We start from the raw sequence: 121,896 nt of genomic DNA, 5'->3' as shown, positions 1-121,896 counted from the left end.
GATACAACAGATTCAAATCTTGGTTCTCATGTTCACTGGGAGGGTCATAACTCCCTACACATCTCTCTCAATAAATGTGCATTTTTAATGACACTGCACTATAATAGGAATAGATGGGGTGCAATGGTACCTTCTTTTGTTGTAGCTGGGACATCAGGGACATTTTTGTCTCTTAACTGATCAGGTTACTACTTTAAAATATCTTAAATCTCTACTATGCTTGCATTCCAATGTCCCTTCCCTTCATTACTGAAGACAGGGAGTATGCTGTTGCCTGGACTGGGTCACAATTTCCATTTTCCAGAGAAAACACTCCCCATTGAAACCAGTTTGGCATGCAGACATGAACAGCATTGTAAATCATTCCTCATAGAATCATCCATCATGAAATAATTCTCTGAGAGAAAGTTTTCCAGTGTGGAAAAACAACTCAATAGAACTTTTTCTTCATTTGAATACCAGAATTCTTGCTTCCTTTTTTTGTGGCTGTAATTTTGTCATGAGTAAGGGAGACAGTAAGGTCTTTGTTATGCAGGCTCAAATTTAACGTATTCGTATTTACTAAAAATCAGTGTGTCTGCCAAGCAAGCAAGACTATGAACCAGATAATATCGTGCTGCCAGTAAGTCAAAGGGAATGTGTGAATCTGAGAAACAGCTGCTACTTCAACTCTCAGCTGAATACTGACTCACCCGTTGCCAGACCTCAGTTGGTCAACAGCTGTGTGTGTGCAGCAGCAGAATATTAAGGAAGTTTTCTACAAGCTCAAATTATAGAAAACAGTTAAGCTTTCATAAGCCTGGATTTTATAAAGTTTACTGTTAGTAACATCATTCAAACACATTCGTGAATCTGTGAGGCATTCTTCTCGTCTCCATTTTCTGGCTGTAATTAATACAGACACACCAGCCCAGAGTTGAGGTTTCCAAGTTGCTTGGGCCCTGACACCATTCTCCAAAATAGGCAGGCATTTTGCCCGATTTCTATCCACATCTGCCAATACATTTCATTTCTAGGTATAAACTTTATCCAAATAAGTCCCTGTGACACCCTGTTATAGACTGTATGTTTGTGTCCCCCTAAAAATTCGTATATTGAAGCCTAAATCTTCAATCTAACGGTATTTAGAAGTGAGGCCTTTTGGGAATTAATTAGGTCATGAGGGTGGAGTCCTCATGAATAGGATTAGCGACATTATAAGAAGAGACAGAAGGGAGGTGATTACTCTCTCTTCATCATGTAAGAACCCAGTGAGAAGACAGCCGTCTGCAAACAAGGAAGAGGACCCTCCCCAGACCTGAAGACCATGATCGCACCCTGATCTCAGACTTCCCAGCTTCCAGAACTGTGAGAGAGAAATTTCTATTGTTTTACTCACCTGGTCTGTGGCATTCTGTTATAGCAACCCAGGCTGCTATGTTTGCTCCTTGCTGGGCCTTGCAATAAATGCTGCACTTTCCTCCACCACAACCCAGTGTTAGTAGTCCAGCTTTACTGAACACAGGCAAGCAGACCTAAGTTTGGTTTGGGAACAAAACTAAATTCAGCAATATACAAAGTATATACATGATCAAATGAGGTTTATTCCAGGGAAGAAAGATTGGTTTAACATTTGGAAATCAATCAATGCAATTTAGCACATCCACAGAGAAAGGAAGGGAAATGATATGACTATCTTAAAAGATCTCCTGTCCCCTAAAAAAAATCTGCAAAAACACAACACTCATTCATGATTAAAAAATAATAACTCTCAGAAAACTATAAATAGAAGAGTGAATGCTTTCCAACTAAAATCACAAAGAAATGCACTCTTCCAAGTTCTATTCAACATTGTACTAATGCAATAAAGGAAGAAAAAAAAATAAAAGAAAGGCATGTATCAGAAAAGAAAAAATAAAATTGATCATGATTTTGTAGACAAAAAATCCCTGATAGTCCACAATAAAAACAATTAGAACTAGTAAGTGAGTCTATCAAGGTCACAGAATACAAAACCAATATACAAAAATCAATTATATTTTCATATACTAGCAACAAATAACTGGATATTGAAATTAATAAAAAAGCCGATTAAAAATGCCAATTATAATATTTAAAACATGAAATACTTAAGAATAACTATAACAAAATCTCTATAAGATGTCCTGAAAATTCAATACCATTTGACCCAGCAATTCTACTTCTAGATATATACCCAAGAGAAATGAGAACATACCCACACCAAAAAGTGTACATAAGCATTCAAACATAGCAGCATTTTTTATAATAGTCAAAAAGTGGGAATAACCCAAATGCCTTTCAATTGTTAAGTGGGTGAATAAAATGGGTTTCTATCCATGCAATGGAATATTACCCCACAATAAAAATGGATGAAGTACTGATATATGCTACAGTATTGGTGAAGATTGAAAACATTACGCTAGGGAAAATAAGCCAGTGACAAAAGATCACAGGTTACAAGTCCGTTTACATGAAATGTTCATAATATGCAAATCTATAAAGAGAAAGTAGATTATTGTTTGCCTAGAAGGGAGGTATAAGAGATAAGGCTGAACTGAGAGTAGAGAATGACTGCTAATGATTACAGGTTTCTTTTAGGAAGAATGAAAATACTCTAAAATTAGATTGTGGGGATATTTGCACTAGAATATCATTGAATAGTACTCTGCAATTAGTGAATTGTATTGTATATAAATTTTATCTCAGTAAAGCTATTTAAAAATCACAGGAGAAATTTTTTTCTTAACATTGGGATAGGCAAAAAAATTCTTAAAAGGTTACAGAACATATAAAGAAACTACAAAAGAAAAAGTTATAAATTGGACTCCATCAAAAGTTTTAAGTTTTGCTCTTCAAAAGACACCACTGAGAAAATAAAATGGCAAGCCAGAGGTTCGGAGAAAATATTTATGATGCTTATATCTGAAAAATGCCTTGTATTTGTAATGTATAAAGAACTCTTACAACTCAATAATAAGACAAACAACCCAATTTAAAAATAAGCAAAACACACAGACATTTATAACAGCTTTATTCATAATTTCTGAAATTTGGAAGCAACTAAGATACTCTTCAGTAGAAACGGATACTGTGTTACAACCAGATAATGGAACATTATTCAGCCTTAAAAAGAAATAATGATCAAATCATGAAAAGCCATGGTGGAATCATAAATGCATATAACTAAGTGAAAGAAGCCACTCGGAAAATGCTACATGCTGTATGATTCCAACTATATGACATTCTGGAGAAAACAAAACTACAGAGACAGTAAAAAGATCAGAGATTCCAAGGGGCTGGGGTAGGGTATTACTAGGTGGAGCAGAGAGGACTTTTAGGGCAATGAAAACACACTGTATGATACTATAGAAAGGATGCACTGTACATTATTGTACATTTGTCCAAATCCATAGAATGTACAGCACCAAGAGTGAACCATCACGTAAACTATGGACTTTGGATGATTCTGATGTGTCAGTTTGTTTCATTAATTGTAACAAATGTATTACACTAGTGGGGGTGTTGATAATGGAGAAGGCTATGCATATTTGGGAACAGAGGGTATATGAGAAATCTCTGTACTTTCCTCCTTAATTTTGCTTAAAAAGATTAAGTCTTTTTTTTTTTAATGAGCAAAAGATTAGGGACTTCACAAAAGAATATATACAAAGAGTCATTATGCACACTGAAGAAGTTCAACCTCATTGGCCAATTAGGAAAACGTAAATCAAAACCAAGATGAAATCTCACTTCACACACACTGAAATAGCAAAAGGAAAAAGACTGAAAATAAGTATTGGCAAGGACGTGGAGTACCTGGAACTCTCATATGCTGCCTGTGGAAATATGAAATGGTTCAACTACCTTGGAAAAGTAGTTGAACATTTTCTTAAAAAGTTAAATTTTCCCTTACCATTTGGCCCATAAATTCTACTTCTAGATATTTACTCAAGAAAAATAGTGATATATGTCCACAAAAAGATACACAATGTTAATGTACACAATGTTCATAATAGATTTATTCATAATAGTCAAATACTGGAAAAGTCTCAAGTGGTCACCAACAAATAGCTGGATAAATAAATTGTGTTATATCCTTAGAGTGGAATATTACTAAGCAATGAAAAGAAACAAACTACTGATGCAGTAAGCAACATGAATGCTTGCATGGGCTAAGACTGTCCTGAGTCTTGGCCTCCAGCAATACCTACTTACCTAAGAAGCCTTCAGCTGCTGCGCGCATTAGACTAGCAGTTCCCTTTGTGGGAAAATGTTACACAGAAAACCTTGTGGGTGTAATGGTCACCAGATCCCCATCATCACACATAACACTGTGCTGCTGCAGAGATGCCCACTCTCATGTTTTTGTTTTGTTTTGCTTTACTTTGATTTGGACTTTTGTTTGTTTATTTTTGAGAATGGGTCAGCAATTTAACTCAAAACTTGATTTTTTCCTGTCGTAACTCAGGACTTAGTATTTTTATCCACTAGTATGAGCTTTACCTCTAACTAGCTTTTTACCTTACTGCTAGGTTTGACACTTCCAATCTTTAAAACTATGTATCATTTCCATTTATGGGAATTATTGCTTTTTTGTTAGTTATTTAATTCACTGGTTTTGTTTCTTGAGATTAGGTGCAAGAAATGACATAGTCATACTGGTCTTACTAGTCAAATCTGAATAATGCCTTTTTTTCCTTCATTGAGGAGAGAGTCGGGGTGGAAATGGGTAGGTAGTAATAGTTTGCTCCTAAAAACCTTTTTTTTTTTCAGTTTATATAAGTGATACTTGTTTGTTATTTTAAAAAAGTGTATTTTTCTCTAACCATCCGTCTTTCTTCACATATTGGAAGCAATCTTTCCTGTGGATCATGTATCAAAAGTGATTCAGGTGGAACTAATTCCAAGCACAGATTTTCTCTGATCCTTCCATTGTTAAGAACAAAGAGAGTATATGTCCGTTAGACCAAGGTGGGCATGTGACACAAACAAGATAATCACAGACTACAGAGGGGTTTGATAAATATCCATCAGAAAAGCAAAAAATAAATTTAGCTCTGGTTTAGAGAGCTGTAAGAATCATGGAAGTAGACGTCTTTTTCAGCCATCTTCTCTGGTCTCACCTTTGCTCTAAATAATTGAAATGCATAAATCTTCTTTTATCACTTATTAAACTTTTTAATCTGTCTGTTCTTATGCCAGGAACACTCTGTTTTAATTACCATAATTTTTTAAATCTATTTTTCTTTGGGGGGGTGGTAATTAGGTTTATTTATTTATTTATTGAATGGAGGTACTGGGGATTGAACCCAGGACCCTGTGCATGCTAGGCACGCACTCTACCGCTGAGCTATACCCTCCCCCTAATTACTATAATTTTATAATATGTTTCATCACCTGGTAATGCTAGCTGTCAATCCCACCAATAACTTATTATTTTTTTTAATTTGTTCTTGTATTGTCTCACTTGTTTGCTCTTTTAGATGATCATCACACATGCAGGAAAAGCTAATACCTCTGAAAATTCACCAGCAGCAACAGAATAAGAAAAGGAGTGTAACAACAAGTTATAAACTTCAAAGTGTGGCTGTTGAGGAAGGAGACAAAAGATTCTGACAGAGCAAGGCACAGCTTCTAATCCCACTGCCCCCTTCTGCCCACCATGACCAAACCCAGGAAAGAAGTGGATTGGACAGATTCCTGAGGTCACTCACTAATACTCCCCAACCTGCAGTTAAACAGACTCAAGAAGTAAGCGAGCAGCCCAAGGAAACACTCCTCTGAGTATGGGCCCCATCTTCAAGGTCTCAGTAGAAACAGGAAGAGCCCCAGGGATGTGGGAGGAATCCGGAGGTATCCCACCATAGAACAGGATGTATGGCCAACAAGGTGGATTAATTCCTGGTACGAGACCATTAACATCATTTCAGAAAAGAGAGTAAAAACTGAGGTTACTCAACAAAGGCCACACAGCCCCCGGGGAGGTCTGCTCCTACTCTTTCTGCCCTCAGTCTCAGGAGAATGAATAGAAAGCAAGACCTTAGCCCCATCCTGTAGCTTGGAGGTGAGATCTGTAAGTGTCAGGGATGGAAATAATGGAGAATTCATTCTCACTGTCTTAGTGAGAGCTGAAGATCTTGAAAGACCTGCTCACATTCAATACAAGCAAGTTAGAATCAGTCATGTAGACCACAGGAAAGCAAGAGAAACACAACGTGCCAAGTAAGAGCCAAGAACCCAGTCTGGGAGGAAAAAAGATAGACACCAAGTGAAAATTTTTAAAAATACTTCCTGCAAGTGCCTCTTCTATGGAAGACTGATAAGAACATGAATAAAATAAGGCAGATCTCAAAGATAAGAGGTAAAGCAACAGAACATCCAGGACATTGTTAAGTAAGATTAATGGAAGCAGTCAGCCTTGTTTTGTACCCAGTTTTGATGAGGATGCATTTTTATGTTCTACTCTTTACTGTAATGCTGGACGTTGTTTTGAATGTGTTATACTTTATTATGTTAAGGAAATTGCATTCTATCTCTAATCCATGAAGTATTTTTAATAGCAAATGGTTGAACATTGACTCAATCTATTTCAGCTGGCATAAACAAGCTATTTTGTCAGATCTTTATTTTTTCTTGCATCACACTTACAAAGAACCTCAGTGCAGTCCTCCAAACTTGTCCACATGAGTGATGAGTGAGACGTTTCATCATATTTCCTTTTAGCAACCAGACTTTCTGTCATATAGCAAATTCAATGACTCAGTTTTTCAAACGTAAGTTTTTCCACTACTGTTATGCACAGGATTGCTGCCATTAGGGCTACAGGTTGTATGAATACATTATTCTTCAAATGTCCTGAAACTAGAAAGAATAAAGGGCCAGGGAGATGGGGTTCATTTTTTCTACAAGCATGAGCTGTAGAGTCAGGCAGCTCTGAGGATGAATCTTTGCTCTACAATTTACTAGTTGTAGCTTTGGATCATAACTTCATTTCTGTAAGCACCAGTATTATTCTTGTCTGAAATTGGGTCTATGCTATTTAATTTACAGGGTGTTATAAGGATTAAATGAAATAATGTATTTCAAGCAGGTACTTCAAAATGATAATTATTATTATTATCATTATTTTTAAAAAATATTGTGTCTGGCACATAATATATACTCAATAAAAAATCACTGAATGAATGAATGATCTCTAGAACTAATCCAAAGATGGAATAGGAAGTTTCTGCCCATAAGAGATTTCCAAGCTAAGAAATTAAGTGTCAATAAAATAAATATAGATGAAACTTGAATCCTAGGTTTGATTTCATGGGGTATAATGACTTAATTCTGTTATCTCATTAATAAGGATTCTTCCTAACAAGAACTCAGTCTGGTACCTGGGCACAGCTGTAGACTAATTCCTGACTTCTTGTTCCCTTTGGATACGAATAGTAGAAATCAACTCAAGCCAGCTTAAGTTAAAAGAGAAAATTGTACAAAAATCTGGGAACCGGTGTTTCATGTGACCCATGGGCAGGTGTACAACTGAATGCCAAGAAGGACAGGAACCAAAAGGTGGAAAGCTTCTGAGAAACAGATCTCTCGCTCTCACAGACTTACAGTTTTGTTTCTCTCTAATCTTGTTTTTTTCTCCACAATTGGGCTTCTTCTATCTCTAGCCTACAGGGCAGTAGGTGGCCACCCCTGAAACTCAAAGCTACATATTTTGCTTCTATCCTAATTCATATTCCTGGAGGAACCCTGGATGGCCTAGCTTGGATCAAACACCTGCCTGGATCCATTCAATGGCTTCTAGGAGAAAGGGATCAGATTGGACCACAGGGCTGCCTGAAGGGGTGGCCCGCAACAAATGGAGAAATGGAAGAGCAGCCAGAAGTTGTCTGCTTCACCCAGTCACAGACTGACCCTTAACCGGTTTACAGCCCTAAGTCTAACCATAAACTGAGCTGCACATAAATCTTAATCCTGGCCCTGGAATTCCACTTACACTGATCTTGTGAAACACATATAACTAATAAAGTGAAGTCGTCTCTGCATTTTCATTGCTTCACTTGTTTGGGAGGGGGGAAATGTGGTCTTTACATAGTGAATTTCATTCAAAATCATGTTTACTTGCTGTAAAATACCTGAGTGAACACTAAAAAGATCAAAAGAAAGAAATCTAATTCTTTCCAAATCTTACTAAACACCAGTATATTTCCAAACATTCCTAAGCAAAGCACTGTTTGAGTAAAATTTCTGAATTTGAAGGTAAATATTTCTGCTTTGATGCCTGTGGTGGAGTCATGCTGACTGCTTTATTCTCTGCACAGCAACTGATGTATTCTCATCAGTCACTCCCGGCACAGGAAAAATCAGAGACTGGGGTTATAATCAAGAATTTACTTGGTCCCAGACTCCCTTGATCAAGGAATTCTTGATACCCACCAATTTCTTTGTTCAACAGTGGTCTGTCTCAAGATTGGGCTTATTTTCTTTGATTTCCATTAACTTCAGGGTAATTTATATGCCTTCTTGGGGCTCCTGCTATGTCTCAGTCCCTTCCCTTTTTCCTTCTTCAGAAGTATCATGGGACAGGGATGTCTGGTATCAGCCAAGGCAGAGTAAGCCAACTGTAGTCTACCTTTCCCACTGATGACAACCAAAAACTCTAGACAAAATGCAAAAACAAATACCTGAACAGCCTAAAAAGTAAATATTAGCAGGCAGATTAAAGACTAAAGTCAAAACTTGAATAACAACTCATAGCCTGGGTGAGCTTTACATGATTTTGTTTTTTTTTTCTCTTTGTCTCATGGATTTGACCTGAAGGCAGGCCAAGTCCTGGAATTGTGTATTAGACACTGTTGGAAAAACTCCAGGAGAAATCACCTCTTACTAACCAGAAGACCAAGAAAAGCAACTCCTGCATGACACAGAGTAGAAGAGAAATCCCACTTTTTTTCATATTCACATTTCTCTTTTCTCTCCTAGCTCTGCCATGAGATCAGCCCCAACCACTGGGCTGCATTGCCACAGCAGCAGTGGCAACATGAGCTAAAGTTTGCCCCCTAAAATCATTCTCTCTCTCTCTGGCCAAGAAACCAGTGAAATGGACCAAGCTGTTCAAATAGTGTGGGATAATTCTTGCTACTTTCTTTCTTTTCTCTTGCTGCTTTAACCCAAAAGACAGCCTCAGTCACACAGGACAACACAATAGTCCAAGAAACTAAAACTCAGAGGAAACCTTAGGTTCTTGCCAATAAGAACCAGGAAAAGGAGGGTCCCTGGGGGCTGGAGAATATAGGGACATGCTAGAGAGGAAGGAGCTGGGAAAGGACATCTTCTAATTTTGTTTGGGATCCCACATAAGTCCCAGACTCAACCCCCAGAACAGACATACAGTACAGACCCAAAGAAGCATAGCAAAGCCTTCAAAAACTAAATGACTAAAGTCTCAGACTAAACTTTGAGTGGTGCCTGTGACAGATAGATACAAATAGCATAGCAAAGGCTTGAGACCCGAATTAGCATTGGAATCACCACCCTTAGAAGGTGAGACACAGCTTGGTCTCTGAACCTAAGCCAATCAGTCATGTGCTAACACAAACAAACAAAAATCCAACATCCCCTGAAGGATTTTAACAGAACTTGGAATTCCATAATATCCAAAATATTCTGGATACTATCCAAAATTACTCAATGCACAAAGAACCAGGAAAATCTGACTAATATTCAAGAGAAAAGATAGTCACCAGATGCCAACCCCAGTATGACCTCAAATGGAAACATGAACATTCTTGAAATAAATGGAAAGATAAAAGTTCTCAGCAGAGAAAGAGAATTTAAAAAAAAAAAGCTAAATGAAAAAATTTTAACTGGAAGACACATATCTGAAATTAACGATTCATCAGATAGGCTTAATAGTAGAACGGAGATGACACAGGAAGGAGAACTTAAAGATAAATCAATAGAAATTATACAAGAAGAACAGAGAGGAAAAGATTGAAAGAGCACAACCCTAGAGGTCTGCCAATGTAACATTCATGTTATCGGAATCTCTGAAAGAAAAGAGAAAAACAAAATATATTTGAAGAAATAATGGCAGAAAACTTTCCAAATTTGGTGAGAGATATGTTTATAGATTTAAGAAGCTCAATGAATCCCAAACAGGTTAAGTGCAAAGAAAACCACACCCAGACACATCATAATTAAACTGTTGAAAATCAAAGGTAAAGAAAATATCTTGAAAGCACCCAGAAGAAAAACGGATAAATTACACACAAGGAAAGCTATGACTGTAGGTATCGCGTCAGAAACCATGGCGCTCAGAAGACACTGAGACAACATCTTTAAGGTGCTGGGAGAAAAATAAGTAAGTAAATAAAGTGTTGTAAGGAAAAAAACTGTCAACTCAGAATTCCATATACACCAAAAATACCCTTCAGGAACGTAGGCAAAATGAAGACATTCTCAAATGAAAGAAAACTTAGAGAATTCACCACCAGCAGAATTGCTCTAAAAGAACTGCCTAAGAAAATTCTTTAGAATGGGGGGAAATTATACCAGAGGGAAACATAGAACTTAAGGAATGAAGAAAAAACAAAAGAAATAATGAATACACATATCTGGATAAATAGAGTATTTTTGTCCTCTTAAATTCTTTAAAATATGTATGATTTTTAAAATATGAATAATTTTGAAAAAATACAACTTTGTAATATTTCATTGCATACAGATGTAACATATAAAATGACTATAATGTAAAGGGAGTAGGATAAAGGACTCTGTATGGTTATAAGTGTCTATATTTTACTTGAAGTGGTAAAATAGTGCTTCCAAGTATACTGCGAAAAATTAGGTATATATGCTGTCATCCCTAGAGCAACTACTAAAAAATATCACAAAGACATACATGCTGAAGAGCCAATAAGTAAATATTCGATGATCCAAAAGAAGTCAATACAGCAGAGGGGGCAAATAGAAAACAAACAGAATGGTAGCCTTAAATTTAATCATTGAAATTTTGTTAAATATAAATTGTCTAAACAGCAATAAAAGAGAGACATTTTCAGACTGCATAAAAAAAAAAAGATCCCACCACACACAGTCTGTAAGAATACACATTTTAAATAGAACAATACAGAGTTAAAGTCACCTGATGGAAAAAGATACACTATGTAAACAGTGATCAAAAGAAAGGTAGAGTGCCTATAATAATAATTTCAGGCAAAGAAGACTTCATAATAGGGAAAATTACCAGAGAAGAAGAAAGACGTTATATAATGATAAAAGGGTAAATTCACCAAGAAGACATAATACTAAGTGTGTATGTATCTAACAAGAGAGCTCCAAAAATGAAGCAAAAGTTGACAGAATCAAAGAGAAATAGACGACTCCATGATTATACTTGAAGACATCATGTGAACATTAATCCTAAAACCTTTATCACAATTTGTCTCAGGGGGGTTTGTGTAGATTGGCGCTCTGTGTTTCCACAAAGAGCAAACCCTGGTCCAGAGAGATTTGAGTGTGTGTGGCACCGTGTCCAGTGCTGTGAGGATCCCACCCTCGGCAGATGTGGGACTGTGAGCATGGCTACTTGTGGAAGTTCTAGAAAAAATCAATAGTAATTTTCCAGCAGTATCTCTTTGAGAAACCTGAGAAAATTCAAACATAACATTAAGAGTTTGTTGTGGAAGTTGTTGTTTTTGCATTCACCATCCATTCTCCCACTCTGCTGTGTCCAGATTTTGCTTTAAGGAAAATATCACTTCTCTAGCTTGAGCCATAATCAATTACGTCAATAAGTATATTCCATCCTAACTCCAGTGATTGGTCAGAGACGAGTGCACAACTCAGCCGGAGCCAGTGGGATGCAAGGACACAGTTGCTGGGGCTTCTGAAAGACAGAGCTTCCTCTCTTCTCCTGGGGAACAACCAGGAAAGAGGATATCCTTTTGGCCAGCTGGTGTGGTGTGAGGTATTTTTCCATTATGCAAGAGGACACGGTTTTTTGTTTGTTTGTTTGTTTTGTTTTGTTTTTGCTTAAGTTTATTTGAGTTGGGTTCTTTGTCATTCACAAAATAGATTCTTGATTACCACAAGGTTTACTCTGTCAACCCTTTCTAAACCCCATGTCTTTCTGCAAAAATGAAAACAAAAGCCACACGATACAAGTGCTTCTACTTTTAATGCTGGAGAGTATCTTTACTTATAGAAAATAATGACATGCAAGCATTTTAAAAGACAAAGCTTATATGTAGAAATAGTAATCCCTAATGAACAGCAATACATATATAAAAGGAAATCATTCAGAATTTAAAACTGTAAGCAAAAAACTAGGTTTTCCATTTCTATACTTATACAGAACACTATTTGCTGCTTTTGCAAAAAAATTTGAAAAGCATCATTCAAGCTGTTGTCTCCTGAGGGGACGTTTACCACCATCAACCAGCTGTACTTTTTTTCTTTTTTTGAGGACTATTTGACAATTAAAAATGTATATATTTAAGGTGTACAGTTTGATGATTTAATATGATATACATTGTGAAATAATCACCATAATCAAGTTAATTAACATACCCATCACCTCAAACGGTTATCATTTTCTTTTTTCTTTCTTCTCTCTCTTTTTTTTTTTTTTTTTTTGTACTTAAAAGAATAAGAGTAGATTTAAGAGGCCCAAGTCTTCCCAGACCCTGCTGATACTCAAAGTAAAAACAGTTTCCAAATTCCTTCATGGGTTTTGTGTTGCAAGCTCAAGCTACTTCCTTGAGGGAAAATTCTCTAAGTGTTCTGGAAAGCACAGTCACTCCTAACCTCAGTGGAAAAGATTCAAGTTATCCAGTGGAACAAAGACTGGGTGTTTAAAATCAAGAAGTTCCTAAAATGAAAATGTTTTTATAGAGAAGGATTGGTTATATGGAGACTGAAATGAAGTAAATTCTGGGCAGATGTGAGGTTCGAGAGTCTGGTCTCTGGCATTTATCAAGGACCTGCCAGGGGACTCAGGATGAAGCAAGCACCGTTCTTTCTGGACAGTTGGCCCTGGCCCGGGGGAGGATGTCTCCCAGACCCAGGACTCTCAGCCAGGTAACACGTGGAGGGGCACAGAGTGCGAGGAAGGCTTGCAGAAAAGAGACATCACATTAGAGAAGCTTCTTGACCAGGTGGTCTTGAGGAACAGGGAAGATTTTAGCATGTGGAGATGGGGTTGATGTTCAGGGCCAGAGAGAAGAGCGTGGGGAAAGACAGAGAAGAGGAAGTACAGGGTAGTGCAGGGGCCACTGCATAGTCCACCTGGACTGGGACCTAGTCAAAGAGGCACCTTCTCTGAGGAAGCTCTGCCAGGGAAAGGGTTAGTGCATGGTGAAGCCTAATTCAACGGCCCCTGGGCGAGCTGGGTGGGAGACCCCTACCAACATCCCCTAAAAAGCCATATACTCGTTAAAAAGGGCACAGTATACTGGAAAAAGTCCATGGCCCTGGGTCTGATTTCTAACTCTGCCACCTAATGCCTGTGTGACCTTAGGCATTCACTTAACTCTCTCATCCTCAAGAGGTGAATAGTATCTTTCCTGTGTATTTCACAGGACTGGCATGAACATGAGGGAAAACAGTGGGCACAGAATAGCACTGTCAGCTACTTTCCTGTAGTTGGTTATCTTGTCATGTATGTGAAACTCCCCAGTAAATGTTTTTATCCTTCTATGACCACTTCATAATAGCTCCTTGAGGCCAAGGGACGTGCCTTCTTCAGGACTGTCCTGGGAACACAGTGTATGATTTTTTAATAAAGGTACTTGATGAATGAATGAATGAATGAATGAATGAATGAATGAATGCAAGATGTTCAGAGCCCTCTAACTAGATAACAAAATCAGTCTCCTAATGAATTGAAGACCTGTGGGCTCTCCTTTGACTTAGGGCCGTTTGGCATGGTGGAGATTATGAGTTAGTGGTGCTCACTCGGTGTCGTGGTAGAGAAGGAAGCCGGTGAAGGTGGAGTCATTGATATTGTCTGCATAGACCCCATTATTCTCTCCATCCCCATACACTTGAAGCCAGACCTCTTCACCCTTCTCCAGATGGAGAAGCACAGAGCCAGAGGCCTGGTCCACGTTCTTGTCCTGGTACTTGTCATAGGTGAAGAGCACGGCCTTGTCCCTCTTGTAGAGGCTGACCTTCACGTCCTGCAGGTAGACTGTGATGTGGTAGGAGAAGTAGTACAGCCCGGGAATGTTGCAGTGGAATTTGCCAGTGGTGCTGTCATAGTGGTTTTGCTGATTGTAGAAGATCTTGGTAAAGCGAATGGGAACGTTGGGGACGGTGCTCCGGGTCTCTAGTCCCACACTGAATGCTGAGCGGTATACATAGGCACTTTCTCCAGGTTCTCCTTTTCTGCCTGGGATTCCTGGAAAGCCTCGGGGACCTTCAATCCCAGTCACTCCAGTTTCACCAGTGTCACCCTTAAGACCAGCAAGACCTAGAGAACAGGAAGGAAAAAAAGAAAGAGAGAGCCAGAGAGAAGAAGGAAGGAGGAAAGAAAGGAGAAAGGAGGAGAGAAAGAGGAGGGGGAAGGTGGAGTATGTTTAGAATGTGTATTCTGGGAGCTCCAGCAAAAACCTCAAGGGGCACAGGGGGCCAAGGGGCTCCCTGTCTCAGAACCAGCTCTCCATACCCCACTCCTGGAAGACAGTCCTTCACGTGCATAAGGGCTCTGGTCCCCACCCACCTCTGCCCCTGTTATCAGGTGACCTTAGCCCCCCACGTCTGATTGCCAGAGTCTTAGTCTCCCCATCCCTTTCTCACCAGGGACTTGAGAGAAAGCACAGAGGGAAGTGGGTCCTAGGATCCCAGATCACAGGCCCTCTGTGGAGTCTGAAACATAGTTAGTCCCAAGAACCTGACTCTAAACAAAACACATTCTATGTGTATTTTTTTACTCCACGTCAGGCCACACCAAAAAGCTCGCTTCTTCCCCGAGCGTAGGACTCAGTCAATCACTGCTGCCCTCGTGCTGTTCTAGGAGCCGTCCCCCTCCTCCACTCAGGAGAAGTCTGTGATGGAGGAGGCCCAAGACTCTACTCTTACCTGGATCTCCTTTCTCACCCTTCTCACCATGGGCGCCATCTCTGCCATCTCGGCCAGGGATCCCATTGTGGCCAGGATGCCCCGGGATGCCCACCATCCAACCTGCGCAGGCCCCCTTGGGCAGGGGATGCGGGACTCCAGGCCCTTCAGTGGTTTCCAGGCCATGACCAGGCAGGGCCAGCAGTAGTAGAACAGCTCCCAGCAACAGCATCCTGAGCCCTGGAATTCAGATCTGCACCATCAGCCTTGAAAGAGCGGATCCCACCCAGCTCACCTAGCCAGACCCAAGCAGGACTCCGGCCAGCTCTGCAGGGTCCACCTCTGAGACCTGCTCTCTCAATACTCACCTCTTCCAGGAAGACTTTCCTGGCTCTTTCAGCCCACCTTGAGCTCTCTCTGCCCTGAAATTTGTAATATTTAGCATAATTCTTTGTGTGTAATCCTTCCTCCACCATCGGCGATGGTGAGACAGGACTCCTCCAATTTCTTCATATCTGAGCTTAGTACTAGGCACAGGGAAAGCTCCAAGAGTCCACTTGTCAGGAATTCACCCTTGAATTTTCCAGGAATGATGACTCAGATGATCCCATTCAACTCTAACCAACTTCCCGCTCTCCGGCTCCTTCCTCTTTCTTCTCTACTTCCCTTTGCTACATTTTCTATGCCTGTTCTTCCTCCTTTCTCTCCCATTCTCTTTTCTTCCTCTCCTGGGTCGCATGTAAGGCCATTTGGTATATTACACATGTGCACACATATTCGCTCACACACACGTATTCACCTTACACATATACGCACACAATGCACACGCATATACACACACACAGCCTTCATCAGCAAAGACACATTATCCCACGAGAATATCCACTGACCCTCTGCCTGCACTCTTAGCTGCACCTCCTCACCTGCCTGATCCTTACATAGCCTTCAGAACATGATGGGCTATCTTCTTTTAGGAAGTCCTCCGGGTCCTCCTTCCCCCACTCCAGGGTGCTGTTCCTTCTCTCCGCTCCCCAGCGCCCTCTCTTACCTCTAGCATGGCACTTCTTGCATTGTATTGTAGTTCCCAATTTGCTCACCCATTTCCCCCATTAAACTACAAGCACTGGGAGGCAAAGCCTAACCCACTACCAGCACAGAGTAGGGACTAAATAAATATTTTTATAGGGAAAAAAAAAAAAGAGCAAGAGAGCCAGAGAGAGGAGGGAAGGAGAAAGGAAAGGAGAAAGGAGGAGAGAAAGAGGAAGGGAAGGGTGGAGTATGTTTAGAATGTGTATTCTGGGAGCTCTAGCAAAATGCTCAAGGGGCACAGGGGGCCAAGGGGCTCCCTGTCTCAGAACCAGCTCTCCATACCCCACTCCTGGAAGACAGTCCTTCACGTGCATAAGGGCTCTGGTCCCCACCCACCTCTGCCCCTGTTATCAGGTGACCTTAGCCCCCCACGTCTGATTGCCAGAGTCTTAGTCTCCCCATCCCTTTCTCACCAGGGACTTGAGAGAAAGCACAGAGGGAAGTGGGTCCTAGGATCCTGGATCACAGGCATCACTAAGACCCTCTGTGGAGTTTGAAAGGTAGTTAGTTAGCCCCAAGAATCTGACTCTAAACAAAACACAGTCCATGTGTACTTTTTTTATCCTAAAGACTCACTATTTTTCATCATTTGCTCTTCTCTTATAGATTTCACAAAGCCTCCAGAATTGAGTTTGGCTTCAGGAGACAGCTCCTCTGAGAGAAAAGACCCTGATTGGCAATCTTACCCCCACAGACATGCGTGGTGCTTGGAATCCCACTCTTAAATGCCCATTACCGGGGGCCCTATAATGCCCTCTCCATGGGACACAACCAGCTTCTCTTTCATACATACAGATATATGAAACTCATCATATACATGGTAAGTTTATGTATACATTTATATATACATAAATGTTATATAGAAATAACATGTTTATATATATGCTCATCTTTCATATAAACATATACTTGTGTGTTCATTAAAAATAGTAAGATAAATACTTTGGAAACTACAGAACACAAAACAATCCCCATTCCCAAGAACCTTTCTTTTTATTCTGAAACATGGTGGAAATCATACTTTACATAGAAATTTTACTCCCCTATTTTTGCCTTGCCATTTTCCAGTTTTTACAACCATCATTTTAAATGCGCATGTGCTAGTCCAGCAAGTGGATATAGCCAAAATATACTTCAACATTTCCATTTTGTTGAACTTTGAACATATTTCCATTTCAAAACATTATTTTAAAATCTAAAAGAAACATCCTAATTGTAGAATAGATAAACAAGATTACACTGTATAGCACAGGGAAATACACACAAAATGTTATGATAACTCACAGAAAAAAAAATGTGACAATGAGTGTGTATGTGTCCATGAATGACTGAAAAATTGTACTGAACACTGGAATTTGACACAACATTGTAAAATGATTGTAAATCAATAAAAAATGTTAAAAAAAAAAAAAGAAACATCCTTAGGCGTATAGCTTGTCCCCAAATTATTTTTCTGCTATGACATGTTCCCAGAAGTAAAATTTCTGGACCAAAAGGGATGAACATTTTTAAGACTCTTGATGCATGTCCCCAAGTTACGGTTTGTCCCTCTGTCACTGGGCAGTACAGTAACGCATGTGTAAGACAGCCTTTCTGAACTGCACCCTCACCAGCTTCGGACAGAATCATCACAAACATTTTGTTGTTCTTAGTTTAGTGAGCAAAAGAAATGGTACCTCACTGCTTTGACCATTAGTGAGTTGTACATTTTATTAAAGGCCTATTTCCTAATTTAATTTCCTCATTTATGGTAGCTCTGTTAGTGTTCTTTCTCATTTTATTAGGGACACAATGTGCTTTTTGAATTAATTTATATCAACACTTTGTCATATGTGCTATGACAACTATCTCTAATGTAAAGATTATTCTTTTGTTTTGTTTGTCCTGATTTTTAAGTGACAGAAGTTTTAGTTTTTATATAGTCAACGCTGTTGATTCTTTTTTTTTTTTTTTTTTTTTTTTGCTTCTAAGTGTTAAACCGTTCTTATCCATAGTAGAGTTTTGGTAAATATTTTATTTTCTTCTATTGTTTGGTATATTTTAAATTTCACTCTTTAATTCATCTCTGATATTTTGTTTTGGTGTGAGCTGTGATCCAAGACAACAAGTGACTTCTTCCTATTTGAAGATGTGCTGTCTAAAAGACACCTTTAATTAAGTTAATCATTCCTCTCTCTATTGATCTGACGCATCGCTTATCACATGTCAGGTTCTAATATCATCTTATTCATAACGTGAGAACTGAGCAGAGAAGAGGGGCAGCACGGCAACTGAGACACGTGCTTACTGATTGGATGCTGCTCAAGGCGCTCTCTCACCATCAAGATGTACCTTTGTCGCCCCCTACTGGCTTTGGAAGGCTCAAGGGGCATTCTCTATAGCTGCTGGAAATAAAATGAGAGTTTAGGCTTGGCTTGTCCTAAGATAAAAAGAAAGAGGGAAGCCAAGAAGAGACCAGTCAAGACCCTTTTGTATTTAAGGAGTATACTTGTTCTGAGACTCTTAAGGCTGCATATGTCATTCAAATTTCCCACGATTTGTTACCTCCATCCTTTCCCCTTATGGGGTTAGCAATAAAACTCCTAGGACCACAGAGAGGCTTTGTGCTTGCTTTCTCCAGAAATGAGCAGGGAAGAAGGTATAGGCTGTGTTCTTTTCCACAGGGAGATAGGAGGAGAGAATCCAGAACATGAGAACTGGTGGAGGCAGCTACCAAGGGCCTCAAAGATAAAGGGTGACTGGGGACTTCCTCCAGCCATTGGAAGGAGTACAATGTTAGGTCTCTAGAGTTCTCTGCTTCCTCCTCCTCTTTTAAAATCAAGATTCTATTCTCCCAGCCCAAGGAAAGTCATTCTGTCCTCAAACACTTCAGTGGTATGGACAGATTTCTCCATTCACAGGAGCAACCAGTCTGGGTTCCATGACAGTGACATAGGGTGGAGGTACTGCAAAGAGGGATTGGGGTAGATGGACATTCAATCCTAGGATGTTTCTGATGCTAAGAACAGATTCTGACTGAAGAAGAAGGTTGTCATCTAACCGAGTTCTGGGTGGAAAAATCAGCAATTGATAACAATTGAAGGTCAGTGCAGAGATGCTGAATTTTTGAAAAAATTTATTACAAAATTATTTGTGCTCTCTGTTTAGATATAGCAATTATTACATTTCGATTTTTGAAAGACCTCCTTTTCCATAGGGAAAAACATTATTAAATGAAACTGTAATCCAAGACTATAATCTAAGACTCAATTATGCCTATAAAGAGACCATTTACATGAACCATGAAGCTAAATCCCAAGTACCACTTACAATTCTTTGTCTTTGTAGAATGCCATTTGTAAGTCCTCACCTCACTCAATAGCTCATTTAATTCTCACAACAATTTTGAGAGACAGAATAAGGTAGAATTTGTTCTCACTTGTAACATGTTTCAGCCATACATTTGTTGGAGGATTAAAAGGCGCAATCCACGTAAAGTACTTAGAACAGTCCTGACATGTGTCAGTGCTCAATAAATGCTATCTATGACTGTACCCATTCTAGAGATGAGAAAAGTGGGTTTCAGGGAGGTTAAGTGACTTGTCCAAGATTCCAGAGCTAAATGTAGAGGAACTCAAACGATGGCCTTCCAAAGCTCAACAATGGATCCTTTGACATAACCCAAAGGAGGAAAACAGCATCAAGGTCACACATCTGCCTATTCCACGCCACAGGATGGGGTGTAAAAGAGAAAACAGTGTAAAAAGTCCTCCAGATTATGATGCAGGTGGCCTGGCTTCTAGTCCAGGCTCCACCATTAACTCACTGGGTGACCTACCTGTCCCTAAGCCACCTCCCAGACATCAATGCTCTTTGCAGGCAAAGGTGATTATTAATGAATTGTTACCCAGCCTATTTCACAGTATTGTTGTGAGAATCAGTTGACTAAAAGTATGAAGATGTATTTTATAAACTTATGAAGTGTTCCACACTCATAAGTGAAGAGAAACAAGTGAATATTTATGGACCACCTGCTGTGGCCAATACTGTACATCCAGCACTCCTTTCATCTCATTTCACCCCCATGACTCCAGGGGATTAAGATTCAATTCCCACGAGAGAAATCCAAGGACCAAACAGGTTTAGTAACTTCTGCTCAAGGATAACAAGTGAAAGAGTACAGAAGTGCAATCTGAAATTCAAAGCCCAAGTCCTCTCTACTGCACTGGCTTTCACAGTGCACCGTGCACGGGAATCGATCTCCTCGCTTTCAAAATTATACAAGGGAAACAGAAACAGACTTGCAGGCATAGTAAATAATCCATGGTTACCAGGGGAAAGGGGGTTGGAAGGGATAAATTTGGGGGTTTGAGATTTGCAAATGTTAATTATTACATATAAAAATAGATTAAAAAAACAGATTTCTTCTTATAGCACCAGGAACTATATTCAGTAGCTTGTAATAACCTTTAATGAAAAGAATATAAAAACAAATACATATATGTATATATATTGTTGGAGGATATATAGGACATATATATATATGTGTTTAAGACATATGACTGGGACATTATGCTGTACACCAGAAACTGACACATTGTAAATAATCATACTTTAAAAAAATTATATAAGGGGATGTTAGGATGGCCTCTGGATCCTAAGAGGCCATATTATGATCTCTCATTTTCATATGTTAAGTTTATGAGAAATTCCACTTTGACCTGCTGGAATTTCAGTAACAACAGCAGAATCTTGTGCAATGCAAGGATGAGGTGTCCTTTGGGACTGGTAGGAGACAGAGTGGGATGGGGGAAAGAGGTCACCAAAGCCAGTGCCAACTCCTCCAGCAGGAAAGGGCACTAAAGCCCAGATCCTAGAGTCCCCAAGAACTGAGAGGGACCCCAGAAATCATCTCACCCCTGCCCTGCTTTTACAAAGGGAGGCTAAGGGGAAAGAAAGGGATATATTTATTAGAGCCTCATTGAAACTAGCTCTCACACTAGGAGCTTTCACACATTACTTACACTATTTATTATTTATTTCAATCTTTACAAGAACTCCAAGAAGCAAGGAAAATAACCCCAACTCTAGAGATGGGGAAACTGAGAGATTAAGGAGATGATCCCTGAGAGATTCCCAACCTGACTTCCAAACCAGTGAGCTTCCTGTCACATTACCCTGCTGCTAAATGGGCTTCTCAGACTCAGCTTCTTAGTCTGCTCCATGAGATCACGTTTAAGAGGAGGGACACGAGAAGACTTGAAGTTGGTAAGGGTACTTGGGAGTATAAATTGCATAAAGCAGTTTCAAACCAAATTTCGTTTAATCCTGATAGCCCTGCTTTTGAGTCCACTATAGAGAAGAATCTGAGATTCAGAGAGCCCAAGATGCTGACTTAAGATCTTGTAATTTTTGGATTGAATTAAATGAAACTGCCATTTTTAAAGGTCAAAAATGGTAGAATATCAGCAGTTTCACCTGATGCAACCTAATAACAGATGGCAGAACCAGGAATCAGCTAGGCTCAGCCTGGCTCCCAGGAGGGTTTCCTGAAGGCTTTCACTCAGCATGCCTGGGTCCCAACACACACACACACACACACACACTCTCTCTCTCTCTCTCACTTATATTCCCAAGGAACTGGTAAATCAGAGTACTCCTCCACCACATTTTTGGGATCAGTCTCTCTCCATGTGAAGGAATTCCTGATAGAAAGCGTCTAGTCTAAAACTCAACGGTGATCAGGGTGGAAGGAGGTGGGAAGGGATAAATTGGTAGTTCGAGATTTGCAGATACTACTATATTTAAAATAGACAAACAAGTTTCTACTGTACAGCACAGGGAACTATATTCAATATCTTTCAGTAACCTATAGTGAAAAAGAATATGAAAAGCAATATATGTATGTATATGTTTGACTGAAACATTATGCTGTACACCAGAAATTGACACACTGTAAATTAACTATATTTCAATTTTTTTAAAAAAAAGCCTTTTTGTTTGTTTGTTTAAAGGAAAGAAAGAAAGCTTCTAGTCTTCAAAGCTTCTACCTCCTGACCTCAGCCAGGTGTCTGGGGCTACTGATCTCCCGGCTTGACAAGAAGGAGGAGGAAGCTGGCCTACAGCCACCTCAGAAAGGACAAGAAGCAAGTCCTGGGTCTCTCTTTACGACTCCTTGAGAACTGAGGGAAGGGGCAACATGGACTGCCCACTAAGCTGTGGGGCTCCCTTTGCACTGCTCTGCTTCAAGGGCAAGGCTGACACCCTCATGCTCCTCTAGGCATATCGTGCCAGCACGAAGGCCCTCCCGCTCCCCAGCACTGCTGGGAGGAGCCTGCTTTACCCCTAACGGGAGGAGTCACCAGGAGTGAGGCGGCTGCACCCCTGGCGAGGCTTGGTCCCCAGACCAGGGGCTGGGGTCCTCTGACACTTGAGGGCAGGCCTGATCTCTAAAACCCCTCCCACTCCGGCCTCTGCGACTGTAGCTGGAAACAGCCAGGATGCCTCAAATGCCGCTGGGGCGAGCAGGACTGGGCTTTGCAAAAGCCAGACAGAGCCAGTTGCTTTTGTCAGAAAATGTCTGCTACAAATAAGATTATTCATAAGCTCCCAGTATATGCCAGGCCCCTCGCTCACTTCACCTCGCCAGAACTTCTCGAGCACCCTGGGAGATATCCCCGCATGGGTGTAGACACGCACGTATCTACAGATACCCCCACGCCCACAGAGCGCGACCGTGCCTCACCCACCTTTGTATCTCACCCACTCTACCCAGTGTCTGGTCCGTAGAATCTGCTCAATAAACGTTCCTGAGTAGAATCAGGGGTAGAGCTAGATTCCAAACTCAGTCTGAGGTCGGCGCTCGGGCTTCCCTCAGGCTGCCTCTTCGTGAGCTTTACTTTCTCTGCCCTCTGCGGTCAAGCTGAGAAGTGACTTGTCCCCTTCTCCTCTTATTTAATTGGACTTTATTGCTGGGCCATCCCTCTCACTTCATTGACCTCAAACTTTTCTTTGGTGAGTCTTCTTAGTACACCTGAACTGGGCAAAGTTCAGGATGGTCCCAGGCATTCTGACCAGAAGGGACAGTCCCTTTTCTGTTGGAGCTGTGGGAGCAACAAGGAAGAAGCCGGAGGCCTGTGTGCCTCCGCCAGTGCTGCCCCCACCAGGGTTTTGACTGTATCCCTCCCCACCCTGCTACAACGGGAAAGCGCGGGCACATCCCAGCCAGAGGCTCCATTGCAGAGCAGCCATCTTCACCTCCAGCCTAGAATTTGAATCAATTGTCCTTACCCTCAGTTGTGGACTCGGAGCCCCAGACTGCCGTCAGGAATGGAGGCAAGGAGGAGATGGCCCAGCCTCAGCAGCTGGTATTCATGGAGACAGGCATTCCCCCCCCCACAGTTATCCCTTCTGATTGGCCAGCACAGTGAGCGCCAGAGACCAATGGGCGGGCCCTGGCCCCTGGCAGATGCCTCAGGTCTCCGCCCCGCGTAACCTGGTGCAACCCAGTTTGGTCTTGGGAAGCCAAGTGGGGCTTCAGTCACAACACTCATGTTTCTAGACCTTGGCCCTTAGTTTTGCCTCTTACAACAGCAACAGAAGACAAGGCCGAGGGTCAAGACCAGAAGGAGGAAAACAAGATATTTCCTCATGTAAAATGAATTGCCCACTGGTCCAAGAGACCTCCCCCTCCCCATTTGCCCTAATAAGTCTGGGGCACCAATTACCACCATCACACTCCTGCTCACTGTGCACGATGAAATGTGATATGGTGTGGTTTAGCCATTGGCCTTTCAGAAGGGGGAACAGTCAGTGGGAGCTGCAATATAGAAAGAAATACAATGGCAAGGGATAAATCCAAATCCCAGGGACTGGGAGTTTGAGATTTGCAGATATTAACTACTATATATAAAATAGGTGAACAACAAGTTTATACTGTATAGCACAGGGAACTATATTCAATATCCTGTAGTAACCTATAATGAAAAGGAACATATGTATGTATATGTATGACTGAAACACTATGCTGTACACCAGAAATTGACACAATACTGTAAACTGTACTTCAATTTAAAAAAAGAAATACAACACATCCTCTGCTTTTTGGCCTGAACCCCAGATTAGAGAAAGACTTTGTATGTTAATTTTGAGAACTGAGGTGAGGGGATATTTCTGGGGTCAGGGCCAGATTAAGAACTTTAAAGTCCCTGTATTCCAAATGAGTTTGGAGTCCCCACCTGTGTGTGATTCAGAGTCAATATATCAGAAAACATATTAAATAGGATAATAGAATACCATCTTTCAAGGTTTTTCTGGTTCCAAAGTTTTGGATAAGTTTTTGAAAACTACCTTTGTATGTATGTATGAGTCCTCATTTTGCCAGCACCTTAAATATATGCCTGATCCACCTATTGGTGAACCCTGCTCTGGGCTGGGAGCAGCATGGAGGACCAGAGGTTGTAACCCACATGGGTGTTCCTAGAAGGCTTAGGCTTAAAATGGCAATATTCACACCCTGGACTCTTTCATAGCAAACCCACATTCTGTTTTTGAAGGGCAGGATCACAGCCAGTTTCTGCAAGCCACGAGTTCTGATGCATTAAATCATGACCCCAGCAAGGGCTTTGGATGCCGGCACCAACTCCTATAAGACATTCAGAAACAGAATGTTCTCAGGCTGAGCAAGTATCTGCCTATCCCTGAATACCACCTCTACTGGCCACACAGAGCCTAAAAATCTACCAGCAAAGTAAAGTAAAAGTCTAAGCAAAGGCCTTGGTCTCCTGTTATTATGCAAGTATTTCTAGAGAAGTCACAGTAGGTAGGCCTTTGAGATTGGAGCCATCGTGAGTCTCTTTCCAAGGGCTCAATGGCTTAGGTGAGGGACTTATGAAAATGACGTTCTAGATAGTTTACTGGATAGACTGGACTGAGGACAAAAGACAGAGAAACTGCAGCAACTCTCAATTACATCAGTGCTTTATTTTTACTGTGGCATTTCTTATTTAGTTGGGGTTTGTGTTGCTATCTCTCCTTTCTAGAACATAAATTTCATGAGAGCCATGCCTTGCCTGTTCCATGTTTTATCCCCAAGCCCCAAAATAAGATCTGGGACAAGATGGGCAACGATAAATGCTGAATCAAAAATAAGGGAGTGATCATATTTAATCTTCCCTTGGAGACAGCTGAGGCTATCTCCTTTTTTACAAATCAAGTGTCTGGAGTTCAGTGAAGTAAGTGACTTATCCAGGACAGAGATCCAAGATTCGAACCTAGTCTGTTCAACAACAAAACACATATGCTTTCTAGAATGTTATGTCCCTCACCCCTCCTAATAAGACCCTAAGATTCATGCACATACTTCAGGGCAGCTTTGGGGTTGGCATAAAAAGTATCTTTATTCCAATCTTTCTGATCTTATGGGAATACAGCTGGTTACAGCAGGCTTTAACTATTGCACAAGATAGAATGACTTTAGCCCCCAAATCACACTAACACTGTGCTGGTCTGGCTGTCAGCCAGTGACATTTTGAGGCCTCAAGAAATCAGCCATTCACCACAAAGGCCGTCTTGTGGAGAGAGGCAATTCAGCTGCATACTGGTTTAGAGACTACAACTGAAAAACATTCAGCCAGTGATGCCCTGAGGCTAGTCTTTTTCCCAAAACAGAACTGTTACTACCTCAAGTAGAATAATCAAATGTGATCATTTTCTCCAGGGTATCATGGCTACTGTTCACTCCCTGTTCAGCATGTGAACTGGGATATTGACACAGCAGGTCACGTGATTTGGTTCCCATAAGTATGGTTAAGTATTGCCATATTCTTGCCTAATTGTGGTTTTTTTTTTAAAAATCTCAATCAAAATAACTACACATAATCACTGTTTTTGAAAAATAATCCAGAAGATCGGAGCAAGACAAGAGAGGAAGCACATGCTGCAGCCTTCCACTCCGTCCCCAAATCCCTAGAAATGGAAAAAAAATTCTTTTATTTCTTCCAAAGTCTTGGCTAAAATTGTACTCCATCCAAGGCAAACTCAGATACTAATTTTAAGTATCGTACTTTGGACTAACAATAATCCGCTTCCACTGGGAGGGAGGCCCGTTCACATAAGCAACCCTAGACTTGTTTCTTTGAGAGCCTGTGATGTTGGACCACTCCTCATATCAAAATACTGTAACTAGTCAAGGAATTTCCCACAATCACTTTGGAAAGGCTGGAGAAGCAAAGGGAGGGAGATGGCATTGCCCAGAGATCAGGAAGTGGCTGCTGCCCCTGGGCAGTGCACCTGCACTCCCTGCCTGTGCTGCTGGAGCCTCCACAACTGCCCTGAGAAGGAGCCTGGCCACTGACACTGCCTAGGGGCACAGCCTGAAACACCGTAGCTTCTCCCTTTCTCTCCCTTCAGTCTTGCATGATTGCCACCCATTTGTGGAGTCTAACTGGAACTGATCCAGCAAGGGAGTCTAGGATAGGTCATTTGAGACACCCAGCTTCAGGAATACAAAGGGGATACAGAAAAGTGGATATAAGGCTAAGTACCAACAGACGGGACCTGACATAGGCCACAACTTTAATGAATAGAAGAATTTACACCCAATTTACACCCAACTAATAGCATAAGAAAAAAAAGGAGAGGGGTAAAACTTAAAAATATAAGTATAATTATTATATTTAGAGAGATAACAGGAAAGAACATACCTGAAAATTAAATATTCTGCCACAGTAGGAGGTGAAAATAAGTTTTTCTTCTTTAAGTCATCGAGCTTGTGGTGCATTGTTATGGCAACCCTGGGAAACTAATACAGGGACTGAGAGCCAGGCAAAGATTTCTTACACATGACACCAAAGGCCTGAGCCATTCCAGAAAAGGATGGTAAATGAGACCTCACCACGATGAAAACTTTTGCTCTGTCAGAGACCCTGTTCAGAGCTAGAGACTGTGCAGTGCCAACTGGTGCCTGCTGAGGCCCTGCAGTCCCCCAAACTTCCAGCCCTTAGGTATCTGATTGCTCCTCTTCAGAAGATAAAGTCCTGACGGGTGTCTGCCTTCACAGAATTAACAGCCCTGGGGAATGACTAGCCTCGCTGTAGCTCAGGCTAACTTGTCCAAGCCCACGTCTCCCCCTTATCCGAATCATAAATTCCATTACCTTGTCTGTGTCAGCCCATGTCTCCATCTTACTGGAGTCATAAATCCACTATCCTCCCATGTACCAAAGCCCCTTACCTCACATATAGCCAATCAGAAACCTGTTCCCCTAGCCTTTTGTGTTCCCAGCCCCTTCCTCAATAAAAGACCCTGCACGTTCACACTCGGTGGACACACAGGCACTTCTTGTCTGTGTGGCTCACAGCTGCCTGTGGCAGAGAACCTATTAAACTTTCCTTTGCTCTTAAATTTCTCCGTGCCTTTGGTAAATTCTTTTACCAACCTGTGACACCGGCCCTCCATGAGTCCCCCAACAGACCGGGAGAAAATATTAGCAAACCACACATCTGATGAAGAATTTATGTTTAGATTATTCAACAAATTCTCAAAATGAAACAGTAAAACAAACAAAAATCCAACTAGAAAATGGGCAACAAACATGAAAGATATTTCATGAATATCCTATATCCTATTATATACGGATGGCAAATAAAGACATGAAAAAAGTTTTCAACATTATTAGCCATCAGGGAAAGGCAAATTAAAACTGCAGTGAGATCACTACACACTTACTAGAATGGCTAAAATTAAAAACAGTAAGAAACACCATGATGGCGGGTACATGCCATTATACTGGTCACTATACATTTGTCAAAATCCACAGAATGTATAACACCAAGAGTGAATCCTAGTATAAACTATGGACTTTGATGTTTTTTTAAGGTGGGGAAAATTTTTTAAAGATCAAAAAAATAGCAAGAATACTAAATTTGGGAAAGGACACAATGAAAATGGGTCATTCATGATTTGCCAGTGGGAATGGAAAATGGTACAGCCATTCTGGAAAATCGTTTGGCAGTTTCTTAAAAAATTAAGCAGCAGTCCCATTACTGAGCATTTATCCCAAAGAAATGGAAACTATGTCCAAACAAAAACCTATACATAAAAACCTGAAGATTTCTGTACATGTAATCTTTGTTCATTTGCATGAGTAAGTATTTAAGGTAAATTTCTAGAAGTGGAATTGCAGAATCAAGGGGTGTGCATGTCTTAAATTTTGATAGTTGTTGTAAATTGACTTTCAAAAATTCAATAACAATTTATACTGCTCCCAACATGGTATGAGAACACCTGTTTCCCTGTACCCTCACCAATATTGGATACTGTCAAACACCTAAATATTTGACATTCTAATAAATCTTTTTTAAAGTATCTCTTTGATTATGTGTGAGGAGGGTATATTTTTATATATTTATTGGTTATCTGTATTTATGTTCCTATGAATTGTGTGTTTATTTCTATTTATCCATTTTTCCTACTGAGTTATTTTTAGTAATTTTTAAAGTTCTTTGTATATCAAAGAAATTAATCCTTTGTTATATGGTTTGAAATTTTATATATCTCTTGCTTTTTAAAATATATTTTATACAAAAATGTTGGTTTCCTGTTAGAAAACTATATAATTGGTAGTTAGGTTTTTTTTAAATAAAAAAATTTTTTTGGAGGGAAGGTAATTAGGTTTATTATCATTTTTTTTTAAATGGAGGTACTAGGGATTGAACCCATGACCTTATGCACCCTAAGCATACATTCTACCACTGAGCTATACCCTTCCCCCATGTTTAGCCTAACTTTTTAACATTTTCCTTTTGCCTCTAGAGTTTGTGTGTTGCCTAAAAGATTTCTTTAAAATATGTTTTCTTCTAGATGCTCATGATTTCTTTTCCTTTCAATTCACTATTTGATTAACCTGTAATAATTTTGTCAAAAGGAGAAAGACCACCCATAGAGTTAATCAAGGGATGTTTATTCAAAGCTTTCTATTATAACGAATTCAGCACCATCATTTTCATTCTAGTAGACACTGGAAGGGGACTGAAAGGAGAGTGAACTTTATAGATTGAAAGGAGGAAATCCTAAGACAGTCTTTGGTGAGTGTTCTTTTAGGCTGGGATTTTCTATTTCTAGTAGGGTGGGATTTTTTGGAAGTGCAGAAAGCTATCTGAATGGCTTTCAAGTACATTTGGCAGTCTTTGGTCCACAATCTACCCGTATGTAAGTGGGGGCTTTCAAGGCTGGGTAGGGTCACGTGAGTTTTCCTGATTCAACTGAGAGAACTGAGCTTTGGATTTTTGCATAAGTAATTCTTCGTATTTTAAAAAATAAGGTAAAATCCAGCTTAATTTTTTTTCTGTATTCTTAGTGAACTCAACACCTATTTTAATACATATTTATCTTTTTAATTCTAATTTTAAATGTCTTTTTCATACATTCACTTTTCAAATGCATTGGGAGTATCTATTTCAGAATTCTCTATTCTGTTCATTGCATGTGTTTATTCCTCAACAGGAGTATGTACCCTCATGACCAATGAAAGCAGCATGATGCAAAGCTCTAAGTTATAACTATTAAAGTCATATCTGAAAGTTTATCCATTTATAAAGCTTCATAATACCATAGATATGTAACTAGGAGAGTGTGTTTAATAAAACTTTCCAACCTTGGGAAAAAAAACAACTTTCCAATCTTGGACTCTGACATGGAGCTTGGCATACAGGAGGACTCCATATATAATGGCTGAGTCCAGAAATGCTAGTGTGGCAATGAGAGCTCTGGACCAGGAGTTGCAAGACATGGATTCTAGTGTCTGCTTCGCTGCAGGCTGGTGGGGTGACCATGATACATATGAATGGCCTGGTAGTTGAGAAATGGCCTCCATTATAGGAACTTTAATTCCTACCCTTTGTTGAAGATAGGAGTTACCATATGACAAACTTTTGCCCTGTAGAATATGAGAGAAGGTGATATATGCTACTCCAGGATGCATCTTAAAATATTACACATGTGATCCTTCAATTTATTCCCTGTCTGTAAACAAGGACACAGATATGCTTGTGACCAAGTTTTGTGGGGGAAGGGTTTATTTTTTAGAACTCTATATCATTTTTCCCCCAACTTTACAAGAATTATTGACAAACATAATTGTATACACTCAAAGTAGACAATGTGATGATTATATATATATATATATATATACACACATACACATATATATACATTCACATATATATACATACATACACATTGTGAAATGATTACCAAGATTAAGATAATTAACACCTCCATCACCAAACATAAATAACTCTCTTTATTTGTGTATGGTGAGAATATTTAAGATTCACTCTCAGCAACTTCCCAGTACACAACACACATAATTAACTATAGGCCTGGGACACTGTTTTGATCATATAAAGATGATGTTTTAGCAGATGGTGGAAAAATCAGACAAAAGAAACCTGGGAGTCCTGAATGACCATGTGGAGCAGAGCAGTTTTCCTATTGGCTATGGACTGGTACCTGAGATAAAAATAAACCTATTGTTTAAGCCATTATATTGTTGGGGCTTTTGTTGCAGCAGCTTACTATTCTACATAGCACGTGGTATCCCACAAAGGAAATAGTTCTGTAAAGAGTCTGGGAAATGAAAAGGGTGATAAAAGTATGCAGGTTTCCTTACTACAGGACTTCTCTGCACCTGGATAAATGCTTTCTTTTTTCCTATATTGCAACTTGAGGGAGAAAATTGCTGATCTCTTCTATTCTCTTTCTGGTTCTGAAAAACACATCTGGAAAATGCTGATTGAGATGATTTCTATTTCCTCTAAGTATTGCATAATGCATGGCTAGTGTCAGGATGCATTCCGATTACCACTAAATTTTACAGAATCTAGGCTGTCTTTAGTCCAACTACTTCAGTTGGAGCATGTTATCTCTAGGGGACAAGAGGCAATATTATAAAACCATAAAGAATATGAAAAATTCTTCCAAAGATTTTAGGGGATTTTGATCTCATTGTTCTATATTCTTTCTCATCTAATCAAATGACCACACAGTCAAAGGGCTTCTTTGTGGACACACTATTTTGCTTTCCTGAATTCTTCAGTGATGTTCTTGAGACTCATGGGAAATCTCCCCAGGTGTTTGCTGACCCACTTCATTCCAGGAACGAATCATGGACCCCAAGACTCAGCCAGATCCCTCATCCAGTGAAAAGTTAAACTCAAATCAATTCCCAGATGAACTAAATCCAAAACTAACTCTAAGACTAAACAATGCCAGAGCTCAGGGTGCCGGTTATTAGCCATGATCTCTCAGCTCCCCACCCACCCTTGTGCCCTCTGCTTTGTCAGATTCGTAGTGTTAGGCTCAGCTAGGGCAAAAGACCAGAGGCTGAAGGAAGGGAGGGAGTTATGCTCCTCCCTGGGTGCCTGGGTTCCTGTCAGCATTCCCCTAGCAACTGGCCTTCATCCTGAGAGTCACAGTTGGTTCCAGTAGCTGCAGTCTGCCATTTCCCCAGCACTTCTACAACCAGACTCATCACTCCCTTTCCTCCAGCACCAGCTGGCAGCGCCGCCTCCCTAGAGTTCTGCAGCCATTTCCCAGGTCCATCTTTGACTTCTTGGGGCACCTGTCCTAATGGAAAGCCCTCCTCCTCAGAGGGCTACCCCCAGCTATGTGGGACCACATCAATCTCTTCCCTTTGTTCCCTCAGCCCTTGAGCTGGTAGCTGCTTCCTGTAGTTAAAATCTCCATTATATTCCAATATATACTTTCTCTGTGCTAATCGATATGGGGTCTCTATCAGTGATTGGACCCTGAAAGTTACTCTGTAACTAAGTAATCTTGAAAATAAACTTTAAAACTTTGTAAGTTAAAAAATTTAATTAAAAAAGAGGGAATAATTGACAATAAATACAATAAATAGCTGTGAAGATAGCTTAAAACTAAATAGGTGAAAACCTATGACAAAATTTTCAGAAAATAAAAACAAAAAATTAAATAAGTCTGAAAATATAGTTCAAAAAATAAATAACTAAAAACTAAATAATTCAAAAACTAAATAAATGTAAAACTATATAGCTAAAACTACAATAACTAAGAGTCAGACTGAAAATAACTCAAAATTAAGTCAAAAGTTAAATAACAAAAATAGACAAAAACAAAACCAAAAATAAATCAGAATTACAATAATAGAAAACTAAACTCAGACGCTAAATCTAAAAATAATTTTAAGAAAATAATTCTCAAAACGAATTCAAAAAACAACTGGAATAACTAAAAACGAACTTTGAAAAAAGTAACTGTGAAAATAAACTGAAAACTACAAAATTAAACAACTATTAAACTAACTAGCTAAAAATAAATGAAAATACAGTCCCGCGGGCTGGAGAGCCTCTCGGGCTCAGGAGAGCCCTCCGGGGCGTGGTCCCCGCGAGGTCTACACCCTAGGCTCTGTGCTCGCGCAAGTGAGTCTCGACCGACTCTGCGAGGTCTGCGCCGAGTCCCTGCGCGGGCGCGGGCGCGTGTAGAACGTCGCGGGGTTCTCAGCCGGGCGGCGCGGGGAGAGCTGCGCGCCGCAGGCCGACGTGGGCTGCTTCTTCCGCTGCGAGAAGACGGCTCTGTTGCCCCTGGCCAGGGAGGCAGATCCGCAGGCTCCGAGGCCCTTTGCTATTTCTGCTTAAGGGCGGTGCCGGCCTCCGCGCCCACAGCAGAGTTTCCCCGGAATGAAGGCGGCCGGGGCGGCCACAGCGGCCGGAGCAAAGCCTGGTTTAGATCCTGGTCCTGGAACTTGGAGCGGGGAGGGTGGAGGGCAGGGGGACGGTGGAGGAGAAACTGGCTCTGGGAGATGCCTCCAACCTCCTCCAGATGTGACTTGAAGAGCATCTACAGCAACCGCCAGAGACGCCTCTTTAGGGCGGCCATCCAACCTGGGTCCCCTTAGACCAGGGGCAGACATTGAGGAAGGAGGGATGGCGGTCTCGCTGGAAGGCTTTTTAGGAGGAACAGAGGAGCCTCGCCCGTAACCAACTTCTACGTGAACGGAAGGGCTGAGTCTCCAGGGGCCGTGGCCTCAGTACTTCCATACATTGCAGGGTGCTGGGGACCCCAGAACCGTCTCCGGGAGGCCGGGGGGTGGAGCCGGGCCCTGAGGCCTCAGAGAACACAAGCAGCTGGGGGTGGGCGGGATTGGGCGTTGGCCCAATCCCGGAACTGAAGACGAGTTCCGGCCACTACTCGCAGGGTAAGTGGCTCCCGGGGTGAAATGATGACCTGGTGCTGGGGCTGCTTTCCCCTCTCTCCTGCGGATCCTGCAGGTGGGGCCGGGACTGGGCGGTGGTGCTTCAGCCGGGCCCAGGGCTGGCACAGCGGCCCTCCCGCACACCTGGCGGCGGGTTGACTACGTTATTTTGGGGTCATCAGGGCCATTCCCTGCCTCCAGACAAGGCCTGAGCTGGAATGCATACCAACCCTTGAAGCACTGACAAGTCCTAGATGCCACTTCCCTGCTGGGGATTGTTAGTGCACGTGGCCCCCTTGGCTTCTGGTCCCACAGGTGAGTGTAGGGGCCCCCACTTGTCTAGAGCCGGGCATTTTCTAATGTCATAAAACAAAATACAGAGTTTATATCTTGACATAGGGTACAGGCACATGCAGACACATATTAAAACAAGTTTTACACGATATTACCCTCACTGTGATTGATACCCTTTAACAGTTTGTGTTAATTCACTTTTTTAAGATGTTGGTCCAGATCCACTGAGTTGATTTTATGACCTACTAATGGGTTAAACCCGCAGCTGGAAAAGCACCGGAGAAAAAGAAGCAGAAGGGGAATGGTAGGGATATGGGAAAGAAAAAACAGATAAAGAAGAGGACAGGGAGGAGAAAGGGGTTTTATGGGAGGTGGTGAAAGTCACGCAGATCCCTGCCATGATGTCCCTTTGAGGCCATCTGCTCTAACACACTGCCTCCCACTCTGTGTGCCCTCAGTGCTTCCATTGGACCCTGGGCTGCATGGTGGCAGAGACAAAATCTCTGCACTTCTGGAACTTCTACAGCTGCTAGTCGAGGAATTCTTAGAATCAGACAAAACCTTAGAGAACATTTCTTAGTCAAAGCTTCTCGTTTTCCAGGGGAGGAAACTGACTTGAAAGGGCCAGCCAGCCAGCCAGTGATTATTCATCGCAGTCAGGCCCTCGGCACAGTCACGATTTGTTCATGACAGGTCACAGGCATCACTTTTTCACCTAAAAATGAAGATAACAATATCAATTTTAGAGGTTTAGTATTATGTACATCCATCAAGAATGGTGCCTGGCCCCATCTGTTTATTTATTTATTTTTTGCTTTTGTTTCCTTTGGATCAAAAAAAAAATTGCTGTGATTTATGTCAAAAAGTATTCTGCCTGTGCTTTCCTCTAGGAGTTTTTTTTTTTTTTTTCCTCTAGGAGTTTTATAGTATCCGGTCTTACATTTAGGTCTTTAATCCATTTTGAGGTTATTTTTGTATATGGTGCTAGTGACTGTCCTAATTTCATTCTTTTACATGTAGCTGTCCAGTTTTCCCAGCACCACTTATTGAAGAGACTGTCTTTTCTCTGTTGTCTGTTCTTGCCTCCTTTGTCATAAGTTAATTGACCATAAGTACATGGGTTTATTTCTGGGCTCTCTATTCTATCCCATTGATCTATGTGTCTGTTTTAGTGCCAGAACCATATTATTTCGATTACTTTGTAGTATAGTCTGAAGCCAAGGAGCATGATTCCTCCAGCTCCGTTCTTCTTTCTCAAGGTTGTTTTGGCTATTGGAGGTCTTCTGATCCATACAAATTTTAAAATGATTTGTTCTAGTTCTGTGAAAAATGTTATTGGTATTTTGATAGGCATTGCATGCACTGAATCTGTAGATTGCCTTGGGTAGTATGGTCATTTTAAGAATATTAATTCTTCCAGTCCAAGAATACAGTGTATCTTTCCATCTGTTTGTGTCATCTTTAATTTTTCATTAGTGCCTTGTGGTTTTCCGAGTACAGGTCTTTTACCTTCTTAGCCCTCCAGCTGCAGGATATGTGTATCATTTCATATGCTGCCAAATAGACCCTTTAGCTTTCACATTTGGTCTGGAATTGGCAATCAGTCTTTCACTGGCTTTCATTATTTAATTAATGAGGCCCCCCCAATGGCCATCCAACTCCAAAGTTCTTATAATTACTGTTTCCTAAACATCTGGGATATTGCATCTGTTGGGACGTTCCCTTCCACTGGCATCCCATTCCTGTTTGCCACTGGTGAAAGTTTTACCAATTGCCACACATTCCAGGGGCTGTCCGTGCTCCACTACCACCAGAGGTGGGATGCTCATTACCAGAAGGCTGGTAGATGATCCAACTTCAAAATTTCATCTTTGAGTCTTTTTCTAAGACCACGTCTTGTAAGAATCCTATGGGCTGAATTCTTTAGGAAACAGATTCTGAGATTTTGAAGTTTGCATACAGGTTTTTAATTAGTTGGTAATTCTTGGGACCAAAAGCTGAGAGGGGTCAGAGAAGCAGGACTGGTCAGAGGTTGTACTGTGATGCAAGTGCTCAGAGATCGCTCAGAGATCTGGGGCTGGGACAATCCATGAATTGTGCCACATAAGGCAAAGGGGCTAAGACTTTATACCTCTCCTAGTCTGGTCCTTGGAGGTGGGCTGCCTCAAGGAAGGACTGAGACTTTGGGCAAAGTGGCTCTGTTTGGCTGAGGACAATTGCTAGAGAGAACTAAGCTGAGAGCTGTCACCTAGGGAAGTGAGTGTCTCAGTCCTAAAAGGTGGCACACCAGAACATCCGCTGCACCTGCATTTCCTGATTTTAAAATTGACAGTCACCCACTGTCTAACTCTTCACACTCCTGACGGCAGTCTTCTTTTATTTACCATCCAAGTCTTTTCCTTTTCTAGTGGACCCATACATCATAATCCAGGTACAGTTCTGTTTTGGCAACACACTAAGTAAAGTTGTACTCAACTTTTGAAAGCCCTTTTATAATAGTGAAAAAACTTCACAAATCTCCACATAATAGTAACTGAATGAATATCCGTTAAAAAACACTAAAGATAAATTTATTAACTGGTTTTATCACATGTGCACCCATGTATAATACAAAAAAAAACAACTATGTATTTAGATAATGACATTTCTTGTTCTGGTGACAGAGATAGTTCTTTAGGCACAGAAAAACTCACAAAATACCTGGGTTAGAATGCTACCTGTTAGTTATGTTCAAGAATAGAATGGCCAGCTGAGGGGGCAAGTGGAGACTGAAATACAGGCCAGGCTCTTCTAATCACCAATTCTTTCACTCCATCAAAAGGCTGAATATACTGGAGGAACATGGGACATTTTCTAAACCAATTGCCCAAACAGTCTACCACTCAGGTCTTTTTTTCTACTTAGGATAAAGGCACCTCCATGCCAGCCTTGCACCTGGCCAGTGACTAATTACAAGCTTTAACTCCAGAGTCAGTCCCAGATGTGGATTCTGGCTTTGTTGCTTATTTGCCATTAACCTTCTCCATCTAAGGCTGAGTCTCCTTTGTAAAATGTGATTATATCTCCCTCTGTGTGGTTCAGGTGTTTAGGCAGCAAATGAATACCACCTACCTTCACAGATCTTTGGTTTATAAACTGCATTGAGATATAGTTTACATACAATAAAATGTACAAACAGTAAATGAACATTTTGATGAGTTATGACAATGTAAACCAGTAACCAGATAGGTAACCTGTGTGCTTTTTATCCTATTCAGAGATTGTACTAGGCCTTGCCTGTGGGAGTTACAAGATAGCATGAAGCATCCTTAGTTGATTTGGTTAACCCCTTGATTAGGTTAGGCCTGGAACGTATGTACTCAGAGCCCCCAACATCCTCTGCATAACACACATCTATCGCACTGCCTGTCACCCTCCTAGGCTGTAAAGCTACCTGAGGGCAAAGACCTTCCACTTGTTCCCTGCTGTATCCCCAGCATCTCACAGTGTATGGGCATTCCATAAGCATTTGTTGAAAGGCAGATGAATAAACTTACAAAGTTAACAAAGTATCATGTCGAGTTTGTGCCAAATAAAACTTGGTTATTCACTTGGAGAAGACCCAGATCAACCTTGTGGGTTACGGTAATTAGTAAAGGCCTGCGGTTAAGGTAACATTTCAAAAGGGTCCGATTTCAAAAACATTTAGGAAAAATCCAGAGCTTAGACAAATGCGTAAAGTTAAAAAGGGTGGCCTCGAACACTTGCCTAGAGCACTGCGTGCACCCTGGTAACAGTAAACATTATCAATCATTTAACTTTAATTGAGCGTCTGCGCCACCAGATTTCTGGTCAGGGCTCTGGGATGAGCTGACCATAGCTGCACGGCAAGATCCTCCCTCTTACTGACGGGCAGACACAAATAGATGTATAAGCGATATGCACCCAAAAGGGCAAAGAAAGGCATCTTCAGAGATCGCTGCCCTTGAAGCGCACCCGGTTTACTCCGCGACAACGAATGGGAACGGAGAGGACAGGGATCTTCAGCGCGCCCTCTTCTGGCGAAGGACAAACGCCTCCCCCGTCATTTGGGGGGTGAAGCAGGTTGCAAGCCAAATTGTGTCACCGCAAAAATGCCGGTGACCCCCCACCACCATGGCTGCCAATGAATTAACAGTACGGTACAGGTTCTACAGACTCGTACCTACAAAGAGAGAGGACCTCCGGGATCCGAGGCCCTTACGAACCCTCCCCCTCCCGAGTGAGCACCCGTCTAGCCCTTCCCGCTCCGGTCTGCTGAACACGCCGATCTGCGGCCCCAGCGTCTCTTCGGGGACGGCCGCGCTCAAGTTCCCTGGCCCTGCAGCGTCCGGTCGGAAGGATGTGCGGGGACAGAGTGGTTTTATTTACACCTCCGCAGTGATTTCTATCCAGTGTCTACATCCCTAAAAGGCTGTATCTCGTTTGCTTAAATACCACGGAATAGGAAGACCCGGCTCCTTTAAGGCGGGGCGCTCGGGGCACCGGAAATGACGTGGACGTACTGCGTATTCCCGCCCTCCCCTGCGCCCGCCGTTCCGTGGCGGGAAAGCGGGGCCTGTACTGACGGGGGAGAGTCTTAAGTGTCCTCGGTCGGCAACTCGGGGCCTGATATTCTCAGCTTGAGGGACCGACCTGAAACTTCAAGACCACCTCGCCCTTCCCCTGTCCCGGAAACCCCAGGAACGAGCCGGCGGCGTCTTCGTTCCGGAGACGAGTGACTGAAAGGCCCAGGCAGTGCCCCGGGAACACGCACCGGGAGCCGGGGAGAACAGGTGACCGGCCGGAAAAATTGCGGGGGTTGCCTTCGCCTTCTCTTCTTCCTGTGATATCGTCCACTGCCGTCGAAGCGCACACAGGGGCTGGACCAGCGCTCCGGTCTCGCCGCCTTCTACGCATTGCGCACCCCTTCGTGTAACGGTGGCTCAGCGCAGCATCTCTCAGAGACCTGCTTTGGGCGGTGTTACTTTCTGGCAGCCTCTGGCGGGGATGGAGTAATCCAATAACGTTAAAAACCTTATTATCATTATTGTTTTTAATAAGTTTGCACTAAACCTTTAGTGTTTACAGATACTAACAACTTATTTGATTTATTGATTATATACGCATATGCCAACCACAGAACTGTTGTTTACACAATTCTTTTATTTAACTCAGTTGCCTTACGAATAGGCCTTAGCTTATTTTACAGAAGGGGAAACTGAGTCTCATACATGGTAATGCAGTCACCAACTCTTAACGGCGCGTCTATCATGTACCAGTCACTGCTCTAGGCACTGGGAATACAGCAGTGACAGTAATTGCCGCTAATGCTGGGAATTTTCAGACAAGCTCTCCCCTAAAACAGCCTTTTGCTGCCTGGAAGAATGTTCGCCTGAATGTTAGTCCTTATCTTCTGGGTGAGATTTTGTGTGAAGTTTTAAAACTCGCTTTTCTGCATTGTTTTGATTTCTTCAAATGAACGTGCTATCAGAAAAAAAAATCTGTTTCCAATTTAACGGGAGTTCCCTCCCCTCCCCTCCCCGTCAAAAGAGCTTCTGAAGGCAGTCATGGGCTCCGCCAATAAAATAGATCCTTGAGTGGAGCTCTAGGCCCAAGAGAAGTGGATGTTCTCATTAGTGGTCCCAGTACTCCTAATTGCTGAATCCATTCCAGGATCTGAGCTAGAGTGAGGCCCATGACTAAACTGGAAGAGACTATCAAGACCCATGTACACTTTGGCCATTAATGCTATCATATTTATCAAAAAGTTTGGAACTCAAAAATTTTTCTGATGTAAGGTTTATCTTTGTTCTATAACTCCCTCACTATAAATAGATTTTAAATTCCTTCAGCACTTTGGCCTCTTTTATGTCCTTCTAGCCTTCAGTACAATGCACGCAGAGGTTGCCAGGTCATGGGGTGATGTCCTTTATTTAGTAAATATTTATTGAGTATCTTTGCACAAGGTTAAGTGTGCTTTCAGGCTTTACTTCCTCATAATGGTTTCAAAAGAACTTTTCCTTTTCTGTCTTGCACCTGGTCAGGGTGAAGTAACCATGCAGGCATTTCTAAAAGGCACATGTATCAGCACTAAACCACCATTGACCAAGGATCGAGGAGTAGCTGCCACTGCCAGAAGTAGTGGAGAGAACAAGAAAGCCAAACCTGTTCCATGGGTGGAAAAATAGTAAGAATGCTTTGGTTTTGTTGAAATAGTTAATAAATTACCTCTCTGACAGGTTTTGATCACTTTTTTTTAAACTTAAGGAGGGGATGATTTACTCATTTAGATGTTGTCCTTGAAAATCACCCAGTTATATAAATCATGGAACCTTGGAACTGAAATGTACCTTAGAATAATCTAGTTGAATTCTCTTATAGATGAACTACAGCCTTCTCTGTAACTCAGGAGTGCAGTTTTAGGGGCTGGGATACAGCAGTAAAGAGAACAAAATTTCTATAAAATGACTATAAGCTCTTGGTCAGGAGTTCTACTTAAGTTCAAATCTATTCTTTTCATTACTCATAGCTGTAAATTGTTGAGTTTTTGCTTGTTTATACATTTTTGGCAAAAACAACATCTTATGTGGCACTGAAATTTCAGCTAAGTGAAATAATAAGCAGTTGTAACTGTTGGTGTATCCTGAGTTGTTGCCAAAGTATTGCAGATTACTTCTAAGCCGTATAAGGCCCTCACAAATGTTTGGCGCAGACAGTACTTTTGTAAGTGGGAAATTTCACAAAAATCTAAACTCCTTCAATTAAAGAAATTATACAAGGAGAAAATTTAGATTTTCAGCCTCTCAGGAAATTAGACAGCACTAGATGCAGTTTCTCGCCTGACTACGCTTAGATGGACTTGAGTACTGCTTCCCATATTGGAAAGGTCATATGTTCTTCACCACAGTCCTACTAATGTCTCTTGCCTTACACTCTGCATTCTTCGCTCTTTTTATCTGCCTAGCCCTTGCAAGTATTTGAATATGAAACCCTGATTTATAATCTACACTGGTTTTCCTAGCTAACATTGTCTGACATAAGATCCCTGCCTGGCATTGTCCTGATTAATTAGAAAAGTATAAATCAAAGCAAAGCTTTTGATTAGTTAGCTAAGCACAGAGCTTTATCTTAGGGTTGGGAGTACAACTTAGTTTAGCATTATTTGTTAATGATGTAAGACAAAAATTATTATACTCCCTATTGGTTAAACCTGTTATTTTGTTAACCCTCCATGAACTGAACAGATGTGCATTTTTTTGTCCAGTTAGGTGATAGAGGAAATTGGTATTAACCAATTAACAACATGGTAACATATGTAACTATATTAATCAAAATTGTTACCTATCCTGAGGTTACTAAATAGGTCTCCCTTTTTAGCTTAAGTACATACTGTCAAATTCTAGGCAAGTGTTCACTTTACATTTTTAACCAGTTGGCATTTGTGATGTTACAAAATAAAATCCTTTTGCATAATTTTTGTAAGTATCATAGATGCAAACAGTGCATCTGAAAGAGTGAAAAATTAATTCCTTCAGTATATATTTGCCTAAAGTAAATACAAATGGGGTTTCTACCTGCTTCCAATTATGAAAGTTTCTTATTTCATTACTGATGTAAGAGAATTGTCTTTGGTGTTTTAGTGAAGAGAAAGACTTCTGTGGCTACTAGAGTACACAAAAACTTTTCTCTCCCCACCCCCCAGTCGCCCGAAATGTGTGGATGAAGTTGCTTTCCAGGAAGAAGTGGTTGCAGTGCTGAAAAAGTCTTTAGAAGGAGCTGATGTGAGTAGCAGATTTAAAACTTAATTTATTCACCCTCTTTTTTTTATAGCCTCCTGCCTCCTTTAAATACAATTCTGTATGTATAGTAAGCCCTTGATAACTTTATACAGTGGAGGATTAGTTCAACAAATATTTGCTGAGCATCTCTTCTGTCCTATGGCATTGTTATAGAGTACTCAAGTGAAGCCCATTGAGCAAGACAGGCTGGATCTCTTTGCTCATTAGCTTTTATTTCAGTGGGGAGAGACAGAATAAATATGTAAGCAAAATAAATAAGAGAATTATAGATGATGATAGGTACTATGAGGAAGAGTCAAAGATTCTTTGAAAGTATAATTGCTCACCCAATTTTAGGATTTGGTTTGAACTACAATACAAAAAAAAAAAATTGAGCATTTAATTCTGCTTATAGCGTTATGTCTCCTGCTGTGATACGTAGGATAAAATGTCCTTGAGTGACTTACATTTTAGATTAATTCAAAGATAAGATAAACCCGTATGAAGAATTAGAAATTTAAAATTGTATGTGATCAAGTGCCTTAGGAGCTTAGTGGAGGAATGGAAACAGTTGCAGATGAAAGTGGGAAGTGGGTTTTTGCTTTATTCCCAAGATTTTCTTCCCTCAACCTGGCTGCTTTGAATTAGAGGTTCTTTGGTTTTTGTTGCCATTGTTCTCTTCCTGAGGTTACACAGTAACAGTGTATATTTTGAAAGAAGTTATATTTATAAAACTTATAAAACTATTGAAAATCTTTTTCTTTACCAGTATCTGTTTTGATTTGATCCAGATACCTTTTAGTTTTATATTAGTATACAATTTAAATTGCATAGTAATATTTACAAAGATTGCAGGACATGATGTGTTTTAAAAGGTGAAAGATTTAGATAATCTGAAGAGAAACCAGAGTATGACAATGTATTTTAATTGCTAGTATTCTCAACTCTTTAGGCAAATGTAGTGGGATTATGATCCACTTATTGAGTTTATACCATCTAATTTATGAGGCTGAATTAAGAACTTTCTTCTTTAACCAATTGTTTAATAATTTGTGTTTCTTTTCAGACTTAAGTTTTTTAAAACTTGAAGTAAATTTAACTCTAAAGAGTAAAGGAAAATAATTCATTCCTTGATTTACTTTAAAAGTTTTGAAGTAGAATTATAATGAGACATGTTTTCAGAAATCAGTTTTTAGGACTAATATTCCACATACAGTTCTTGAATGCACCATATATATTATTTAATAATTTTACCGTGTTTTAAAGTATTTAAGTTATTGTATGTAGTAATTACATGGATGAATCATTACAACTACTGAGGTATGCATGGATCAAAATAATGGTTTTAAAAATGAAGTGTTTTTGTTTTTAAATGGTGAATCTCATAGTTTGTATCTTAAGCTGTATGTTACCAGTGTAACAGTAATATATTTATATGTTAGTTTATTTATTTGACATATGCTGAGTACCACAGGAGATGCTGAGACTATAGATGTGAATAGAACAAATAAGGTTCTTGACCTTCTTAAGCTTACCCTTTAGTGAGGTAGATAGGTATTTTACAATTAAACCCAATCACTAAATAAATAATGATAAATAATTGTAAATTACATCAAGTCCAACAAAGACTGACGGGAGAATGACAGCAGAGATCCTCTTTAGATTGGGATCACAGAGGGCTTCCGACTTGTAATGCGGTAGAAGTTGCCAAACAGAAAAAAGGAGTCAGACCTCAGCTCATGGGAGACAGCATGTGTACAGGCCAGAAAGTGCTTAGCTGTTGGAGACCATTGTAAGTTGTAACTTAGAAGGTGAGAGAGGTGGCGAGCAGATCATGGACATCCTTATAGGTTATGGTAAGCTGGTTGATTTTTTTATTTGTCTGTTTTTGTTTTTCTAAGTAGAATATGAAGCTAGTGAATAGTTTTAAGTAGCAAGCAGAATGGCATCTGATTTCGTTGAAAATTAATGGATGGGAAGGGGGAGGATTAGACAAGAGTGGAAGCAAATAAACTGTATTGCTTAGTTTTCTATGTACTGAGATTTCCATACGTGAAAGGACATACTGGAGAGTTTAATGTATTTGTTAATCGGTAGCACAGAGCAGTTGCCTGTTTGATAGGAGCCAAGCCACTTTAAAAGAAGGTAACTAGTTATTTAATCTTACCCTTTCTTCCACTGATGAAATCTTGCTGATACAGGCAGGCATCCTTACAGGGTACATAATCATGATGTGGAGCTCTGCCAGGCACTTAATAGATGCATGGGTTTGGGGTTTTTTGTTTTGTTTTGTTTTGTTTTTGTTGTTGTTTTTTAATGTTTCTGTCCTTGGAACTTCAGCCTACGCAAAGCCCTAATAGGCCTTTTTCAATTCTTTGTCCTCAGTATTGGCCAAATCCAATTGCTCCTTTGGTCTGTGTCCCCTTTGAAGCAGCTGACATCTTTACAAAGTATAAAATCTTGCACAGTCCTGAACGAAGGTGTGGGATAGGGAACTGAGAGAAGCCTGGGATTCTCTTCAGAAATAAGAGGTTTTTAATTCCAGCTTTGAAAACCCCACCGAAGTATTAGATGAGGTATAGAACAATCATAAATATAAATTCAGTTTAAGATACTAATTAGAAAGACATTTTGGGGGAAAGTAATAGTATTATGTGAAAGAGCAGGATTTAGTGCTGTTATTACTATGATACCAGTTACATTAAGAAATCTTTGTATTCAGATATATATGCCCCCTCTATTAGGGAAGTCATTGCAGTCTTCCATAGACATTTTTGGTCATCATTTTCACTTGTTTGTGTCAGAATACAATTTTAAAGAAATAAAATTTAACTTCTACAGCTCCCTAATCTCTTGTTTTATGGGCCTCCTGGAACTGGAAAAACATCCACTATTTTGGCAGCAGCTAGAGAACTCTTTGGGTAAGTTGAAATCTCTCCCTTTCTCCCTCTTTTTAAAGACCTGACACTGAAAATTTCTGGTACTGCTTTTCTTTCTCTAAAACTTTGCATTTGGTTTCTCCATGAGGTTGTTGAGTTTACTTTTACTTCTGAATTTTTAAATAATCTAGTAACCTATTTCCAGTTTCTCCCCTCCAGTAAATTAGCTTGCCTGTATCTTTTGAACATTTATTCTGAACCTTGTTCAAATGTTTGAATGTACCACAACGCAAGGAGCCTTGTCATTTTTTTCATCACTTTTACTCTTTCATTATGATTTTGGAACCCAGAGGAGCCAATCTATCTCCTGTCACACTGATAGTTTTATCACTTTCCTAATGATCATGTTCACATCTGGGTCATAGAATTTCCTGCATTTGATGCTACTGATGTGCGCCACCCCTTCTTGAGTTCTTCTTACTCTGGACTACCCAGGGCCTGCCTGGAGTGGCTGGGCCAGCTCCTTGCCCTCAAGCATCCTGAGTATAAGCAAAGTGTGTGGTAGTTGATGTAGTATGATTCCAGGTACAGCAGAAAATCTCTGTGAGCCACCTCTTAGAGCCCTCCTCTAGATTGACTATCTCGGCTTTATGTCAGCCCATGTCTGATATCCATGCAACATATACCAACATAACAAAGGCTATCTTTAATTTAGCCAGAATTTTTATATCAGGCATATGGCCTAGGGGTACATCTGAAATCCTATACATGAAAATAATTAGATGCCTCTGAAACCACCAAATATGTAAGGATAATTAGTTCTGTTGAAATGTGAAGGAAGACAAAAGGGGAAGCTGCTCTGAACCTAGTATTTTATTTATTATTAATTTGACAGCAACTTTTGTTTCTCAAGGAAATCTTAAAAGAGCTTTTTTGATTATTCCGCAACTTGATCAGTTAGATTTGGTCTGAACTAGCTTTAGCAATGTAGTCATAGTGAAACTGTTAAGTATAGTTATTCTAGAAGAGGTCAGTCTAAATTGTATAATTTGTAAAATATTATTTTTAAAATGTTTGTCTTTATAGAACTAAAAGAACTTATTTTAATTATAAATTAAATAGTATATGTGGTTTTAAAATACCAAATACATGTCCAGAGATTTCTAAATGTTTATGTGCATAGAAAAATGCTTAGGATGTCATGCTGTTTAGGAAAAATAAAGACTAAATCCCAACTTTTGATTTTTGTCTATTTAAAAAAAAATGTATGTAGAAAAATAACTGGAAGGAAGTTTTTGAAACAGTGGCAGGGTAAACCAGTTGTTTTTATTTTCTTTTATGTTCTCAGATTTTCCCACAGAGCTACTTTTAATCTTCTTTTTTTTTAAACTAACTTAAAAAACTGTCCATGTTTTAGTCCAGTAATTTTCCTAAAAGCAAGCTACTTTATGAAAATAATTCAAAATATGCTGTGTTGCAGCATTATTTAAAATTGCAGCATATTTAAAACTACCTAAATATCTTAACAATAGAAGGATGCTAAATAAATTAAGCAAATGACGGTATAGTCATAGATTGGAAAGTCATATGGCCATTATTTACAGTGGTTATCATGACATGGCAAGATGTTTGATACAATCCAAACTGGAAAATTGATTTAAATTTTAACACATTATGTGATATCATCTTTTTTTTTTTAATGCATGGGAAAAAGAAGTTAACTGTATGCATTTGCAAAAGAGAAAATACAGAAATAATTATGTGCCTTTTATCCATATTGTTTACTAGGTGTATTTTAAACTACTGAAATATGTACAAATGTTAAAATATGGTTTAAACTTGGGTTACATACATGCTGTATGATGTTTCACATTTGTTTCATTTTCACATAGGCCTGAACTTTTTCGATTGAGAGTTCTTGAGTTAAATGCATCTGATGAACGTGGAATACAAGTAGTTAGAGAGAAAGTGAAGAATTTTGCCCAATTAACTGTGTCAGGAAGTCGTTCAGAGTAAGTAAGCTCATCTTCCCTTCTCCATATCATGTCATTGTATTTGTTTAAAATACATGTTTCTGCCAAATTTCTAACTCCTTTTTTATGTAAGATCATATTTTCTTCTAAACTGTATAAACCTAGAATAACCTAGAAAAACCTAGAAATGACCTTTCCATTATAATAACTAATTTTAGGTTGTTTAGCTGTCAAAGTTTTTAATCAATATTTTGTCTAAGGAGTATTTATTAATCAAATGTGATGGTTTGTGGTACATTCATAATAAAAATCCTGATTTTTGCCATTGTGTTATTAAAAGAAGATCTGTCATATACCTTAAGATACAGTGTATATTTCATAATTAGGGTGACTATATATGTCCTTGTCCAAACTGGGATACTTTTAGAATGAAAGAGAAGGTATTATTAATAATTAAAATAGGACATCCTGAGTTCAACAGGGATGTTTAGTCAACTGCTTACACTCCTTAGGTGGCAAAGTTCCAAGATTAAATTTTTGGTACCTGGCATATATTTAAATTTTTATCAGAGCACACTTAAGAATTTGTAGAAAGTGAATGATTCAATTTTTGATATCTACCTTGGACTGACAGTATATATAAATCATATACAGTAAGGGATTTAGATGAAGAACAAATAACTCTTACAACTCAATAATAAAAAGACAACCCAATTTATAAATGGGCAAAGGATCTGAATAGACATTACCCAAGGAAGATATACAAATGACCAATAAGCACATCGAAACGTGCTCATCAACATCATGAGAATAGACATGACAATAGAGAAATGCAAATCGAAATCATGATAAGATACAACTTTAAACCCACTAGGATGGCTACAATCAAAAAGACAAAATAACAAGTATTAGCAAGGATGTGGAGAAATTAGAACCCTTGTACATCGCTAGTTGGAATGTAAAATGGTGCAGCCACTTTGAAAACAGTTTGGCATTCCTCTAAAAGTTAAACATAACTACCATATGACCCAGCGGTTCCAGTCCTAGAATATATACCAACAGGAAATGAAAACACATATACATGTGTACAAATGTTCATTGTAGCATTATTCATAATAGTCAGAACACGGAAACAACCCAATAAACATCAACTGAGGAATAGACAAATAAAAGGTAGTATATGCCATACTATTTGTCAGTAAAAAGGAATAATAAACTACAGTGTGGATGAACCTTGAAAACCATTATGTTAAGTGAAAGAAACCAATCAAAAAAGACATGTTGACAACATATGATTTCATTCATATGAAGTATCCAGAAGAGGCAAATCTGTGGAAATAGACAGTAGAGGTTCCTGATTGCCTATGATTGGGAACGTTGGGAGAGGAGAGAAATGGCTCCTCATGGGCACAGGGTTTCCTTTTGGGGTGATGGGAATGTTTTAAAATTGGGTTGTGGTGATATGTGAATTATAACTCCTGTGTGTGTCTCTAAATCAGCGGGAAGCCATGTCCTCCTTTTAAGATTGTTATTCTGGATGAAGCAGATTCTATGACCTCTGCTGCTCAGGCAGCTTTAAGACGTACCATGGAGAAAGAGTCTAAAACCACCCGATTCTGTCTCATCTGTAACTATGTCAGTCGGTATGTATGTTGCCCTAAAAATAGATGCTAGGCAGCCTTATTTTGATAGCCCCAAATAGGGAGAGAAAAAACTTTGAATGTTTTAAGCCTCCATTAGTTTTTCCTCCATCAAATCTTAATTTGTTTTTGATAAAAATGAGTTATTTGGGGGAGATTCTTCTTCAGACATTGACTTGTTTTTTCCAATGTTTTACAGAATAATTGAACCGCTGACCTCTAGATGTTCTAAATTCCGCTTCAAACCTCTGTCAGATAAAATTCAACAGCAGCGACTACTAGACATCGCTGATAAAGAACATGTCAAAATTAGCAATGAGGTAATTACTAGTTGTTTAACCATTATTGTAATTTCTAATTCCTTTGATGAATGCCTGTGAAGAAGCCTTGAAAGATTCAGATGTGTATTGCTTCAATTTCTGATGCCAATTCTTCAGGCAAAGTTAAGGTAAATGAGCAATAGTTGGAATGTCAAGAATTGCAGGTTCAGCCTTCCTTTCTGTTGTTATTAGAAGTTTATTTTCTGTCTGTATTTCAGGATCCCAAAGCTAGGGTAGATTTAGTACATTTAATGCAAATTCTGCAACAACAAATCTCTGCATAATGACAAGATACTCCACTTGTCATTATTAACTAATACTCTTAAGAACTAATTTGGTAAGATGAAATTCTGGTACACTGATAGAATATATAGGCCCCTTAGTCACTAACAGAATTTAACCATAATTTTCATTTTTTTTTTGCTATATGTAATCAAGAAAATAGGATGAAAAGTATGGAATTTCTCTTTTCTCTGCAAATTTCTTTCAGAGGCCAAGAGCTCTCTATCCTTCTTTGGGTGATGCTGTCTCCATGAATTCTGTCACTACAGAAGTGATAATCTTCTCAAAAATGGAAATAGATTTTATGTTTTTCCCCCACTAACTCTTTGCTAAAAACAGAGTTTTTTACTTTTTTTTTTTTTTATTAAAGTCAGCCTTAATTGGCCAAAATAGGTTAAAAAACAACTTTTTTCTCTTCAGGGAATAGCTTACCTTGTTAAAGTGTCAGAAGGAGACTTAAGAAAAGCTATTACATTTCTTCAGAGTGCTACTCGATTAACAGGTGGAAAGGAAGTCACAGAAAAGGTGATCACAGATATTGCTGGGGTAAGAGCACTGCATGTTCTGTAATTTTTAGTTGGCTTGTGACTTTTACAAAATTTTATTTCAGCATATACATATATATATACACACACACAGAATGCTTATTATGTGCTGTCTTAAGTCTGTTCAGGCTGTTGTAACAAAATGCCATAGTCTGAGTGACTTAAAAACAAAAATACCACAGTTCTAGAGGCTGGAAGTCCAAGATAAGGGTGTCCACATATTGTCTGTTGAGGATACACTTCCTAGTTCAGTAAACTCCGTTCATCCATGGCTTTCACCTCCCTGCATCCTCCTGTGGCAAAAGGGAGCTCTCTGACCCTTTTATATAAAGGGCACTAGTCCTATTCACAAGGGTTCCACTCTCATGACCTGTAATCACCTCCTGAAGGCTCACCTCCAAAATACCATTACATTAGTGATTTTTAACATGAATTTTGGGAATTCATGTATTGGAATATAAACACTTAGTCTATATAGCATGTGCCAAATACTATGCTAGGGACAGTGTAATAAGGGAATAACCCGAGAGTATTATGCTTCAGGCAGGGATGGGAGTTAAAATCACTAAAGGGATTCTCTTGTACCATGCCCTTGGTCTGGATGCTCCCCTCAGGGTCACTGCTGCTTCCAATCAGTATCTTGTTAGTGGCATCTTGGTGAAAGGGAACTTCTCACCCACTGACTAGCGGGCTCAAATTTGAGAATGTTTAACACGTTGATCACAGCTGTCACCCAGTGACAGTTGTTCTCAAGGAGAGCTTATTTCAGGTCCAAGTTTGTAAATCACCTTTTTGGATCCCAAATAAGAGCGTTAACACTTAAAAAGCTGACCCTTTTCCAGTTCCTTGCCTTCCCAACTCTGCATGGATTCAGCATCAGCTAACAGTTCCATGTTACAGGCCACGTGCCACTTCATTGAGCATGGAACAGAAGAGAGTGAGTGGGCACAAGCTTGGTTGGCAGAAACTGTTATCTTTCAGGTAATACCAGCAAAGACAATTGATGGAGTATTTGCTGCATGTCAGAGTGGCTCTTTTGACAAACTAGAAGCTGTAGTAAAGGTAAAGTGACTTTACCAATTTGGGGGAAGGGAAAATTAAAACACATCATACCAAAATTAAGTTTTTGTTGTTACAGGACTTGATAGATGAGGGTCATGCAGCAACTCAGCTTGTAAATCAACTTCATGATGTGGTTGTAGAAAATGATCACCTTTCTGATAAACAGAAGTCTATTATTACGGAGAAGCTTGCTGTAAGTAGCTTTTTCTGCATTTCAACAAGATCAACATACCTGAAAGGAAGTTTTATTTACTAACCTTTCATTTTATTATAGGAAGTAGACAAATGTTTAGCAGACGGTGCTGATGAGTATCTGCAACTGATCAGTCTTTCTGCTACCGTGATGCAGCAATTAACTCAGAATTGTTAAACCATGTGTTTTGTAAAATGATTTTTAATAAAATGACCAAAGCACCTTTAAAGTGAATATACAATTTATTTAACATTCAAACTTCATTAAGACATGTGCAATATGGCAATTTTACTGGGGTTTAACCCTACCTAGGATGATTGCTTGCTGGGGCTTTAGCAACAGGGTCCAGTTCACACTTAGCACTAATTAAATACTTTATTGAATAAATACAATACCAAACAAAATGCATTCAAATGCTTTCTAAAAAAAATCAATTTTAAAGGCCTTTCTATTCAGGCTAATGACAAACACAATAAAGGCAGATATGCTAGTTTAACATAATTGGCTGATTTTATACAGCACTTATATCTTTTAGTCCACAAGTATATTATTAAATGATAGAGAACATCTAATACAACCATTTCTACAGAACTAGGAAATAAATTTCTAAGAAAGAAAGATTTTACAGACCCCATCTTTTATACCCAACCCCAACAGTCTAACTCTAAAGAGGATAAAGCCAATGACTTTCCTCACAAGAGCTCACGACTAATGTCGCTTTGCTATCAAAAATCTGTATTTCTGATCCGTTATGAGCATTGAGACAAGATTCAAATATTCCCAAAGAAAGAAGCACAATGCACGTTGTGATCGCCTATTCAGCAACAGCGAGCACTGCATTCAAAACTATCTCATCCCAGGAATTAAATAAGGTCTGCCACATTCATTGGCATTTCCTCCACTGTAGTATTGTAGAAAGTCTCAATGTCACGAAGAATCCTCTTGTCTTCTTCAGTAACAAAGTTTATAGCCACACCTTTCCTCCCAAATCGACCCCCTCTGCCAATTCTGCGTAAGAAAAAGAAACCAACAATTAGACTATATTATTTCTCACATGCTGCATGAACTAATGAACATGATGATCCACTTGTTAACCATCAGCTGCTGTTTACTTATCAAGGTTATAATTCGTGCGTGCTTCTAATTGGAGCACTAGCTGCTAATCAATATCTAGAGAAAAAAATCTTCCTTTCCAGTTAGTGCCAAAAGGATTCAATCAAGGCTTGTCTGGCTGCAAAATGAGATTTTATCAGGTGTCTTGAGCATTATTTTTTTTTTTAAAGTAGATGACAGTACTGTTTGGGGTAGCGAATTTAAAGCCCATACCAAAGTGGGCCAGCCAAGAGCAGATGTCAGCCTGGGACAGATGTAAAACACCAGGGATAAAACAAAAAGAAGTTATATAATCCATTTCGACGCATTTCTGGAACTGTAAACACAAATGGTGCAAGGTTAACTATTGTCTAAAAATTACAACTTTTTTCAGTGGGAAAACAAGTATTTGGTATGGTGACCTGATCACTGCCTTTTTTGCTCAGTTTCACACGTTATAACTCAAGTTACTCAAACGTGTTTACCTCCAAAACAGCTTTCTAACCTTCCTGACAAACCAGACAATACAAACCACCTAGTAATAAGCTAATATACAGAATGCCTTGGCTGGAGCATCTTAAAATATCAAATAATCATGACAAAAGAAAAACAAATATAAATACCGACTCGCTCTTTATTCAAACAGTGTGCTGTTTCGCTTATGATTCCACGTCCTAAATTACGTCAACGCCGTTTCTGAGCGCCATCTCGTCATCAACTGCTGCTATCGACTCCTGTATTTTTTAAAAAGTCTTTTTTTACATCATATAACAAAGTACAATTCCAATTTATTTAGGGATAAAGCCACTATAGCTAAACCAGGGACTGCTCAAATTGCTACCAGACGACACCAAGAAAATCCCAACTAGAGGAATCACCGAGAAAGCACATGGACACGAGCATCAGTAAAAAATTAAGCTCAAAAATAAGCTAAGACCAACAGATTTAAAACAACCTGATCTGATCTGTATGTCCGGAGTCCACAATCTGGGCAACATTTCACACTGTTTTCCCACTCTGTATGAGCAATCTTCCCAAGGATAATTTACTTACACCCTACTAAGAAGTTACTTTGTCTTTCCTACTCGATTCCCTGATTTGAGGTTACCTTTCAGGCAAATCAGTCAGTAGAAAAGCAAAATACGAATTTTATCAATATAGTAGTTGTAAGTCAAGATACCATCTACTCACCTGTGAATATAGTTTTCACGATTGGTAGGTAGATCATAGTTTATAACCAATGACACTTGTTGCACATCAATTCCACGAGCCTGAAATACAATGGGGTATGATGTTCAAATTCTAATTTTAAAAAACTAGACAATTATGTAATGTAGGCCACAAAATAGTAATGGACTATACTAAATGGTATAGCCCACTGTGGAGTGTGGTCTTGTCTTTATTCTCCCAAATAGCCCGAAGTTGGTAAAGGTTATTTAAAAACCTTCCCCCAATACAAACTTTTGGTAGATTACAAAGAGCAGTAAGAGATTTACCAACAAGTCAGTAGTGATCAGAACACGGCTTGACCCTGATCGGAATTCCCTCATGATAACATCTCTTTCCTTCTGGTCCATGTCACCATGCTGCAAATTAACAAACCTTAAATTAATATCATGATTTAATTCACATCAAATCAAAATATTTTATCAACATGTATGAGACCAAGCGTCCCTGGCTGCTACAGGAGTAAAGCAGACAGGTATAGTTAAGAAACAACTTTATTTTGAGCAGGGGGAACGACAACACAGCACTTACAGCTATATTGTAGTCTAAATCCTGCTTTAATGAAGAGACTTCAATTATTATTACTAGGTTAGACCATCTCTTACCAGAGCAGAAACTGTGAAGTCCCTGGCATGCATTTTCTCAGTAAGCCAGTCCACCTTGCGCCTTGTATTGAGAAAAATAACAGCCTGTGTAATCGTCAGAGTCTCATACAAGTCACAAAGTGTATCCAACTTCCATTCCTACAGCATTTCAAAGAGAAAGTTTAAGTCATTAAAATCATCGTCTCTAACTTCCATTCGTTAGAATTTCATTGTTAAAGATATATTGCACCAAATCTTAAGACAAAGGACACTGGACATTAAGAAAGAGGTCCACCCCAGTCTTTACAATCTAGTGCAGTTACTCTTCTTCTTGTGTGTACTCTGCTAGCATTATTACAAAAACCAAGATGTGATCCTAGTTTCTATAATTTTAGCACAGTGCTTATACAAGAAGGTAAAACAAAACCTGGCTACATTTTTATGTTTAATAATTAGACAAATTACCTCTCTCTCAACATTAATATAAAACTGTTTGATTCCTTCAAGGGTCAACTCTTCCTTTTTCACCAGAATTCGAATTGGATCTCTCATGAATTTTTTGGTCACTTCCAACACATCCGTTGGCATCGTGGCAGAAAGCAACACAACCTTAAAAACAGTGATTCCGTTGTCACACATCACACAAATAATTAGCACAACTTTCACAATAAGAAAAACAATGTTTGAGACCAAGCGTCTCTGTTTTGGCATGGAATTGTGCTAGACAGAGATAGTTATGCATCAATTACTTTAAGCAGGGGGAACGACAATAGAACACTTCAGTTGTATTGTAACAGTACCTGCATTAAACCTAACCTCCAGCTATGTAAGAGTAAGTGAAATCAAGCTCACCTGAATACTTGTATTTAATTTTTGGAAAATCTCATAGATTTGATCCTTAAACCCTCGGCTCAACATTTCATCTGCTTCATCCAAAACAAACATTTTGATCCATTTTGGAGCTGTTAAAAATAAAACCGTATCATCTCTAGATTCTCAGGCATGCTCTTTATTTATAATATGAAAACCAAACTATACTCAATACTTACAAAGATATCTTCTGTTTAACATATCAAACACTCTCCCTGGTGTACCAACAACAATATGTGGTGCTTCAGCCTGCAGTTTTTGCATCTCATTTCGGACATTGGTTCCACCAATGCAGGCATGACAAGTTGCTCCCATATAGTCTCCAAGTGCCAGAATTACCTTTTGGATCTGAAAGCCAAAAGCCTTAATTATCATCCAATAGAACTACAGGCTTTTGTGACTAAACTTCCAAAGCATAATGGCAAATATCTGGTCTGCAAACAAGCTTTTATGCATGCACAGCACTTAACTACTTCCAAGCTTAAAATGCAGACCCATCTAACTGCCTCAAGATAAACTTCACTGAAAATGTCCTGTGCCTTGTCAAACTTGGAATTCTGCTGCCCCAGCTACCAACTACGTTAAAGAACTAAACATTTCCTACATTTTTCACTGTGTAGGAAGGTGTAAATAGCAAAACAAGCTTCACAACTGCAGTCAGAACAGTTAATGTTCTTTTTCTGCAGGGTACTGCGACTTGTATCTTGACCTTAATAAAGCCTACAGGTTTATTAGCAAGATTTACTTCAAAGCCAATACAGCAGTGAGCTTTGAAAACACAGCATGCAACAGATGCGTAACAAACTACTGAGACAGTTAAATAACATGTCACTGCAGTTTTCATGTTGCACAACTGCATTCAAACTTAAAAATGGGAACGGACCTATCCACCCTGAGCAGAAACCTTCAGTTTGTCAATCTGTTACACAACCCTGCAAACCATACCTGAACACCCAGTTCCTGTTTAACTTTCAACAAAATCTCCCTGCATGCATGGACAGTTAAAAGGAGGGCTCTGTAGGACCAATTTATACTAAGCTTTAAATTCTTCACAGTTGTGAAACCTGAAACCTATGCAACACGCAAGCAGTTTTTTTCAACTACACTATCAATACCTGTTGAGCCAGTTCTCTGGTGGGGGCCAATACTAGTGCTTGGGTCTCCTTGAACTCAATCTCCAACTGTTGCAGGATGGAAATAGCAAATGTGGCTGTCTTGCCAGTACCTGACTGAGCTTGAGCAATCACATCATACCCTAAAAAAAGTAGGATACATATTTACCGATCCCACATCAAACCGTCACTTCTAGTTCACACCATGTATTCCATTTGGAACATGAATTATGCCCAAATAATCAAGTGATCAGCAATGAGTATTCTCTTCATTTCAGGTCAGTCCCGAAAGATGATTGCCATCATTTCACTTTGAGGAATACAAATAGGTGCTAGTCCCCCAGAAGATAAGTATTTTCCCTTTTATGGTCCAGCTGTACGCAGAACAGTGAATTCGATTTCAGAAAGTGCCTACGAATTCTTTTACCTTTAATACACGGAATAATAGCTCTCTGCTGAATAGCTGATGGCTTCTCAAAACCATAAGCATAGATGCCCCGAAGAAGAGACTCCTTTAAATTCATATCGTCAAAGTTATCAACAATTTCATTCCAGTTGCTCTGAAAGTTTAAAAAAAAAAGAATAAATGGGATGAACCAACCCACCTTTCAGTAACTTCCAATTCTACACACATTTCTTACCTCGATGACACCATCGGGGTCCATTCCCTCTGGGCCGCCATGTTCTCTGCTGACAAAAATACTACAGTTAGGAACATCTCTTCTCCAATCCCCCGTAAACTGTACATTAAGGGGATGTGCCCTTCCATTACCTGTCTCATCAGGTCGCCTCCCCCGCACGTGTACTTGCCAAACAGGCTGATGCGGCGGGCACACAATGTACTGCGCGCCTGCCCCAAGCTTAAGAACTCGGGACTCCCGGAAAGGCCCCACGGACGCCGGCCCTTCCCCCAGGCCCGAGCGCCAGGCTCTCCCCTCTCGGAGCCCGACCGTCTCGCGAGAGCTCCACGCGCCGAGCTCCGCCCCTAACACTGCGCAAGCCGGGGTGATTGACGCAGGCCGAGGCCTGGCGAGGGCCATGCCAACGGTTCGCCGGGACCCCGTTGTCGGCGCAGCCCCACCCGGCCTCTGGCCGCAGCGAGTGGGCGCCGCTGCCGTCCTGCCCCCACCCCACCTACATGTAGTCCAGCACTCCAACTCCCGCCCTTGGCCGCGAGTAAAGCCTTGGACCCCAGTTTCATGAACCGAATGCGGGCTGCGCCACGGTTTCAACTACACGCCGGGCTCGGCGGGGCAGGGGCCGCTATTTCCAAGCGCCTCTGGGAAAACACACCTTTCACCACCTCGTTTCCTATCCTTGTCTCGTCTCCCCACAGTCCCAACCCTACCCATTATGGAAGCTTCTCGAAGGACACAGGGGTACTGTGCCCCAAGGCAACGCCTATGAACCCAGGGTTCCCTGCCTCCTCGCCAGTCTCCCAGTCTCCCTAGCCATCCTACAACCTTTGCTACAGAATACCGCCACCAAGAAAGCCCCATACCTGTTATAATCCGCGGAGCCACCAGACATGATCCGAAAAGCCACTCAGCGCCCGACTGAAAAGACAGCCGGGCCGCGCCACCCGTTTTTTATAGGCTCGCGGCCGGAACCCGTTTTCTGCGGAGGAATTTCCCCGTCGGTCTTTGCCCTGCCACAAAATTGTGATCCTGGGGTCCTTATCTCAGAAAATATCTTAAGCAAAGCGGCGGGAAAACCCAAGTTTGGTTATCTGTCGATATTACAGGCTGCCTGTGCATCCCAGAACCCTACGGGAAGGTTGGAACTCTTTGCTCTGACGCGGAAGAATATTGCAGCAAGAGGTAGGCATACTGCGTTCCCCGCCCGCCCTGCTCCTACGGGGTTTCCGCGTCCCTGAAGCAGAGGCGGCCGGGTCGCCGGGCCGGACCGGGAGGCGGAAGGCTGGGGCGCGCCGGGAGCTGGGCCGCCCCGGCTGCCCTGCGGGCAAGTATGCCGAGCTCGTCGTGACCCCGGGTGCTCGGTGCCGGCGGGGCTGGCACGTCCACGCTCTGCCCTGGAGGGGAATCGGGTTATTCCGCCTGTTCCCACGCTACTTAAGGAGAAGGAGGCGCCTGGCCTTTGGCCCGAGCGTTTAACATCCATTCAGACCTTAAAAGTGTGAAACTCCTGCTTGGGAAAATGTCGGTCACCCAGCACGTCCCAGAAGAGCCGGTTTATCGTACGCTGCGCAGGAGCAATGTGTAGTGTCCTTGGCAGATGTCTCCGGAGTAGCCAACTCTATTCTCATGTTGCTTCTGGTCTTCTCTCGCTCTCCTAAAAATAATGCTAATTTTAACGGGTGTAAGAAATGCCTGATAAAAATCATTAACTTTTGCAAACAGGGGTAATTTTCCTATTAAGCAGAACTTTAAATGGATGCTTCCGCCGCCTTAGGCTAGATAGGTTTCAGATCTGGTCATTTTTTTCCCCAAAAGGCTTTTTTTGAGTTTTAATTGCTTATACAGAATGAATGTTGATTTATTGAAATTGAGAGGAATACAACCCAACCCTTGCTGCTTAAATAAACTGCATGATTCTTAAAAGCTCCAGAGCTTTTCAACAGGAACCCTAACCCAAGCCCCTTAATAAAATATACATATATGTTTAGTCGTTTAACTTTAAAATACAGTTCTGCCCACACTGCAAGATATCACGAATACTCAGGAAAACATTTTCTTGTTGATTCAGACGACCAACCCAACGCCTGATAGCTGGAAAAAAAATGACTCAATTTTCTGTATTTGTATATTGTACTTGATATGATATTTGGTTCTAAATACTACATGTATTTTTTTTCCAGAAAATCATTTACTTATTTGAAAATTGTTGTCCTGCTAGGATCTGTGATAAAAACTAAAACCAAGATGACAAAGCGGACTTGGCTCTCAGTCTAGTTATGCTGCACCTTGTCCAACCCCCCATAGTGTTCAAATCCAGATCTGGGGTGATGCCAGACGTCTTCTGAGAATAAAAGTCAGAGATCCTTATTGTCTCATCCAAAACCTACTAAGAATCTCCTGGGATCCAAGAAGCTGAAGAAAATAGTAATTCAGAAAAAGTGGCCAACAATTTTGTCTCACTTAAGTCTATCGGGTGAAATCAATCAACAATTAACGCCTAATTGTAGAATGTTTTCTTTAGGTTTAGCAATACTGTTACCTGGAGGATTTCCAGAGTCTTTTAACAGGAAATAATCAAGGGCTAAACTCTGGTTTAGGTTACAACTGCTGAAGGGGTTTCAAGGTAAGGCGGCTTCCTAATCCAAAATTGAGCAAAAAATCCAGATCCACATTGCCTGCAACTCTAAAATGTATTTCTGATAAATGTTATGCTTACCATATTTGCATGTGCTTACTAAATAGCATTAGTAAGTAAAAAGTGAAGTAAAGATCCAAACAAAACATACATATTTACAAAGTTTTGCATATCAACACTGAGCATACTCTTTCACTGTTAAGATAAACTTCTACTTACCTGAGACCTAAAATTAGATAGCCATCTCTAAGTCAAATGCTTCTTTGCTAACCTGGAGCATGTGAGGCCATTTACACTGCAAAGGATATCAGAACACAGATTCTTCCCCGTGGGAGCCACCTAGTTTAGTTTTGCTCATCAAGAACCTCAGCTGACAATTGTAAACCCACCTAGCAGTTGTAGGCCAGTGTTCACCAGAGGAATCAAGGAATTCCTATGGATTTGTCAGCATGACATGGAAAAACAATAACAAAACCTTAAAAGAGTATCCTTTATGTTTGTAGTGATGTCTTCCTATAGAAAATACTCTCATCACTCAGGGAGCATTGTGTGCCATGTTGCTGATCTTAACATTATTTTAAGGCCATCAGTTGGTTTTAAGTGATAGCTACCCATTTAAAGCTGTGTCTTGGTAAGTCATTGATAGGCAAAAGTTGGGTAAGGTATGTTTTTGGAATTTGAATTCATTTATTACTTATTAATGTCATTTATTATTTAGTAAACACACAGGGATATGCTGTCCCTCTATCTATAATTTAAGACTTTTTAAAAAAAATTGCCTTGAGCTGAATGAGAACAATAGTGATCACTTCTTCATTATTCAGTTGCTGGAAGAAATTAGAGGTTAGATTCTGCTCAATGTAGGCAGTGTCCACTGAAGCAATTCGGAGGGTGGCACTCACTGCCAAATTCTTCACAATAATTTTAAAAACCATTTGCATGAAGATAGGTAAAGATATTAATAGAGTTGAAAAAAATGGGAAAAGTTGAGGAGGACCATGGAAAGGGGCTGTTGAACTGTATCAGGACTGTTTTATATTCATTAATCCAAGGTTATTAAACTCTATTGTATAATCAAGATATGGAGGTTTTTCTAGCTCTACTCATATAAGGACTGAAATAAAAATACAGCTAAAACCATGATATGCTTACAAATCAATGGGAAGACCTCATGGAAATGCAGATGCATGTGGACTCCACCCTCCCAACCCAGATCCAGTAGATTGGTCTGAGGTAGGGTCAGCTTTTTATTTTGGAAAATTCTTAACCTAAAGACAAGTTGCAAGAAAAAGCAACGAACACCAAATGTGTGTCACACTTACCAGTTGTTAACAGTTCCCTACATTTGTTCTCTCTCATATTTATCTGAGTTTTTTCTGAACTTTCTGAAAGTCACAAACTTAGTTAGTAGTGACACTTCACTCTTAAAACTTCAGCACTACAGCTTAAAAAACAAAGATGTTATCCTTCTGTAAAACCACAAAAATACCTTATATTCCCAAATTTACTATAGATAGAATAATAACTACAAAATGAACTATATTCAACGTTTTTCAAATGTCCCAATAATTTACTTTGTGACCTTAAAAAAATCTAAGATTTAATCAATGATCACACATTATATTTAGTGATTCTATTTAATCTCTTTTAATCTAGAACAGTATTCTTCTTTGGGGAAAGAGATTTTCTCATCAGAAATTCTATTACATCTACATGTGTATAAAATGTGTGTGTAGGTGGGTGTGTGTGCACACACATGTGCTTGCATGTTTTATGACCTCATTAATCTGGTTTGGCTGTTTTTCCTGTCTTTTATAACAATAGTGTTTTTGAAGATTCCAGACCTCTTTGGTTTTGTTGCCCTGTTTTAGAATGTCCCACACTTTGAATTTGTCTGATTGTTCCCTCACTGTTAGATTCAAATTCAACATTTTTGGCCAGAATATTACATGTAGGTGGTGAAGCATCCTCCCTAGTCCCTCAGGTCAGGAGGCACATGGCATTCCATTGCCTGTGACCCCCGTGTGATTTTGATTCAGGTTAGTCTCCAAACAACACTTTGACAAAAACCTGCTTTTAAAACCTTTTGAAATTTTGTGTTTTATTTGAAGTCATGAAACTGTCAGAGTTCTGTATTGTCAGCCCTAATCCTTTCTTTGAACTGCTAAAACCTTCAACAGCAAACAAATAACTACTGTGGTATGTAGGGCGGGTGCTGGGTCCTTGCAGCTATCAAGGAAATGAAAAGCACAATTCTCACTTTGGATCCCACTGAGAAAGTAAAATAAGCACAAACAAACAACTTAAGAGAACAATTCTCAATTGGGAGATCAAAAATAGAAGATTTGATACTACTCTATGGGAAGACACATACCCTTCTGATGGTGGGAGTTGAAATTACTGTAACATTCTTGAGGATATTTTAGCAATATGAAGAATTAAAATGCACGTCCTTTTGTTGCCGATAGATGCAACCGGTGTTCCATGTTCTTGTCCCATCCCAGAAAGAATTCAGAGACAAGATGTAGTGGTTAAAAAAAGTAAAGTGAGGATTTATAAAAGGATGGATAGTACCCTCTCGAAGGGAAAGCGGGCAGGCTCAGTGAGTGGCTGCCCTAAGTTTCTTTGGCAAGTTAGCTACATAAGGTGTAAAAATGAATGGGCGGAATAGTCACTGGGGAGGGAAGGGTTTGGGGTCGTATTCCCTGATTATCATCCCAACTCCACCTTCCCAAAGGGAGGAGGGATTTTTGTCCTTATTTAGTCTGGATCGGAAGTGTCATGGCATTGGTGCATGATGGGTACTTCTGATCTGCAAGGCTAATTTTATTGAAATGAGGGCATACTGAGCAAAAGGTTACATTCGGACACTGAAAATTCCTGCCTTTTCTCTCCTTTCTTTGTTCTTCTCCAGGCCACTTGTCACCCCAAAAAGCATGATCCCTTATCAACCCAAAGGTTCCTGCTTTTCTTTCTCTGCCCAGGGACCCCTGCTGCTTACATGATGTGTGGTTTCCTGCATTTGGCTTGTGCCCCTCCTTTCTGCCCAATTCCTGCCATTTGGTCTGTGTCCCCCTTTCTCTGCTCATATCTAGCTACCTGCCTGCTCTAACACTTTGACCCAACAATTCCAGTTAGGAATTTTATCCTGTACGTATAATAGCCCAAGAACCCAGAACAATACCCACCTCATCCACCTCTCTTCCTCTTCCCCACCCCCACCCGCCTCAATGAACATTCCTTTTCTCATTATTTTAATAGGCAACCTAAATGTCTATCAAAAGGAGATTGGTTAATGAATTGTATGCCATGTGTATTACTTAGCTATTTAAAATAATAAGGTCCACTTCCACTTCTGGGACAATAAAATAGACACACTTTTCCCTATTTCTCCTGCTAAGTACAACTAAAAACTCTGCACATTACATTTAAAGCAAACACAAGAACACTGAGAGGTGGAGAAAAGAAGATATTCTGACTAGGAAACTCGAGACAGACATGGTGGCGAGTTTCCTCAGTTTTCCTCCTACATCATATATCCCCGATTGGAACTGAAGAAATCAGCAAACCAAATAGGCACAGACCAAGTAAAGGTCCAACAAAAGTCTGCTCTCTCTACCCAGAGGCCCAAGAAAAGAGGCATCCTAGGAAGAAAGAAAACCTTTTGACAACAATCACTCTATTCCAGCCAAACACCACAGAAGAAACTGTGGTCCTACCCACAGCCATGCCAGCAAAGGCCAAACAGGGAGCCTGTAATTCCCACCCCCAAACCCCGCAAGGCTGTGATGGGGTGCCCTGACATCCCCACCACGACTGCTATTTGGTCACAGGAGACCACGGGGGAGCCTTGACAGCCATACCCACCAGGCAGTAACCAAAGCAGGCTTCCCTCTCCCACTGGGGTGGTGTCAGAGGAGGCTGAATGGCAATTAAAGACATTGGGACTTTCTCCATCACACCATGGCAATGGGACCACCTTTATAATAGAACTAGTGTCCCTATAAGAAAAGGAGGAGACCCAGGGGTGTGAAAAGCACAGAGGAAAGGCCATGTGAGGACACAGTAAGAAAGCATTTGTCTGCAAGCCAAAGAGATAGGTCTCAGGAGAAACCAAACCTATAGACACCTTGACTTTGGACTTCCAGCTTCTTGAACTTCGAGAATATAAATTTCTGTTGTGTCAGCCACCCAGTCTGTGGTATTTTATCAAGGCAGCTCTAGCCAACTAATGGATGTCATTCTTCAGGTTCATGCAAATCTAACCATGTCTCCCTTAATATAAAAGATGTGTTAGAGCGTGATTATTTTTTCATTACAGGGATGTCTCCTCTATCAAATGACTAATAATAGGTTTACTTAAAAATGATTTCTTATGTGATTTAAAAATATTTTAAAATTTATTTAATTAATTAATTTATTTAAAAGTTTGGGTTTTGGGGGGGTAATTAGGTTTATGTATTTATTATTTTTTTTAATTTAGCAGAGGTACTGGGATCGAACCCATGACCTCATGCATGCTAAGCATGCGCTCTACCTACTGAGCTACACCCTCCCCTCTTACGTGATTTAACTTGTAAAAATTATGTCACTTTCTCCATCCCTTTTATCTCTTAAAATTTATGTGTCCTCTTAGGATTAGCTCAAAAACCTCCTCTTCCACTATGTTCTTCCTAATTACCCTTAAAATGAAGAGATTTCTTTCTTTGGACTCCCATTGCCATTCTCTTGTTTCTCTCTTATGTGATATTCATCATGTCCTAGGTTATAGTTTAGTATAAGTGTTTCATCTCTTCTAAACTGTAAGGATCTTGAGAGGAGGGGTTCTGTTTTCTCAAGCTTTGTGTCTCCCACCACATGAAGCCCAATGCTTTGATGCTTGTATTACATTCTATTGCTGCTGTAAGTAGTTACCACAAACTTAATGACTTAAAACAATACAGATGTATTATGTTACAGTTCTAGAGCTCAGAAATCTGCAGTGGTCTTACAGGGCTAACATCAAGTGGTCAGCAGAGCTGTGTTCCTTCTGGAGGCTCCAGGGAAGAATCTGTTCCTTGCCTTTTCCAGATTCTAGGGACTGCCCACTGTCCTTGGCTCCTGGCCACATCACTCTTCTTCCATTATTGTCACATCTCCTTCTCTGACTCTGACCCTCCTCCCTCCCTCTTATAAGGACTTGTGGTTACACTGGGCCCACCTAGATAATCCAGAATAATTTCTCCACCTGGAGATCTTTAACTTAATCACAACTGGAAAATCTCTTTTTCGTGTATGATAACACAGTCACAGGTTTGGGGCATTAGGAAGGTAGACTTCTTTGGGGAGACAATACTCTGCCTGCCACAGCGACCAACTTTGTTGAATAGTGCATAAAGTAAGAACCAAGAGCAGATAGTAGAGACATTATTAGAATAGAGCTGATCCAGAAACACTTCTAAGAAGTTGTGAATTTTAATCCAAAAACGGCAAAATGATTTTCTTGCTTCTTTTATTCTTAGGTCAAACAAGCTGATGTAGAAAAGATTGTTTTTCATTGCTGGCTGTAATTTTTTACGCATAGAATAAGCCCTTAAATATTTTTGAATGAATGAGTGAATATCTAGAAAAAATAAATAGTAGAACTATGAAGACGAGCGGATACTATCTAAGTCCTTCCAGTGATTTGTAATGTTGATATGCTGTTTTAATTTCTTTTGAAGAGTAAAATGACTCCTTGCTATTCATAATAAAAAAGGACACATCTTGGTGTCCCCTCCCGCTTATGGAAATTTTAAAGGACATTTAAGGGGGGAGGGTATAGCTCAGTGGTAGTTGTTTGTGCTTAGCATGCGTGAGGTCCTGGGTTCAATCCCCAGTACCTCCATTAACTAACTAACTTAATTCATTAATTAATTAAAATTTCTTCGAACCCTATCACATTAAGGAACTACACTCATTGTGGCAGAACATTTCTTCCTGTTCACTGACCTATCAGTTGCTTTGGTATTATTACTTCTATTGATGTTGTTTGTGACCTTTGTATGGTGAATTGGCTGAAATTTGAAGCGGGGCCTGGAGCATGGGCTAGGTGGTGGTGGGGTCCTTAGAACCACTCCTTGCATCTGAAGCTGGGGTGCAGGTAGAAGTGGAGCAGGAGTTTACAGACCTCATTTCCTTGGAATGAATCCAGCCGTTCTTCAACTAGTCAGGCTGCATGATTTTTGCTATACTTGAGTACCATCTGAATGGTTTCCCTCATTTTTTATAAGTCAATTTGCATTTATGTCGCTTGAGTGAAATCACAAATCTAATTTGTTAATACTGATTTAAGTAATTACCTAACTCTCCAAATAAATACTGTGCGTCAATATGCTTCATCCAAACTTTTCTGACCATTTGGGATACACTATTTCAGAGAGATGGTAGACTTGCGAAATCTGTCGTATTAGCCAGACCATGACAGAGGCAAATTAGATCTTGGTTTCCAGCTCTGAATTCTGAGTGACAGGCCAGCTAAATTCTGACCAGCTGGATAAATATTAATCATCAGTTGCTTCTGATGAAAAAAAAATTTAATTATATTAATAGGATGTCAACAACAACAAAAGACTCTCTCCCATCTTGCTGACTCCCATCTAAAGGCTGAGGCGGTACATGACCAGCTGGTGCTCCCTGAGACTGTCTGTTTGGGGAGGCCTTCTCTGAAGCGAGAAGACAGTCAAGGCACATTGCCCCTTTGCTTACTAGAGGCTTTTATTTTTATTGCCCTTTAAAATCCTTTTGAAAAGTAACTTTAAAATTTTATACTTACACTTGATCGAAATAAAATAAATTACATAGGCTATAATGTCATTTAGTAACTTCGGAAAGGCAAGAAATCTATTATGTCAAGTACCTGAAGTTTTCAGAGTATTAGGCTTGTTATCTTCCGCAGTAAGTTAAGAAGTCAAGGATCAAGAATGTGTACAGTCTGGTTATGATGGGAATAAGCAGACCAGGCCAGTGAGGAAACGTCTTATTTAATTGTAATTTATGAGGCTCTGTCTCTAGTGACATTCAATAAGAAACAACACATTTTTTCCTGAGATGGCCACTGCCACTTCCCTGTTTTCCTGAGCTGATCATTCACATTTAAACTCCCTTCTACTGCAAAGCAAATATAACTTTGCAGCATTTCTTTAACCTACAGAATAAATTTGCAGTAGAAAATGGAATTTGTCCACTTGAATTACAGTTGAACTTTAACAGCCTTGATTTAAAATGACCTATCTTTCTCTATAACCTGACGTCTCCACTGTTAAGTCAGTGAAAAAAACCTGAGACCGTGTGTCTAGCTGTCTTTTTTGCTGACTGCATAACTGTTTTGGTTTTTTTTTTTTTTTTTGAACAAAACATGCATCAGAACCTGGTTCCTGGACGAGATGATGCTGTGGTAAACTCGATCGGCAAACTCCCTCCAGAAGGCAAGGAGATGTTCGGGACTGAACTCCCTGATGTACCAAAGAGAGGAAAGGCAGAGGATCCTTGTGACCTTCAGTGGGAAGCTTCCCGTTTTTCCTGCTCTCTCTAATTTAGGAATAGCTGCTGAATCTGTTAGACTCGCTGCAGTAGACAGTGAAAGGGATATTTATTTAGTGAACTAAAGGAGGTTCTGAGGTTAAAAAGCAGAGTCAGGGAGTGCATTTCTTTTATTTTGAGGGTGGGGGGCAGTAATTAGGTTTATTTATTTATTTATTTTTAATGAAGGTACTGGGGATTGAACCCAGGACCTCGTGCATGCTAAGTGTGTGCTCTACCACTTGAGCTATACCCTCCCCCCCCAGGGAGTGCATTTCTATGTGAATTTAGATTAATCAGCTCAAAGGCCATCTGATAAGATAGACATACTGTGGAATCACTGAAGGGATAGACTCTCAACAGAGTACAGACGGAGGCACAAGAACTACGTTTCCCTTTGGGGCGCCTATTTTCCAATGTGGGTTGCCTTTCTTCTTTGCAGCGACCTTGGTTCCTGGAGGTAAGAAAAACTGTGGAGGGATTGGATTGCACAGAGATTACATGATTTATTTCAGAAGGCTTGCATTTGAATGCGTTCCTTGAGAGAACTGAGACAGGAATTCCCCCGGGGAGTCCCTTAGGCTAACTAGTGTGAATTGAGGTTTCAAAGCTTCCCAGTCAACTCTGCATAGTTTGGGGATCTGGGTGGATTTCACAGGCTCCTAAGGGCATCAGTGGTCCCACCTTTGCTCTGCCCTGCCCACCTCTTTCAGATGGGAACCTTTGTTCTTCTATATTAAAGTCCTGATTTTTGGTTAAAGTTTGAAGATTGATATTTAACGTCCATCCTCTTTTGAAAGCTCACTAAAATAATAGTAAAAAGTCTTGCTGAAAAGACTTAAACACTCAAAAAAATTGGAAAAGAGACAACAGCCCACAAAGCTTCTTAAATTGGAAAGCAAATGGGAAAATGATGAGAAAATTCACAGGTGGGAGAAAGCCGAGTCCAAAACTCAGAGTGAGGAAGGCTGATGAGCAAACTCACTTACAGTGTGGAGCACCCAGAAGACTCAGCAATAGGGAGCACCGTGCTCCTTGGGACGTGGGGATGTGAGCCGAAAGCAAAACGTGAACACTGGTTGGAAACCTGTTGAAAAAGCAGTTAGCAGCTGCCGGAGCAGAGGAGCAAACACATCTCTGTGCTCGGGCCCCTCCAGACCCTGCTGAGTTCCAGCAGGCAGAGTTAGTGCCAGTGTTCCCAAACCCAGGGTCAGGTGCCTGACACACAGTGAGGCCAGACAAACTGAAACGCTGAAGTTTGGAGCAGAGAAGGGTTTATTGCACGACCAAGCAAGAAGTATAGGCCGTGGCTCATGCTCAGAAGACCGAAACACCAGCTCTTTGCCGGCCTTGGTTTGAACCCTGTGGCTACAGAGAAAACTCAGGAATAAAAATTGAGAAAGAGACACTTCAGGCTGAAATTACTAGCAATCCCTCCAGGAAGGAAAGGAGGGAAAATAAACCCACGGATCAGAAAAGCCAACAGGCCAGTTAAGTAAACCTTAGAGTGACCAGGAGATCCAGAGTTTCCTACAAGAATGGGGACTCCTTGCATGTAAAGTGGTGAGAAGAATCACGTGTGGCCGAAAGCAATTGCACAGGGACATAAAGAAGAGTGGCAACAGTATCTCCAGATGCTCATAAATGTGCAGGATTCACACACTACTATTCATGAGGACCACCCCAGGTCCAGGAGCGAGCCCTGGACCTGTCCTTATGGAGAGGCCCTTCCGCGGGATCCTGGACACAGATGGTGGGACAACGTCTTTGCCGGTCTTCCCCGTACACAGGTGACCAACCCCCCACCTCCTGAGTACCAGCCACAAGGCTGTGCCAATCATACTCCTTTTGGGGAGCTGCTGTGCTCCCCCAACACATGATCTATTTGGAGGAACCTCAGGTACCTGGATGTGAGCCCTGGAACATGAATCCTCCAAGGTCAAGCACATTCCTGTTTCCTACCTTTTTTCTAGCAACCCCAGCCTCCAGCTGCAGGCAACATCCTCTGACTCTGATTCAGATCCTGAACTGAAAGGAAATTAGAACCTGGATCCCAATTCTATCTGAAAGACAATGGGTTAGTACAGTTCTGGACACTTAGACTCTTTCCTTTCCCAATCCAATGTAATGAGGATAAATATGCAATTAAATCAGAAAAAAAGAAAAAAGGAAAAGCAAACTTCAGGAATTCCTCCCCAATTCCATGTAGTTAGGCCACTTTCTCTCCTTTACTCTGGCTAGTCTAGAAGTTTACTCTCCAAAGATCATAAAATAGCAGGTCAGGCTCTAGAATGAAGGCCCTCATGAAGGTATGCTTGAAATTTGGTGGTAAATGTAGAAAACTGTGGTTTTACCATCTCGTTTTACCTGGGGAAGGGCCATGCTCACACTCAAAGGCCTACCTACTACTCCGTAAAGAGGGCTTGGCTGCACCATCGTGGTTTACTGTCCTCTTCTATTTGCTGCTATGTCACCAGGCCTGGCCAAGACCTACCATGGACACATGCTGGACAACCTATTCTGTTACTGTTGGCACCAAATTGAGAGTTCTGTTAGGGCCATATTAAGTTTGACATCAAGCAGGGGTACTGAATAGGCAGTTATATATATGAGTCTGGGACCCAAGGCATGTGGGTAAGCGTACGAGAAGAAATCAGGTCATAAGATCTTAATTTAGGAGTCACTGGCACATGAATGACATTTAAAATCACTGGACTGGATGGTATCACCCACGGAGTAAGTGCAGAATTATAAGAGACTGGGTGGCAGACTGAGTCCAGAGGTACTCAACATTTAAAGTTCATCAAAGGAGGAAGAGTCTATCAAGAAGTCTGAGGAGAGACCATTGAATTAGGAGAAAAAAGAGGAGAGTGTGACAAACCAAGAGAATAAAGAGTTTCGAAGAAGGTGTGCTCAACTATTCAAATGCTAATGAGAGACTGAATATCTAACTACTAAGAATTGACCACCAGGTTTGCAGGATGAATGTTTATTGGTAAGGTTGACTGGACCAGTTTCACTGGTGGGGATAAAAGCTGATTTGATTTGTGTGGATTAAAGAAAAAATGGGGAATTAAGTTCCACGTGTAGAGGACTGATATGTCTGAAAATCCACCTGTAATAACGTCCAGATCTGCTACATGCATTACAACAAAGTTTATTTTTAAATTCATAGACGAACTTGCAAGGCAAAAGGGATATTGCAGATATACAAAATGAAGAAGTGAATACAGGACCAGAAAGCATGTAGGCTGACTCTACGGCTACCTAAGGGTTTAGTTTAGGGGCTTCCTTTTTAAAACATCAACTTTTTAATGTGGAATAACTTTAGGTTTGCAGAAAAGTTGCAAGATAGTACTCAGAGTTCCTCCGTGTACCCTTCACCCAGTTTCCCCCATTGTTAGACTCTAGCTCCTCACAGAGGTTTGGAGTTTGAATTTATTTTACCAATGAATTCCTCTAAACTCCAAGCCAAGAACATACCAAAAAAATGTGTCCAAGTTCAGTGAGATCCCAAGACTCTTGGTGAAAGTCAACAGAGGATGGATCTGCCAGGACTCTTCTTCACCCAGGCACAATGAGTTCTCTCAGGAAAAAGCAAACCCTGCTACAGATCATGCTTTGATCATAATCGAAACATACATGGAAACAACTCACTGTGTTGAAAGTCAGCACTGACAACAAGCAGTAGGACTCAAGTGGCCATGAACTTCAGATAACAGAAAGACTAGCTGAAAGAGAACGTGAAATAGAGCATCTAAAATGACTAAGACATTGAATAACTGAATCCCGAAGAAAAAGACAAGGCACTAGAAAAGAACAATCTGGAAGGGGGATGAGTGGGTGGGTGACCAGAGCACATCCTCCTCTCTAGTCTCCCCCCTCCCTCCTCCCTTGTCCTCTCCTCTTTCTCCTCCCTCTCCTTTTTAACCACCATAAATGTGGGAGAAGAACCAAAAATCCTTTTCTAGCTTAATAAAGAAAGTTCACAAGTATTTATAACTAAGAATGACAACCAGCAAGAAACTGAACTTTAGATGATAAAGGTGATGAGGAAAAATCATCAATTTTTCTATGGCAGGACAATCAGACTAAGAAAGAAAAAAATGACTTTCCCCTCTTTGTGATGGGCTGTTCCCAGTGATCCACGTGCATGTGCGTTATATGTGAACCAGACCACCTCAAAGCAGGAGGGTATAATCAACTTTGAGAAAAATGGTCCCTTTCTTCAGACACCAGCATTGTCATTTTCAGATTAAGATTTATTTTTCATCCCATACAGGGGATCACTTTGACCAAAGGCTGGCTCCGGACATGCATAAGTGATCAAAACATCTCTGATGAACTAGATGCACAAGGCTAACCTGTCAATATGATGCATGTAGTCTTTGTCTCAAGAATGTATCAAACTGCATCTCTAACTCCTGACCAGTGGAATGGTTCTCAGAACTTCTGAGAATCTGTTTCCTTGGTTTTGTTTGAATAAATTTCTCTTTTCCTCCTCAGCTTGATTGTTATCTGATTTTCCATCCACAAAGGTAACTTATAAAGATACAACAACGATCTCTGAACTAATGTATTTCCAACTTACTAACATATTTCCAGCAATGTATTTCCAGCCCCTAATTCCCTGAAAGTCTAACAATCCATTTCTTTATGTCCCTGGTCTCAGGGGAGTACAATCTGACAACTTGTTTTTGCTTACAAGATTTTATCCTCTGTGATCTCAAGATCACGAAATATCTCTGAGGAGCGCTTTAATGTGTAGGTGTTTGCAGGGATCACTTCCACTGTGCCCGCCATGTTCTTCCCTATCCTTTGTGTCACGATCACTTTCCTCACTTAACGGCGGTAAGTTCACCTTCACAAAATTCCTCTGGTGCCTAGAGTCTCAAGAATGGCAGTGGTGTCAACATTCCCAGGTTGGGGGTATCTTCTAACCACATCCAGTTCCACTGCTAGCAATATCACTTTTCCTTGCTTTGCGGCACTTCCATTTTTCTTGGGCAGTTCTCTTTCTGTCATCCATTTCTGTCATATGTCATGTTCAAGTTTCCAAAGACAATTTAAGATTTTAGAAAAATATATTAAGTTGGCATTAAAGTTCAATATAATACTATTTTAAAACTTTTATCAGAGAGATCCTATAAATGTATATAAAGGGTAGTGGAGAACTCTACAGGTTCCCATAAATTGTAATATTGTCTGAAGTTTTCAAGACCAGTTTCTAATGATGACAGTCATTCAAAGAAAAACTCAATCCAGTTGTTTGCCCATATTTTCTGTTTATATAGTTAAAGCAATAATAATTTATAAGGCAAGTATTTAAAATTTTAGAACTTTAATGTAGCATTTTGTAAAATGCTGAATTTCTCACATGAAATAAAATGCTATGTTTGTATTTTTATTTCCTGCATGGCAAAACCAGGAGAAGGTACTATCTTTCACAGCTAGAATATATAAAACAATTTATTAAAATATCTGAGTAGTATCACATAAACTTGGCTTATATTTTACTTTTTTAATTCATGTATTTTGAAACTAACATGAAAACTCTATAAGTCTTGGTTAAAAGGAGTTTTAAAAGTCTTTTCAGTTGGAAGCTGTGTCTTTATAATTAATCATTTTGTGAATGAAATGGGTCTCCTGCATTTGTCTATCTTTTCTTTCCCTTTTTATAACTACTCATTGTTGGCTTGTCAATTTGCCTACCTCTGTTTTTCACGTTATAAATAAGAGGGACAACAGGTCACTCGATGAAAGTTAAATTTTTCTTTTTCTCCTCTAAAAACATTTTTTGAGAATGTTTATATTGGAAAGTAATAGATACACTATTTTCAATTTGTATTAATTTAGTTATATTTATTTCATAATTTACATGTTTTAAATTTTATTTTGGTCAGAGATTTAACTCTCATCTATACTTAAGCTTTTCCCCTTGGAAGTCACCTTGTCCCAGGGAAAAAAACCTTTTAAGTTTCAATTTTCTGAAGACTAACATTTACCTGCTTGATGCCTTTCTCTACGCCTCAGAGGGTCGTTGCGCTGCTGGGCACACAGAGTGACAGCCAGAATTTACCTTTACTCATAGTGGGAGAACTTTCCCTCAGGCTTAATACCTCACTTCTTTTTGAAAACCTTTACAATCCTTTCCTTTCCCCTAGACTCATAACATCTTAGTAGTCTTTTGTAACCAATTATAGGAGCTCCACTAAATTTGAGATATTTTACTGGACTTTATTTTCTAATTTCCTCTATGGGTGAGTCGTCCTGTATAATTCAAAGGCTTTTACCAAGGAAGGCTCTTGTCCTCTGTCTTTTGTGGCATAACTACACTGGTCTTACAGAACAGAAAACTTTTACTGCCAAAGGCTTCATTAAGGCCAGAGGGTCCCTTTTGGGGGTCCTACATCCTCCTGGGTACAAATGGACTTTCACACAGGAAAAATAATCACAGCCAGATAACCAAAGGAATCAATCAACTCATAGGCAAACTGAAATAATATAGCAGCCCCGTAGGAACAAGGAAAAGAAAGGATCGAAACGTATTCTTTTTAAGAATAGAAAAGTGCTTTGTCCCAGTGGCGTTGAGTTTCCTAAAAAGACCTTCACTTCTGCGTTTATCCTCTGGAGGGCAGAAGCTCTCCATAGAGGATGAAAGATACCCTGGGGAAAGGTGATGGCCACTTATGGTCTTTCATGCCTTGTCTCATTTTACTGGAAGTGAGGGAAAACTTGCTTCTTACTGGGGCTGGACTCTCACAAAGAATCCTCACTCACCTGAGTGAGATTGAAGCTGACTCAGCTCTCACATGTAGAAACACTGATTAAGAAAAGAAGGACTGTTGTGAGTCAGCTCCTAGCAGATGGGTCTCCACCCATTCTCTGGATCCACATTTGTGATATTAGCCACAGGCAGTCCAGTAACAGCAACAACCAATACAATACTTCCTGAATGTCTTTACCACTATAGTTTTTCAACAATGTATCAGTATTAAAAGCTATTCATATAGTTATTACAATTTTGGATGAATTTATGAAAATCAAATCTATGGGCATAAAAAATGATCATGAAATATGTTGATTGAAAAAAAATTAAGATTACAGTGGGAGGGTATAGCTCAGTGGTAGAGTAAATGCTTAGCATGTGCAAGGTCCTGGATTTAATTCCCAGTACTTCCATTAAAATAATTAAGTAAATAAATAAACCTAATTACCTCCCCCAAAACAAATTAAAAGCCTTAAAAAAAGGGAGATATATATGTTATAGTCACATCATGATTTCCTTTCTGGAATACACATACCTACAGAGAGTTGGAGAGAACATTTCTGGAAAGTCATAACCAAAATTTCAACAGTAGTTTCCTTTGGCTCGTGAGATTACAGTAGTTTGTATTCTCTGCTTTACCTTATTCTGTAGTTTCTAAACTTTCCACACTAAACATTAAAGTATGTACTATGAAAGAGTATACAAAAAGAAAGAAGACATGCTGGGAACCTTAGAGAAAAATTAATAGTGACTTTCAACATTAAAATGAGTATTTAAATGTGAATAGCCTCAGTCCTACATTTTCCTGTCATGTTCTGGCTTTTATTTATTAATATTTATCTAGCATATAAAACTAATACAACGTCACTTTGGGGTGGATAAGATTTCAGAACTGAGTGGTAGCAGATGTTCAAAACAGAGACAAAATGCAGGAGAGAGTCACCCGCTTGTTACCTTTTCAGGGCGACTCTCAGCAGACGTCAGTGCCTGTAACTTTCTCCTTCTCCTCTTGAACCATCGGTTCTATGTTGCCTCATTATAGAATTTTAGACTCTTGGAGGAGGGTAGACCACACCTGTCCGCTTGTCCTGCCCTCCTACCCCGCTCAGAGATCCTTCCCGGAGTAATTCCAACTTCAGCCTCTTCTTCAGCATCTCTGGAAATGTGGGCCTCAGTACTCTTGCCCAAAATGCTTCCCCTCTTTGTCTGCCTGGAGAGTTTCTACTCATCAGTCAATATTCAAATGAGGAGCACAGTTTCTGTAAGGCCCATGTGGTGCAGTCTTTGGTGCTTCTGAGTGTGGACTGTGTGGTCGGAAAGACCTGGATTCAATCCTTCCTCTCCCCCTAACACCTGCTATGTGATCTTAGCCAGCTTATCTCACCTCTAGGAGCCTCAATTTTCTTCCCTGTCAAATGGGGTTCGCAGATGTATGGGCTTTTCAGGTGGGGTCCGGCAGACGGAAAGCAAAAAGTGGTAACTGCTGCTGTTCGCAACATCAGTGGTTTCAGCCCTGACCTGCATATTAACACCACCTGCAGAGCTTTTAGAACATGGTTTAATGGGTCTGGGGTGATTCTCCTAACAAGATATATATATTTTTTAAAAGTTGCCCAAGTGATTCTAATGTATAGCCTGCCAGGTTGGAAACTTAAACTAGTAGCTCTGAAAATATGGTACCTGGACCAGCTGTACCAGCATCTCCTGGGAACCTGTTAGAAACTCAAGCTCCAGGGCCCCACCACAGACTTACCAGATGAGAAGCTCTGGAAATGGGCCCCAGCAGTCTGGCTTTAACAGGACTTCCAGGAGGTTCTGATGCATGCGGAAGTCTGTGAATTGCTGCACTAGATTCTAGGCCAAGTAAAAGGGACAACTGTTTGTCTTGTTCAATGCCATATTCTCAGGGCTTAATGCTGTGCTGTACGCAAAAGCAGTTCAGTTTAATTCAAGAAATGTCGACTGAGCACGAATTTTCTTTAAGGCACTGTGCCTCAGCCGGGCCCTGGGAACAGATGCTGTATGAGACAGGTGCCCGTCCTCTCAGCCTGCTTACAGCCTCTCAGGCTCGACGCTTCCTTCCTGCCCTCACCGCCCCTTAAAGACACCTCTACCTGCTATTGTCATCTTTATGCTGATCTATAGATATTTTTCTATGTCTGTGTCCCCCACTAAACTGATCCCCATAGGGCAGGAACGGATTTTACTCATTTGTTTAGGAGATGCTCAAAGGCAGTTGCATTGCTGGGCCTGGCTCTGCATTCAGAAGCAGCGGAATGTGTCCCCCTTGTGAAGAAGGATGGGGGCCAAAGCCTGGTGTGTCAGTCAAGGTTTAATTAGGGATGCAGAACCACTCAGGATTACGGTACAAGGGGTTTCTCTGAGACATTGGACTTTACACTCTTGTGGCAGGAGCTTGGGAAGGAAGATCCAGGGAAAAGGAGTTGGAGGATCAGAGAAAAGTGACAAATCAGCCTTCCTCAGACACTGTGGCTTTGGAAAGCTGGAGCTTTTAGGGAAATCGGGACAAGCACCTCCAGCTGCCAGAGGGACAGCGAAGGGGTCAGTGGAGAAATTGGGGAAGGCTGTTGCCCCGGTTGGCCTAGAGTGGCTGTAGGTCCACGTGGCCAGGGATGGGGTGGGAGTCACATAGAGAACGGGGGATCATCATTCCTGTAAGCCTTTGTCTCAAGTATTTCCCCTAGAACTTCTTCAGGAAATGGATGTCATTTGGCTGATATCTGCTTAGTGACTCCAGGCTGCTTAATTTACTGAACAGAGGTAGTAATTTATTTTTAAGGATAAAGTGATTAAGTGGGGGAAATTTATAAAGCTAAACATTATACATTTTATTTTTCATACATGTTTGAAGTACAAAACTGTGGAAACCATTTGTAGGACCAAGTTGACATGCCCATTGTATGCTACAAGAACTCTTCCGATCATGGAATTTTGATTAAAGTGCACTAAAAGATGAAAAAAAAAAAAAAAGCAGGGGAGGATGAGGCCAGGCAGGGGCACTCAGCCCCTCCGCATCGCGGCCCACTGCATCTATCCCACGAATTCCGAGAGCAGTGGTTCCGCTTCCTTCCATCTTCTCTATCATATACGAGTTTCTCCTCTGAACAACTCTAGCCTAGAGCCATACAGCAAAGGCACTTCTTGGAAACATTAAGCCCTGTTTGGCCAGGTTGACACAGTACTAAGTCACCCAGCTGGTAAATATTACTTACCTATAAACTAGTATTTATATTCTTTCCAGGAGCTACTGTTCCACCCATTCTTAACAGGCACGATAGAATAGTGATATTTCCAGATGCTCAATAGGGTAGCATCTCCAAATGCTATATAGGAAAGATTAAAGACAGGATTAGGGGAGGGTTAAAAACTCCGTGGTAGAGCGCATGCTTAGCATGCACGAGGTCCTGGTTTCTACCCCCAGCACCTCCGTAAGAAAGTTAGGGGAGCTGTTATAACAAAGGACTGTTGCTGGATTCAGGTTTCTCATTCAGTAGTAGAAACAGAAGTTAAGGTTACTTTCAGAGGATAATTTATTTCCTTTATGTTCTTTTTGACATAAGGCATCCTGTAACTGCTGATTTCCACAGGTTTCCCACCAGCTTAGTCCATGAGTATCTAATGATACTCCCCTGTTTGCGTGGCCAGTGCCACAGATACCAGGGTAAATAAACTGATTTGAGGTGGGATGGAGTAGTGTTTATACTCCATCTGTGTATTGATTTCATATGCATATTCAGTTACTGAGATAATTTAAATTATGTATATTTGAGGTCAGTTTTTTTAAGTGAGTTACTAGAAAGCACATACCAGCTCCCCATTTCCTTGTTTGTGTTAATGGCATCACCATTCCCTTAGGTCCCTAGACTGGAAAACTTTTTGTCATCTTTGATTTATTCCTGTTTTTCATTCTTCATACTCAGTAAGTAATTTGTTCCCATGTCTTTGAAATGCCATTCATACACATCTTGCCCTCTCCACTCTTACTGCGACAATCCTAATGAATATAATACTTATAGTCATCCGCATGTCCATCCACCCATCCATCCATTTATTCACCTATCCCTTGTGAGTTTCATAACTCTCCTATTTTCAAAAATATTTGGAAGAGTTAATACAATAGAACCATGTGAAACCAGATAAAGAGCAAAAAGAGAACAGAGAGGGCCTAAATCAGTTGTTCTCACCCTAGGATGTATTGGAATCAATGGAGAACTTTCGAAAAATAGTGACACTGAGGACTGTTCCCAGAGATTTGGATTCACGTGGCCTAGAGCTCCCTAGGTGATTCCACTGCGCAGCCAAGCTTGAGAAACTGTGGAATCAGAAGTGAGGGAGCAGCTATTACCGGCCACTTGACATGAGCCGATGACAACATTCGAGTTCTGAGTATGGCTGCAAAGGCGAAAAGGAATATATGCTGTGTTAAACACATTCCATTGTCTGACGACACATTTCCCCCCTGCAGAGTTAAACTCTAAAAGTAACATGTTGCGTATCTCTTAGTAATGCAAGAATAGCTACGCTTTACCGGGTGCTTGCCGTGTGCCAAGCATCATGCTGATTAAAGGACTTAACATTCTGAAGTCTCACAACACACCTCTGATGTGAGTATATCACTAACCTAGTATCTTGGATAAGGACACTGGGGTCTTGAGAAGTTAGATAAATTGCCAGCTTTTGGACTCAGGCTGTCTAAATGCAGAACCCTGATTCCTTTTTTTTTGCCTGCTTAAAATTTTATTTTATTTTATTTATTTTTGTATATATATTTTTTTATTGAAGTATAGTCAGTTTGCAATGTTGTATCATTTTCTGATGTACAGCATGATGCTTCTGTCATACATGAACTTACATATATTCATTTTCATATTCTTTTTCACCGTAAGTTACTACAACGTATTGAATATAGTTCCCTGTGCTATACAGTGTGAACTTGTTTATCTATTTTATACGCATTAGTATCTGCAAATCTGGAACTTCCAGTTTATCCCTTCCTACCCACTTCCTCTCTTGGTAACCATGTTTGTTTTCTATGTCTGTGAGTCTGTTTCTGTTCTGTAAATAAGTTCATTTGTCTTTTTTTTTTTTAGATTTCACATATAAGTGGTATCATATGGCATTTTTCTTTCTCTTTCTGGCAGAACCCTGATTCTTAACCACTTGGCTCTACTCCCTATCACGTGAGAATGCTGAGCATTACCTCCAATGCAAGCTTCACAGAAGACTGGAGATTCTTGTACAATAAAGGCTGATGGTAAATAATTCAACAAAAGCATTTTTGCAAGGTGTTGAAATAGTATTTTGCTTTCTGATCATCTCACATTGTAGAGGGAGACACGGGGACTTGTGGAAGGCTAGATTGTTATCATATCCACTGGATCCTCTCAAGTCTTCTGATAGGAGCCCTGGAGCGGCCTGACCCCTTGCCCGAGGTAGAGCACAGAGCACTGGCAGAGAGGGTGGAGCTTGAGCACAGGACAGACTGGATGAAGCCAAGAAGTGTTGTTTTTCAGAACCAGGCTTAGAAGCATGAAGTGGAAGATGGGGTAAAAAGCCAATTAGGTCATCTTCTTGAGGTGCTAGGCCTAGACAAGGTGAGGGAAGTGGGTTAGGTTGGACAAGAGGAAATTCCTGCACTGAAGAGAAGCACAGATGGATGAGGCTGTGTGGTTCCAGAGCCAAGGTCATGAACGTGAGTGTGCCTTTGGTTCGGGAGTGGGAGGAGGGTGCAGATATCTCAGGAGAGTGAAAGGTAGAGGCTGGGTCACAGGAGACTCATGATAAAATATATCTGACAAAGGTCTGGGGTGGAGATACTTCCAGGTGTTGAGTAAAGTAAGAACTGTAGATTTTCTATACCAGCTCTGAGAGCTCATTCTTCTGTTAAAATGTGGATGATCTGGAGACACCTGGCACACTGCCTTCAGTCCAGTCTCATGTCACTCTGATCAGTGCTCCAGGATCTTCAGAATAATAGGTCTATAACTCTTTTAGCACGTTTTAGCTCAAGAAATGTAAAAGGTGCTCTACTACTGCCCACTTTGATCAAAACTCCCGCTTGGGATAAACAACAAGGTCCTACTGCAGAGCACAGGGAACTATGTTCAATACCTTGTAATAGCCTATAATGAAAAAAGAATATGACATGGAATATATATATATATATATATATATATATATATATATATATATACACACACACACATATATAAAAACTGAATCACTGTACTATACACCAGAAATTAATGTATTGTAAATTGACTATGCTTCAGTAAAATAAAAAATAAAATAAAAACTCCCACTTAGGCTTTATTTTATCTTTCCAGGTTGGTCCTTCTGCCTCTTCAACATCATCCTGTCTCGTTAGTCAGGTTCACTGCTCCACATATGATCATGGCTTGGATCAAATGTTGGTTTCAAACGCTTTAGTCTTGGCTTCCCGATGTGATTGTAAGCTGTTCGAGGGAAAGCATTTATATCTCTTAAAACTGATTTCCCCTCATTTGCCTTGAGGTTCCCACAGGCTGAATACGTGACCATGAGTGGACGAGAGATGAGTCAAAGCACCTGGCCACCACACGTGTGCTCTGAGCACCTGGGCCCAAAATGTGATCAGCCAGCTGGCATTGAAACTAAGGCTGACAAAAAAGGATGCTTACATCAATTTCTGTCATCTTATTGATGGTATCTTTGTCTTACTTTGTAATTCTTTAAAATGATTGCAGATTTCTCTTCACTGAGTTTCTCTTCAATTTAAACAGTGCAATGGAGTGGGGTGTTTTAAATAAAAACTCAGTATTAAAAAGGATTAAAATAAAATTTCTCTTTTTCTCAGGACTGACTATGGTAAATAGTCAATGCGTGCCACTTGACTTCATTATAGTTTATCCTGATCAGTGTTCAGAACAGCCCCAGCCACAGGGAACTATTTCATAAGGGTTTTGGATAGAGATAATAATCATTCCAGAATCAGAAATCATCTTGACGTGTTTTGTGTGTGTGTGTATAATGACAACACTGATAATAAAGCCTTGTGATAACATGGGGTAACAGAGTTCAAAAGGTCTGAATGTGAATGCCAGCTTGGTCACATATTAACTTTGTGACCCTGGGTTGGGCTCTGTGAGCCAGTTTCCTTGTTGTAAAAGAAAGGTGACCACGGGGGCCTCAGAGTAGTTGTGAGAATGAAGTTACACACCAAAAGGAGCATTTAATACCTGTGCTTTATGACAGAAAACAATCTAAATCTCTTTTTTTTTTTCCTTCTACTGGTTTTCTATTTGCTCCTTTACCTGGATCAGAAAGATAATTTTAAATTTTCTTTAAAATTTTTTAAGACTATTTATTTTCTGCTAATGAGAAGTTGGTAGACATATTAACAAAAGATTTTTTTTCTTTTTCAGTAATTGTCTGGATCAATGGATAAAAAATGATAATAAAACGAGACAAATTAATCTCAGCTTTGTGCTGGGAATCAGGAGAAGGAGAAAGGAGGGAAGGGAGAAAGAGAGATTGGTGGTAGAAACATGACCCACTAACCCTTGATTGAGCATCCGCGATGTGGTCTCTGTGGTACGGAAGCCCCACGTAAGCGACCCTGCCTCGGCTGGCAGGAGCCTCAGAGCCTGAGCACTGGCTCTCTGATCAACTGGATTTTGCTGCAGGTTGAGTGTGACTCAAAAGCGACCACTGTGAGTAAACCAGGAGGGAGAACATCAAAACGGAACTTTATTTCGCCCAGCCAGAGTGATGAAATGGCGTTCTTCTCTATTTAACCTCTCTCCCATCTTCTTGTCCTTCCATGCGGGGCTGCTGACAGAGGTTGCTGGGGCTATTGTGCCAGGCGTGGAGATTCTGCCCCTGGTCAATCGACCTCACTCTCAGGTGCTGGCTCTGCCCCTGCCTCCCATGGTCGGCCCTTGTACTTGCAGGACCTGAGGTGCCTCTGTAAGTATAGTAAAACTCCGTTAATCGGATGTTCTCACTCAAACAGAGGAGAGTGAAGCAACCGGTTGACAAGATGAGACTTCTTCCTGACATCACTGGTTCTTTATTTGAAAGTACAGATAATATTTGAAAAGAAAGGAAAACTCAGAGGCTCAAATGCATCCAATAAATTGAAGCAGCAGTGACACATGCATCTACAGGTGCGTGTAGCTGTCTAAAGCCCTGTCTTGTTCCCCAGGCAAAAGCGCAGCAAGGGTTATACAGTAGATGCTCCCCTCACATTGGAAGGCAATGAAAGATGATCTTTTGCAAAAGTCAGTATTCTTCAGTGTTGTAGCAAAAAACAACACCAATAATAATGTGATTAAAAAGTGAGGCCAGAGAGGAATTTTTGAAAATTTCTGCGCAAAATTTGCATCACATCTCATGATATTTCCTTATCAATTACAAAAAAAGATTCCCTTCAGCCCGCCTGCCTTTCTATTACTTCCTCTGCTCTCCATCCTTATCATTAAACTCAGAGCTGCTAAAAACTAAGGATTACTCAGTGGAGCCTTGGCAACAAATAAACAGAAAGCTCCTATTTGAAAGCCCTGTTGCAAAGTGTAGTTAGTGAGTAAACAGAAATCACTGACTTTTGAGAAACCCTCTCACCCAGAAAGGGAATTATCAGAATAACTTTGTCAAGTGGGAGTAACTGTTTGCCATAATTAGCCCATTTTGGAAACAGAAAGCCAATGAATGTTCTTCCCCTGCCCTCCTTTTGGCGAATCTGTCTTTCTCATTTGTCGTCTCTCTGTGACCTCTGGAGGTTTTAATTATTATTTTTTCCCCATTAAGAAGTTCAGCATTCATTCTCTTGACTTCGTTTATTTTCACATGTGTTCCAGGACCAGATGCCACACTTTATTCAGAATGTCAAGAATCTTTCTATGAAAATGGATGACGTTCGTTTTAAGGTACACATTCATTATCAGAAAAGCAAACTGCAGTAGGCCGTGCAGTAGGTCACGTTAGTCTGACCGTTTTCTGTGCTAGTTAAGACAACTTGTGGGGAAGACTCAGAAAGGATTTCGAATTCTGCAGTTTTATGTCTTCCCTAGAGATTGACGGTGTCCCCATCAGGAGTCTCACCATTTCTCTCTAGGCTGTCCTGAACGTTCATGGTTTTTGTTGCATTATATCAGGATATTTGGACAATGGAAAAAGGGCAGGATGCAATGTTAAAGAAATACCCATGACTGGGTAAATTAATAAACAGCATCAGAGAGACTGAAATCATGAAATTCTTTCATCTCCACAGTTGGATTCACTCCATTAACTGGCTTCCAGGGGCGTCCAGGACATTTGGGGGAGGTTGTTTCTGGAAAATCCGAAATGAGTTCAAATGAAAGACTATTTGGCTCTATCTGTATTTCAGGGATCCAATCATCGTCATCAGTTGCTGTGGGAGGTGGTGGTGTATTAGGCATCACAGTTGCAATGAGATCTGAGTCCTGAAAGTCAGGAAGGGTAATGGCTACACCTGGCTGGGCTAAGGAAGGAAGGGGTGGCCCTTCAGTCTTCTCTTGTGTCTGTGGAGAAGAGGTAGTACTATCTTCATAAAAACTTGCCAGATGCTCTGGTCTCCAACCATTGTGTTTTCCATTGTTCTTTCCTTTATTTTTATGTTTTCCATGACCATGCCCGTGTTTATGTCCATGGGCTGGGCCATGTCCCCTTGGTTGTCCATGGGCTGGGCCATGTCCCCTTGGATGTCCATGGGCTGGGCCATGTCCCCTTTGGTGTCCATGGGCTGGGCCATGTCCCCTTTGGTGTCCATGGCCAAGGCCATGACCCTTTAGGTGCTCAGGGCCTTGGTCATGCTCATGTTTATGGCCATGGCCAAGGCCATGTTTTATTCGCTTTTCATGGCCCCCGCCATGCCCAAGCGTGGGTCTTTGTTCTTTCCCTGAATCCCACTCTTCATCTTGTACAGGTGCCATGGAAGTTTGGGGTGGACTTACAGTTATTCCTTCTCCGGTTTTATTCACTCCTACTGATCGAAAAGGCGAAAAACCTGGAGGCCTTTTCATCACTGAGGTCTAAACAGGAAATATTAGATGAACACATTACTGTGAAAGTCACACTGTCAATGAAGAAAGGAAGGGGACCTGGCAATGCTATCTCAGTTTACAGTGGGGCATGTCTTTGCCAGATTTTAAATACTACATTAATAGTTCAGAAAGGATGAGAATGAATATTTTTCCTCTTTTGATTGATTTTATAATTTGGGGATATTGATTATTGTTCTTCATAATATGATAAACTGGAGAATTTTTTCTTTATCTGGGAAAAATTGGATGGTTGAACTACATAACCTCTAGAGTATCTTCTAAGCCTATGATTACATAAAACCATAGCACATTATTTATTAATGGATACTGTTTCTACTAGCACAATTACTGCTTTTGTCCAAAAACTAACTGGCTTTATGAACAGAATATATAGGGAGCATACATATATCCACAATCACTCTGTTGAGCTAGGACACATTAGAATATGTTCCCAAGCTTGAAACACAGCCTTTGTATAACGTTTGTGTTAGGCTATATACATTCCTACACATGGCAAAAGCCTAAATCAGAACAAAGGGAGCAGAGGCAACCTGCATCAAAGAAAGGGATCTATGGATGATTTTCTGTATACATTTTCACTACCTGCGGGAACATGGTGGTTGGAGGCAGTGTTTGGTGATGAAAAGAGCATGGTCTTTGAAGTCAGACAAGCCAGACCCTACTAGTTATCAACATCATGGTGAACAGAGTGGGCTCTGACTTGACTTAGATCTGAATCTGAGCACCACTAGCTTCACTTTCCTCATCTGTTAAATGGGAATAACAGCACCCGCCTCAGGAGGAGTTATCAGGAGGAGAATATGTATGAAGTCCTCAGTACAGTGCCTGGGATGGCAGAAGCACTTGATACAGTCATTATTCACTCTGGGACCTTAGCATCTTTGTAATTTTTAGTGTTGCCACCGTGACAATGGGAAAAGCATTATTTACCTCCCAGATTTCTTTTAAGAATTAAAGGGAAAAACAATGCAAACTAATGCTTCTTAAACTTGAATGTAGGTATGAATCCCCTGGGGATTGGGTTAAAATGCACCTTTTGATCAGGAGATAAGGAGTGGGATCTGAGACCTGCATTTCTCCCAAGCGCCTTGGATATAAGCAGAGCACCTCGGGCACACGTTGAGGTGCACAGCTAGTGTTACTCTTTAGCAGGAACTGCATTTCACTAAGAGAGAGCCTACTGACTCATGGGACACTGACAATGTGCGAGAAGTGATAAAGAGGACTGCTGCTCTCCTTTCTACCATAAAAAAGAGAGATCAGCACAGAAATGTTAGCCTTCTCATTTTAAAAAGACAGTCCCCAACTCATTTAAGTAATAGGACCTTTTCTATCCCCAAATATGGCTTTTTTAGAATGAGCAATTAGAAGGTAATTAGAATCATACCTTTGCAAGTGATACACAGTTGACAGTAGGGGAAATTTTTTTCTCCCAAGGTACCACATGAACGTCAGATTTACATTTTAGAGTTTGCTATCCATGAAAACAGAAGCCAAAAGAGAGAACTGTGTTATTCATGAGATCCACAGACACGTACAAAACATCAGGTATCTTTCCAGGCAATTACAGTTGCATTACTACTCACGCCATGTTTATTGATCTCACAACTTTCGGTCAACTCTTCATTACTTTCTTTGGAACATGTGGTTTCTTTGGCTCTGAACACAATAGAATATTTCACTCCGGCCACCACCTGGAAAATTAATTAGCACAAAGTCAGAGCTTATTTAAAATTGTATAACAAATCATATATTTTACCCTGAGGGCTTCTAGGGGACAATATTGAAATTTTAATTACATGCTGACCAAATGAGGGTTATACCCCAAAAGCACAAATGTTTGACAAGAAAACTTTCAGTCTGTATGCATGTCTTAAATATTTGGCTATTGGTTGGTCTCATTTCCTTTTCTAAATGGGAAAAGAAAAGCATGCTATGATTTTCATTTTTATCTTTTTCTTAGTTTTATTGTTTAGCAGCTGCAAAATTCACTAGCAACTCAAGGGCTCAAGTCGTAATAGAATTATGAAGAGCTTGAAGAAAAACTTAGACAATTTATTTTACCTTTTGCTTGTTTGTTTTTTGGGGGCACCAGGAGAGGAAATTAGGTTTGTTTGTTTGTTTTTTTGTTTTTTTGTTTGTTTATTTATTTAATGGAGGTACTGGGGATTGAAACCAGGACCTCGTGCATGCTAAACACGCACTCTACCACTGAACTATACCCCCCTAGACAATTTCTTGAAACACACTTTGTCCTGCCAAAGCTTGAATGGAGAAATACTGAGTTAGTGCCACTGTAGAAATTGTGGATCAAATTATGTGATGAGGAAAATTATTTGGATTTTTTAGCTTGCTTCTGCTAGCTTTTTATATTAAGAAACTATTTTAATTTCTAGCAACAGTTTTAATCATCATGTAATGCTATCTTCCATTAAAATTTTGTGCTCCAATTTTTTTTTTATCCAGAAGAGGCACACTTTATCTACTTAAAAAGTAAGTCATTGTGTTTTTTTCAAAAACACTGACTTCAACAAAATCCCGAGCATAGTTTTTTAAAAGTCATATTTCTTACACACTTGAACAGTATACTTCATAAAAATGCTTTTAAATTACATGTACAAATATGGCCCAATTTCCAGGCTAAGTTATTTAGTATTTCATTCTAGGATTTAAGTGTGTGTGTGTGTGTGTGTTATGAACTGAATATATCCTCCCCAAATGCATATGTTGAAGCCCTAACCTCCAAGGTGCTGGTACTAGGAGGTGGGGCCTTTGAGAGGCAATTAGGTTTAGATGAGGTTATGAGGATGGGGCCCCCTGATGGGATTAGTACACTTACAAGAAGAGAAACAGAGACTAGAGGTCTCTCTTTCTCTGAAATGTAAAGACTCAGTGAGAAGGCAGCCATCTGCAAGCCAAGAAGAGAGCCCTCACCAGGGCAACACCAGGGTTTTTGGACTTCCCAGCCTGCAGAACTGTGAGAATAAACTCCTATTGTTTAAGTCATCCAGTCTATATTTCGTTATGATCACCAGAGCAGACTAACACTGTGTGTGTGTGTGTAATACTATGTAGCTATCAAAAAGAATGTATTACGCATATCTGTTGACCTAGAGGGTTGACCATTACTGAAAACATGAAGTTCCAGGGTGATAGTATAATCCCATTTTTGTAAAAGCAAACTGCAACAGTCTTCCTTATCTCTTCATGATTTTTTTTCTTTTTGTTTTTTTTAATTTTACTTTTTTTGGGGGGGGTAATTAGGTTATTTATTTATTTATTTGTTTGTTTATTTATTTATTTATTTTAGAGAAGATACTGGGAATTGAACCCAGGACTTTGTGCATGCTAAGCCTGTGCTCCACCACTTGAGCTATGCCCTCCCCCTTTTTTCATGTTTATATATATATATATTTATATTTATTTATTTTTTAAACATGAAGAAAGTGTGGTGGGAGGAGGACGAGGGAGAGAAAACAGTCATAAGAACTAAACTCCTCCTCTGCCTTCCCTGGCATTGTTTTGCAGGGTAAACACAATTAAATTTTTAAGATAAATTTGATAATAAACTTTTTAAACTCCAGATGTGTATAAGTTGGGCAAGAAAGTTCTGAAAGGGTTTTAGGGTCTATACTTTGGTGATAATGAATTTTCTTGCTACTTTCAGAGAATACCTTAATTCAGTTGTTTTTGACGTTCCTGTTGATCAATGTGATGTTGCCTAAGAAAGCTGACAATATATTGCAAACCATAGCTGTTGACGCAATTCTCTTTGGGGTCCAGAGGGGAGGAATAAAGCAGACCTAATACCATCTTCTGTTTGGGGGCCTCAAAATCACACCCCTATTGCCATTCTTATCACGTATCATTCTCATCAGAAATCTTCCCTGTTTAAATCCATCCTGCCCAAGTTTTGTTTTTAAAGTGGAGAATACTATGTAGCAATACAATTTCCAAATGTGTTAAAACATTTAAATTATAGAAATAAAACAGAAAGATAGAAATAATATTAATTGACTTTCAGGATGATAATCTTTCTTAGGCGAAAAGCACAGGAAATAAACCTAAAGGAAGGGGAAAATGTCTAAATTTGACTAGAAAAAAAGGAAAACTGATTGTCGAAAACCACAGTAACCAAAGTAAGAAGGCAAACTGGGAAAAATATGAGGTAGGGTCAATATTCTTATACGTATCAAGCCTGACACTAAAAATAAAAGGACAAAGGACATAAACAGATCTTGCAGAGAAGTTAAAATGGTCATTAATCCTGAAAAAGAGTTTACTTTCATTAATAATTAAGGATATGCATGCATCAAAAAAACAATGCAACATGATTTTTAACCCTGCACACTGGCAAAGATGAAAAATAGTGATAGCCCCTCGTGCTGGCCAGATGTGGGAAAAATCACTGCTGGTAGGAATATAGTTCAGACCAAGCCCATCACCCAGTGTCTTATACCTAGGCAGTGTGAATGTAAATTGGAATAATTGCAAATAATTTGGTGATTCGTCAGTTTGCATCAAAAGTCTTAGACTGACGCAAATCCCCAGTGCCTCCATTAAAAAACAAAAACAAAAGAATTAAAAAGAACTCCTCACAAAGATACTTGAAAATTGCTGCCTTAGTAGTCCATTGTATGGATATGCCAGGCATTATGTGATCATTTTTATATTATTGATCATTTGGACAGCTGATCATTTTTTTTTTGCTTCTATAGTTAAAGTGGCAATGAATATAATTCTGTTTAAAGACTCCTTCTATTTTAATTTCTAGAAATTCAATTACTGAGCCCAAACTATGAACTTTTTCAAATGAGATTTTTTTCATAGATCACAAAGATCATGTTGGTTTGCTGTAATAGTTTGGTTCCTTTTGATTACTTTTCTTTAGCTTGTTTTTGCGGAAGCCGGTTTTGAGGTCCTGTATTAAGAATGTGTCCATGAATACGTCGGTCATATGTGGTTGGAGTTGGAAGGGATTTGGGCTGTTCTAACCCAGCCACTTGCTTTACAGATGGGGCCACAAAGGCTAAGTGAATCTGAATGACTGCCCAGGGTCACCCAGGATACAAGTGGCTGAGGCTGTAGCAGAGCTGGGTCTCCTGATCTCCAGACCAGATACTCCTTATCCTCTGTTGACAGGTATGGAAAGAGAGACGAACCCTCAGAGGGTACATTTGTCGGAGGGAATGGCATCCCAGGCAGGGAACAAATGACATGAAGATGAGTCTGTAAGGAGGGTCTGGGTGATAATTGGCTGATGTGGCTCAGACCAACACACTAAGTGACGCTACAATGAGCGATGAGTCTAGAAAGGCAGAGGATAAGTCTTGCTTTTCCTAGCCCTGAATTTTATTAATTAGATAATAGTTGCTCATATTTATATAGCACTTTGGAGTTTGAAAAGTGATTGACATACATTGTCTTATGTGATCCTCCCTGTAATCCTTTACAGATGGAAAATGGAAACAATGCTTTAAAAGACTTGTCCGAGATCACACACCAGAAGTGCACTGATGTTGGGACTTGAAATTCAAATCTACCAGATCCCGTTTACCAGGTACACTGTTTCCCAATTCAGAGCCAAGATCAGTGGCCAAACTTGTAAGCAATTTGCCATAGACTATAATATCACTATTTTTGTAGTATGATTTACAGACCTGTGCTGTTGCTTTTACCACGAAGTCAATCTTGAAATAGAAATTTCCATTATTCTCTGCATTAAGCTTTGCAATAGAATGATTCAGAGCCTCCTCCAGCTCTGGGCTGTCGACAGGTATAACTGTGGGGCAGCCAGCGCAAATCTTGCCAGGTGGTTGTACAAAATCCTCCCCTGAAAGAGGCAGGTTTACATCAGCTTGTGCACTGAAGGAGTCGTCTAGCCTAGTACCTTTCCCAGCATCCATTTGTAGAGGGCCACGTGGCAGCCCAAGGCCCAGCAGTAAGCAGGTGAAGGTTGTCTGTCAGGCTTTTACTGTCTCTCCTCTTTTCCTCTCCAAACTTTCCTCTGATTGAAAGTTTCCCTAAAATGTGTCTAGGGAAACTTTAAATTAGAAAGTGTTAGTGCCTCGATCAATAAGCCACACTTTTCCTAAGTTTTTATATTTTTGATGGAAACTGTAAAAAGCAATGCTTAACATAAAGGAATGATTTTCTAGTGGGGAAATATTAAATCCTGAGATTCTGTTGAGCAGGCAGCTTCAGTGATGCTTCATATCATGCAATGTAGACAACTATCTTCCAAGTATTCCAAGTATGAGAAAAGCCAACTCTTGGTATAACAAATACTGACTGGACCTTAAGCTTGCATTCCTCCCCCACCCCCTGCCCCATTAGAACATGCAAGAAAAATAATCTTTAATTGAAAGGATTTTATTGTCAGTAGTTAAAAATGAGATACTGCTTCCCTAATTTATAATACCTGATGCAGACACACCTTGAATACAAGCTAACATACTGAAGACCAACTTTGCCCAGAAAATAGAAATTCTCCCTTCTGTCACCATATTCCCTTCTGGGCACTTGCAGAGCAGTCTCAGCTGCACCTGCTGTAGCACAGGGGGCAGAGATGGGGGACAGTGTTCTTCGTAAGGTCTGGGGTCATATAGACTTCATGGCACATCATGAGAACCAAAGCGCTGTTTCTGTGGAAAGACCTAGCCAGTTGTCTGGGACCCACACGCACTATCGGAGAACTAACGTGAGTTATCCCATACCTGGATAAAGGTTACATTTCTGTGACAAGGAAGCAATTCTTAGCTGAGGATCCACATGTGCTTTATCTGTACATTCACCAATATCCTGGTTTTTAAAAAGCATGTAAGAGTATATATTAGGAACATTTTTAAAGAACCTTTAAAGTAAACAACTAGTAAAATTAAAAATAAGATGTTGGCTTTGCAAATCATCACATAGAACAAACCAATACAATGCATAATCTAATTGCAAAAGAGAGAATAAGAAACAAGCGAGTAGCATCAACAACAACAAATACACACACAAGCACACAGACATGAAATGAGATGCCAAGAATATGTAGTGCAGAAATAAAAATCATAGAAGTGAATGGGTAACATTTTCTTTTAGCAAGGCAAAGAGTTTCAGATTAAGTTAAGGAAAAATCAAAGTATTATGTCTTCAAGAATAACAGTGTATAATAAAAAAGATAAAGAAAGATTACACATAACAGATGAGCAAAGCTATATGAAACAAATATGAACAAAAATGGAGCTAGAATATTATTGATATTGGACAAAGTAAAATTCAAGGTAACAAAAAACTCATAAAGGTAGAAGAAAGATAATTTTATTTTTATCTAGAAGCATGGAATCAAAATGCATAAAGCAGAAAACATATGAATAGAAATGGACATAAATAATTGTGGTGGGAAAGTCTGGTATACAATTATTATACAACAGGCAAAATAGATAAAAAATAAATAAGATCATAGAAGACATGACTAACATGATAAGGATTAATTTCTATTAATAAAATGCCAAAATTAACATCTTGTTGTCTGAATTTCTCATTTTCTTCCCATATAATAGAATTCAAGAAGTAGAATGACTAGATTAAAGGGCTGGCAGCCACTTCTTGCTGAAGCGCAGCCTTCTGCTAAAACACACATATGCCTGGGAGGATCAATATGCCTTAGCCATCTCAACATGATAACTCCTGCCACCCGGAGACGCTCTCTTTTAAAGTAATTTTGGTTCATATAAGTAAGAGAGAGAATCCGGATGTGTTTATTAAAGGTAGGGAAGGGAAGGCGAGAAAACCAGCAGAGACAAGTTGGAAGTGAGGGACAGTCCCAGGAAGAGCTAGGGAACCCCATAAGGACGTTGAGCACATGGGTGGGGGAAAGGAGGTAGGAAAATGTGAAGACATGAAAAGACAAACTTGACTGTGGCATCATTTTGTCTCAGGCTATTCCTAGTCCCTGGTTAGATCTGTAAATGCTTATTGCCAGATGTGCTGATTCTCCCACTAGGTGGGTAAGCACCTTGACCAGTGATGTGAACTTCAGATGGCCAAAATATGAACTGGTGACTGTCATCCCCAATTTTAGTGACCGAGTCTTCCACCACAGCTGAGAGTTCCCACACTTGGGAATACTGGGCACGAAAAGCTAAGAACTTTATAATTAGATTTTTGCCTACTTACAGCATTGGAAAGGGACTTGCAGTCTGGAGTTAAGAACAGAAAATTCTCCTTGGAACAATTAGTTTGCACAATTGAGTAAGTAATTTCATAGTTCCATCCAGCTACCACCTGAAACGATTTGGGATTGAATCCCAAAAGGGCAGTTTAAACATTATGTACAGTGTTAGGAGGAGCTTAGAATACTGCCTGGCATTTCATAAGTGCTCACTATGATTATTACTAGGCAAAAGTCATTACTGAATAAATGTTGAGCACATTATGACTCCCACACCCTTCAACACAGCACATACACAAACACACATTTACACACACATTGCTACACATCTGAAAATAAAAAGCAATTTATAAGATAGAGTTACTCTGTCTCCTTAAGTAAGACCTAGCAATATTTCCTCTGCCAGGTAGCAGGAAAGAAATGATCTGTTGAATTTTGTGAAATATTAATAATGCTTTTCTAGGTGGATAAAGAAAACTTTGAAGCTAGAGTGGCCTTTACCAGTAGGTTCCCAGACTGCCAGGCAGTAAGATTTCTCCTACTTTATCTGGGGAGGGTCCCACCCTGATAGCTGGGTATGGACAGAACTGAGTAGAACATGATCTTTCATGAAGGCAAGTTGGAAGTCCAGTTAAAAGCAGGGAATGCAACAGACCTAAGGGGGCCACTCATAATTAGATGTTGAAATCCAAAGGGTCCAGCCAACTGTCAGTAAAGGCTTCATGAACTGAGGCAATAAGAAGACCAGATTTACAAGTATTTACTTTTTTCTCTGATGATACAGAAACTATAATTTAGAGGGTACCTAGCAAGCCGTGCCATCCTTTGTAGGTACAATTTAATATTTGGGGCAATGTTTGCCTCATGATAGCTAGGAGATGATAGTCTTCTTAAAACCCTAAGGCCAGAATAACTTTTCCATTCTACCATCTCTAGGAAGAACATGGAATTCTGACCACTCGTTCACTAAAAACAAATCTCAAAGGAGGGGGTCTGGTTAGTCTCCCTTTCCGCCTTAACAGATCACAGTATTCGAATCACTTTGCCTAAAGAGAAAGTCTTTGCCTCCAGAGCTAGTCGTTTGAGAACATGGAAGAATTCCCTCCCACTTGCCATGGAATCATACATTTTTTTCCAGCCAATGGTTTATTTTAGGTAATGAAACCCTAAACCAAAAAGATCTAACCAATTTTAACATTACAATTAGAAATGAAAAATTAAAGAACAAACCTGTCTCCAGGCGCTTTTTACTTCTCCAAGATCAAAGAGGTGCGAATGATCAGTATTGTTGTTAAAATGTTGAATGGCGTGTTTCAGAATGGGTTCCAACTCAGGGTTCGTGGTTGATATGGGGTGTTCGCAGCCAAAACAGTCATATTGGGTGGTCACCACAGGGCCCTCGGCTTGACAAAGAGCAGGCAAAAGGATAGCATTAATGAGCGAAACTTGCATTCAGATACATTGCCCTGAGTAAGTAAGATAATTTGCATGGCCCTGATACCCAAACTCTCCAGTAAATCCTAGTATGCACCAGAAAAAGAGAACACAAGACTACTTTTGAGTTGGAGGGAGAAACCTATGATTCACTTAGGGACATCTTCCATATGTACCATTGTGCATAATTATTTTAAATTTATTTCAAAGTCATCTTCCATGACAGAAATGATACATGAATTTATCCTTATAAAAATTAAAACATTACAGTTATATTATTTCTTTTTCAGCGTTAATTAAAGCTCCTTGAAGCCTGGCTCAGGGTATAATACGTTTGGTATCAATTCCAGTCCAGCAAACATGTATTTTGCACGCCTTGAGCTGAGCTAGGCTGCGTGGATACATTTATTCCTGAGTCGTGGCCACTGCCGTGAAGGAGTCGAGCAAAGTCGAGTGGGAGAGACAGATCTGATGATGGATCATTTCAATATAATTCAGCAAGAGCTTGGAAAGGCAGAAGCCCAGAGTGAGCCCCAGGAAGACTTTCCTGGGGAGAAGAGGCTGAGCTAGGAAGGGCGTGAAGAATGGTCAAGGTCAGCCTCACAATCCCAGGTGTGAAGCCTGAGAAGAAGGATGGATGGCTCCTGAGGAAGCAGGGTGAGTCAGGGACAGTGGTGTGGGACATGGTGTACACACATCTTACCAGAGCTTCATGGGGAGGGAAGGGTGATCTGAGGTCTGAGCAGTCACTGGAGAGTCCTCTGCTGGTCTTTCAAGGTCACGGGCTCCCTGGAGACTCTGATGTAAGCTATGGCACCCCCTCCCCCCAGGAAAGTGCAGTACTCACAACTTTCTCCACTTAATTTGGGGGATTCCTAGACCCTCTGAAGTGAATGAAGAATAGGAAGCCACTGAAGGGGTTTTAATAAAACAATATATTGCTCCGGCAATTCTGGATCTTTTGTGATTCCACATAAATTTTAGGATTATTTGTTCTAGTTCTGTGAAAAATTTCCTGGGTAATTTGATAGGGATCGCATTAAATCTGTCGATTGCTTTAGGTAGTATGGCCGTTTTAACACTCATTCTTCTAATCCAAGACCATGAGATAGCTTTCCATTTCTTTAAATCATCTTTAATTTCCTTAATCAGTGTTTTGTAGTTCTTAGCATAGAAGTCTTTCACCTCCTTGGTCAGGTTTATTCCTAAGTATTTTATTTTTTTGGATGTGATTTCAAAAGGGATTGTTTCTCTCCTTTCCTTTCCTTGGTAACTTATGGTTACCACGGGGGAAAGGAAATGGGGAGGGATTAATTGGGAGTTTGAGATTTGCCGATACTACTAAATGTAAAACAGATATACAACAATGTTATACTGCATAGCACAGGGGACTATCTTCAATATCTTGTAGTAACCTATAGTGAAAAAGAAAATGAAAAGGAACATATGTGTGTATATGTATGACTGAAACATTATGCTCTACGCTAGAAATTGACACATTGTAAACTGACTATACTTCAATTAAAAAAAATGTAAAATGTATTTTTAAAAGAGTGAGTCTGTATCAAATTGTGAAGTAATGTTCATAACAGGCAGCCCTGACCTGCAACACCTGTGGCGCAAAAGGGGAAGTACTGAAGGAGTCCTAAGCCCCTTGGCCCCGGGGCGCTCACTACTGCAGGATCTAAGATCCCGACAGGATCAGGAAGCCAGTCGAGCTCTGCATGACTGCCCTCCTGTCAGCAGCTCCACACAACCCCCCTGGCAATGGCTTCTTGGCTTTCTCTCCTTAAGTATGTGTGTCAGGAAAAGATTTTCTTGGTGGATATTCACAGCTTTCCCCTCTCCTTTCCTTGTAGCTTTGAGGTTGAATCGGGGTAATGCGCAAAGTTAAAGAACTAGAGGGGCTCGCGTAGGAAAGGTGAGGAAGAACAACAACAAAAAAAAGATGAACACAGGAGGTGAAAGGGGAGATGAGAAAAGACCCAAGGCTGGGTTGCCCAACCCCAAGGGCAGCGCCCACTGGAGTAAGGGAAGAGATGCAGCAGCCTTTTGAGGGTGAGAGGAGCAGGGAAAGAGGCAAACTCAGTTGTGTGAGGGGTGACAGAATGACTTCCCACCCTGCCCCAACATGTCTAGGAAGATGTTTTTAAAATTAAAATAAAGATTTTATGTTTTGAATTCCAAAACACATCTGGCCAGAAAGGTTTCAGATAAGGGATTGTGGACCCAGTGGTAATTTCTGAAGTCATGGCACAGAGCCTTTTTTCTCATAGTCCATAAGTGCTGTGCTCTGGATAATGTTAAAATTTGCTTACTAGATGGAGTTCTTAAACTGAATAATAAAAAGCTACTCCCATTCCCTGGCCTCCCTCCAAAAGATTTTAATTACTTGTAATCTCTTTTCTGTTTTGGACTGTTTTTCTTTGAATGCAACTTCTTGCAAGAGCAGGAACTTAAGGGATGTAGTTTTTGTGGGTTCCATCTAGACGATTAAGGCTGGAATAGAACAGTTAACACTGTGGGGAGGTTCAATAGTGTGGCTAAAGGTGCTGTTCTGGAGCTCACACACTAAAACCCTATCCTGCAGAAGGCCAACTCCAGGATGGCCTTGTGACTGACATCACCTAGCTGTGCCCATTCTTCTGTGCCTGGTGCCCCTGCCACAAGAGTGAATGAGCTAATAGGGATTGTATCTGTTGATAAGTTGCTCCATACTTCAGTTCCAAAGGAATTTTGTTTGTGGAGAGCCAACTTTATCAACTCTGCTAATTACTAGCTATGGGGTCACAGGCAAGATACTTAACTGCTGTGGGCCTCAGTTTCCTCATCTGTGAACTGGGGACTTCTTTTTTAATTGAAGTATAGTTGATTTACAATGTTGCATTAGTTTCTGGCATACAGCATAGTGATTCAGTTATATATACATGTGTGTGTGTGTATATATATATATATATATATATCTTTTTCATTATAGGTTACTACAAGATATTGAATATAGTTCCCGGTAATATACAGTAGGACCTTGTTTATCTATTTTATACATAGTAGTTAGTATCTGCAAAGCCCAAACTCCTAATTTATCCCTCCCCCCTTTTCCCTGCCAGAAACCACAGGTTTGTTTTCTATGTTGTGAGTCCTTTTCTGTTTCGTAAATAAGCTCATTTGTGCCATATTTTTTAGATTCCATGTATAAGTGATATCATATGATATTTGTCTTTCTCTGTCTGGTTTACTTCACTTAGTATGATAATCTCTAGGTCCATCTACATTGCTGAAAATGGCATTATTTCATTCATTTTTATGTTTGAGTAGTATTCTATTGTATATATATACACCACATTTTCTTTACTTATCTGTTGGTGGACATTTAGGTTGTTTCCATATCTTGGCCATTATAAATAGTGCTGCTAAGAACATTGGGGTGCATATATCTTTTCGAACTAGAGTTCCCTCCAGTTATATGCTCAGGACTGTGATTGCTGGATCACATGGTAAGTCTATTTTTAGTTTTTAAAGTAATCTTCATACTGTTTTCCACAGTGGCTGCACCAAAGCTACATTCCCACCAATAGTGTAGGAGGGCCCCCTTTTCTCCACACCCTCTCTAGCATTTATTGTTTGTGGATTTTTTAATGATGGCCATTCTGACTGGTGTGAGGTGATATCTCATTGTAGTTTTGATTTGTATTTCTCTGATAATTAGCCATACTGAGCATCTTTTCATGTGGCTATTGGCCATCTGTATGTCTTCATTGGAGAAATGTCTGCTTAGGTCTTCTGCCCATTTTTTTTTCTGCCTGTTTTTTTCTTTTTTCTTTTTTAATGAACTGGAGATATTAATACTTGCCACATAGGGTTGTTGTGAGGATTAAAGTTAATACAGGTGAAGCGATTAGAACTTTGGCTGGCAATAAGTGCTCAAGAAATGTTAGCTATCATTACATTTATCCTGATTATCATTAATGCTCTACTATGCTTACATCTTCAGGTGAATCATCTAGTTCATTCTACAACAAAGCCTGCAAAATGGAAATTACTGTGATCTCCTTTTACAGGTAATGAAAAAGGAAAGTCAAGGAGGGGAACAGCTTTGAAAGATTCCAGACCAGATCAGGCCTCAAGGTTTGTGCTTTCCCCCCAACTAGGGTGGTGCCTGAAATTGAAGCCAGTTCTGTGCCTTTTGCATACACCTATTACGGTGCTGCTCTTGAGGAAGAGAATCAGGACAGCGCCAAAGGGATGACTGACATGAGCCTGGCCCCAACCTCAGGACTCTGCTGTTCCACCCCTCCAGCGCCCCCACAAGGCTGTAAATGGCATCACAACTGCTACCCTCCCGGAGGGCGGCGTCTTTGGCGCCACACACAGTAAAGTGTCATTTTCCATCCAGAGCAGTGCCACCAGACACATCAGCTACCTGGAGTAATCTGGCAGGTCTGGGTAGCCACGGAGAACTTCATATTCTTTCTCTTTGCCACTGTCACTGTGCATTCTCCTGTGGCCTAAGAAGGAAAAAAAAGAGAGGGACTATTTATCTTAATTTTTCAGATGAAATCCACCTAGTACTGTTGCTAACTCTGGCTTTGCTTCTTTAAAACTTGTCAAGATTTTTTTTTCTAACAGTTTCAAGACATGAGAATGAATGTTTTGCAGCCTACCATAATTTTGTACAAACCGCTGATATTCGTGAGATTTTGGAGGAGAGGTAGGATAAACAGTGAGGTTTTAAAATATGAGTCTTTGTTTTGAGCCCTGGAGATATTTTTCTCCAGGATGTGCACCAGCCTGTTAAACTCTCCTCTTGATTTACCTTTCAATGTCAATGTTCGAACTGTGACCAGAGCAGGACTTGGGGGGTCTTCCAGGGTCAGACCCCTCCCCCATATCCTCCGCTGTAACTCCTCTCTGAAGGACCCAGGTAATCTTATCTCAAGTATATTTCCTGAGTTTTTCCCATGCTAAAGGCCACCAAAGGGAAGAAATTAACTACTTGATGATCCAGAGCACTTGGCCTCCAGAGCTTCTGGCGCCTGGGGGCTGATAGTGTTGATCACCCTATTCCCTCAGCATCAACCAGAGAATTGTGCATGAGCGGATCAGTACCCTGCAACCCCCTCCCTCACCTGGCCTTTAAATCAGCTTTGTTGAAACCCTTCAGGGAGTTCGGGGTTTTCTTGGGCTTGAGCCATCCCATTTTTCTTCCTCGGTCCTGCGATAAACTTTTCTCTGCCCCAAATTCATGTTTCAGTTTGTTTGGCCTCATGGTGCATCTGGCACACAAATTTGCCTTTGGTAACAAAACTGCATCCAAGGTGCCAGTGTTCTGACTCCCTGGACTGTGAAGAGGGTGGCTTGCTTCCTGGCAGATACCATCACAGCCTCCCTTAATTAAGTCCAAATAATCAGCTGTGCTGTGTCACACAGGTTAGACATTTGGCTAGGACAGCCAGTGTTATTAAAGCAAGGCCCTTTGCTTAATGGATCTCATTTCTTCCTCCAACTACCTGATGAAGTCAACTTTCTCTCTCTTTACGAGTGAGCACACAGGTTCTGAGTGGTCAGCTGGTTGGAGGTAGAGCAGGGTTGGCACTCAGGCCCACGCTGTTGAAGCATCCACACTCCCCTGCACCAGCTCAGCCCAGCTCTCAGCCCAGATATCGACCTATTGTCTCTCTGGCGCCTGGCCCGCATGTCCCAGTTGGTCATTGGAGTCCCTTTCTTATGGGAGGGCTTTCTCCATGTTTGACTGCTGGCCTCTCCATGCCCCTTCTGTGTGTGTGAGGATGCAGACGTCAGGTGTCTGACTGTTCCACACAGTTGAGGGTTCACACGCGTCCCTCACAAACAGCTCCACGTATCAGTCACCCCCACCACTGGCGGGAAAGCCTGGCATGCTCTGGGGAGAAAACGAAGCCTGGGAACCTCGCACACACTCACAGCTTGTGCAGAGTCTCTGTAGTCACATTCCTGCCACGTTTTGCCACTTTGAACAGGACAGTCGCCCTCCTTGATTTGGTACTTGAAGGAATAAAACGTGTCAGGATTATCCTGAAAAACAGCAACCAAAAGGGATCGTCTGACCCAAGAGCAAATTATTTGAGTAGGACCTGGGGCAGTTACAGATATTTGATCCTGATTTGATTCAACGAAGGCAAAAGCATTTATTAAAAATATTGAAAGTCTATAAATATTTACTTGGAAGAATGTCCATAGTTTACTATTTACAAGTATATATATATTTAAGTTACAAAGTAGTATTTGTAGTACTAGCCCATTTTTGTAGAAACCAATTTATAGGTAAACACATGATTTTTCAAAGTCTGGAAAATTATGCAGCTAAGTTGTTGAAATGTGTGTCTCTCAGCAGTAGGAGTAAAACTGTCTTTCACTTTCTACTTGAAACAAACATTCCTGAATTGTCTACTTTTTTAAAAAACAAACAGATGTTACTTTTTCAATTAGAAAATAAACCAGAAACCTTTTTTCATAAAAAAGTAATAGTTATCTCTGGATGATAGGATTAATTTTGGGTCATATTAGTATTTTAATTTGCTATTTATTCCAGCAAGTCATGAAATAATAAATAAAACTTTAAAGGTGCAAAGGGGCTGAGTTAGATAATCTTTCAGATGCAGCATCCTGGCATGTCGGAGCAGCCAAGGACCTGGGAAGTGATGATGTCCAGCTTCTCACTTTGTAGGTGAGAGAAAGGGGGCCCCAGGCAGTGAGGCCTGGCTCAGGCAGCGCCCCCACCGTGTAGAGGTGGAGTCAGCCTGGGTCACAGGCCTCCTGGCTGGAGGGGGTGTGTTCTCACTACAGGATTTGCGTCTAGGAGGTGATGGCTCACACAAGATAGTCTCTAAGATTCCTTCCAGGTCTCAGAGTTCAATAAAACCTAAGTGGCCATCGCATAGGCGGAGCCCACACAGCAAAGGAAAGATAAGGAGTGATTCTATGGACACATTAGAATAAAAAACACCATTTGCTGTGGATGTCAGCCAATAAGGACAACACCAGTAAGCCATTGCTTGAGAACACCAGGACTCACACGACCACACAAGCTTGTGAAACAGAAAGGCTGGACTTTACTTTCAGAAGGAAAAAGGAAAAACCAACATATCCCCTGGGCTTTTTCCTTTTTCCTCATAATGTCAAATGGCTGGAACCTTTTTCCACCAAAGTAAACAATTGCTTAACTATCACAGAAACATAAAATTTTACAATGAAATTCATTTAAACAACTATTGAAAGACTTGTATTTCTTGAAGTCACACACCCTATCAGGATTTGTTTCCATCTTGAGTGCATCAGTCAGTGATAAAAAATACTAAATCCCAAGTGGAAATGGCTGTCGCCTTGATGCATTCAGCCATACAGACTTCATGGTAGTTATTTCGTCTTATGCAGTAGAGCCAACTTAATCTCACTTCTGAGTCCTCTTAGACCTACCTCCCTTTTCCGTAGCTTAATTGAGGAATAATTGACAAATGAAAACTATATATATTTAAGGTGTACAAAGTGATGAAGTGACACACATATACATTGTGTAATGATTACTGTAAATAAGCTAATTAACACAAACAAGCTAATTCTCACCACCTTTATTTTTGTGGTGAGAATAATTAAGATCTAGTTTTTCAACAAATTCTGAGTATACAATACAGTATTATTAACTATAAATCACTACGCTGTAGTTTACAGCTTCAGGACCTATTCATCTCATAACTGACAGTTTATACACTTAAACCAGCAGCTCCCTATTTTCCCTGCCTCCCAGTCTCTGGCAATTACCATTCTACTTTCCATGTCTGTGAGTTTGAATTTTTAGATTCCACATGTAAGTGAAATCAGAGTATCTGTTAGATCTATCCCCTTGGGCGCTCCCTCCCCACCTGAGGTCTGGGGGTCTTCATATTTCAGTCTAGATTTGGTCACCCAGTAAATTCCCTTGCTGCAGCCTGAGTCCCTGGATTCTCCTACTCTGTGTAGTCCTTTTCAGACTACTCCATCTACCTTTGTTTCATGTCACCCTAGGACACTGCTTCTCTGATCACCCAGGAAGACAATCTTGGTGACCCAAGGATTAGCTATACCCCTGTCTCCACCTGCAAGGCCAGAGAGGGGTGCTGGTCCTTTCTAAGAGCTGTAAGCTTCCCTTTGATTATCAGTTCTTTGGTGATTGGTGTGTGTGTGTGTGTGTGTGAGTGAGGCCTGGACTCTAAGTGACAGCACAAATCCCAAATGACTTCAAAGTTAAACACAGTTCACTCACCGTTTTCCTGACCTCAGTTACACGATACAATACAAACTGGTTGCCACTTTTGTTTTCACTGTTATATTTCCTGAGAGCACTGTCCACAGCCTTAAATACATCCTGGTCGTTGCAGTCAATTTCTTCTGAGAAGGGCTCCTGGGTCAAACTTGGTAGCAGCCTGGAGCAAAGGAAAAGGATGGCGATTAATTTCATGATTTAACAGTCTCCCTCTGGGAGTTTCATCAAGAATTGGGAGCCGATTTAGATGCTGATTTTAACTGTCTTCAGCCTCTGTCTCCTCCTGGCTCTCCTCTCTCTGCCGTAGCTCTGCGAAGCCCTCGTTCTGATTGCTGCTGCCTTGAACTATTTGCCCAATTCCAAAAGGACAAATGGCCCTGCTGGGGTATCTAAGCAGATTTCAGGCTGAAACGTTACAACACTCGGGTTGTTGACCTGCTTGTTTGTATTTGGGGAGCATGTGAGAGCAGAGAGCACATTTCCCAGTGATTGCACAACCTTATCTAGCAAATCAGAGCAGACTCTAATTAAGGAGGAGAAAAAACCACCAACCACCTCTGTTATTCCCTTGTGACTTTCCCAAAGCCATTTATGAAGGTCACTGCATGTGACAACAATGCAACAGTAAGTACAGTGTGCAAACACCTTTCAATAAAATTTCTTTGCAGGACAGCTAGCTGCAGAGAAGCAAGCTGTCGGCAATCATATTGCATGATTGTCCCCACGCATAGGGACATAGTGAGTGCTGGGGGTCCCACACCAGGATAGTGGTACAACTGAAAATAAATTATGGACATCCTCTCTGGTCTTGGCTAAGCCAGCCTCTCTCCACTTAATTGCATTAGTTCTAGAAAGGAAAATGCTCCCCAGGGTGGAGGAGACAGGGGAGAAGCATTAGATGAGATGGGCTGGGTGAAGCCCTGCACCCCCAGTCCTTGTTTCTGGTTTGTGGATATGGGTGTCTTTCATTACCAAGCCACCTGTTTGATAAGAATCGACCATCTGGGGAGAGGCGGTCTAAGAGTAGCCCCTGGTAGATGTTTTTCCTCAAGTTTTACCCACCCCCCTACCCCCCCAAAGACATTTGACTACTCTGTTGCTGTTGATAGGGTCTTTAGCTTGGCAGTTCAGTCTCCATGAGCCCCTGGAAAAGCAGGACCAGTGTGGGCTGAATGGGGGCCTTGCAGTAGAGTGGCAGGAACATGAACTTGGCAGTAAGTCCAACCTCGATTCCCATCTAGCTCTGCTGCTTAACTGCTTTGTGATTCTAAACAATTCAGGGTCATAGAACCTTTCTGAGCCTCAGTATACTCCTCTGTAAAATGTAGAAAATCATAGTATCTCAATGGATTTTTTGAGCAGTGAATGAGGTAATATATGTACAAGCCTGGTAATTAGTTCTTATAAATTAAATCTACATTTAGAGTGGGATGGTTAAGAATCCTTGACTTACTGAAGCTGTTTCAGGTGCATGGTGATGGCAGAAGGTAGATTCCAGTGTGTGTGTGTGTATGGGGGTGGGGGTAGGAAAAAAAACTAAGCATAAAAGAAACTCGTGTAAGTTCATAGGCTGGGAAGAAGGAGCGGCCTGCAAAGATGGAGAAGCTGGGGCTGGGAGAGTGAGGAGATGGCTGAGAGTGCACAGTCCAGGAGGAGGTGGAAAGGAATACAAGGCTGATCATGGTGGTGGTGTTAAGTGAAGACTCAAAAACTGTGTTGTCAAACCCAAGTGCCCAAAGTACTGTGAGCACACCCCCCCACCACCACCAAAATGTCAGAGTTTGGATCCAAGAAAGGTTTATTGGTTGAGGAGGAGCCAACCTGGAAGATGGGAGACCTAGACTTGTCTCAATCCATCTTGCTTTCTGGCTGGGGCACAAGGCTTTTAAAGGCAAAGAAGGTAAAGAGGAGGAGATATTTGTGATTTTCAACTTCCCGATAAGACCGCAGTTGCAAGACACCTTGTGATTTGATGTGTCTTTGATTATGGTGACTCATCTATGTGTTTCTGCAAAGCAAACTAGTAAATCATGCTTTTGGGATCCCTTAACTTCTTTCTAGGTGGGGGCAATAGCAATGGCTGAGGCATTTTATTAGTTACTTAGAGCTTTCATGATGGTTCGGGAGCTTCAGTTCCTAACTGACCCTCCCAGTGTCGTCAGTTTTAAGGCCAGCTGGTTGAAGCTGCAGGACAGTTTGGGGTCATAAATCGAGGCATTAGTTTAAGCTAATAATCATGGAAAAGATTATGTTGGGCTTGCTTTTCCTTTGTTTCTGCATTCCCTTACATCCCTAGCCCATAACTGTTTGATTCTGCTCTTTGGAACTCAGGGAAGGTCTAGGAGACCAAAGAAGAGGTAGGCAGAGGACATTGGGTCTGGGGTGGTGTGTCCCGGGAAAGCCCCAAAGGGTCCTGCTCGGTTACAACAGGACTTGGCAGTGTATACAGGAGTATAAAGGATGGGAAAGAATGTGACTTTGAAGGACACTGATCTGGGTTCTAATCCCAGTCCCACAATTTACTAATTATAACAAACATTAAAGAAACATTCATATACATTTTATATAATGTAACCAAAAGATCTAGAAAAGGAGCAATCAATGGTGTATGGTCTAAACCTCTAGCACAATGTAATATCCCTAAAGCAGGAGTTGTTTCTTACTGCGTTATTCACCTGCAGAAACTGTGTTTGCCTATTATGACTGCTTTTAACTGAAATGAATTGAGAGCATTCAATTCTATATTTTCTGGGTAATATTTTTAATAACTCAAGCAATCTTTGGGAAAAGGCTTTATAAAAATTATAAAACACTACACAAATGCTTCTGCCACCACTACCACTTTTTTTAGAGAAGAAAGATGAAGCCCAAAGAAGTTTAATTACTTTCTTAATATCTTATAATCAGTAAATTATGGGACTGGGATAACAACCCAGATTGGACTCCTCCAAAGTCACATTCTTTTCTGTTTATTACATTGCCTGGATACACTGCCAACTCCGGTGTTTTAAATTTCTTTTTTAGTTTTATTGAGAAATAACTGGCATGCATCACTGTATAAGTTTAAAGTATACAGCATGATGCTTTGATTTACAAATATCATGAAATGATCACAGTAGGTTTAGTTAACATTCGTCATCTCATACAGATACAATAAAAAGAAAGGAAAAAAAATTCTGCTTGTGCTGAGAACTCTTAGAACCTATTCTCTTAACAACTTTCCTATATATCACAAAGCAGTGTTAACGAGAGTCACCATGCTGTACAAGCACCCTGGTACTCACATATCTTAAACTGAAGCTTGTATCTATTGATCACCTTCTTCCAAGCCCTGTTTTTGACTCTTCACTTGCAACATCACCATGATCGGCCTTGTATTCCCTTCCACCTCCTCCTGGACTCTGCCCCTTCAGCCATCTCCTCACTCTCCCAGCTCCAGCTTCTCCATCTTTGCAGGCCCCTCCGTTTTCCCAGCCTAAGAACTTACCCAAGTCTCTTTCACCCTTAGCTTTTCCCCCCAACACCTCACCCAGCCCTTTAGAATCTACCTTCTGTCATCACCACGCACCTGAAACTGCTTCACCAAGTCAAGCAGAGAGAATATAAAGTCTTATTAGCCTGTGTCTAAATGCTTGAGCCCTGATTTAGGAAGAAGAGAAAAGAAGGAGGATTCCAGTATAGAAAAGTCCTTTGACAGCGAAAATGAATAAAGAGAAGTTATCTGAGATGACAGAGCCCCTAGCCTGGGGAGAAGCTATGAGAAGAACAGAAGACTTCTGAAGCAGAGAACACCTCTGCCCTGCTTTCTGGAGATGTCGCCTGGAAGGCAGCAAGATCTCAGGGAGAGAACGCCATTTGGTATCTCTTGGCAGTCATTTCTGTTAGTGGTCTTACAGAGACTTCGTATATCCCCAGTTTGATACAAAAGTAGCAGATAAGCTAGAACTAAAGAGGGATGTGAACATTTCTCAGCAGGGGGACCTGGTGGACCAGTGATAAAGAATCAGACCTCTTTCTCATGCCCACCACCCAAACACCGTGGCACCACTTTATGAGCAGAGTAGCAGGAACTCCTACCACTCCCTGTTAGCTCAGTGAGGATGGCAACCTGAAATAGAAATTAATTTATTCTTAAAATAAAGTGATATTTTCTGTGCACCTGAATTTATGGTCACGATTCCTGCTTGTAGTCTTTTTCGCAATTTACAGCACGAGCTTTGTTTCCTTCATAACTGAATTGAGAACTTGTTTTTCCGAAAGGAAATTGAGGGGACTAGTAAAAACAAGTAGAAGAGAATTTGGGTCACTTTTATCGGATACTCCTTTAAGTGAGAATACATTCCTCCTTTGCATGCCCCGCTGCAGCATAGGAACTAGTAGAGGAAAGATTCTAGAATTAAAGGAGGTAAGTCCAGGAAAGAAAGAAATTCTGAGGGTCAGAGATTTGCTCAAGTGGTGTGGTAGTCAGTGATGGAATTAACTTCTAATCTGTAGCACTGAGATCTTTCCTCTTCTTTCTGTTTGTCTATCTCTTCTCATGCTGTTTCCTCTCCCACTCACATTTTGCCCCATCCTTAGTATGAAAGTAAGGTTACAATCACTTGTAATTTTGCATTTATTACTGGTCACATTTTATTTATGGTTCTAATTCAGAACATGATTCATTTTGCCCCCATCAAGGAAATCAGATTTTATTTTGGAGATGTATATGCAAAAAACTTTGAGATGTGTAGAAATTCCCTGTTGAATGTCCCTGGACATGATTCAGAGGCTGATTGAGGAAAGGGCTGAATCTCTGGTTGTAGGGGATTATTGTGGTTTGGCAATGAGAAGCTGGGGAAATTGGCTCCGGGAAGAGGAAGAACTTCACCTTTCTTTAGTGGAGGGAGTCGGTGAACATATCCAATTTGTCTCCAATGGAAGGGAAAACGTCCTTTACCTGGACCTCTTTCTCCTGAGTGCCTAGGTGGTGGGCCATGGCGATGGTGGTCTTTGGGACCTTTGCTATGGGGTGGTGGGTCACAGGGTCCATGGTCATGGAAATCATGGCCATGGGGATGGTGTCCATGGCGACGGTGTCCATGGGGATGGTGTCCATGGGGGTGGTGTCCTTGGGGATGGTGTCCATGGGGACGGTGTCCAGAGGGATGATGCTCACTTGAACTATAATTATGAGGGGGTCCATGGGCCCCATTGGTGCCAAAGTGAGGGTGAAGGCATCTTAACCCTGGAGGGGGAAATGGTGGAGGAGGTCCTGCTGGAAATGGTGGAGGAGGTCCTGCTGGAAATGGCGGAGGAGGTCCTGCTGGAAATGGTGGTCTGCCTGAGTGACTTTTGCCTTCTAGAGGAGGTGGGCATCCAAATTCATGTGGCTTACAGGGATGACGGTGACCTCTAGGTCCACCAGGCTTAAATGGAGGCCTGTCAGCAGGAGGATGTTCATGCTCACCAGAGTGGAGGGGATGGCCCAAATGATGCCACACACCACTGATGTCTCTATGCTCCTGGTGAAGGACACAATAAAGTGTATATCGTCATGTAACACAAAAGAAGTTAGATGTTTAATTTAGACCAATGGCTCCCACACTTTTAAATTCTACAATTACTTTTAAAAGTAGGATACCAAAAAAGGGTTTCTCAAATTCTTATCTAGCCAAGTTGGCATTTTAAATACAAACAAAACTATTATCTGCCACCATCATTATTTCACAATAGGAATAATATCTTGGTAACCGAAGAGTCAGAAAGGTAATCTCAGATTCAAGGATGGTCCTTTCGATGGAATAAATGTCATCTTCTTCTTCTTCTTCTCATTTCAACATAAACTGGTGAAATTATACTATAGAATGGTACTCATCTGTGGACCAACATTTGGGAAACTAGTGCTTTATAATTTATATTCTCAAGAGAGTTGAGGCTTTATGGTAGAAAGATCTCTTTCTAAAGGATAAGCATGTCACCTCTTCTTATTTCTCCTTGTTTAGATTTTAATTTTAAAGAAATTTATGGAACCATGTTCAAACTTGTTCTCTTCCTTTTTTTTTTTTTGGTTTGGTACATGGACATTTGGATCATGGTCAGTTTTTGTTTGTTTGTTCTTTTTGTTGATATCAAAAATACTGTGAGAGGGAGGTATAGCTCAGTGATAGAGTGATGCCTAGCAGGCATGAGGTCCTGGATTCAATCCCCAGCACCTCCATTAAATACATAAATAATTAACAAACAAACAAACCTAAGTACCACCCCCTCAACCAAAAAATAAAACAAAACAAAAGCAAAATTCCGTGAAGGATATCTTGGTTTCGAATAAAGCTGTCTGGGACCTATGTAAAATACTGTTTTGAATCTTATTTCATATACCTTTATATAGTAGGTTTTAAGCTCATTCATTCTTCTTAGGTTCTATGCCTATTAATAAAAGCCAGAAATTATTAAGAGTCAGTCCTGGAGTCCTGACTCCAAGGCCACTTTCAAGTTCATTAAAGGCTGCTTGAATTGGTTATGATTTTACTTTTCTGGCAAATATTATCCCTCCCCAATTCTTAGAAAAATTTCATTCTTTTTGTGTCATACCAGCACCTGTACTTTCCCCTGGGGCCTATTCCCTCTGTATCTCTCCTCCCCATCATCCTTCATCTCTCTCTCTCTCACACACATACATACTACACACAAAGAGCCGTAAGAACCAAATATACTATATGTGTGAAAACAGCACTTAATTTGGCATTGCTCATGACAAAGGCTACTTAGGTGCCCACCTTAGGGTTGAAGACTTCACAGTTTATGACAATGTTTTGGGGTGCCAAGTCAAAGGCTTCTGCGTCATAGGATAAATGTGCTCTGCAGAATCCAAAGACCTACAAAGAAGACAGAAACCTGCTAGTGTCTCTGTGTGTGTATATGAGCATGTGTGTGCAGGTGGTATGAAGATGCCCAGTTCTTGTCTTGAACTTCCAGACATTTGGGAGAGGAAGACAGGCTTTAGAAAAATCTGGGTAATATTATCAAATCTCCCCATCAGCTATTTAACCATCTTTCCTAGTCAACACTTTGGGGAAAGCGCAGGTTCCAGTGGATTTCATTCCCAGTTGCTGTGGTCTGCCATGAATGGTCTCCAGTGCTGGGCTTCCCCAGGGGCTGTGGGAGGAGCACCATGTCATTGATGCCTTGCCTCCAGGCCAGCCTTCAACTTGAAGACCTGAGTTGCCTGGGCCTAGAGAGAGTGAAGAGTGATGGAGAAGAAGGATTTGCACAACTTCATCTGGCTTCTTGGAGGAAAGTGCTGGAAAGGAAGGAGCCGGTACAAATGTGAGGTTGCACAGACCCTGTCAGAGTGACGGTCTGCTGACCCTACCCTGAGTTCCAAAGCTACAAGTGGCTGGCACGCCTATGTCCCAGAGGCCCCTACACTCAGCTGTCAAAGTTAGACTAGGACCAGAAGAAAACTCCTTCTTAAAAGAGACTTTTAAGCACTGAGATTCTGAGTACAGTTTTGGAATCGGACAGACCTATGTTAATCCTGGCTTCACCGTTTACTAGTTGCGAGTTTAAGGGAGTTACATAAAATCTCTGAAACTTAGTCTTTGTAAAACACTCGTTATATCATACTAATTACCCACAGGCTGCGAGAGGCTTAATTAAGTGAGATGATGCTGGAGAACACTTAGGCCCGAGCTCCTCGTCTCCAGCCGCCATGTTTCCGCGCGAGTTCACATTCCCCACACCAAGAAAGGGGCTTGTGGGGATGGGAGTTGGGGAGGAGGTGTCTTTTCTGGTAGCTACTCAGCAGGACTCTAGAACTGTTTCAGGCTGAAAAGTTGAACAGCCAGAAAAGGAACTGATGACTGCCTCCTTTCTTTCAGTCCTGTAGAATGTTACCAAACCTCAGAAAAATCCTGGACTTGAAATCAGAAGCCACCATTCAAATCCTGTGTCCTAATACTTTCCAGCTAAGTGCCTTTAGGTAAGTGTTTAAATTTCTAGGCCCTTCTGTCCCAGGGAAACGGAGGCAGACACTAGCTTCTCCTCAGAGGGGTTGTCATAGGGCTCCAATGAGGCAATAATATATGTGGTTTGCAAACTCTGAATGCCAAGTGTCAAGACCCTCCTGCGGGTACCAGAGTTTCAATGTATAAGTGATTAGGGGAATGCTCCCACGGGACCAAGCATCGAGAGGACTGGGTGCTAATCTCAGCTGGGTTATGAACATCAAGCAGGATCCTGACTTTGCTGAGCCTCAGTTACCACCTCAATTGTCAGATGGGTCACTGTCCGGAGTAAATGAGGTGAAGTGGTGAAAGCACCCCTGGGTGTCAGTTCTTTTTTGTTTTTAATTTAATTGTTTCTTTTCAGGGGAGGAGGAATAGCAGTACGGGGGATTGAACCCAGGACCCTGTGTATGTTAAGAACGCGCTCTACCACTGAGCTAAACCCGCACCCACCCGCAGGTATCAGTTCATACTTAATACAAGCTAGTTATTAGTTTTTGCTACATCTTTAATCCTAATGGGTAAAAAAATTAAGTTTAGGTATATGTCATATATAATATAACTTATAGTCTCATGATTCACTTGTCTGTGCCTCAGTTTCCCCATCTGTAAATCAGGAATAAAAACTATCCATTTCATTGGGTGAAGGTGGAGTTAATACGTGTACATATGTAAAGCACTCAGAAGGGTGCCTGGCGCGAAGTAAGTGGTCTCTGAATGTTCCCGTATTTCACATATGCTTATTCTACTCACATGAAAGTACCCTGGAAAATGGTGTCTGGAGCAGTTCCTCACCGAGAAGTCCACGTAGTAATTGGTTCTCTCTCCTCCTCTCTGGAACAAATTGGATCAAAGCCATTTCAGGAACGTGAAAAGTTAAAAAAAAAAAAAAGCAGTAGATACCTACTGTCCAATATACTGTAAAGCACCATGAGAATTCAAAATCCCCAGTATGAGCCATTTTTCTTATATCCTCTGCCTTTTACAAATTTGTCACAAGAGTGATAGGTAAGGTGAATACTATTTCACTGAAAAGGTGAAACAATACAGATGTAATCAAGCACAGTGTGAAAAAAAATCGTCCTTCCTGCACCCCAACCCCTCCTTCTCAGAGGTACCACTGTCACCCATTTGATGTGGGTTTCTCCTTCCAGCGTTTTCCTGTTTGTTGCCCACACACAGATGTACCTAATTATTTAATACGAATGGGCTCATAGTCTAAGTATTGTTCTACAGCCTGCTTTTTCCTTTAGCAACGTATCTTGAAACTCTTTCCAGTGCATATACCTCCAAAACATGGTTTTTAAGAGTTGCATTGTATTCATTCCATTGCTTGTAGGCACCATGCTCTATTTAACTTTGTGTTTTCAAAATGCATGACAGACATCAACTAACTGCGCTACGAGACGACTCTGGGTGGGACGCACTCAGGTCCCTGGACTGGGAGCAGAACTGTCTAGCTCCAGTCACACCGCCGGCTGAGGGAGATAGGAGCTCTGAGCCTCGGTTTTCCATCATAATACAAGGAGGTTCAGACCAGATGATTTTAATGACTCATCACCCTATTACGCACTTCTGTCTTGCCCTCTTTCTTATTTGGGTTTTCCCTTTTCTCTGTTAGATATTCACACCTCCCTACAACTCCAAAAACTGAGGGCAGTCCTGTCAGTGGAGGCTGCAACAGGGGTCTCTATTCAAAAGGCAGCTGCTGAGTGAGGCCAGCGGGAGGGTCGGTGCTGCTAAGTCTCCACCGCTGGGTTGGAGCCTGGGCCCTCAGACTCTAGCTAAACCTGAGTGGGGACTCACCGCTCTTGAAACTCTCTTCACTTGGTCCACTCTGAAAGAGGCAAAGTCACTATTCTCCTTTTTGTACTTCTCCAGAGCTTTGTCAGCTTCTTCTCTGTAGAGCTCAGTATCCTCAAAGAAATCGAAGAGTACTGGACTGTCTTTAGTGTTGGCCAGCGCCGAGGAGACTGGAGAAAGAAGGTGGCAGCTTTGCAGTTACTGGGTTGGAAGCAGCAATACGGACACTGGGACTTAATATTTATAAACAAGGTTGCGAGAATAACAATAGCTTCCATTTTACAGATGAACAAATTGAGGGTTAGAAAAAGCTAAGTATCTTGTCCAAGATCAAATCAGCCAATCAGCAGCAGCACTAAACTTAAACCCAGATCCTTCCGATGGTCAAGTGTCTCTTGTGACCTCTATCGTGATGCCCCCCAATACTCAAAATGTTAATATTTTAGTGAACTCTTCGTGTTCAAGCCAAACAGAGAGAGGCATCGTGAAGATAAAGTTTTGCCTAGAGAGAGAGGGGGGACACAGCTCAATCTTTCTTTAAGGCAACCTCCTGAGGGAGTTGCATGGCTGTTGAATTTTTGTATATTGAACCATGTTAAGACTTACTAGTGTAAAAGGAGTTCTGTGATAATTCTTTTTGAAAAAGTAAATTAAAAGGGCATGGAATTTAGAGTCCACACTAATGGAATAGTCCAGCCACACTTTGACTGTGTTTCCGAGGTCAGGTCATTGAATCTCTCTGAGCCTCAGTTATTTTATCTCTAAAACAGAAAGTATCATAATCTTTACTTCATAGTCTTGTGAGAATAAATGAGATACCATATGTACAACTTTCAAATCCTGAAGTCAATACTTGGGAGCTAAGTGTTTTGCCAAGTGTGTTACATAGACCTTATTTCATTCTGAGAAGTACCCGAAGGGATAATGCTATTATGAACTTCATTTCACAAAGGAGGAAAGCTTGACGTGGTTAAGTAACGTGCCCTCAAGACCACACACCTCGTAAGTAATGAGGTCGGGATTAAAATGCACATGGATCTGACCCCAGCGCCTCCGTTCTCTACCATGATGCCTCAGAGCCTCTTGCAAATTTCTACTTTCATATATTGAATTTATTTAAAGGAAGCTATGCCAGTAACAGGGGAAATCCTTCTCCTTTCTGTCCTCAAGAGAGCAAGCAATAACTGAGTCCATAAGGGCAGGAAGATTCCTGATCTGCACGTCACAGTCTTCTATGAGGAACACCACTGTGTGACTGAGTCTTATATTAATTTAGAATTAATTGGAGTTTTAACAGATGACCATACCAGAACTTGTGGTGCAGTTAAAGTCATTCACTCTGAGATCCTGAGATTCATCCAAACATGTTGTAGCTATCACCTTACACTGTCCGATCACCTGTAAGAAAGAGGGGCCTGGGTTACTGCATCCTGCTTTCCTCAGGCTGAATATGAGCGAACAAAACAGTGAGGCAGCAACAGGTCCCGCTGTACAGCACAGGGAACTGTAGTCAATGGCTTGAAGTAACTTGTAATGAGAAAGAACACACAAAATATATATATATATATATATATATATATATATATATATATATATATATATGTATGTATAACTGAATCACTATGCTGGACACCAGAAACTAATACAATATTATAACTCCTCTATACTTCAATTAAAGAAACGTTTAAAAAAAAAAACAAAACAAACAAGCTAATACCACCAATGTTCATAGTAGCATTATTCACAAGTAACAAAAAAGTGGAAAATACACAAATGTCCATTAACAAAAGAATGGATAAACACGATATGATATGTCCATAAAATGGAAGATTATTCTGACATAAAAGGAATGAAGTTGACAATTGTTCCAACACAGATGAACCTTGGAAACCTTATGCTAAATGAAAGAAGGCAGACACAAAAGGCCACATGTTGTGTGATTCCGGTTACATGGAATGTCCAGAATAGGCAAATCCATGGAGGCAGAAAGCAGATTACTGGTTGCAGAGGATGGAGGGAGAGGTCGATGAAGAGGACTACTTATGGGAGGGTTTCTTTCTAGGGTGGTGAAAATGGAGTGCGATTACATAGTAGTGACTGTCAAACAACTCTGTGAATATACGAAAAACCGTTCAATTGTACACTTTACAAGGGTGAATTTAATGGTGTATGAACTGTATCTATAAAGCTGTTTTTATGAGCTAATATTAAAATTTAAATTGCATGATGTGAGAAAAAAATGAGGCAACATACTCCTACTATCCATTTAAAATTTATTTGTACTCCTCTCACCAAATCCTCTCTCGAAAACCTGTATTTTCTTGGTATGTTTCCGCGAGCTGGATGCTATAAGCATCCAAACCCTCAGGAGGACCATGGAGAAACTGTTAAAATAGATCACGGCCATATCCCATTTTCAAGAGGAAAAAAATGCTCACACTCCTGGGTATGTAAACGTCTTATTTTCCAGAACTGAAACCTGATGTAAGGTTTCATCGTGTGCCCTCCTCCTGTGGCAGAGAGCCTGGGATCCGAGTACCCACGTGCAGTGTGCAGAACAAGACCCTATTCCTCGTGCTGACTGCAACTAAGCCCTTTGGTCATTTGTGTGAGTGGGACCAGTATTCATAGGACACAGTTAAAAGTTCATAAGTTCCTAGACGTTAGGTGATTTGTCCACGGTCTCACAGCTGGTTGTGCTATCGCAAGGGACCACAAACCCCACTGACTTATCTTGAACTGAGTTCCCAGGGATGGCTCTCAAGAAATATTACTGCAGGTTAACAGAGTCTTCATGAGTCAAGGGCAGAAGCTGCTCTTACTCTTTTACTTGGTAGCCCCGGTGTGTGGCTGCCCTGGGCGAGCAGAACAGACAGAAGTCAAGAACGCTAAGAGGAAGAGAACTGTACCTGGTTTACTTACTATGTCAGATGGACGTCTAGAAAAATCTAGCTCACAGTCATCCCAGTGTTTCCTGCTTAGGACCGGGCAGTCAGATTCTTTCACATCCAAGACTAAATAATAGACCGCTACGGATTCCTGGGAAACGCCAAGAAAACAGTGGGTGAGTGGCACGTGGGAGCCCAGAGCTTTTTCAATAAAAACAATCTCTTTATTTCTTAAATGGAGTTCCTGCTCCTCTGCAAGTCACTGCATACGTCCTACCTTTGTGTCATTTGATCTGTTTATGTAAATAAAAAGTTCAAAGTGTTACTTCCAAATGTTCTGTTTAAATGGTCACGATGTTGCTTCTGCCCTTCAATTTTTTTTTTTTGAGAGAGGGGGCTTGATTTTATTTATTTTATTTTTTGTTGATTTTTGTGGGGGGAGGTAATTGAGTTATTTTTGGAGGAGGAACTGGGGATTGAACCCAGGCCCTCATGTATGCTAAGCATGCGCTCTACCACTTGATCTATCCCCTCCCCCTGCCCATGAATTTCCAAAAGCCGTCACTACAAAGCAGTGTTGGTTTGGACGGAGGTGTTGAAGGTACCAGCCTAGAATGTGTGATGGCAGTCACGCCATGGCCTCCAGTCTGGGTGTGCGGTTGTATCCTCTCAAGCAGCTCTATTCCTGAACTTGGATTTCTTGCCTTGATTTCAACTTGCCCAAAGCTAAATTCACCCTCTTCTCTTACAAACCAACTCCCCCCTTCAACTTCCCTTGTCTGGTCCGTGACACCATTATATTTATTGCTTCTTCTTCGTCTTTAGCTTTGGCTTAGTCTTTAAAGACTATCCGGTCACCAGACCTTAAATGGTCTTTCTTTGAAACATCTCTTGTCTTTTCTTCACTCTCATTGCCCCAATTCCCATTGCCCGGGGCTGGTCCTCATGTCCTCGTTCCTGAACACGTGAAGTAGCTCCTAGTTTGTGTCCCTGCCACCTGCCTCCATCTCCCTAGGCACACGGTGAGCCCTCTCACCCACCCTCCAAATTCCCACTCAGAGGTAGCACTATGCCAATTCATCCAGTGATGGAGAGCCTGGAATGGGACTGACGGTCACTAAATTGTTAGTTGAATCCTGAATTCCTTCACTCTTGTTCTCTGCAAACTTTCATGCCTCTCTCTCTCTAACAGTTTAGCAAGTATAAATGTCTCTGCTTGTCCTCTTTGGTGCCCCATGGTCTACCCTCCCTGATTTCAGTGGTCCTACCAAAGGGTAGGTTATTTTTTGAGGCGATGGAGAGGGAGGTCTCCCTGCATAATATCCATCAAGCCCTCAAATCCACTCCAAAATGAGCATATAATTTAAGTGGAAAGAACAGGCTTGCTCTCTTCAAGATAAGCCTACAGTCTCTCTTCCAAGATGATGGCTGCTCCCAAGCTCGCAGAGAACTTCTGGAGACCCCCTGCTTCTGTTCAATTGGTCCCTAACCCCTTCCTTCCTGATTCCCTCCCCACACAGAGGCAGTATGCCTGGAATTCTTCTGGGATGCCGTTACCCAGGCCATCGTCCTATTCAGATCCTGCTCATTCCTCAGGACCCAGTTGAAGCCCTCTCCCATCCCATCTTAATAGATCTCCTTTCATCAGATCATTCCAGCATCTATACCACTCACTCGGTCACTTGAAGACATCCTGTCTTACACAGTTCACCTACGTGTGCATGTGAGCCACTTAGTATTTCCTTGAGAGCAAGGCCCATGGTTTATTCTAATCTTTCTCTTTTAAGGGCTTAGCATTTGATTGGGCTCCACAGAAGTGCTTATAAGTACTTACAGGCTGGTTCAGAGTTAAGGACATACTAATGCCAAACATTAGTTTGAGGGGAAAAAGAACAGTTAGAGCAACTCGGAAATGAAACAGACAGCCCTGACCAAAGCCAGTCCACTGTGCAAAGTGACAGGCTCAGGGACCAGAGTCATTTTGCTCCTGGTGCGTCACCTCCCGCTCAGCCCTGCCAGGGGCCATTCCTCACCGCTTTGTCCAAGTGGGCATCAGCAACCCGCAGCAACTGGAAGAGGTAACCATCCCGTCGTCCTTTATTGACCAGGTCTAGAGCCTTCCGAGCCACAGGCTCAGCATCATTGCAGTCTGTGGGACTCACAGCGGAGGAACACCGCAGAGTGACCAGCAGGACCAAAGGCAGTGCTGCAGGGAGTAACTTCATGTTGTTAAAATGGGAAAACCATCCCTTGCTCTGCGATACCACAGCAGAGACGTTTATACAGATTTTCCAAAACATACACACACACACACACACACAATTGTTTAAACAAAGTATTTCAACGTTTTTGTTGTATAACCGGGGATGTTCACCTTGACCCCTGGTTAAAGTATCTGTCAACATGCTGTGAATGATTACTAGGTCCTGGGAACAGAAAGGTGAGACATGCCACCGGAGAGTGGCTAAAACTGGGATCTGCACTGATCTGGATGTTTCTAGTAGGTAGCAGATCCAAAGTGTGTTTTTGACCACAAGCACTGCCTGCATTAGTGTGGGAGGTGGAGTTAGAAATAATTTTCCTTCATCTGCCAACCAGAAATTGCCACCATCATTCTGCTCTTTGCACTGTGGCACTGAAAGTCCTCGGTAGAATGTAGCTGCGTTATTTAAGGGAGGTAACATGTTAAATGGTTAACACTATCAGAGGAACTGAGTTCAGGGAGAATAAAATGATGACAAGAAATGTGGCTTTGAAGTCAGATCTGAATTTCAACCCTGGGTCTGTTACTCTTAACTGTGTGAGGCTGAGTAAGCTATAAAACTTCTCTGATTCTTAGCTTCCTCATTTATAAAACAGGGACTAATATCTCTTGGCAAGATTGTGGGGTCATTAAGTAAGAAAACACATAAAGTAACCAATACAAATCTTCGCACAGATTCAGGTGCTAAACAAATAATGCTGTTTTATTATTATAATTAGTGCGCCTGAGAAGAAGTTGGGGACACGCTTATGTCACTGCAGCTTTTTGTGACCCTTAAAGCATGTGAAAGAGAATTACTTCACATGGAAGACAGTGGTGAGGGTAGGAGTTAAGCCGTTTGAGGCCCATCCCAGAGAAGGGGTTGGGGGAGGGGCTCAGCACTGGGCGACAGGGCTGGGGTTAAGCTGATCCGCCACCTCCTCCTCTCCTAGAACACCAATACACCTGCAAGGACCCCTCATACCAGCAAAGCCCAGTGACACCAGAAAGGGCCAGTGGGAATCAGCCCAATTGTCTCCTCACTACCAGGGATTTAAGCAGCATCTGCCTTCTCCCCGGTTTCTTCTCTGCAATGAATGTATGGCGGGGGTTGGTATAGCTCAGTGGTAAAGCACGGGCTTAGCATGCATGAGGTTCTGGGTTCGATTCCCAGGACCTCCATTAAAAAAAATTTTTTTTAAGTCCATGGTAATAGTTCTCAGCCTTGGAGTCATACTGGAATCATCTGAGGAGCTTTTCAAAATCTTTATGTTCAGGTCTCCCCAGAGCAATTAAATCAGGATCTCAGGGTGTGGACCCAGGTATTGGTAGTTTTTCCAATGTGCAGCCAAGGCTGGGAATTAGTGGGGGTCTAGATAGAACCTGAAGGGAGGAGAAGAGTTTGAGCAAGAAGCCGTGGGGAGGGCTATAGGAAAAGCAGACCTCATTTCCCCTAGTCACAGGCTGGTATAGCAAGTGTTCAAATGTGGGAAAAACCTATTTTGACTTATATTTGAAATTGAACTTTTAGTGTTAGTAACACTAGCTTTTAAGTAGCCAAACAGGATGGCTTCAGTGTAATTTCAAATGCCAGGAACAGTATGGAATCTGGCCAAGGTGTTACTACAGGGCTTTAACCCAGGGGGCGCAGGGGTAAGCCATTAATTAGAACCAAAGTGTTTTATGTTTCAATGAGTTGAGCTCCTTAATTGGGCTTTTCTATTATGGCTATCCCCCATATGGAGTGCCCTGGGTAGCCAAATGCTGCTGGAGGGAAAGAGAATGGAATGCTGAGGGGATGGGGAAAGGCACCAGTGGTGAGAATCAGCTTCTACACACTGTTTGGCTGAAACCAAGGGGTATTCATGAAAGCCATGCATCCTCTTCCCTTTACACTGTGTTTCTTGCTAGATCCTGGTTGAAAGAGGGTCTAAGACTCCACATGGCACCCCTACTTAATCATGTTTCCTTCTTACAGGGGGCAGAGGAGAGTACTAGAGTGTGAATATTGTCTACCGCTCTTACACAAGTTATACCAAGGCCTGTGTGCCTCTTCTGAGAACCAGCTGCCAGGAGGGCGGACAACAGTTACCTCTGCAAGCTCCCTGCTGTATGCATTTGCTGGGGCTTCCAAAACAAAGGGAACCAGGTGGCTTCTACAACAGAAGTTAATTTCCTCACAACTCTAGAAACTAAAAGTCCGAGATCAAGGTGTCAGAGGACTGGCGTTTTCTGAGGCCTTGCTCCTTGGCATGTCCATGGCCATCTTCTCTCTGTCCCCACATGATTTCCCCTCTGTGCTAGCCTGTATCCTTATCTCTTCTTATAAGGACGTGTGTCATACTGACTTAGGCATTTTAACCTAATCGCCTCTTTATAGACCGTAACCCCAAGGTGGGGAGGGTGTAGCGCAAATGGTAGAGTGCATGCTTAGCATGCACAAGGTCCTGGGTTCAATCCCCAGTACCTCCTCTAAAAAATAAATAAATAAACCTAATTACCTCCTCCCCACTGCCAAAAAGAGAAAAATCAGTTAAAAAAAAAAAGACCCTGTCTCCAATACAGTCACCTTCTGAGGTTCTAGGGATCAGGACTTCAGTATGAGAACATTGAGGGGACACAGTACAGCCCACAACACCTGTCAAACTTCAAAAGATGTGTATGTCTGTGTATGTATCTATATACATACATATGCATGTGTGTATATATGTGATGTACATACATATTATATAGCTTATATAATTTTTAAGTGAAAAATTGGGAATATGTGTTATCTGGGCCCTTAATTTCTGCTCTGAGAAAAACTTTTAAAGGAGTCAGAGAGTTCCCAAACTTAGAACAACATTTAGTTCTCCCCAGGTTTAACCACAGGCTACAGGCAAATGTCACTTCCACCTACCCCATCACTGAATTTATCAAGTTCTGGGGCTTGGAGATTATTCAGATGGGTAAGAAAAAAAAATTTCCACCTACAAGTTGAAGGTTATATAGGCAGTATCTGACTAATACTTGGTGTTGAAATAATTATGGTATAAAGGGAGAGTGAAACTCTCCTGACTCCCAAACCTTCAATTTTCATCTTATTTGATCAAAAGAATCACAGTGTTTGCCCAATGTGAAAAATTAACAGAAATCTGTTACATAAGGTTGGGAGACTAGAAGGGGGAGCTCACACCTGTGACATTTGCAGAACCCAAACAGGAAAAGAAAGACTTCTTTCCTTCCATTGTGCAGAACTTTTGAAATTCACAAACTTAATTTCCTTAAAACTGAACTGGATTACAATAGCTCAAACATTTCCAGAACTGAGTGGGAATGTTTTTTTTCGATTGGTATTTTGAGGCTTCCCAACTGTTATCAGGAGTCTAAAATTGCCTCTCTGCAAAATTAGATTTTAAGATTAACTGAGGTAAACAAATGATGAAAGAAACATAAACTGGCTCCTGAAGCCCGAGGCTCTTCTCCCTCGGCTTAGTCATCTCAGCCTCTGCCTCTGGCTCCTTCTTCCTTTCCTTCTACAGTGCCCGTGCCTCCACTGTACCCTCCAACCCCTCCCACCAATTCTCCCATCAAACTTCCCCCGTTCTCTGAAACTCTCCCCACTCCCTTTTCCTCTGAACTTGACAGAATCTGTCTTTCTAAAATTAAGCCTTCTGAGGATCCAGAGGCTAAACCCTTAATTTCTTATATTCCCTGGACTAATGCTGATCTGTGAGCCATAGTCAAAGGCTTTACCCAAGTAACCAAAGATCCTCTCAGATGTGCTGAGGAATTTAATATAGTCATTCAAACTTATCGACCTGGTTTCTCAGACTTACATCAGCTAGTTCATACAATTGCCCGCAAGGGCTAGGCCCAGCATTAGATGAAAACCGCTAATTGGAAAGTCCTGAAATGTCTAGAATTACAGCCGGGAGACCAGCCCGCTAATTTACTATGTGATCAGGCAGTCACTAGGTGGTTTCATTAAGCAATTCCTGGTGCTTTTCCAAAGCCCGCTGATTGGAACAAAATTCAGGCTTGCACACAAAACTTTGGTGAACCTGTCCATGACTATTACAGTAGACTTCAGATTGTTTTTAAAGAAAACTCTGGTCTTCCTTCAGATGTTGATTCCACCCAGGTAGCTTTTAACTCTCTGTTTATTAATGGGCTGAGCCAGGACCTTCCCCTTCTAGTAAAAAGGACCGGATAGAAGGCAAAACTGTGTCTGCTGAGATTTAGTGAATCTGGTAAACTAGCTCTCTGGTGCTCCAGATGAGCCGCCTCCAAGGAAGACAGCCAAATCTTAATCTTCAACTCCAGCAAATAAGGTTCTAAACAAACCTCAAACCTGCCTACATTGTGCTATTATTGCAAAGAGCCAGGACACTGGAAAGGAGATTGTTACAAATTTAAGTGCTTTAGGTGCCTTCAGCCTCTAACCAGCCTTTCTAACATCCTCCCAATTCTCAGTGATGGAGCGCTGAGGAATTACAGGGACTCTTCCAATCCTCCCTCTTAATTGCCTTGGAGAAACATTTCTCCAGACTGGGGATGAACCTTTTCTAGTCCTAAGTGACACTAGAGCCATACTCTTTGTGCTCAACCCCCAATACTATAAACAGGCCCTGCTTGGAGTACTAAAACTGTTCAATAGTGGGGACTCTCCAACCAACCTCAGGGGGTTCCTGTCTCTGAGCTCATTCCATTTTGTTTAGGCCTTTTGAGAGATCCCCACACTCTTCTCCTTAGTTCCTCTGCCCTTATTTAGTTATTAGGCTGAGACTTCTTAGAGAAGTCTCACGCCTGAATGTCTTTCTCCCCAAAGTGGGAACTAATTCTAGAAAATTCACAGTCATTGTCAAAGTAACCCACCAGGTGAATTAAATGATCCTTTGACATCTTTGATTTGTTCCATCTCTGACAGTTCTAGAGCAGATTCTGGAAACACTGATCATGTGTCCCTAATGAACCAGCTACCACTACCCTTGGGCAAAATCTGCAACTGATGATGACACAAAATTCACGGTGTACTTCCCATCAAGATTCAAATAGATCCCTTAAAATCTCTTCCCGAAATTAATTGATACCGTATTAGTAAAGAAGCCCTTCAAGGCTAAAGCCCATAATAGAAGTTTACAAGTCTCGTAACATCATGTTCCCTTGTACTAGTTCCTGTAATGCTCCCATTTTACCAGTGAGAAAACCTAAGGTCCGAGGGTGGAGATTTGTCCACGTCCTCTGAGCAAATAAACAGCATGGATACCACTCATACATTACTAACAGCCATTCCCACTGGAAGTATTTTTTACTATAATCTATTTATGCAGTGCATTCTTTAGTATTCCAGTCGATGAAGCTAGCCAATACTTTTTTGTCTTTACTTGGGAAGAAAAACAATTCACCTGTACAGTCGTGCCTCAGGGTTATATTGAGAGTCCTTCTTAATTCTCGCAAATCCAGAAGACTGAGCTGGATGATGTAAATTCTCTAGAGGTTCTGCTCTGCTGCAATATGTGGATGATTTGCTTCTTTCCTCTCCTTCTCAAGCCTCCTCACAGGAAGACAGCATCCACTTGCTAAAGCTTTTAGCCTTAAAGGGACATCAGGTCTCCAAAGAAAAATTGCAGTTTGTCCAAAACCAGGTTTGACATTTAGGTCATCTGGTTTCAGAACAAGGGCTACACTTAGATCCAGATAAGACTTCATGGTGTCCCAAGTTCCCCCAAACCCCAAACTAAGGGCCAGCTGTGAGGTTTTTTTCGCGTTAGTTGGTTATTACTGAAATTGGATTCCATATTTCTGTCTTATGGCCAAACCTCTGTGTTTTGCTCAATAATGACAACCCCAATCCAATTTTATGGGAGGAACTGGAGAACATAGCCTTCAAGTCCTTAAAGGAGAATTTGATTAACTCATCTACCTTTGGGCATCCCAATTATCAGTTTCATTTTTTTCTTTTTGTATATTGAAGAGGAAGGGAATGCCTTGGGGTACTCACCAAAAACAAAGGGACCGTAATCAGCCCATAGGGTATCACAGTCAGCAACTGGACCCTGTGACACAGGGATTCCCCCTTGCCTGAGAGCCATTAAAGCCACTGTCATTTTGGCTCAGACCACGGAGAAAATCATCATGGGATCCCCTTTAACCATTTTTTGTACCTCATGCAGTAGAAACCTCCTGAACTCTCATCACATCAACATTTCTCAGCCAGCCACCTCACCTCCTACAAAGTCCTTTTGTTA

At 40.9% G+C, this 121,896-nt stretch overlaps 5 protein-coding genes, 1 long non-coding RNA gene and 5 other non-coding genes across 15 annotated transcripts; 2 read left to right on the top strand and 9 right to left on the bottom strand.

Moving 5' to 3' along the window:
- Positions 1–12,188: 12,188 nt before the first annotated feature.
- ADIPOQ (adiponectin, C1Q and collagen domain containing) lies at positions 12,189–23,483 on the bottom strand. Of its 2 annotated transcripts, none has more exons than XM_006200982.4 (3): positions 23,419–23,483; positions 15,082–15,300; positions 12,189–14,473 (listed from the first exon to the last, which is right to left on the bottom strand). In XM_006200982.4, exons 2-3 carry the CDS (start codon positions 15,290–15,292, stop codon positions 13,953–13,955), a joined length of 732 nt encoding a protein of 243 aa, XP_006201044.1. In that variant the 5' UTR covers positions 15,293–15,300; positions 23,419–23,483; the 3' UTR covers positions 12,189–13,952. The 2 variants fall into 2 exon arrangements, with proteins under 2 accessions (XP_006201044.1, XP_072818555.1); XM_072962454.1 differs by lacking the exon at positions 23,419–23,483 and adding an exon at positions 15,429–15,559.
- Positions 22,991–24,902, top strand: LOC140696797 (uncharacterized). Its single transcript, XR_012073314.1, has 2 exons — positions 22,991–23,142; positions 24,684–24,902. It is a non-coding gene; the product is annotated as an uncharacterized lncRNA (long non-coding RNA).
- Positions 24,903–38,164: 13,262 nt separating this feature from the next.
- RFC4 (replication factor C subunit 4) lies at positions 38,165–50,556 on the top strand. The gene is made up of 11 exons (XM_015236613.3): positions 38,165–38,448; positions 39,700–39,842; positions 41,358–41,436; positions 44,275–44,354; positions 46,205–46,324; positions 47,785–47,928; positions 48,125–48,245; positions 48,948–49,073; positions 50,054–50,134; positions 50,211–50,327; positions 50,409–50,556. Exons 2-11 carry the CDS (start codon positions 39,712–39,714, stop codon positions 50,502–50,504), a joined length of 1,095 nt encoding a protein of 364 aa, XP_015092099.1. The 5' UTR covers positions 38,165–38,448; positions 39,700–39,711; the 3' UTR covers positions 50,505–50,556.
- On the bottom strand, positions 50,551–56,822 carry EIF4A2 (eukaryotic translation initiation factor 4A2). Of its 4 annotated transcripts, none has more exons than XR_012073305.1 (12): positions 56,714–56,813; positions 55,854–55,902; positions 55,640–55,772; positions 55,216–55,355; positions 54,280–54,448; positions 54,083–54,192; positions 53,696–53,839; positions 53,252–53,389; positions 52,916–53,005; positions 52,611–52,690; positions 52,047–52,153; positions 51,195–51,335 (listed from the first exon to the last, which is right to left on the bottom strand). XR_012073305.1 is itself a non-coding variant. In XM_006200985.4 (11 exons), exons 1-11 carry the CDS (start codon positions 56,740–56,742, stop codon positions 51,191–51,193), a joined length of 1,224 nt encoding a protein of 407 aa, XP_006201047.1. In that variant the 5' UTR covers positions 56,743–56,822; the 3' UTR covers positions 50,551–51,190. The 4 variants fall into 4 exon arrangements, 2 of the variants coding, with proteins under 2 accessions (XP_006201047.1, XP_006201046.1); XR_001458692.3 differs by having other exon boundaries at positions 51,198–51,335; positions 52,043–52,153; XM_006200985.4 differs by lacking the exon at positions 52,047–52,153 and having other exon boundaries at positions 50,551–51,335; positions 55,854–55,899; positions 56,714–56,822.
- On the bottom strand, positions 52,750–52,889 carry LOC116282904 (small nucleolar RNA SNORA4). Its single transcript, XR_004192444.1, has one exon. It is a non-coding gene; the product is annotated as a small nucleolar RNA SNORA4 (small nucleolar RNA).
- Positions 53,074–53,204, bottom strand: LOC116282898 (small nucleolar RNA SNORA63). The gene has a single exon (XR_004192437.1). It is a non-coding gene; the product is annotated as a small nucleolar RNA SNORA63 (small nucleolar RNA).
- LOC116282914 (small nucleolar RNA SNORA81) lies at positions 53,470–53,647 on the bottom strand. Its single transcript, XR_004192454.1, has one exon. It is a non-coding gene; the product is annotated as a small nucleolar RNA SNORA81 (small nucleolar RNA).
- LOC116282899 (small nucleolar RNA SNORA63) lies at positions 53,910–54,036 on the bottom strand. The gene has a single exon (XR_004192439.1). It is a non-coding gene; the product is annotated as a small nucleolar RNA SNORA63 (small nucleolar RNA).
- LOC116282917 (small nucleolar RNA SNORD2) lies at positions 55,457–55,525 on the bottom strand. Its single transcript, XR_004192459.1, has one exon. It is a non-coding gene; the product is annotated as a small nucleolar RNA SNORD2 (small nucleolar RNA).
- Positions 56,823–80,641: 23,819 nt separating the features above from the next.
- On the bottom strand, positions 80,642–100,940 carry KNG1 (kininogen 1). Its single transcript, XM_006220143.4, has 11 exons — positions 100,746–100,940; positions 98,411–98,521; positions 96,891–96,975; positions 92,267–92,439; positions 91,042–91,149; positions 89,595–89,679; positions 88,539–88,711; positions 84,465–84,572; positions 84,266–84,352; positions 82,768–82,845; positions 80,642–80,759 (listed from the first exon to the last, which is right to left on the bottom strand). The coding sequence occupies exons 1-11, from the start codon at positions 100,938–100,940 to the stop codon at positions 80,679–80,681; spliced, it is 1,284 nt and encodes a 427-aa protein (XP_006220205.3). The 3' UTR covers positions 80,642–80,678.
- Positions 100,941–105,436: 4,496 nt separating this feature from the next.
- On the bottom strand, positions 105,437–115,649 carry HRG (histidine rich glycoprotein). Its single transcript, XM_072962392.1, has 7 exons — positions 115,458–115,649; positions 113,459–113,575; positions 111,844–111,934; positions 110,540–110,706; positions 109,487–109,567; positions 107,504–107,602; positions 105,437–106,249 (listed from the first exon to the last, which is right to left on the bottom strand). The coding sequence occupies exons 1-7, from the start codon at positions 115,647–115,649 to the stop codon at positions 105,437–105,439; spliced, it is 1,560 nt and encodes a 519-aa protein (XP_072818493.1).
- Between the last annotated feature and the right edge of the window lie 6,247 nt (positions 115,650–121,896).

Source organism: Vicugna pacos, chromosome 1 (assembly GCF_048564905.1).
Source record: "Vicugna pacos chromosome 1, VicPac4, whole genome shotgun sequence".
NCBI lineage: Eukaryota > Metazoa > Chordata > Mammalia > Artiodactyla > Camelidae > Vicugna > Vicugna pacos.
This window is presented reverse-complemented; position numbering and strand designations above follow the sequence as displayed.

Bases quoted from the DNA above. Each gene is read 5' to 3' on its own strand.
- ADIPOQ (XM_006200982.4), bottom strand. From the start codon at position 15,292: ATGCTGTTGCTGGGAGCTGTTCTACTACTGCTGGCCCTGCCTGGTCAT. The intron at 14,474-15,081 runs GTAAGAGTAGAG...CCTGTTCTCTAG, and splicing joins GGGTGAGAAAGGAGATCCAG to GTCTTGCTGGTCTTAAGGGT.
- RFC4 (XM_015236613.3), top strand. From the start codon at position 39,712: ATGCAGGCATTTCTAAAAGGCACATGTATCAGCACTAAACCACCATTG. The intron at 48,246-48,947 runs GTAATTACTAGT...TTTTCTCTTCAG, and splicing joins ATGTCAAAATTAGCAATGAG to GGAATAGCTTACCTTGTTAA. The intron at 49,074-50,053 runs GTAAGAGCACTG...GTTATCTTTCAG, and splicing joins TGATCACAGATATTGCTGGG to GTAATACCAGCAAAGACAAT.
- EIF4A2 (XM_006200984.4), bottom strand. From the start codon at position 56,742: ATGTCTGGTGGCTCCGCGGATTATAACAG. The intron at 54,449-55,215 runs GTATTGATAGTG...TTTGGCTTTCAG, and splicing joins CCAGAGAACTGGCTCAACAG to ATCCAAAAGGTAATTCTGGC. The intron at 53,390-53,695 runs GTAATTTGTCTA...GAAATGCTGTAG, and splicing joins ATATTAATGTTGAGAGAGAG to GAATGGAAGTTGGATACACT.
- KNG1 (XM_006220143.4), bottom strand. From the start codon at position 100,940: ATGAAATTAATCGCCATCCTTTTCCTTTGCTCCAGGCTGCTACCAAGT. The intron at 91,150-92,266 runs GTTTGTTCTTTA...AAATCGTTTCAG, and splicing joins TAAAAAGCGCCTGGAGACAG to GTGGTAGCTGGATGGAACTA. The intron at 89,680-91,041 runs GTAAGTAGGCAA...TTTAAAAACCAG, and splicing joins GCAAGTCCCTTTCCAATGCT to GATATTGGTGAATGTACAGA.
- HRG (XM_072962392.1), bottom strand. From the start codon at position 115,649: ATGAAGTTACTCCCTGCAGCACTGCCTTTGGTCCTGCTGGTCACTCTG. The intron at 113,576-115,457 runs GTGAGGAATGGC...GGCGTTTCCCAG, and splicing joins ATGCCCACTTGGACAAAGCG to GAATCCGTAGCGGTCTATTA. The intron at 109,568-110,539 runs GTGAGTCCCCAC...AATTTGTTCCAG, and splicing joins TGAAGAGAGTTTCAAGAGCG to AGAGGAGGAGAGAGAACCAA.